Source organism: Choloepus didactylus, assembly GCF_015220235.1.
Source record: "Choloepus didactylus isolate mChoDid1 chromosome 11 unlocalized genomic scaffold, mChoDid1.pri SUPER_11_unloc6, whole genome shotgun sequence".
NCBI classification, from domain to species: Eukaryota; Metazoa; Chordata; class Mammalia; order Pilosa; family Megalonychidae; genus Choloepus; species Choloepus didactylus.
Genome location: NW_023637583.1, coordinates 7,020 through 136,573, shown reverse-complemented (window position 1 = coordinate 136,573; position 129,554 = coordinate 7,020). Strand labels below are relative to the sequence as shown.

General features: G+C 39.7%; 2 protein-coding genes across 3 annotated transcripts; both read right to left on the bottom strand.

Annotated features, from left to right (window-relative positions):
- Positions 1-55,198: 55,198 nt before the first annotated feature.
- LOC119524736 (josephin-2-like) lies at positions 55,199-56,034 on the bottom strand. Its single transcript, XM_037823409.1, has 2 exons — positions 55,583-56,034; positions 55,199-55,477 (listed from the first exon to the last, which is right to left on the bottom strand). Exons 1-2 carry the CDS (start codon positions 55,921-55,923, stop codon positions 55,378-55,380), a joined length of 441 nt encoding a protein of 146 aa, XP_037679337.1. The 5' UTR covers positions 55,924-56,034; the 3' UTR covers positions 55,199-55,377.
- A 6,787-nt stretch (positions 56,035-62,821) lies between these two features.
- Positions 62,822-87,381, bottom strand: LOC119524739 (zinc finger protein 596-like). 2 transcript variants are annotated; one of them, XM_037823411.1, is made up of 6 exons: positions 87,009-87,381; positions 70,885-70,968; positions 69,303-69,429; positions 68,407-68,502; positions 67,794-67,876; positions 62,822-67,353 (listed from the first exon to the last, which is right to left on the bottom strand). In XM_037823411.1, the coding sequence occupies exons 2-6, from the start codon at positions 70,897-70,899 to the stop codon at positions 66,163-66,165; spliced, it is 1,512 nt and encodes a 503-aa protein (XP_037679339.1). In that variant the 5' UTR covers positions 70,900-70,968; positions 87,009-87,381; the 3' UTR covers positions 62,822-66,162. The 2 variants fall into 2 exon arrangements, with proteins under 2 accessions (XP_037679339.1, XP_037679340.1); XM_037823412.1 differs by lacking the exon at positions 87,009-87,381 and adding an exon at positions 75,510-75,944.
- Between the last annotated feature and the right edge of the window lie 42,173 nt (positions 87,382-129,554).

Sequence of the window (129,554 nt, the reverse complement as noted above, 5' to 3'; positions counted from 1 at the left end):
ATTGTGTCCCCCAAATGCCATTATCTTTGATGTAATATTGTGTGGGCAGATGTTATCAGTGTTGATTAGATTGTAATTCTTTGAGTGTTTCCATGGAATGTGCCCCACCCAACTGTGGGTGATGACTCTGATGGTATAATTTCCCTGGAGGTGTTGTCCCACCCATTTAGGGTGGGCCTTGATCAGTGGAGCCATATAAATGAGCTGACGGGCAGAGGGAACTCAGTGCAGCTGTGAGTGACATTTTGAAGAGGCACTGCAGCCAAGAGGGACACTTTGAAGAGTGCACAGAAGCTGAGAGAGGGGCTGCAGATGATGGGACAGTCTGAAGACAGCCGTTGAAAGTAGACTTTTGCTCCGGAGAAGCTGTGAGAGGAGAAACGCCCCAAGAGCAACTAAGAGTGACATTTGTGAGAAACTGCAGCCTGGAGAGGAGCATCCTGGGAAAAAGCCATTTTAAAACCAGAACTTTGGAGCAGATGCCAGCCACGTGCCTTCCCAGCTAACAGAGGTTTTCTGGACGCCATTGGCCATCCTCCAGTGAAGGTACCTGATTGCTGATGTGTTACCTTGGACACTTTATGGCCTTAAGACTGTAACTTTGGAACCAAATAAACCCCCTTTATAAAAGCCGATTCCATTTCTGGTGTTTTGCATCCCAGCAGCATTAGCAAACTAGAACAAATAGTTTTCACCTCTTTAAGATGAGGAGGATAAAGAAATCATTTCCACTGATGTAATGGAGGGATTTGAAATTTTCACCCTCCAAGGATTACTGAGGTTGCCTGGACCACCAAGTCATGTCTGAAACTTTCTCTCTCGAGGATCTTCCTGACTTGGCAACAAAGGAAAAGCTGGGAAGGCTCTACCTGGCATAGTGTTAAACAATCAGGATTTGAACCTACATTGCCTGGCTTTCAACCCCAGGTTTGTCACTTCTTAGATGAGCCACTTTGGGCAATTTGCTTATCCTCTCTGTCCCTCCATTTGCTCTTCACAAACTGGAATTGATGACAACAGTGTCCAACTCAGAGACTTCATAAGATTCCTATTTTCACATACTTAGAACAGATCCTAGCGATTGCATTTTAGTTAGATTGTTACTATTATCTTCTTTAATCCTCAAATCAGTCTTTACAGGAGATCATAGATCACAGCTTGACAGATAAATGAAGGGCCCATCTCCCATGAGCCCTCTCACCCTACTTACTTCGGGAAACTTCCTTACTGTTAAGGGCCCATTTCTGTCTTTACCAATGCTTCTCTCTGCCTATTATTTAAATTTCCATCTTCTTAGCTGCTGCAAATTTTCCTGATTCCTTTGTAAATAGGCTGACCACACTCTCCTATCCTGCCAGACTACTTGTGCAAATGTCAATTGCCATTTCCAAACATTTAAATTCAACCTAGTTAAAACTTCTGCACATATTAAGCATCTGCTCTCCATTCTCTAGCCTCATTCTATCTCCTGATAAGCAATATTCTAGATTTTCTCCCTGAGTTCACATATACCAATTAGTCCATATTAGTGAGATCTTACAATATCTGTCCTTCTGCTTCTGACTTTTTACACCCAACATAATGTCCTCAAGGTTCATCCATGTTGTCACATGCTTCAGGACTTCATTCCTTCTTACTGCTGAATAATGTTCCATCCTGTGTATATACCACATTTTGTTTACCCGTTCATCAGTTGGTGCACACTTGAGTTCTTTCCATCTTTTGGCAATTTTGTATTTTTATATTTATTTTTATTTTGGAGTAATGAAAATTTCCTATAATTGATTGTGGTGATCTGTATACATCTATGTGATAATATTGTGAGCCCTTGCTTCCACACTTTGGGTAGATTGTGGCTCAGCATATAGTCTATTCTGGCAGCTGATCCACGAACAATTGAGAAGAAATGTAAACCCTGCTTTTTGGGGTGTTGTGCAAATTTGGATGTATTATGACCCCCAAAACACCATTATCTTTGATGCAGTCTTGTGGAGGCAGACACATTAGTGTTGATTAGGTTGGAACCTTTGGATTAGGTTGTTTCCATGGAGGTGTGGCCCCACTCGTTCAGTGTGGGCCTTGATTAGTTCACTGGAGCTCTATAAAAGCTCAGACAGGAGCTCACTGCCAGCTGTAACCAGGAGATACACTTTGAAGAACACACAGGAGCTGAGAGTGCAGCTGTGAGTGACATTTTGGAGAGCAAGCGAGAGTGACATTTGGAAGAGGAGCTGCAGCTAAGAGAGGACAAAATGTCCCAAGAGCAACATTTTGGAGAATGCAATTTTGGAATGCAACCTAGGAGCAAGTGGATGCCAGCCACATGACTTCCAAGCTAACGGAGGTTTTCCAGACGCCAATGGCCATCCTTCAATGAAGGTATCCTTTGTTGATGCCTTACCTTGGACACTTTATGGCCTTTAGACTGTAACTGTATAACCAAATAACCCCCGTTTATAAAAGCCAATCCATTTCTGGTGTTTTGCAAAAGGGCAGCATTAGCAAACCGGAACAGGTGTCATATTCTGTATATGTATGTTAGGTCTAGTTCATTTCTCATATTATTCAAGTTCTCTGTTTCTTATTGGTCCTCTGTCTAGATGTTCTCTTTTGATCAGAGTAGTGTTTGAAGTCTCCAACTATTATTGCAGAGACATCTATATTTCCCTCAGCTTTGCGTATGTTTGCCTCATGTATTTGGGGGAACCATGATTATGTGCATAAATGTTTAGGATTGTTATTTCTTCTTGGTGGACTGTCCCTTTTATTAGTATTTAATATCCTCCTTTGTCTCATAATAGTTTTGCCTTTAAAGTCTATTTTCTCTGATATTATTACAGCTACCCCAGCTCTTTTTTGTTTCTTATTTGCCTGTTATATCTTTTTTCCAGCCTTTCTCTTTCAACCTATTTGAGTCTCTGGGTCTAAGGAGAGTCTCTTGTAAATAAATGTTTGGATCATACTCTTTTATCCATTCTGTCAATTTGTGTCTTTCGATTGGGGAGTTTAATCCACTAACATTCAGTGTTATTGCTGTAAAGGTGGTACTTGTAAAGGTGATTACTTACTTCAGCTATTTTATTCTTTCGCTTTTATGCCATATCTTTTTTTGCCTTTTTTTTTTACCCTTTTAGTTACCTTTACTGATAATCTTTGTTTCTTCACACTACTCCAAGAGAGCTCTACTGTCTTTTCCTTTTAACCTGCAAAGCTTGCTTTAGTATTTCTTGTAGGGCAGGTCTCTCATTGAAGAGCTTTTACAGTGTCTGTTTATCTGTGAATATTTCAAACTCTCCCTCCCTTTTGAAGGACAGTTTTTATAGATAAATATTTTTTGGCTGACAGTTTTTCTCTTTCATTACCTTAAATATATCAAACCACTGCCTTCTGGTCTTAATGGTTTCTGATATGAAATTGTAACTTAGAATTATTGAAGATCCCTCGAATGTGATGAATGGATTTTCTCTTGCAGCTTTCACTCTTTATCATTACTATTTAACATTCTCATTTGTGTCTGTTTTGGAGAAGGTCTATTAAGATTTATTTGGATTGGAGTATGTTGTGCTTCTACAACATGTGTATTTATGTCTTACATATTTCCTTATACATTCACTCTGCACCTTTTCCCTTCTCTTCTTCTTCTGGAAACCATAACATGGGTTTGTGTGCCTCATGCTGTCATTTGAATCCCAGAGACACTGCTCAATTGTTTCCATTATTTTCCCTGTTTTTCTTACAAAAATTATGAATTGTCTTGTCTTCTAGTTCAATGATTCTTTCTTCTGCCTGTTCCAGTCTGCTCTTGAATGCCTCTAGTATATTCTTAATCTCTTCTATTGTGCCTTTCATTCTCATCATTGTTATTTTTCCTTTTATACTTTCAAAGTTTTCTTTGTGCTCACACATTTTTTTCTTAATATCCTTTATCTCTTTTCCTTCATTGACTTGAATTGATTTAGGTGATTTGTTTGAACATCTTTGATTAGGTATTGTAAATTCTGAATCTCCTCCTAGGTTTTAATTTTTTCCCTTGACTGGGCCATACCTTCCTGTTTCTTAGTATAACTTGTAATTTTTACTGATATCTAGGCATCTGATTATCTTGATGAGCTTACTCTGAGAACAGTTTCCCTCCTTTACTTAGGGTTTTATTGTAGATTGACTTTGTGTTGATGCTCTTCTTTGATGCTTGCTCTACCTTATTCTAGACCTTAGTATAGCCTCTGCTTAACTGAGTATATTTTTTCAGCTGTTCTTCATCTGATTCTTGCCATGGATATGTGGTAGTATTTTTAAGACTGCACCTTTTGTGCAATTGTTTCACCTCCAGGACAAAACTTCCTATCTTCTGTCATTATCTGGGAATCTTCTGTTATCATATTGCCTGTACATTTTTTACAAGCCTTTCATTGTCTCTAGCTCCTTTTGCCTGGAGGGCAAATTCTGGGAGGGAAGTCACCCTGGAGAAAATATTCCCAAGTCAGTATATTTCAGCCAATTCAGAGCCAGGGACATACAAAAGAGGTGAAGACCAACTCCAATATGCCTTGTTGGGGTGGGGAGATCAGAAAGGCCTGAAAGCCTCTTTGATGGCTCTCCAAAGCTGAACTTCCCTGGTCTGGCCCTGCAGCCCTGAGAAATCACTGCATCTTTAAATCATCACCTTTGCCCCTGTCTGGGAAGGGTTGAACCAAAGGCTGCCTCTGGCATTGTTTGGGTTGGGTTGAAACAATAGCTCTGAGCCATGACCCAGTGATTCAAATTTACTTATCAAAAGCCATGATAAATTTGAACTTTTTAATTTGTTCCTTTGACAGGCCAAATCTTCCTGTTTCTTAGCATGGCATATAATTTTTTGCTGATAGCTGAGCATCTGATTATCTTGACAAGATTAAATAATATTGAAACACCTTAATGATCAGTTCTAGCCTCTCTTCTGTCCTCATATCATACGCTGAACAATTATCTGACATTTTATCAATTGATGATATTTCCCTCATTATTGTTCCTACAGTGGCAGTGACCATATGAATGAAATATGGATTTCATTTCTGAGCTTTTGTCTCTATATGCCTGTGTGTAATGTAGGGGCAAATACAAATTCAAAATAAGAAAGTCTTTATACTCCCTATTGAACAAATAGGATAAGACCACTCTTTGATCTCTTCCTCCCATCTCTCTTAGTATTAAATTTAGAAAGCCCTTAATTGTAATTAATGCCTCCTTGTCCTTCTGAAATGCATTCAAAATTTGAAATCTGTTTAAGTTTAAATGATTCTCTTACAAATTTCACCAAAGCAGTTTGCGCAAGAAAGGGAGCAATTTCTTTGAAATGTAATCAAAGAAAATTTCTCCCATTTCCCACCTCCATTCTCCATGTGGGGGGGTAGGGCTGGAGTGTTCCTATTTCCAAATTATAAATCTATGTCTGATCCTGAAGATATGAGAAATACTGTGAGAATAAGTAAGAAAAATGGGGGGCAGCAAATTCACTGAATTGATCACATTGAGGAGATGGTTGGGGTGGGTGAGCTGCTGAGGTTGAGGTCTAGTGATCAAAGGAGGGGGGTTTCAGTTTGCTAAAGCTGCCAAAATGCAATATATAAGAAATGGACTGGCTTTTACAATGGCAACTGTGCCAGTTTGAATGTATTATGTCCTCCCAAATGCCATTATCTTTGATGTAATTTTGTGTGGGCAGACATATCAGTGTTAGATTGTAATTCTTTGAGTGTTTCCATGGAGATGCACCCCACCTAACTGTGGGTGATGACTCTGATGAGATAATTTCCATGGAGGTGTTGGCCCACCCATTCAGGGTGGGTCTGAATTAAATTACTGAGCACTATATAAGATCAGACAGAAGGAGCAAGCTGCTACAGCCAAGAGGGACACTTTGAAGAAAGCACAGGAGCTGCAGATGAGAGTCAGTTTGAAGACAACTGTTGAAAGCAGACTCTTGTTCTGGAGAAGCTAAGAGAGGACAAATACCCCAAGTGCAACTGAAAGTGACATTTTTGAGGAACTGCAGCCTAGAGAGGAACTTCCTGGGAAAGGGCATTTTGAAACCAGAACTTTGGAGCAGATGCCAGGCATGTGCCTTCCCAGTTAGCAGAGGTTTTCCGGACACCATTGGCCATCCTCCAGTGACCGTACCCAATTGCTGATGTGTTACCTCAGACACTTTATGGCCTTAAGACTGTAACTGTGTAACCAAATAAACCCCTTTTATAAAAGCCAATCCATCTCTGGTGTTTTGCATTCTGGCAGCATTAGCAAGCTAGAACAGCAATTTATTAGTCCAGAAATTTACAGTTCTAAGACCATGGAAATATCCAATTAAGGCATCAAGAGTAATATACTCTGAGGAAAGGCCAATGACATCTGGGGTTCCTCTGTCATGGGAAGCCACATGGTGACATCTGCTGGCCCAAAATGTCTCTGAGCTTCTCTGTGTCCTTATTTGTTCCTCCCAGGGTGTTTCACTCTAAGCATCTGGGGGTCCCCTCTTAGCTTCTCCAGGGCAAACTCTGGGATTGATCTCTTAGTTAGCATCTCCAAATGTATTTCTGTGTGCATCTCCAAGTGTCTCATTCTGTGTTGAGTCTTGTGGATCCTCTTTACTTCTCCCAAGGACAAACTCCAGATTACATATCTTAACTTATCTCCAAATGTCTCTCTCAGCTTCTGTGTGCTCTCTGTCTCTGTGAGCTCTTGTAAACGACTCCAGTAAACTAACTTAAGGATCACATCTCCATGAAAATAATCGAATCAAAAGGTACCACCCAAAAGTGGGTGGGTCACATCTCATTCATCAGAAAAAATTTTTATTATCCATTTCAGATGCAACATTAATCCTATATCCACCATAAGCTCTAAAGGCAAGCACCAAGATGGCTCTGTCTGTGCTGCCACTGTAATTGCAGAGTGGCAGGCAAGAGGGAACGAGTATTGTTTCGTCATCACTCTGCATGGCCACACTAAACATGGAACATTTTCAGGCTGGCCTTTAAAACTGAGTTAAGGTAAACAAAACAGGAAATTATATGATCTTCATTAAGAATCCATTGGTGTTTCTGTGCTCCTGCTCCTGAAAGAACCACTAACATGAATTTTTTGCATTGCCCAGAACAAGTCTCTCTTGTCTTCCAAATGCTTCATTAACTGAAAAGACTGAGCTTATATCCCAGACCTGAAGCCCTTCAAAAGCGTAAATAAACGGCAAATCAGGACAACATGAATAACAGAAGAGGACTCCCAGTTTCATGTCCCTTGAGTGAACTAGATTTTTCCTATCTCCTAATATGTCCCAAATCTTCACATATTTGTCTGCTGAAGCATTCACAAGACAGCCCTTGATTTGACTGCTTAGATCAAGATCAGAGATTTCATCAACAATCTAATCTAAGAATGTAATCAGAAAGTCCCACCCCACAAGATTGGATTAAAGCACATGGCTTTTGACTCTTGAAAACAATTGTGTAACAATGTAGCTTACAAGGAGTGACAGTGTGACTGTGAAAACCATGTGGATCACACCTTCTTTATCCAGTGTATGGATGGATGAGTAGAAAACTGGAGTCAAAAACTAAGTGAAAAATAGGGTGGGCTGGAAGGGATGATTTGGGTGTTCTTTTTTACTTTTATTTTTTATTCTTTTACTTTTTCTGTTATAAGGAAAATGTTTAAAAAATAGATTGGGTGATAAATGCACAACTGTATGATTGTATTGTGAACAATTGATTGTACACCATGGATGATTTATGATATGTGAATATATCTCAATAAAACTGAATTTTTAAAAAGTGGGAAAAAAACATGGCTCTTCTAGGAGTACATTACAGCTTCAAACCAGCACAAGGGGTGAAACCCTTACAGGTGAATTCAGGTAAGTGGGCATGGTCTTCTATGTGGAAAGGTCAGTTATTTTCTATGGTGTCCTTAAAAGTGAAATAAAAAATAAAACATTGGCACACACATCATCTCACATTTCTGTCTTGGGATTGTTGCCTAGAAGTGGCTTTGGTCCTTCTCTGTGCAGAATGAAGTGGCCCAAGTCACTTGTGCCCTAGAAGCCATCTCCTTCCTGCTTTATTATTTCTTCTTGGCACTTGCATTGCCCTGACAAAACAGGTAATTTATATGGAGATCTACACCTCTGAAGTGTGGGCTTTCTTTCTGGGGAGTCCCAGCATGAGTAAAGGCTCCGCTCCCAGGAAGGGTCCAGACCCTGCCCCTCACCTTCTGGAGACTTAGAAGAAATAAGGAGGCTGCTTCTGGGTGGACAGGTATTGGCCTCGAATAACTGGCTTGTTCCTTTTTGACTACCTGTCAACCCCTGGCTCAGGGAGCCAGAATGCTAAATTAGTAGTTCATCATCCTCACATCTGACTTGACATTTTTCACTCTGACTGCACAATAAAATTCCTTGTGGAGATTCTTATAAACAGCAATATCTCAGCACCACCCAGGGATGTGATTTTTTAATTGGCCTGGGGTTAGCCCATGGTTTTGGGATCCTGTCTGGGGAGAGCACTCACCAGCCCAGTTGATCTGGAAGCATTTACCCTTGAGGTTTAGATTAGTGTGTGTGTATTGGATGTGGAGAGTGGTGAAGCTGGAGACTGGAGAAGACACATTGTCCCATTCCAGGGCACAAAGCAGGGGATGCTCCTTTTGTGAAAACTTTCTTACTGGTTGGGCACATTGCAATTAATTAATAAGAAGGGCTTATTTGGTGGCTCAATGGGGTAAGGGGCTTTACCTTGTTGGAGATTATTGCTGTGGGCTGCTATGATGGGAGCCAAACCTGTGGCTGTGACTGGGGACACTGATGGGTGCCTAGCTCAGGACTAGCCTGGAGCATGTGTAGGGTCTGGCCTTGGGATGAACTGCTGTGCTCCCTGGACTATTTCAGAATCTTTGGAACAAAATCCAAGAAAAGTTCCATGTCTATGAGGACAGAATTGCCTATCTGTGGCTTCTCCAGCTTTTTGGAGCCATCTAAAAACTGAGGCAGGATATATGGTTGTTGCCCCCATGAACTTGCTGGACCAGGGGACTTGCCTTCTGAGAAACCTGGCAAGTGGGGCTGAAGGTATTTGTAGTGTCACCCCAGGACATGGATGGAGACAGCTGGTGTGGGTGAAGAGATGGAATGAGAGGAGCTGAGCCCTGTTGGCAGGGATGGATCCTCAGAGAGTGTGGGGAGTATCTGCCCACAGGCTGGGAGGGAAGGATATGGGGCTGTGGCCAATAAATTTTTGACAAGATTGAGGCAGGGCTCAAGGTGAGGTAACTGATGGTTGGAGGGGGAGGCCAAGAGAGGGTAGAGGTTAAGAGGGCAGGAGTGGACAGTGGTGCAGTGACAGGGCAGGTAGCAATCAAGGACAAGTAGGCAGGAGCTGAACTGAGGTGACCTGAGCAAGGGGGATAAAGGGAGAAGAGGCAAACTGACTCAGGAGAGAGGAGGGATAAACTGGGGGAGAGGAGGGAACTGAAAGGAGGAAGGGAGTTGTAATAAGAATGGGAGACATGGGGGTAGGAAGTAGGGACTTGGAGGGAAGGAGGAAGAATGGGAAGTGAGGAGAGACATGAACTGAGAGGAGAAGACAGAGGAGGTAAACTGAGAAGAGAAGGAAAGAAACTAGAGGAGAGGGGAGATCAGAAAGGAAAATTGAGGGGAGTCAGGAGAGAGCAGGAGCAAAGGGAACAAGGAAAAAGAGGGAAAGGGAAGTTCCCCCACTAAGGGGGAGAAGCTGGCCATGGGCTACTCTCTCAGGCCTCCCTGTTCAACCTGGTTAGGTCTTCTCCATAGAGGAAGACATATAGTAATTTTAGATTGGCATATCCCAAAACTGTAGCCACCCAGCTTCTTCTCTTTCCTGTCTAGTTGGTGTCTGCCTTGGTGTCTGGAGAGAAATGTTAAAAACCTTTGTGGAATGTCCTTCAATGACAGGAAAATGTGCAGACCCATGGCCTTGCCTGGTGCCTTCACATGGCTTCACAGGCCAGCAGGACTGGTTACTCTCACTGGAGAAAAACACAGAAAGATCTTGGTGAAGCACATCCTATTACCAGTACCAGACTGGAGCCATGATGGGGACAAAGCCATCAGCCTTAGAGCTCACTGGCTGACCCAGGCAAGATCCACACTCCTCTGGGAAACTTAGAAAAATTTTCAAGAGGCACATTTGCAGATGCGACCCCACCTGCAGCAGGGTCTGGCTGGAGCTGCTCTCCCCACTGGTCATTCCTGGCCAGTCTGGTATCCAAAGAAGAAATCAGAAAAATTTTCCAGAGGTGCTTGCCATGATTGGGATTCACATGGGATGGCTGACTGGCTCTGGAGATACTCCCTCAACTCCATAGGGAGATGGAAAATATTTCAGGAAGGTATTTGGGTGACAGTTCCTAATAAGCAACCCAGACCAAGTCCCATTCCCAGGTGCCGTCTCTGGGCTTGTCTGCATGTTCCAGGCTGGTACTACCCACAAGACAGGGATTTATAAATGTTCTCTGGGTGGCTCTTTCCATGACTGAGCTCCACAAAAGCCCTATGGTGGAGAGGGTTTTGTGGTCTTAACAGTTGTAAAACTTGGACTTGCCTCAGTGGGAGTGTTTGCTGCCTTGGGGTACAAAGACATGGGTATTGGTGCATACCTCATGAGTAGGCAGTAACTCTATGCTTTCTAGGGCCTCTTTAATAGTGATGGGTTAACCAATCAATGAAAATCATGCAGCCCTATTATTAGGAGGTGCTTATATGGGAAATAAATGGAGTATCTATGTTGAAAAGATCCTATTCATGACTAGGTTAGACTTCATTCACATTGGGGTGCTCAGAAAAGTAATACGTCCATTGGGCCATATAGAATTTATGAACAGTGAGCCCATATCAGTGAGAGGCAGAGAGAGAAAGTGAATGCTGTGAAGAGTTAAATAGAGAAAGTAGAGTCAAACTCTTTATCATCATAGGGAAGATAAGTGCAGAGGCACAGTCATTTCAAACATAATGTCTTAATTCAAGTTAACCAAATGAAGACAAACCAAGGCACAACAGGAGTGCATGGAGATTTACTTAAATAGTCCACAGGCAAGATGGTGGAGTGGTGAGGTGTAGGTTTTAGTTACTCCTCCAAGGCAGTAGGTAGAAAGCCAGGAACTGCATGGACCGGACACTGCAGAGCAATTTGACTTTGGGCATACTTCACACAACACTCACAAATGCATGGAACAGCTGGAGATCAGCAAAATCTGTAAGTTCTCATGGCCAGGGGACCCACACCCCTCCCTGCCAGGCACAGTCCCATGGGAGCAGGGGCCTCAGTGCTGGGAACCAGGAATGAGAACTACAGTTGGAGCTCTGAAAACTCAGACTGCTGATCAAAAATTCCAAACATAGATAGACTGAGACCAGACACTGGAGAATCTGGGAGCAGCCAGCCTAGTGGAGGGGAGAAAGAGATAGCAAAAACAGCAAAATAAAAAGCCCAAAAATAAAAACAGAATATTTGGAGATCTGGTGAACAGAAAACAGAGACGGGCAGGGCTTAAACAGAATCAAGCACATATGCAAATCCAGAAGGTGAGGACCCTTGTTTGAAGAGCCCATTTCTCTGCTCTCTTGATTGTCCCTTAATGGCCTTAAACTCCTTGTCTCTTAGCATTTCAATAGCCCATTAGCTCTGCAAGGAGGGCCCTTCTTTTGCTTTTTTTTTTTTTTTTTTTTTACATTTTTCTCTTTTCTAAAACAACTACTCTAAGAAGCCCATTACAGAAGGCCTCAAAGACTTGCAATTTGGGCCTATGCAAGAGCAGAGCTAAGATAGCTCTGAAGGACAAAGCAATAAGTCTAATGGCTGAGAAAATTAACTAAACACCCTAACTTACCAAGAAAAGGGGGGCATCCCTATACAGCCATCTTCCCAGTGGGCTGGGAAACACTCCTGCCTGATGCCAGCACTACAGCCCAGAGCTGCCCCAAACAACCCAGTGTGAGGGGAAGTGTTTCCAGCAAGATGCACACATGCCACAATATCTGGCATGGATGATAGCCTTTTGCACACACGCAGATAATTGTACCAGAGCTGGGAAGGTGGAGCTGTGTGAAAAGGGGAAAATTAACATGCCCCATTCAGCCACCCTTTCAGCAGGCTAGGAATGCACCTATGTGGCCCTGCAGCCCAGAACTTCCCTTGGAGGATGGTGCTCACCTGTCATGTAGCACGGTCTTCCCACAGCAGAGGCCCTGGGAGGGCATGGCTTGGAAGAGAGACCCACTCATAAGTCTCAGGGACCATACACCAATACCAAGGACTTGTGGGTCACTGGCAGAGACAAACTATGGTGAGACTGAACTGAAGGATTAGACTATTGCAACAGTTTTAAATCTCCAGGAACACTTGGGAGATTTGATTATTAAAGCTTCCCCAAACATGCTCTCAACAAATAATTTTCTTCTACTTTCCCAATCTTTATGCTTTTCTTCTCTGAGTCACTGCTTTACACCCTCCACAATATATTAAAGAGCAGTGATGAGAGAAGACATCTTCTTCTTGGTATCAATTTAGGGTAAAGCATTCAGTCTTTCAATATTATCCATAATTGAGCTATAGTTGTGGAGGAGTTACCCATGGCTGTCATCAAATATATAGGTGTGCCAGTTTCTATGTATTATATCCCCCCAAAATGCCATTATCTTTGGTGCAATATTGTGGGGGCAGATGTATTAGTGTTGACTAAGTTGGAACCTATGGATTTGGTTGTTTCCATGGAGATGTGACCACCCCAACTACAGGTGATAACTCTGATTAGATCATTTCCATAAAAGTGTGGCCCCACCCATTCAGTATGGGCCTTGATTAGTATACTAGAGCTTTATATAAGCTCAGACAGAAAGAGCTTGCTGCTGTAGCTGAGACAGACATTTTGAAGATGGCTGTTGGAAGCTGATGCAGGCATTTTGGAGAATGCCCTTTTCTTTTTAATTTTTAAATCTTTTTATTTTGAAATGCTTTCAAACTTACAGAACAGTTACAAAAATAAGACACACACACACACAAAAATACACACCCCATACACAGAACTGCAATATACCCTTCTCCCCAGGTACCCAGATCCACCAATTTTAACATTTTGCCACATTTGCCATATCATTCCACCTATATATCCATCAACCTATCAGTCCATCTATCTATCCATTTATCTATCAATCCATTTTTTGAACTCTTGGGTATAGGCTGAATACATCATATTCCTTGTACACTTAATACTGCCATGTACATTTCTTAGGAACAAGGACATTCACTTATGTATCATCCACGTTAAATGCAGTTACCAAGTTCAAGAAACTTAACAATGATATAAAGTTTACAGTCTATATTCCAATTTTTAATACTGTCCTTTTGGGCCTTTTTCTCCTCCCTTGTTAGATCCTGTCCCACATCACATACTGCATTTAATTGTCATTGTCTCTTTAGTTGAACTTGCCTTTTTTTTTTATTGTGAGAACATATATACAACATAAACTTTCCCAACTTAACCACTCCCACACATATGATTCAGTGCGATTATCACATTCACTATGTTGAGGAATCCTCACCACCTTCCACTATTAAAACTTTCCCATCTTCCCAAACAGAAACCCTACAACTCATTTTGCATTAATTCCCCATTTCCCCTCCCCTCTGCTCCTAGCAACCTGTACTCTAATTTCTGTCTCTATGAACTTGCATGAGAATGCCCTTTTGAAATGCAACCTGGGAGTAAGCAGAAGCCAGCCACATGCCTTCTGAGCTAACAGAGGTTTTCTGGACACCAATGGGCATCCTTCAGTGAAGGTACCCAATTGTTGATATCTTGCCTTGGACACTTTATGGCCTTCAGACTGTAAATTCGTAACCAAATAAACCCCCTTCATAAAACCAATCCATCTCTAGTGTTTTGCTTAACAGCAGCATTAGCAAACTGGAACAATAGTTATTACTTACATTATGTATTATAGTGTTGAGAACAGATGTAATTCTCATTGCTGCAATTTCAGTAAGAAAACACTCAGTCTTTAAAAATTATATATCATGTGAGGTGAAAGCCTTCCATATATGTATGCTCAGAATCAAAATTTTTACAAAATTAATGTTTTCATCATTCTGGCCCCCTCAGAATGGCAGTGCCCATGGGTCTTGTAGATTTAGGGATTATAATGCTTCTTTGGTTACTAACAAGACACGATTCTTACAGTGAGTCCTTACTGACACTCCCTAATGCATCATAGTGAGGTGCAATGTAACCCTTATGGGTTTCTGGTTGCCTCAGCTTCTTTTGAGTGCAGGATCATCCACCAACTGAAGATGATTCTAGTCACTCAGATGAAGTATTGTTCCCTATAATATCAGAAACTAAGCAGACATACTTTCTTTACCTTCAGCTGACCCAAAGAAAACTAACACCTCAACTTACATTCAAGAGTTGAAACAACTAATTAAAGATGTTCAAAGGAATCTTCTAAATCAAACTGAATTGAGAAAATGTGACAAAAGAGATGAAATATATAAAAAAGACACTGGGTGACCATAAAGAAGAATTTGTAAGCTTGAAAAAACAAATGGCAGAACTTATAGGATTGAAGGGCACAATGGAAGAGATGAAAAAACACAGCGGAGACATGTAACAGCAGATTTGGAAAGGCAGAAGAAAGGATCACTGAACTAGAGGACAGGACATTGAAATCTTACATACAAAATAACAGAAAGGGAAAATAATGAAAAAATATGAGCAGGGGCTCAGGGAACTGAATGACAACTTGAAGCACATGAACATACATGTTATGGGTGTACCAGAAGGATAAGAAAAGGAAAATGGGACAGAAAGTAAAAGAGAGGAAATAATCACTAAAAATTTCCCAACTCTTATGAAAGATATAAAATTACAGGTCCAATAAGCACAGTTCACCCCAAACGGAATTAATCCAAATAGACCTACTCTAAAACAGTTACTAATCAGATTGTCAAATGTCAAAGACAAAGAGAGAATTCTGAAGACAGCAAGAGTCTGAAGACAGCAAGAGAAAGAGAAAGTAATCCATCACACACAAGGGAAGCTCAATAAGACTAAGTGTGGATTTCCCAGTAGAAACAATGGAGGCAAGAAGGCACTGGTATGGTATATTCAACATACTGAAAGAGAAAAACTGCCAACTGAGAATTTTATATCCAGCAAAACTATCATTCAAAAATGAAGAAGAGTTTAAAATATTTACAAATAAATGGACACTGATAGAGTTCATGAACAGGAGACCTCATCTATAAGAAATACTAAAGCGGGTGCTAGAGACAGGAAAATACAGGGCAGAGAGTTTTGGAAAAGAGTGTAGAAATGACACCAGGAAATAGAAAGAAGGTAAAGACTGGGCATTTGATGATGAAAGAGTACAGAATGCTCAATAAGATGGATTGTATAGTTTCAGAAATGGATAGCACAATATTGGGTGATGGTAGCACAATATTGGGTGATGGTAGCACAATATTGTAAGTGCACTGAACAAAGATGACTGTGAGTATGGTTGAAAGATGAAGGTTAGGGACATGTAGGACAGCAGAAGTAAAGATAGAAGATAAAGACTGGGATGGTATAACATAGTGAAATTTAGATCACAATAAATGAATGTGATTAAATGTACAAATAGAAAATTTTACATAAAGGAAAACAAATGAATGTCAATTTTGCAAGGTGTTAAAAATGGAATGACAATACAACCCAAAGAAATTTGGGCAGACAATAAAATTATATGTGCAGGGACCCCAGAGGAATGGGGGAAAATGCAAAAATGTTCTACATCTCCATCTGGTTATTGCTGATGTTCTTATAAACACTGGGAACAGACAATTTAGTGGGATGATCCCTCAATCTTGGGACTTGCCCTTAAGAAGCTTGTTACTGCAAAGGAGAGGCTAAGCCTACTTACAACTGTGCCTAAGAGTTCCCCTCCAGAGAATCACTTTCTTGCTCAGTTGTGGCCCCTTTCTCTAAGCTGATGTGGCAGGTGAACTCACTGCCCTCCCCTGTACATGAGACTCCCAGGGGTTAGAAATCTTCCTGGCACAATGGGACATGACTCCTGGAGATGAGTCTGGACCCAGAATTGTGGGATTGTGAAAATCTTCTTGACCAAAAGGGGAAGCAAAATGAAACAAAATAAAGTTTCAGTGGCTAAGAGATTGCAAATGGAGTTGAAAAGTAACTTCGGAGGGCATTCTTATGCACTACATAGATATCCCTTTTTAGTTTTTAGTGTATTGGAATAGCTAGAAGGAAATAACTGAAACTGTCAAACTGCAATCCAGTAGCCTTCATTCTTGAAGACAATTGGATAACAATGTAGCTTAAATGGCATGACAGTGTGATTGTGAAAACCTCATGGCTCACACTCCCTTTATCCAGAGTATGGACAGATGAGTAGAAAAATGGGAAAAAAACTAAAAACAAATAGGGTGGAATGGGGGATGGAATGTTTTAGGTGTTCTTTTTTACTTTTATTTTTATTTATTTATTTATTTATTTATTTTTTGGAGTAAGGAAAATTTCATAATTGATTCTGGTGATGAATGCACAAGTACATGATGGTGAGTGATTGTACACTGTTGATGCTTATAGGGTATATGACTATATCTCAATAAAACTGTATTAAAATGGGAGGGTATTGGAGAAAGAAATCAATGCAAACTACAGTCTACAGCCAACAGTAACATTGTAATATGCTTCCATTAATTGTAACAAAGTCAATATACCAAAGCTAAATGTCTATTAGAGGGGGATATAAGGGAGGGGTATGTGATTCTTGGTTTTGGTGTTGTCTGATTTTATAATTGTATTTTATTTTAATTTTGTTTTTTCTTTTGTTGATTTTTAGTTGTCACTTTTTTCTTTCTTTTAATTTTTTCACTACTTCCTCTTTCTTTGTGGAAGAAATGGAAATGTCCTCAAATAGATAGTGGTTGTGAATGCATAACTATGTGATTATATAGGGAACCATTTATTGTTTATTTAGGATGGAGAGTATGGTTTATGAATAAAACAATCTAAAAATAAACAGAGGATAAAATGCTGGAGAAAATGTGGAGAATGGAATGTACCTAATCACCATAGGTGGGGAAGAATAATGTTGCAGCCCATCTGGAGGGCAGTGTGGTGGTTCTACAGGAAGCTAAGTATGGGGTTGCCATATGGTCCTGCAACCCCATTATTGGGTACATACTTGGAAGAACTGATGCCCATGAACTCCAAGTAGAATAAATCCAAATAAACTCACTCTGAGACATATTCTGATCAGATTGTCAAATGATGAAGAGAAGGAGAAAGTTCTGAAAGCAGCAAGGGAGTAGCAATTCACCACATACAAGGGAAAAACATAAGACTAATTGCCGACTACTCAGCAGCCACCATGGAGGTGAGAAGGCAGTGGTATGACATATTTAAGATTATGGCAGAGAAAAATTACCAGGCAAGAATAATTTCTCCAGCAAAGCTCTCCTTCAAAATTGAGGGAGAGCTTAAAATTTTCACAGACAAATGAATGCTGAGAGAATTTGTTAACAAGAGACCTGCACTACCAGAAATACTGAAAGGAGCTCTACTGGCTGAGAGAAAAAGACAGGAGAGAGAGGTCTGGAGAAGGGCACGGAACTGAAGAGTGTTAATAAGGATAACATAAAGGAAATAAAGAGAGAGAGAGAAAAATAGATCTGACAAGTAAAAACCAATGGATAAGCTGGTTGATCCAAGAGCTGCATTCACTGTAATAATATGGAATGTAAATAGATTAAACTCCCCAATTAAAAGATATAGATTGGCAGAAAGGATTAAAAAATATGAACCACCAATATGCTGTATACAAGAGACTCATCTTAGACCAAGCAACACAAAGAGATTGAAAGTGAAAGTATGGGGAAAAAAATGTTCCATACAAGCTAAAGCCAAAAGAAAGCAGGGGTAGCAATACTAATTGCAGATAAAATAGACTTTAAATGTGAGGATGACTGCCTTCTCAGTAATAACTTGAATGTGAATGGGTTAAACTCCCCAATTAAAAGATATAGATAGGAATAATGGATTAGAAAATATGAACCATCAATATGTTACATACAAGAGACTCAACTTAGACCCAGAGACACAAAGAAATTGAAAGTGAAAGGATGGGAAAAAATATTCCATGCAAGCTACAGCCAAAAGAAAGCAGGAGTAGAAATAGTAATCTCAGATAAATTAGACTTTAAATATAAGGATGTCATAAGAGACAGAGGACATTACATGCTAATGAAAGAGACAATTCAACAAGAAGAAATAACAAACATAAATGTCTATGCACTCCATCAAGGTGCCCCAAAGTACATGAGACAAACATTGGCAAAACTGAAGCAATGGATGTTTCCACAATAATTGTGGGACACTTCAATACATCACTGTCTCCTATAGATAGATCAACCAGACAGAGGACCAATAAGGAAATTGAAAAACTAAACAATGTGATAAATGATTTTGACTTAACAGACATATATAGAGCATTACATCCCAAATCACCAGGATATGCATACTTCTCTAGTGCCCACAGAACTTTCTCCAGAATAGATCAAATGCTGTGTCACAAACAAGCCTCAGTAAACTTAAAAAGATTGAAATTATTCAAAGCACATTCTCTGGTCACAATGGAATACAGCTAGAGTCAATAACTATCAAAGGTTTAGAATGTTCACAACTATCTGGAGGTTAAACAAAACACTCCTAAACAATCAGTGGGTTAAAGAAGAAATTGCAAAAGAAATTGCTAAATATCTAGAGATGAATGAAAATGAGAGCACAACATATGAAAATATATGGGATGCAGTGAAGGAGGTATTGAGGGGGAAATTTATATCTCTAAATGCATACATTAAAAAGGAAGAAAAAGCTAAAATCAAAGAACTAATGGAACACCTGAAGAAGCTAGAAAACAAACAGCAAACTAATCCTAAACCAAGCAGAAGAAAAGAAATAGCAAGGATTAAAGCAGAAATAAATGACATAGAGAACAACAACAACAAAAAAACAATAGAGTAAATAAAACCAAAAGTTCATCCTTTGAGATCAACAAGACTGACAAGCCCTTAATTGGACTGACAAAATCAAAGAGAAGACCCAAATAAACAAAATAGTAAATGAGAGAGGTAACATTACTGCAGACATGAACAAATTTAAACAAATTGTAAGAGGAGATTACAAACAACTGTATGCCAACAAACAAGATAATGTAGAGGAAATGCACTATTTCTTGGAAACACATGAACAAACTAGAGTGTCCAGAGAAGAAACAGAAGATCTCAACAACCCAATCACAAGCAAAAAGATCCAATCAGTCATCAAAAACTTCCCACAAATGAACGCCCAAGGCCAGATGGCTTCAGAGGGGAAGTCTACCAACCTTTCCAAAAAGAACAGACACCAATCTTACTTAAACTCTTTCAAAACATTAAAGAAAATGGAACACTACCTAATGCATTTCATGAAGCTAAAATCATTGTAATGCCAACACCAGGTAAAGATGCTACAAGAAAAGAAAACTACAGATCAATCTCCTTCATGAATATAGATGCAAAAATTCTTAACAAAATACTTGTAAATCAAATGCAAAGACACATTTAAAAAGTCATCCACCATGACCAAGTGGGGTTCATTCCAGGCATGCAAGGATGGTTCAGCATAAGAAAATCAATCAATGTAATACAATGCATTAACAAATCAAAGAGAAAAATGATCATCTCAATAGATGCTGAAAAGGCATTTGACACAATCTAGCATTCTTTTTTTTTTCGACAAAAACACTTCAAAAGATAGGAATTGAAGGAATCTTCCTCAATATGATAAAGGGAATAAATGAAAAACCAGTCAGCATAGTACTCAATGGCAAAGATCCTACAAGAAATGAAAACTATAGGCCAATATCTCTAATGAATATAGACGCAAAAATTCTCAACAAAATACTTGCAAACTGAATCAAAAACACATTAAAAAATCATAAACTATGACCAAGTGGGGTTCATCCGAGGCATGTAAGGGTGGGTCAACATAAGAAAATCAATCAATGTAATACAACACATTAACAAATCAAAAGGGAAAAATCAAATGATCATCTCAATAGATGCTGAAAAAGCATTCAACAAAATCCAGCATTCATTTTTGTAAAAATACTTCAAAAGGTAAGAGTTAAAGGAAGCTTCCTCAATATGATAAATATCATGTATGAAGAACCCACATCAGCATAGTACTCAATGGCAAGAGAATGAACGCCTTCCATCTAAGGTCAGAAATGAGACAAGGATGCCTGCTGTCACCACTATTATTCAACATTGTGCTGGATGTGCTAGCCAGAGCAATCTGACAAAGCAAAGAAATAAAAGTCATCCAAATTTGAAAGAAAGAAATAAAACTGTCATTATTTGCAGACGATATGATGTTATTTTTGGAAAACCCTGAGAAATCAACGACACAGCTACTTGAGCTAATAAACAAATTTAGCAAAGTAACAGGATATGTAATTAATGCACATAAGGCAGTAATGTTCCTGTACACTAGAAACGATCTAACTGAAGAGACACTGAAGAAAAATATTCCATTCTCAACAGCAACTAAAATAATTAAGTACATAGGAATAAACTTAACCAAAGATGTAAAAGGCCTATACATAAAAAATTACATAACTTTACTAAAAGAAATAGAAGGGGACCAGAAAAAAATGGAAAAATATTCTGTGTTCATGAATAAGAAGGCTAAATGTTATTAAGTTGTCAATTCTACACAAACTCATCTGCAGATTCAATGCAATTTCAATCAAAATCCCAACAACCTACTTTGCAGACTTGGAAAAGCTAGTTATCAAATTTATTTGGAAGGGAAAGGCCTTGAATTCCTAAAAACATTCTGAAAAAGAAAAACAAAGTGAGAGGACTTACATCTCCTGACTTTTAAGCTTACTATAAAGCCACAGTAGTCAAAACAGCATGATACTGGCCCAAAGATAGACATTTTAATCAATGGAATTGAACTGAGAATTCAGAGATAGACCCCCAGATCTACAGTTGACTGATCTTTGTTAAGGTCCCCAAACCACTGAACTGGGACCTTACAGTCTCTTCAACAAATGGGCTTGGGAGAGCTGTATTGGTGTGTGATAATATCCATATTCTATACAAAATTTAACTCAAAGTGGATTAAAGACCTTAATATAAGAGACAGCACCATAAAAATTCTTAATTCTTAATATAAGAATTCTTAATATAAGAATATTCTTAATATAAAATTTTATATTCTTAATATGAAATTAAAATTATGAAATTCTTAATATAAGAGACAGCACCATAAAAATATTATCACACACCAATTAGAATGGCTGCCATTAAACAAACAGAAAACTACAAATGCTGGAGAGTACGTGGAGAAAGTGGAACTCTTTTTCATTGGTGGGACTGTATGATGGTACAGCCACTCTGGAAGACAGTCTGGCAGTTCCTTAGAAAACTAGATATAGGATTACCCTTCAATCCACAATTTCACTTCTTGGTATATACCTGGAAGATCTGGAAACAGTGACAAGAAAAGATATTTGCACACCAATGTTCACAGCAGCATTATTCACAATTGCCAAGAGTTGGAAACAATCCAAATATCCCTCAACAGATGAATGGATAAACAAAATGTGGTATATACACATGATGGAATATTACACGGCAGTAAGAAGGAATGTCATGAAATATATGACAACATGGATGAAACTTGAAGACATAAAGCAGAATGAAATAAGCCAGACACAAAAAAAGAGATGTTGTATACTACCACTAATGTGAATCTGTGAAAAATGTAAAATAAATGGTTTATATTATAGAATGTAGGGGACATAGAGATAGACAGCAAATAGTGAAGGGGGAATGATAACCTAATAAGAACAGATAAACTATTGAGGGTAACCTCAATGTTATGGGAATGCTCAGGAATGATTAGTCTGCAAACTTTCTCAGGTATAGTAGGATCACGTTGGAAGCAATGTAGTTATTCTAGGTTATTTGTTTATCTTATTCCTTTGTTTTGTTAGGGTTTGTTAATTTTCTTGGAGTATGGTAGGGACATGTTGGAAGCAATACAGTTATTTTAAGTTATCTGTTTTTCTTAATCCTTTGTTTGGTTGGAATTGTTTGTTTATTTTTTAAGTTTTTCATAAAAAGTGCTATTGCATTAAAAAATTAGCTTCAATGTAGTTATTTTAGGTTATTTGGTTTTTCTTATACCTTTGTTTTGATTATGGCTTTTTAATTTTCTTGGTGTATGGTAGGACATGCTGGAAGTGTTGTAGTTATTTTTGATTTTTTTTTCTTAATCCTTTTTGTTTTTGGATATGGTTTATTAATTTTCTTGGGGCATGGTAGGAACATTTGGAAGCAAAGTAGTTATTTTAGATTATTTGTTTTCCTTAATTTTTTGCTTTTTTTTGAAATGTTGTGTTTGTTGTTTGCTTGTTTCTTTTAATTTTTCAATAAATAAAGTTAAAAAAATTTGTGGATGTCATAAGAGACAAAAAGGTCACTATTTACTAATAAAAGGGAAAATTCATCAAGAAGAAATAGCAATCATAGATGTTTATGCACCCAATCAAGCTGCTCCAAAGTACATGTTTTAGTTTGCTAATGCTGCAGAATGCAAAACACCAGAGATGGATAGGCTTTTATAAAACGGGGGTTTATTTCACTACACAGTTACAGCCTTAAGGCCACAAAGCATCCAAGGTAACACCTCAGCAACCAGGCACTTTCATCGGAGGATGGGCAATGGCGTCCGGAAAACCTCTGTTAGCTGGGAAGGCAGCTGGCCTCTGCTCCAAAGCTCCAGCCTCAAAACGGCTTTCTCCCAGGACGTTCCTTTCCAGCAAGCTTGCTTCTCTTCAAAACATCACTCCCAGCTGCACTCAGTTCCTCTCTTTGAGTCAGCTCATTTATATGGCTCCACTGATCAAGGCCCACCCTGAATGGGTGGGGCCACGCCTCCATGGGAACATCTCATCAGAATCATCACTCACAGCTGGGTGGGCACACTCCAAGCAAATCTAACCAACACCAAAACTTCTGCCCCACACAAGACCGCAAAGATAATGGCATTTGGGGGACACAATACATTCAAACCAGCACAGTACATGAGACAAACATTGGCAAAACTGAAGGAAGCAATAGATGTTTCCACAATAATCATGGGAGACTCCAATACACCACTCTCTCCTATAGCTAGATCAGACAGAGGACTAATAAGGAAATTGAGAGCATAATGATATGATAAATGAATTAGAATTAACATACATATATAGAGCATTACATCCCAAATTACCAGGATATACATGCTTTCCTAGTGCTCATGGAACATTTTCCAGGATAGATCATATGCTGGGGCATTAAAGAAGCCTCAATAAATTTTAAAAGATTGAAAGTATTCAAAGCACATTTTCTGACCACAATGGAATGCAACTAGAAGCCAATAACTGTCAAAGCTCTAGAATAATCGTAAATATCTGGAGGTTAAGCAACACACTCCAAAAAAATAAGTGGGTTAAAAAAGAAATTGCAAAAGAAATTGCTAAATATCTACAGATGAATGAAAATGAGAGCACAACATATCAAAACTTATGGGATGCAGTGAAGGCAGTAATTAGGAGGTAGTTTATACCTCTTAACATATACATTCAAAAGGAAGGACAAGCTAAAATCAAAGAACTAATGGAACAACTGTAGAAGGTAGAAAATGATCAACAAACTAATCCTAAACCAAGTAGAAGAAGAAATAACAAGTATTATAGCAGAAATAAATGATATGGAGAACAAAAAAAAATGATAGAGACGATAAATAAAACCAAAAGTTGGTTCTTTGAGAAGATCAACAAGATTGACAAACCCTGAGCTACACTGACAAAGTTGAAAAGAGAGAAGATCCAAATAAACAAAATAATAAATGGGAGAGGTGACATTACAGAGGATCCCAAAGAAATTAAAAATCATAAGAGGATACTATGAACAACTGTATGCCAACAAACTTGAAAATTTAAGGAAATGGATAATTTTCTGGGAACACATAAACAACCTACACTAACCAGAGAAGAAATAGAAGACCTCAACAAACCAATCACAAGTAAAGAGATCCAATCTGTCATCAAAAAGCTTCCTACAAATAAAGGCCCATGGCCAGATGGCTTCACAGGGGAATTTTACCAAACTACACAAAAAGAATTGACATGACTCCTACTCAGACTCTTTCAAAAAACTGAAGAAAATGGAACACTACATGTTCTAGTTTGCTAAAGCTGCTGGAATGCAAAACACCAGAGATGGATTGGCTTTTATAAAAGGGGGTTTATTTGGTTACACAGTTACAGTCTTAAGGCCATAAAGTGTCCAAGGTAACATGTCAGCAATTGGGTACCTTCACTGGAGGATGGCCAATGGTGTCCAGAAAATCTCTGTTATCTGGGAAGGCATGTGGCTGGCATCTGCTCCATAGTTCTGGTTTCAAAATGGCTTTCTCCCAGGACATTCCTCTCTAGGCTGCAGTTCCTCAAAAATGTCACTCTTAGTTGCACTTGGGATATTTGTCCTCTCTCAGCTTCTCCAGAGCAAGAGTCTGCTTTCAATGGCTGTCTTCAAACTGTCTCTCATCTTCAGCTCCTGTGCTTTCTTCAAAGTGTCCCTCTTGGCTGTAGCAAGCTCACTCCTGTCTTATCTTATATAGTGTGCCAGTAATTTAATTCAGACCCATCCAATGGGTGGGCCAACACCTCCATGGGAATTATCCAACCAAAGTCATCACCCACAGTTGGGTGGGGTGCATCTCCATGGAAACACTCAAAGAATTACAATCTAATCAACACTGATAGGTCTGCCCACACAAGATTACATCAAAGATAATGGTGTTTGGGGGGACATAATACATTGAAACTGGCACACTACATGTTCTGGTTTGCTAATGCTGCCATTGTGCAAAATACCAGTAATGGATTGGATTTTTAAAAATTCAACTGCATTGAGATACAGTCACATGTCATACCATCATCCCTGGTGTACAATCGATTGTTCACAGCACCATTATATAGTTGTGCATGAATCACCACATTCGATTTTTTGACACTTTCATTGCCATACACAAAAAAGAATAAGAATAAAAGTTAAAGTGGGAAAAAAACCCCAAAACATCCCTTCCCCACCTCCATCCATATTACTCATTTACTTTCTGTCCTCATTTTTCCATTCATCTCTCCATACACTGTATAAAGGGGGTGGGAGCCACAAGGTTTTCATAATCACACAGTCACACAGTGTAAGCTATATAGTTATACAATTCTCTTCAAGAACCAAGGCTACTGTGTTGCAGTTCAACAGTTTCAGGTATTTCCTTCTAGCTATTCCAATACACTAAAAACTAAAAAGGGATATCTATATAATGCATAAGAGTAACCTCCAGAATGATCTCTCAATGCTATTTGAGATCTCTCAGCCACTGAAACTTTATTCTGTTTCATTTTTCTTCCCCCTTTTGGTCCAAGAAGGTTTTCTCAATCCCTCAATGCCAGTGCCAAGCTCATCACTGCAAGTCATGTCCCACATTGCCAGGGAGCACACATCCGATGTAGTGGGGAGGGAAGAGAGTTTACCTGCAGGGTTGGCTTAGACAGAGAGGCCACATCTGAGCAACAAAGTGCATTCTCTGGGGGTGACCTTTAGGCACCATTTTAAGTAGGATTAGCCTCTCCCTTGTAGTAACAAACTTCATAAGGGGAAGCCCCAAGGTCAAGGTCTTGGCCTTCTAATTTGGTAGCCCCCAATACTTGTGATAATATCAACTCCCCAGGTGGAGAAATTTAATATTTCCATATTTTCCCACATTCTCTCAAGGGGGCTTTGCAAATACACCTTCATTCTCTGCCAGAATTGTTCTAGTATATATTGGGGCTTCACACTAATCTGCACAAACCAACCAGACCTCACTCCCCAATCAACATTCCATACAATTACATTGATTGAATAAACTGACCATACAAGCCAAATTATATAATGTGTTACAAAAAAATATAGATCTTGCACCTAATAAACATCTCTTCCTTTGGTCCCACACAGAAGCTGAAGACCCAAAAATGCCATCAATATCATCCTTTACCCTTCAGTCTGACTTACCTTAGTCCTAACCAAGTCCATTTCATTCATATCTCTAATTGAAGTCTGTTCTCTTTTTTCAGACTCTTTAACATTTACTGAATTGGGTAATGCTGACATTCATAGCTGCCAGACTCTGGCTCTGAGTCTCAGTTGTCACGCAGATACCAAAAGTTCCAGGGAATGACTAGGTTATACATATACAGCTCAGCATCTCAGAGTTTATAAATAACAATTACAGCTCAGGGATAGATATAACTGCTGTAAGAGCTTACAGTCTAGGAACCTTAACAATAAACCTTCTCCTGTTAAAGTATACTCTCATACTCAATTCTCAGAATTTACACATTATATTTAGCCCATAATAGTGAGGCACTATAATATTTATCTTTTCATTTCTGGTTTATTTCACCCAACATACTGTCCTCAGGTCCATTCACTTCACAACTTCACTCCATCTTGTAGCAGTTCATATTCCATTCACAGATTGCCATTTCATTCATCAGTCGATATACCCTTAGGATGAAATGTATGGTGTGCAAATAAAACCATCTAAAAACAAACTGAGGGATACAAATGCTGGAGAAAATGTGGACAAAGGGATGTACCTAAGCACCATTGGTGGGGAAGTAGAATGTTGCAGTCCATCTGGAGGATGGAGAGTTGTTCCACATCTCTATGCACTGCAAATTGTGAATACTGACACTATAAACCCCACTATGCAAATGTCCCTTCATGTCCCTCTTTTTGCTTCTTCCAAGAATATACCCAATAACCAAGTTGCAGGACCATATGGCAACCCCATGCTTAGCTTCCTGTAGAACCACCACACTCTCCTCCAGATGGACTGCAACATTCTACTTCCCAATCAATGGTGCTTAGGTACATCCCTTTGTCCACATTTTCTCCAGCATTTGTATCCCTCAGTTTGTTTTTAGATGGTTTTATTTGCACACCATACATTCCATCCTAAGTAAACAATTGATGGTTCCCTGTATAATCACATAGTTATGCATTCACCAACACTATCTATATAAGTACATTTCCATTTCTTCCACAGAGAAAGAGGATGAGGCAAGAAAGGTAAAAAGAGGAAAATAAAGAAAAAAAAGTAACAACTAAAATGCAACAAAAGAAAAAATAAAATAAAAATAAAATACAATTAAAAAGTCAGACAACACCAGTTCCAAGACTCCCCGTACTTCACCCTTATATCCCCTCTCTTATAGGCATTTAGCTTTGGTATATTGCCTTTGTTCCAACTAGTGGAAGCATACTATAATGTTACCATTAACTATAAACACTAGTTTGCATTCATTGTGTTTTTTTCTCCAACACTAGTGCATTTTTAACACCTTGCAAAGTTGACATTCATTTGTTCTCCCTCATGTAAAATCATATTTGTACATTTAATCACACCATTGATCACTCTAGGTTTCACTAAGTTATACAGTCCCAGTCTTTATCTTCTGTCCTTCCCCCTACCTACCTCTAACCTTCCTTCCTCAACTTTAGTCATCTTTGTTCAGTGTACTTACATTATGTTACCATCACTCAATATTGTGCTCCAAAACTCTCTCCTGTCTTTTCCTATCTTTCTGTAGTGCTCACTTTAGTATTTCCTGTAGAGCATGTATCTTGTTCACAAACTCTCTGTGTCTGTCTGCCTGAGAATATTTCAACCTCTCCCTTATTTTTGCAGGACAGCTCTGCTGGATGTAGAATCCTTGGTTGGTATTTCCTCTCCTTCAGTATCTTAAATATATCATACCACTGCCTTCTCACCTCCATGGTTTCTGCTGAGAAATCGGCCCATTGTCTTATTGAGCTTGCCTTGTATGTGATGGATCACTTTTCTCTTGCTGCTTTCAGAGTTCTCTCTTTGTCTTTGACATTTGAAAATCTGTTAAGTGTCTTGGTATAGATCTATTTGGATCTATTCTGCTTTCGGCATGCTACACTTCTAAGATCTGCAATTTTGTGTCTTTCATAAGAGATGGGAAATTTCAGTGATTATTTCATCTTTATTGATTCTGCCCTTTTCCCTTCTCCCTCTGGGACACCTATATCATGTACATTCATGTGCTTCATGTTGTCATTCAATTCCCTAAGACACTGCTCATATTTTTCCATTCTCCCCATCTGCTCTTTTGTGTGTAGGATTTCAGATGTCATGCCTCTTTTCTTCTGTCTCTTTAAATCTGCTGTTGTGTGTCTCCATTTTTTTTTCTCTCTTGTATTGTGCTTTCCTTCCCATAAGTTCTGTCAATTGTTTTTTCACACTTTTGATTTCTTCCTTATATTCACCCAATGTCTTTTTTATATCCTTCACTTCTTTTGCCATATCTTCCCTCAATACATTAACCGATTTTTGAATTGAATTAGCATAGTTTTTGAAGATCTTTATTTACTTATTTCAATTCCTGCATCTCAGTTGAGGTGTAAATTTGTTCCTTTGACTGAGCCATATCTTTGTCTTACCTAAGGTGACATGAAATCTTTTGTTGTCTAGGCATCTGGTTTCCTTGATTACCACAATCAGATTTTCCCAGACCAGACAGGCCCAGGACTCAGGAGGAAGGTGTAATCAGTTTCAAGTTTTCCTGAGCAGCAAGTTGTCAGACTTTCCCATGAGGTCTCTGGACTCAGTGCTTTTCCTCTCCTGCCCAGCAGGTGATGCTTGTCGGCCCACAGCTCCCACCAGTGTAAAGAGTTGTGGTCCCTTTACTTCATAGTGGACCCAGGTCTCGCCAAGGGTCAAGGGTGTCTGAAGCCAAGCTTAAGTTGTTTCTGGTTTGTTCGTTTTCCCTCAGGCCCTGGAGTCTGAGTTCCCTGAGGGAGAGCCATCACTTGAGCTGGGCCCTGACCCCTTTTCTTAGGGATGATACAACTCCTAAGTTCTCTTCTACTCTTGATTTCCTCCTTTGTCTCTCTGACTCTTAACTCCACCCTTGCCTGGGTCAGCTGTTGCCAATTGAAAATGCCTGAGGTTTTCTCTAATGAACTGCTTAGAATGAGAGAAAAAAATGGAAAAAGAGCAAAAGCCCCTTTTCAAAGCCAGTCTCCAGACCCTCAGTTCCACTGGTTGACTGGAGTTTGTGCCCAGTTCTCTGTGCCCCTTTTTTTGGGACACAGCCATTCTCCAGCACTCTGAGTTCAGCCATCTCCAAAATCCTCTGTTTGTATATATATGGAATACATTTTTTTTTCTTCAACCCTGCCCATTCTCTGCCAGGAGGAAACACAGACTCCTGTTTGCTCAGGGCCTATCTGTGCTTGTGTGTTGTATTCAATAGTCCAAATTTGTTTAATTAAAACTTCATTTGGAGCTTGGCTGAGCCACCCCTCCCTGCTCTGACAGGGACTGCTTCTTTTTCACACAGAAGTTTTGCAGCTTGGCCTGCCATTCTCAGGGGGAGGGGCACCAGTCCTGTTTTTGCTTACTTTATGCTGTGCTCTCAGCTGTTCCACACATTCCTGACTGGTATATGAGCAGTCACAGATGTCTCCCAACAATTGTTCCAGTCTATTAATTGGTTGTTCCTGGTTATTTACTAGTTGCTCTAGAGAACTCACTAAATTCCACACCTCTCTATGCTGCCATCTTGCCCCATCTCTGACATAGGTTCTTTGGATTGGCTTTTTCTTAACTGCAATTTTATTGAGATATAGTCACACAACATACAATCTTTCAAAGCATACAATCAGTTGTTCATAGTATCATTGTATAGCTCTGCATTCATCACCACAGTCTTTGAACATTTTCATTATTCCAAAAATGGATTGGCTTTTATAAAGGGGGTTTCTTTCATTACAAAGTTACAGCCTTAAGGCCATAAAAGGGTCCAAACTAAGGTGTCAACAATAGTGTACCTTCACAGAAGAACACCAATGGCATCTGGAACATCTCTGTTGTCTGGGAAGGTGTGTGGCTGGCATCTTCTTCTTTTGCTCCCAGATTGTGTTTCAAAATGGCTTTCTCCCAGGACATTTCTCTCTAGGCATCTGGGAGTATTCTCTTAGTTTCTCCCAGGCAAACTCTGGAGTAGCAAAAGTCTACTCACAGTGGCCATCCTCAAAATGTCTCACTTACCTGCAGCACTGAGCTCCTCTCTGAGCATTTATAGGGCTCCAGTGATTTAAATAAATACCCATGCTGAATGGGAAGGGCCACACCCCAATGGAAATAATCGAATCAGCATTATCACCTACAGTTGGGTGGGTCACATCTCCATGGAAACAACTTAATCCAATGATTACAACCTAATCAACACTAACACATCTGACTCCATAAGATTGTATTAAAGAACATGGCATTTTGGGGGACAAAATATATCCAAACCAGCACACTACCCAACTCATTTTATGAAGCCAGTGTATCTCTAATACTAAAAGCAGATAAAGATGCTACAAGAAAGGAAAACTACAAGCCAATCTCCGTAATGAATTTGGATACAAAAATTCTCAACAATATAGCTGCAAATCAATCCAAAGACACATTAAAAAAAATCATACACCATGACCAAGCGGGGTTCATCTGAGGCATGCAAGGGTGGTTCAACATAAGAAAATCAATGTAACACAATATAGTAACAAATCAAAAAGGAAAAATCAAATGATCATTTCAACAGATGCTGAAAAAGCATTCAACAAAATTCAGCATCCTTTTTTGATAAAAACACTTCAAAAGATAGGAATTGAAGGAAACTTCCTCAATATGGTAAAGGGCATATATGAAAAAACCCATAGCCAGCATAGTACTCAATGGTGAGAGACTGAAAGCCTTCCCTCTAAGATCAGGAATGAGACAAGGATGCCTGCTGTCACCACTGTTATTCAACATTGTGCTAAAAGTTCTAGCCAGAGCAATCTGGCGAGACAAAGAAATAAAAGACATTGAAATTGGAAAGAAAGAAGCAAAACTTGCATTATTTGCAGATGATATGGTCTTATATTTGGAAACCCTAAGAAATCAATGACAAAGCTACTTGACCTAATAAATTCAGCAAAGTGGTGTGATACAAGATTAATGCACATAAGTCATAATGTCCCTATACACTAGAAATGACCCAACTGAAGGGACACTCAAGAAAAAGATTTCATTAACAATAGCAATTAAAATAAAATCAAGTACTTAGGAATAAACTTAACCAAGGACATAAAAGGCCTCTACACAGAAAATTAGATAACTTTACTAGAAGAAACAAAAGGAGACCTAAAGAGATGGAAAAATATTCCTTGGTCATGGATAGGAAGGTTGAAAATCATTAAGATGTCAATCCTACCCAAACTGATCTACAGATTCAAAACAATTCCAATCAAAATTCCAACAATGTAATTTGCAGACTTGGAAAAGCTAGTTATCAAATTCATTTGGAGGGGAAAGAGACCTTGAATTGCTAAAAACCTTCAAGAAAAGAAAAAAGAAAAGAAAAACAAAGTTGGAGAACTTACACTTCCTGATTTTGAAGAATACCATAAAGCCACAGTATTCAAAACAGCATGGTATTGGCACAATGATACACATGTTGATCAATGGAATTGCATTGAGAATTTGGAAAGAAACCCCCAGATCTATGGTCAAGTTTCTAGGAATTAGAAACTTGCCAAGGTTACCAGGATGGAAAATGGTGGAGCCGTGATTTGGACTCTGATCATTGGATCCTAGGTCAGAGATTGGCAATTTGGGGACAGCAGATGCCAGAATAATTCCCACCAATGCCATACTGCCAAGCCCAGCTGCTCACCATGTCCATCTGTGTCAACTGTTCTGCCACCTGCCTGGGTGAGTATGCCAAGAGGGGAGGCTTCACCTCCCTCAGCTCATGTTCCAGGCTCTCAGTTGAGGAGCAGGAAGGCAATTTTGGTGGAGCGAGAGCTGGCACTAATTTCAGCTCTGCAGTATTGCCTCCTAATCTGCAGCTGGTTCCACAGCTGGTGAGGTAGTAGGCACTGGTCCAAGAGATGGCAGTGGTTCTTGTTCTGCAGGGGTCACTAGATGTGACATGGGAGCCACATCCTGCTGTGTAACTGATCCTGCTGGTGGTGAAGCAACTGGCTCCAGCTCCATAGTCGGCAAGGACACCCAAGGACATCACCTCTGGAACTGCCTCCAGTTCTGAAGATGTTGCTTCTGTTGGTGAAATGGTCCCAGATCAAAAGCTGCCAATGACTTGAACTTTGGAGGTGGCAGTTGAGGTGTCGTTAGAGCTACCACCAGGTCTGTAATGATGCTATAGCAGGTGATGTCTCCAGCTTTGGCTCCAGAGCAGGCAATGTTGCATCCTCTGGCGGTGGCATCAGAGTTGCCAACAGTTCTAGAGGTGGAACAATGGTTCTTAGAGTAGCAGAAGCCCCATAGCCCCCAGTAGCTCCACCTCTGCATGTAAGCCTCCATCTCTAGAGCTGGCATGATGCCTGGTGACAGCAATGGAACTGGATCTGCAGGTGGCACTGCAGTGGTTTGCAACTCTGGGTCTGACATGGGAGCTGGAAGAGGAGGAAGATGCATCAACAGCACTGGCTCTCTGTTCTTTCCAGATGCAGAAATGACTGCACTGCATCTACAAGCAGCACTACCCAAGCATGCCACTTGCAAGAAGTCTTCCCAAATTGCAATCCCTCAGGTGAGTGACCTGAAGCTCCTCTTTTCTCTGGGTCTGAAGGCAAGTTCTGGAGTTTCCTCCTTGTGCTTCCCAGCCCATGCCTCTCCCCACCCACTCATGTGCCCTCAATTTCAGTGCTCCTCACCATCTGTCTTGGTCTCACTGATCTGTGAGGGCTCCAGCTCAGAAAGGAGAACATGGTCACACCTCTCCAGGGCAGACCCAGGCAAGGTGACCTGTGCAAAGGCAACCAGCTACTTGAGGCAGGGAAAGTCTGGAGGCTGGCAGAAATCCTCTGGGTATTCATCCAGCCATGTGAGCAGGAGGCAGGAGATGGTGCTTGGGTGAATGGGCCAGCGGCAGATTGAGAGGAATGGTCATTCCTGCCACACTGCCCTCTGATGTCCACCCTCACCAGGGCAGCGACTCTGGGTCAGACAAGTCAGACAGACTTCCCTGGGTCCCTGCCCACTGGGACAGAATCTTCATGAGGACAGGGAAAGTTTGTGTCTGCTCAGCCAATGGCACATGACTGCTAACAGTAGGAGTTCCATGAATCTCTGCCATGTGAGGGAACAGAGACTGACCTTCATGTCCCCCTGCCCTGGGCCCTCATGGCCCTGCAGTCTGGAGTTCATTCTGTGAAGCCATGCTTAATTCTCTGTGAGACATGTTAGGTTCTGTTTTCCCACATCACTTTCACCCAAAGGGCATGGGCACAGCCCACCCCAGCCTCCCAGCAGCCAGGCTTGCAGGTCTGAGTCTTGAGGCAGATTTGTGAGCTGCGTTCTGACCTCACCTTCTGATATAGGTCTGTGGCTGATGGGGTGTGGAAAGGCAAGAATCAGAACTGGGGTAGGGCTGGGATGGACACCCAGCACTAAGTTGTCCCCTGCACCCAGTGCCCCAGGAACCCTTCCATGGCTCTCTTTGAGTGCTGTCATCCTGCAGGGAGCACCTGTGGCCTCTGATCTTCAGTGGGAATCATGAGAAGGTCCCAGGGTTCTGCCAAGTCACTCCTGCCAACAGCCCCACACTCCCCATTCTGGGCTGTGAGGAATGAGCCCCTCTCTCCTCATACAGAGCTCACTCACTTTTTCAAGCATTCCAGGCCTCCCCCTTCCCTGTCTCCAAAAGTTCATTATCTCTATAGCTAGGGGGACAAGAGTTGTCACATTTCCTGGATACACCACCTGTTGATGATGTCTGGTGCTGCCCTCTGACCCACCTACTAGAAGGGAATCCCAGAAGCACTGGAACTTTTTCAGTTTGTTCCATGAAGCTGTCTAAGTGCCATAAAAGGTATCTGCACATAGCAGAGTCTTCATATATATTTGATGAATGAATGAGCCCCTAGTGGGCCTTTGGGCTCCTCTGTCAGCCCCCAACATTCCAATCCCAGGCTCTATCAAAGATGGGATCCATTTAGATGGGATCTCAAACCACCTTTTAATGGGAATATGGGCTTCCAAAGTTAATTCTGTGACATAGTTTCTTCAGGTGGAGGGGAAATTACCAAGTGTTGACAACACCTCTCCAGTGGCAACTCCTTCCACAGAGCCTGGCACATGGAAGCACTTTCCAATGTTCAGAGAATTTAGTCCTGATGGTGACCACAGGAGGCTCATCCTGCTACCACCCCTCTTTTCAGAGGTGGAAACTGAAGCTAAAGGCTGCAATGACCTTCCCAAGACATACATCTAGTGGGTGGCAGAGGTATTATTGGGTGCAGGAGTGGCAGGAGAACACCTTTTGGACCCCTGGTCCAGGACCTGTTCAACAGAGAGTAAGGCGCAGTTATTTACCAGGAGGATATTTGTGTAGGCTCAGTCACCCTCCTGGATGGCTGGCACCAGGAGCTCCATGAGCTTCTCCCAAGTACCCTCCTTGTCAGTATATTCTGGGCTGCTCCGTGCCCTCTTCATTGTTGACACATTTCCATGCTAGGATAGGGTAGAACTGGAGCAGGTGGTCAGTGGCTGCACTGGGAACCCAGGAGCAGTGGTGGGATTGGGGGGTATAGTTCTGCTTCTCCCAAGCCCTCCATATCTTAGGAGGGACAGGGGGGATTCCAGCAGAAAAATTCCTGACCAACAAAGTAGAAAAGTGGTGAGGAAATAATGAAGTTATGAGATCCTTGCCATCACTCTGGTAGCTGAGTCAGCACAGAAGCCCCCTACATCACTTCCTGGAAACAGCTTTATCCCCATGAATCCTCACAAACCACCCCTATTCTTGATATGAGGAATCCTCCAGGGGTGACTCAAGGTTCCACAGGTCAGAAGCCAGAACTATTCATGCTAGGGCCTCTTGATCTTCCTCCATAGTGTGGAAGGCAGGGTCTGCTCCAGATATGGAAGGAGAGGGTCTGCTCTGATCTCATTCCTTGCCACTTTGGAAGCTGTGTGCAGAGAAGACAGAGATCATGAGAACACCAGTGGTTTCCAAGCAACACCCTGATTTGTCTGTCTTTTGCCTTACGGGAGTTCTGAGAAAATGCAGCCATAATGATCCCAGCTCAGCAAACAAGCAAATGCCTGGAGTATCCAGGTGGTAGAAAGACCCCCTCAGATCTGAGGGCCTGAACAGGAGCCTCAGAGAAGAGCAAATCAAAATGGCTGGATGACATCTAGATGGCACTTGACTTCTCATGGTGTGGGTGCAAATCAAATCACCAAAGTGATTCCATTTGTCTCCCTGAACCACTGCCACTCAACTGCCACAGCCTTTTGGAAGTTTGGGGGCTTTAACTATTGAATATTCCTCTGCTTGTGTGTGACCCAGCAATCCCATTCTGTGGATTCTCTTCTGAGAGGCAGGAAGGGGAAGGAGTTCATTAGAACACACGGAGGATCTTCCCTGCAGCACTGCTGAAACAGCCCCAGAAAGGAAGCTCTTCATCACCTGAGAGCAGTGTGAGGCTGAACCACTATCTAGGCAGCCTCCCTCTTGGAATAGGTGGGAGGTGAATCAGGCCACATTTCCTGGCCTGGAAGTTCAAGAGGATGAGTTATATGAGTGTGCAATTTGCACTGAACTGATGGGCTAGAGTGAGCCCCTTTCCTTTTGAGTCAGAAACCACTCTCGAGTTGTGAAGATCTGTAAAGGTTAGAAAAGGGGTAGAAGAACAGTCCAGCCAACTGCTTCAGGGGACAGCTCAGATTTGGCATGAAAATAAAAAGAGAATCAAAATGCAAAGGAGCTCATGGCTTAACCTGAAGTGAAAACAATATGGTCATCCCTTCTCAGATAATACTATAAATGTATGAAAAATTAATTTCTACCTGGCCAAGACAAGGAATGTTTAGATTGGTGGGATGGGTGAGGGATGGCGGCCCATTTACCTATGGCAGGATGACTGGGCCAATCAGTTGTCAAAGCCATGGTAAGGTGCTGGGAAGACAACAGGGTGGGATCCATGCCATCTGGCCCACCCCATTTGCCTCAAGACCTTGAAGTGGAGACCATACTACACCTGCTCTCACCTGCATGCTGTTCTGGCCCAGGTCACAGCCAAGACACAGGGCTCAGCAGCCACACAGGTGTCAGGAGGTTGCCTGGCATGTCTGCAGGGGAATCACCCCATGCTATCTCTGTGACCCAGATCAGGCACACATGGGTATCTACTCACACCTCCAGCCCACTTGGAGTGGAGATGACAACTTTTGGGTCCAGGATTAACATGTTGAATGACAGTTGCCTCACCATCACCCCTTGCTTTCCCACCAGCTACCCATGTCCTGAGGTGTGAAGATAAAGGGCACAACAGGTTTCCAAGCCCTGCTACAGATGGTCCCATTCCTCATGCATGTAGCACACTATAAGGAGAAGGGCTATGGGGCTGCCCAGGTAGGTTCACATTTGCATTTCCTGAATTGTCTGAGCTTTGGCCACCTTCACTTGCTTCTGGGAACCTCCAGGCCAATGGACAGCATCCTTGTGGTGGGGGCTTGAGCCGACATCTACATTGTTGGATAAAGGTCTCATTCCTAGGTTTCCTGAGGCCAGATTCTCAAGATCTATGAACACAACGGGAGAACATGTTCATCTCTCAAGTGTCTCTGGCTAAATGAGTTGGGTAAGGGGCTGTCTGGAATATTTATGCTTGGTTACCAGGGTTCCAAGCTCTGTTGGACTCCGTCTCCAAGGAAGTGAGGTTACCCTCCTGGGTCCACTTTACTGAAGACTCTCAACAGATAGAACCTCCATGAAGGCCCCTCAGGACTCCTGACTGCACATCCTCTTCAATCATGTCATCCTGTTAACTGGACAAAGTTTCCGCAGCACATACCTCTGCACAGCTCCCTGGTAAGTGCTGGGTGCCACAGGGCCTGGGACATGAGGAGACAGAGCTTGATTCACATCTGGCTAATCCTTCTTACCAGTTTTGACATCATGTTGTAGTCACTGTTACTTCATCCCAGCATCTCCCCAGTTCACCCATCTACACAATGGGGATCATTCTACCGTCTACATACTGGGTTTTTAAGTGTATGTGAAATATTAATGTAGAAATGATGGGCTTGTGTCAGAGTAGCTAACATACAAAAAAAAGATGGAAGAATTATAAGGAGGGGTATGCAAAACCATGTAATACTGCACACAAAAGTACTACATGCTGACTGTCTGATCCAGTGAAAGCCAATTTCCACCTTGGTCTCATTTCTGGGTTGGCACCATGACAGGGGTGAAATTAAATGGAATTCAAATATGGTTGCTGTCTGACATGAAACCATCCAAAGGCTTCCAATTAAAATTAGAATCAGACCCAGGTGGCTCAAATGGTCCAATGTAATGGACAGCTTAGTTGAAACTGACAACAAAGTCCAAGCTCTGTAGAACTTTGCATAACTCTGCAAAGTCCAGAGGAGTTATGCTCTGGGCACAGCCTTGAAGAAAAACAAAACAGGGATGTGTGGGTGAGGGGAAGAGCAATGCAGGTTGGGGAGGGGTTGGCTTTGAAACTGGCAAAGCCTTGGACTGTTTCCAGGGTTAAGAAGTTTCCACTGAGGCTGAAATATGGGGTAAAGGGAGAATGCTAGTGAGAAAAACTCAAAAAATGTCATGTGGAGGAGTCAGGACACTTCACACTAGGGGTGAAGTTGATCAAGGGGACATGGTCCTGGCTGTCCAATAACAGCCTCAGGTACTCAGAGCTAGAGGAAGTTTAGTGGGCATATACCCACCCTACCCCAGCCCAGATCCCTGAGCATCACCCATGGGTGAGGAGGCCTGCCACAATATCTTCCTTTGCACACTGCATATGCAATGGCAGACATCTGCCTCCTCCCAGGGTGGAAAGACTAGCTGGAAGGCCCAGAGTGAGTACTGATAAAAGTGTTTGTAAAAGAGATGGAAATAATCCAAATATCTTTTAACAGATGAGTGGATAAACAAAATGTGCTATATACATATGATGGAATACTACGTGGCAGTAAGAAGGAACAAGGTTGTGAAACATATGACAACATGCATGAACCTTGAAGACATAATGCTGACTGAAATAAGCCAGACACAAAAGGAGAGATACTGTGTGTTACCACTAATGTGAACTCCACGAAAAATGTTGTTCTAGTTTGCTAATGCTGCCAGAATGCAAAACACCAGAAATGGATTGGCTTTTACAAACAAAAGGGGGAGGATTATTTGGTTATTCAGTTACAGTCTTAAGGCCCTAAAGTGTCCAAGGAAGCACATCAGCAACCAAGTACCTTCACTGAAAGATGGTCAATGGTGTCCGGAGAACCTCTGTTAGCTGGGAAGGCACGTGGCTGGCGTCTGCTCCAAAGTTCTGGTTTCAAAATGGCTTTCTCCCAGGACATTCCTCTCTAGGCTTCAGCTTCTCTCCAAAATGTCACTCTCGGTTGCTCTTGGGGCATTTGTCCTCTCTTAGTTTCTCTGGAGCAAAAGTCTGCTTTCAAAGGCTGTCTCCAAAATGTCTCTGTAAGCTGAAGCTCCTTGCTCAGTTCCAGTGAGTTCTTCAAAGTGTCTCTCTTGGCTGCAGTTCCTCTTCAAAACATCACTCACAGCTGCACTGAGTTCCTTCTGTTATGTCAGCTCATTTATATGGCTCCACTGATCAACTTAGACCCACCCCAAATGGGCGGAGCAACACCTCCATGGAAATTATACAATCAGAGTCATCACCCACAGCTAGGTGAGGCACATTCCAAAGAAACATTCAAAGAATTACAATCTAATCAACACTGATAAAGTCTGCCCACACAAGATTACATCAAAGATAATGGCATTTGGGGGACACAATATATTCAAACTGGCACAAATGTAAAATAAGTGTCTTATAATGTAGAATATAGGGGACCTAGAGACAGAAGTTAGTAAAGGCAGAATGATGATCTAATATGTACAGATATGATAATGAGAATGAACTTAATGGTATGGCAATGGTCAGGTGTGACTATGGTTTGTTAATGGGATCATAAGTATCAGTAACACATTGATGGTGGATATATTCATAAATGGTTGTTTAAAGGCATATAACCCACAAAGTAGCACCACAAAGCTAAATACGTTTTAGCATGATATACTTACAGGGTATGTCACTCATGCAGGGGCTAAAAACAGAGAGGTATATGAAAAAAACTACTGATTACATATTAGACAGGAATATCATACCAACACTACACTAATACTAGAGATGAATAAATAGCAGCTGATAAGAATTCTGGGATGTATTATGATAATTATTTAAAGTTGAGAGTGATGATTGTAAACTTAAGTGAACATAATGTAAGAAACTGATGTATCTTGGCACAGAATTTATATTAAGTGAAATTAGGAACCCACTACTTAATAAATCAAGCCCTTGACTTGAGGCTTGCCCTTGTGAAACTTAGGGTTGTAAATGGGAGTCTGAGCTCTCCTATTATTATGCCTGGGAGGCACCTACAGGGGACTTCTTTTGTTGCTCAGATGTGGCCTTTCTTTAAGCCCAACTCAACAAATGAATTCATTAACTCCCCCATGAGGGACATGATTCCCAAGGGAATAAATCTCCCTGATGATGTGGGATCTGACTCCTAGCAATGAGCCTGGCCATGGCAGGAAGGTATTTAAAATGCCTACTTGACCAAAAGGGGTTAAAAACAAAGGTAGGTGTTGGGGGTAAGATGGCAGATTGGTGAGCTGTATGTTTTAGTTACTCCTCCAGGAAAATAGGTAGAAAGCCAGGAACTGTGTGGACTGGACACCGCAGAGCAATCTGACTTTGGGCATACTTTATACAACACTCATGAACACGTCGAACTGCTGAGATCAGCGAAATCTGTAAGTTTTTGCGGCCAGGGGACCCGCGCCCCTCCCTGCCAGGCTCAGTCCCATGGGAGGAGGGGCCGTCAGCGCTGGGAAGGAGAAGGGAGAACTGCAGTGGCAGCTGTTATTGGAAACTCATTCTACTGATCCAAACTCCAAACATAGATAGACTGAGACCAGACACCAGAGAATCTGAGAGCAGCCAGCCCAGCAGAGAGGAGACAAGCATAGCAAAAAAAAACAGCAAGACAAACTCAAAAATAAAAGCAGAGGCTTTTTGGAGTTCTGGTGAACATAGAAAGGGGAAGGGCAGAGCTCAGGCCCTGAGGCTCATATGCAAATCCCAAAGAAAAACTGATCTCTCTGCCCCGTGGATTTTTCCTTGATGGCCCTAATTGCTTTGTCTATTAGCATTTCAATAACCCATTAGATCTTCAAGGAGGGCTTTTTTTTAATCTTTTTTTTTTTTTTCTGTTTCTAAAACAATTACTCTAAGAAGCCCAATACAGAAAGCCTCAAAGACTTGCAATTTGGGCAGGTCAAGACAAGAGCAGAACTAAGAGAGCTCTGAGACAAAAGGCAATAATCCAGTGGCTGAGAATATTCACTAAACACCACAACTTCCCAAGAAAAGGGGGGGTGTCCGCTCACAGCCATCATCCTGGTGGACAGGAAAAACTCCTGCCCATCACCAGCCCTATAGCCCAGAGCTGTTCAGACAACCCAGTGTGACAGAAGTGCTTCAAATAACAGGCACACACACAAAACTGGGCATGGACATTAGCTTTCCCTGCAACCTCAGCTGGTTGTCCCAGAGTTGGGAAGGTGGAGCTGTGTGAATTCACAAAGCCCCATTCAGCCATCATTTCAGGAGACTGGGAGCCTCCCTACACAGCCCAGCAGCCCAGAACTGCCCTGGGGGGACGTCACTCACCTGTTGCATAGCACACTCATCCCTCAACAGAGGACCACGGGGTGCACAACCTGGAAGAGGGACCCACTCGCAAGTCTCAGGGGCCACACGCCAATACCAAGGACTTGTAGGTCAGTGGCAGAGACAAACTGTGGCAGGACTGAACTGAAGGATTAGACTATTGCAGCAGCTTTAAAACTCCAGGATCACCAGGGAGATTTGATTGTTAGAGCCAGCCCCCCTCCCTGACTGCCCAGAAACACGCCCCATATACAAGGCAGGCAACACCAACTACACACACAAGCTTGGAACACCAATTGGACCCCACAAGACTCACACCCCCACTCACCACAAAGGCAAAGCAGAGGAGAACTGGCTTGTGGAGAACAGGTGGCTCATGGACGCCACCTGCTGGTTACATGGAGAAAGTGTAGCCATGAAGCTATAGATCTGATAAATTAGAGATAAGGACTTCAATTGGTCTACAAATTCTAAAAGAACCCTATCAAGTTAAGCAAATGCCAAGAGGCCAAAAACAACAGAAAATTCTAAAGCATATGAAAAAACCAGACTACATGGATAACCCAAGCCCAAACACCCAAATCAAAAGATCAGAAGAGACACAGCACCTAGAGCAACTAATCAAAGAACTAAAGATTAACAATATGACCATAGTATGAGATACAAAGAATATCAAGAAGACCCTAGAAGAGCATAAAGAAGACATTGCAGGACTAAATAAAAAAATAGATGATCTTATGGAAATTAAAGAAACTGTTGACCAAATTAAAAAGATTCTGGATACTCATAGTACGAGACTAGAGGAAGTTGAACAACGAATCAGTGACCTGGAAGATGACAGAATGGACAATGAAAGCACAAAAGAAAGAATGGGGAAAAAAAAAATTGAAATGGACCTCAGGGATATGATAGATAATATAAAACGTCCAAATATAAGACTCATTGGTGTTCCAGAAGGGGAAGAAAAGAGTAAAGGTCTGGGAAGAGTATTCAAAGAAATTGTTGGGGAAAACTTCCCAAATCTTCTAAACACCATAAATACACAAATCATAAATGCCCAGTGAACTCCAAATAGAAAAAATCCAAATAAATCCACTCCAAGACATATTCTGATCACACTGTCAAACATGGAAGAGAAAGAGCAAGTTCTGAAAGCAGCAAGAGAAAAGCAATTCACCACATACAAAGGAAACAGCATAAGACTAAGTAGTGAATACTCAGCAGCCACCATGGAGGCAAGAAGGCAGTGGCACGATATATTTAAAATTCTGAGTGAGAAAAATTTCCAACCAAGAATTCTTTATCCAGCAAAACTCTCCTTCAAATTTGAGGGAGAGCTTAAATTTTTCACAGACAAACAAATGCTGAGAGAGTTTGCTAATAAGAGACCTGCCCTACTGGAGATAATAAAGTGAGCCCTACAGACAGAAAAACAAAGACAGGAGAGAGAGACTTGGAGAAAGGTTCAGTACTAAAGAGATTCGGTATGGGTACATTAAAGGATATTAATAGAGAGAGGGGAAAAATATATATGACAAACATAAACCAAAGGATAAGATGGCTGATTCAAGAAATGCCTTCATGGTTATAATGATGAATGTAAATGGATTAAACTCCCCAATTAAAATATATAGATTCACAGAATGGATTAAAAAAAAAAGAACCATCAATATGTTGCATACAAGAGACTCATCTTAGACACAGGAACACAAAGAAATTGAAAGTGAAAAGATGGAAAAAAATATTTCATGCAAGCTACAACCAAAAGAAAGCAGGTGTAGCAATAGTAATCTCAGATTAAAAAGACTTTAAATGCAGGGATGTTTTGAGAGACAAAGAAGGCCACTACATACTAATAAAAGGGGCAATTCAACAAGAAGAAATAATCATAAATGTTTATGCACCCAATCAAGGTGCCACAAAATACATGAGAGAAACACTGGCAAAACTAAAGGAAGCAATTGATGTTTCCACAATAATTGTGGGAGACTTCAACACATCACTCTCTGCTATAGATAGATCAACCAGACAGAAGACCAATAAGGAAATTGAAAAGAAATTGAAAACCTAAACAATCTGATAAATGAATTAGATTTAACAGACATATATAAAACATTACATCTCAAATCACCAGGATACACATACTTCTCTAGTGCTCACAGAACTTTCTCCAGAATAGATCATATGCTGGGACATAAAACAAAGCTCAATAAATTTTAAAAGACTGAAATTATTCAAAGCACATTCTCTGACCATAATGGAATACAATCAGAAGTCAATAACCATCAGAGACTTAGAAAATTCACAAATACCTGGAGGTTAAACAACACCCTCCTAAACAATCAGTGGGTTAACGAAGAAATAGCAAGAGAAATTGCTAAATATATAGAGACGAATGAAAATGAGAACACAACATACCAAAACCTATGGGATGCAGCAAAAGCCGTACTGAGGGGTAAATTTATAGCACTAAATGCATATGTTAAAAAGGAAGAAAGAGCCAAAATCAAAGAACTAAGGGATCAACTGAAGAAGCTAGAAAATGAACAGCAAACCAATCCTAAACCAAGTAGAAGAAAAGAAATAACAAGGATTGAAGCAGAAGTAAATGACATAGAGAATAAAAAAAAAACAATAGAGAGGATAAATATCACCAAAAGTTGGTTCTTTGAGAAGATCAACAAGATTGACAAGCCCCTAGCTAGACTGACAAAATCAAAAAGAGAGAAGACCCATATAAACAAAATAATGAATGAAAAAGGTGACATAACTGCAGATCCTGAAGAAATTAAAAAAATTATGAGGATACCATGAACAAATGAATGACAACAACCTGGATAATGTAGAGGAAATGGACAATTTCCCGGAAACATATGAACAACCTAGACTTACCACAGAAGAAATACAAGACCTCAACCAACCTTGATATCACAAGCAAAGAGATCCAATCAGTCATCAAAAATCTTCCCACAAATAAATGCCCAGGGCCAGATGGCTTCACAGGGGAATTCTACCAAACTTTCCAAAAAGAACTGATACCAATCTTACTTAAAGTCTTTCAAAACACTGAAGAAAATGGAACACTACCTAACTCATTTTATGAAACTAACATTAATCTAATATCAAAACAAGGCAAAGATGCTAAAAGAAAGGAAAACTACCGGCCAATCTCCCTAATGAATATAGATGCAAAATCCTCAACAAAATAGTTGCAAATCAAAACCAAAGACACATTAAAAAAATCATACACTATGGCCAAGTGGGGTTCATTCCAGGCATGCAAGGATGGTTCAACATAAGAAAATCAATCAATGTATTATAACACATTAAAAATTCGAAAGGGAAAAATCAAAAGATGATCTCAATAGATGCTGAAAAAGCATTTGACAAAATCCAACATCCGTTTTTGATAAAAACACTTCAAGAGGTAGGAATTGAAGGAAAGTTCCTCAACATGATAAAGAGCATATATGAAAAACCCACAGCCAGCAGAGTACTCAATGGTGAGAGACTGAAAGCCTTCCCTCTAAGCTCAGGAATAAGACAAGGATGCCCGCTATCACCACTGTTATTGAACATTGAGCTGGAAGTGCTAGCCAGGGCAATCCAGCAAGACAAAAAAATAAAAGGCATCCAAAATGGAAAAGAAGAAGTAAAACTGTCATTGTTTGCAGATGATATGATCTTATATCTGGAAAACTCTGAGAAATCAATGATACAGCTACTAGAGCTAATAAAGAAATTTAGCAAAGTAGAGGGATACAAGATTAATGCACATAAGTCAGTAATGTTTCTATATGCTAGAAATGAACACACTGAAGAGACACTCAAGAAAAAGATACCATTTTCAATAAAAAAAATCAAGTACCTAGGAATAAACTTAACCAAAGATGTAAAAGACCTATACAAAGAAAACTACATAACTCTACTAAAAGAAATAGAAGGGGACCTTAAAAGATGGAAAAATATTCCATGTTCATGGATAGGAAGGCTAAATGTCATTAAGATGTCAATTCTACCCAAACTCATCTACAGATTCAATGCAATCCCAATCAAAATTCCAACAACCTACTTTGCAGACTTGGAAAAGCTAGTTATCAAATTTATTTGGAAAGGGAAGATGCCTCGAATTGCTAAAGACACTCTAAAAAAGAAAAACAAAGTGGGAGGACTTACACTTCCTGACTTTGAAGCTTATTATAAAGCCACAGTTGTCAAAACAGCATTGTACTGGCACAAAGATAGACATATAGATCAATGGAATCAAATTGAGAATTTGGAGATAGACCCTCAGATCTTTGGCCGACTGATCTTTGATAAGGTCCCCAAAGTCACTGAACTGGGTCATAATGGTCTTTTCAACAAATGGGGCTGGGAGAGTTGGATATTGATATCCAAAAGAATGAAAGAGGACCCCTACCTCACACCCTACACAAAAATTAACTCAAAATGGACCAAAGATCTCAATATAAAAGAAAGTACCATAAAACTCCTAGAAGATAATGTAGGAAAACATCTTCAAGACCTTGTATTAGGTGGCCACTTCCTAGACTTTACACCCAAAGCACAAGCAACAAAAGAAAAAATAGATAAATGGGAACTCCTCAAGCTTAGAAGTTTCTGCACCTCAAAGGAATTTCTCAAAAAGGTAAAGAGGCAGCCAACTCAATGGGAAAAATTTTTGGAAACCACGTATCTGACAAAAGACTGATATCCTGCATATATAAAGGAATCCTACAACTCAATGACAATAGAACAGACAGCCCAATTATAAAAATGGGCAAAAGATATGAAAAGACAGTTCTCTGAAGAGGAAATACAAATGGCCAAGAAACACATGCAAAAATGTTCAGCTTCACTAGCTATTCGAGAGATGCAAATTAAGACCACAATGAGATACCATCTCACACCAGTTAGAATGGCTGCCATTAAACAAACAGGAAACTACAAATGCTGGAGAGGATGTGGAGAAATTAGAACCCTTATTCATTGTTGGTGGGACTGTATAATGGCTCAGCCACTCTGGAAGTCAGTCTGGCACTTCATTAGAAAACTAGATATAGGGTTACTCTTTGATCCAGCGATCGCACTTCTTGGTATATACCCGGAAGGTCTGAAAGCAGTGACATGAAGAGATATCTGCATGCCAATATTCATAGCAGAATTATTCACAATTGCCAAGAGATGGAAACAACCCAAATGTCCTTCACCAGATGAGTGGATAAATACATGTGGTATATACACACAATGGAATACTACATGGCTGTAAGAAGGAACGATGCCATGAAATATATGACAACATGGATGAACCTTGAAGACATAATGCTGAGCGAAATAAGCCAGGCACAAAAAGAGAAATATTATATGCTACCACTAATGTGAACTTTGAAAAATGTAAAACAAATGGTTTATAATGTAGAATGTAGGGGAACTATCAATAGAGAGAAATTAAGGAAGGGGGAACAATAATCCAAGGAGAACACATAAGCTATCGTTGGTAAATTGAACATTTTGGGAATGCCCAGGAATGACTATGGTCTGTGAATTTCTGATGGGTATAGTAGGAACAAGTTCACAGAAATGTTGCTATATTAGGTAACTTCCTTGGGGTAGAGTAGGAACATGTTGGAAGTAAAGTAGTTATCTTAGGTTAGTTGTCTTTTTCTTACTCCCTTGTTATGGTCTCTTTGAAATGTTCTTTTACTGCATGTTTTTTTTTTAATTTTTTTTTATTTTATTTTTCATACAGTTGTTTTAAAAAAAAAAAAAAAAAAAAAAGGAAAAAAATATGTAGAGCCCCCTTGAGGAGCCTGTGGAGAATGCAGGGGTATTGGCCTACCGCACCTTGATGGTTGCTAACATGATCACAGACATAGGGGACTGGTGGTTTGGTGGGTTGGGCCCTTTACCATAGGATTTACCCTTGGGAAGACTGTTGCTGCAAAGGAGAGGCTAGGCCTCCCTATAATTGTGCCTAAGAGCCTCCTCCCGAATGCCTCTTTGTTGCTTAGATGTGGCCCTCTCTCTCTACCTAAGCCAACTTGAAAGGTGAAATCACTGCCCTCCCCTCTATGTGGGATCAGACACCCAGGGGAGTGAATCTCCCTGGCAACGTGGAATATGACTCCCGGGGAGGAATGTAGACCCGGCATCGTGGGATGGAGAACATCTTCTTGACCAAAAGGGGGATGTGAAAGGAAATGAAATAAGCTTCATTGGCAGAGAGATTCCAAAAGGAGCTGAGAGGTCACTCTGGTGGGCACTCTTATGCACACTTTAGACAACCCTTTTTAGGTTCTAAAGAATTGGGGTAGCTGGTGGTGGATACCTGAAACTATCAAACTACAACCCAGAACCCATGAATCTCGAAGACAGTTGTATAAAAATTCGCTTATGAGGGGTGACAATGGGATTGGGAAAGCCATAAGGACCACACTCCCCTTTGTCTGGTTTATGGATGGATGAGTAAAAAAATAGGGGAAGGAAACAAACAAACAAACAAAGGTACGCAGTGTTCTTTCTTACTTTAATTGCTCTTTTTCACTTTAATTATTATTCTTGTTATTTTTGTGTGTGTGCTAATGAAGGTGTCAGGGATTGGTTTAGGTGATGAATGTACACCTATGTAATGGTACTGTGAACAATCGAATGTACGATTTGTTTTCTATGACTGCGTGATATGTGAATATATCTCAAAATGAAGATTTATAATAAAATTTAAAAATTTTAAAAAATTAAAAAAATTAAAAAAAAACACAAAGGTAACAAGCTGAGGTTACAGTGGCTGAGAGATCCCAAATAGAGTCTAGAGACTGTCCTGGAGGTTTTCCTTATGAAAGCTCCAGCTATACATCCCAAATGACCACAGTATGCCATGCCCTTACCAAAAGTAGTCCCCAGATACCTAAGTCCTTACCTGAGATTTTATAAACGATTCATTCACTAACTTTTATCTCTCAGAAACTTAAATTCACCAGAGTGTTCTTATGCCAGACAAGTCCTAAAACCCAGAGGCAACAGCCTCTTTAAGAACAAAAATCAGATGCAGCCACTGTCAACACCCCCTTTCAATATGTAAAACTTAGGGTGCTCACTGCCTAGACATCCCTGAAGATGGAAAAAGAGCTTAAGTGAGAGGAAGGGGTAGCAACAAACAAGATAAAATTTAACAAAGGTTTATGCATACTGAAACTTTATATAAATATATATATATTTTTGATGCTGGGGTGTTGGAATAGCTGGAAGGAGGTAAATGACATGGTGAAACTGTAACCTATAATATCCTTTGAAATTTGCTCTATAGCTACTTGTTGAATTGTGCTTTGAAAGTCTTCACCTTTCTATATATATCCCATATTGCATAATAAGGAAAGAACTGAAACTGAGGATCTGTAACCATAACAATTTTTGAAATTATATATATATATATATATAACTGCTCATTGATCTGTACCTTGAAAATTAACAACTTTCTGTATGAATGTCATATTTTACAATAATGGAAATAGGTGAAGTTGTGGAATTGTGGCCCATGACATTATTTGAATACTTGTTAAATCATATTTTCAAAGTTATCATATTATGTGTATATGTTAAATTCACAATAAAAAATGCATTTAAAAATCTTCATTTTTCCTTTCAGCTTTGCCAGTGTTTGCCTCATGTACTTTGGGGCACTTTGATTAGGGACCCAAATATTTATTTTATTTCTTATTGGTGAATTTTCCCTTTTATTAATATACAGTGTTCTTCCTTGTCACATATTTCTGCATCTAGAGTCTATGTTGTCAGATATTAGTATATCTACTCAAGTTTTTTTTTTTTGGTTACCTACTTGTATGGAATATCTTTTTCAATCCTTTCACTTTCAAACTATTTGTATCTTTCATTATAAAATGAGTCTCTCATAATCAGCACAAAGATAGATCATATTCTTTTTATCCATTCTACCAGTGTCTTTTGATTGAGGAGTTTAATCCATTAACCTTCAATGTTATTACTGCAAATGTAGTACTTACTTCCAACAAAGCACAAGCAAAGAAGAAACAGATAAACGGTACTTCCTCAAGACTGAATAATTCTGTGAGCCAGAGGACATTCTCAAGAAAATAAAAGACAGTCTATTCAAAGAGAGAAAATATTCATAAACTACAGGGACTTTTTCTTTAATTTTATTTTGAAATAAATTCAAAGTTACAGGAACAGTTGCAAAAACAATACAAACCCCATACACAGAACTCCAGCATACCCTGACACCCCTCCCCCGATACTTTGATCCACTAATTTTAAAATCCTGTCACACCACCATTTCTTTTTTCCCTCCCTCCCTCCCTATCATCCATCATCTATTGCTCTGTCTTATGAACATGAGAGCAAGCTGCACACATCCTTGAACAAACACTATAATTCACATGTACAATTCCCATGAACAAGAACATTCTTTTATGCAATCCCATTAAGCACAGCTAAGAAGTTCAAGAAATTCAACATTGATACAAAGCTTACATTCTATATTTCCTTTTTTTTTCCTTATGTCTCAACTGTGTCCCTTTGAGCCTCCTGTCCTCCATCCTCAGATCCCATCCAGGATCATCCTTGGCATTCAATTGTCATCTATTTAGACTCTTTTTTTTTTAATTTCAATTGTGGAAACATATACAGCCTAAATCTTCCATTCCACCCCCTCTCTAGCATTCCATTAGTGGGATTAATCACATTTAGAATGTTGTAATTCTATCAACTTCCCACCTTCCATTACTAGAAATTTCCCTTCACTGCAAACAGCAACCCTACACTTATTTCTTAACTCCCCATTGCCCCTTCCCCCATTTTTCATAACCCATACTCTACTTTTCGTCTCTATGGTCATATTCTCTGATAATTTCTTTGTGTTTACTGTGGGGCTTAAAATTAACCTCTTAAATCCCTAACAATCTTGTTTTCCTTTGATACCAACTTAACTTCAATAGGAAATGTAAACTATGTTCCTATACTCCTCCATTCCCGCACCTTTATATAGTTCTTGTCAAAAATTACATATTTTACATTGAGTCCAAAACCACTGATTTGACATTAGAGTTTGTGTATTTTATATCATGTAGGAAGTAAATAGTGGAGTCACAAATAAAAAATTATTGGCTTCTATTTGTACTCCATTGTGGTCAGAGAATGTGCTTTGAATATATTCAATTTTTTTTTGTTTTTTGCTTTTTAGTTTATTGAGGATTGTTTTATGTCTCAGCATATGGTCTATTCTGGAGATAGATCCATGATCAGTAGATAAAAATGTGTGTCCTGGTGATTTGGGATGTAAGTTTCTATATATGCCTGTCAAAATTCTCTGTATTTCTCTCTCCTTTCTTTGTTTCTCTGTTGGTAGGGCTCCCTCTAGTATCTGAAACAGGGCAGGTCTTTTATTGGCAAAATCTCTCAACATTTGTTTGTGAAAAATTTAAGCTCTCCCTCAAATTTTAAGGAGAGTTTTGCTGGATAAAGTATCCTTGCTTGGAAATTTTTCTCTCTCAGAATTTTAAATTTGTCATGTCACTGCCTTCTCACCTCCATGGTGGCCGCTGAGTAGTCATTACTTAGTCTCATGTTGTTTCCTTTGTATGTGGTGAATTGCTTTTCTCTTGCTGCTTTCAGAACTTGCTCCTTCTCTTCAGTATTTGACAGTCTGATCAGAATATGTCTCAGAGTGGGTTTATTTGGATTTATTCTATTTGGAGTTCACTGGGCATTTATGCTTTGTGTATTTATACTGTGTAGAAGTTTTGGGAAGTTTTCCCCAACAATTTCTTTGAATACTCTATCTAGACCTTTACCCTTCTCTTCCCCTTCTGGGACACCAATGAGTTTTAAGTTTGGACGTTTTATTTTATCTATCATATCCCTGAGATCCATTTTTATTTTTTTTATTTTTTTCTCCATTCTTTCTTTTGTTCTTTCATTTTCTGTTCTGTGGTCCTCTAGGACACTGGGTCGTTGTTCAACTTCCTCTAATCTTGTATTATGAGTATCCAGAGTCTTTTTAATTTGACCAACAGTTTCTTTTATTTCCATAAGATCTTCTATTTTTTTATTTACTCTTGCAATTTCTTCTTTATGGTCTTCTAGGGTCTTCTTTATGTCCTTTATATCCTCTGCCATGTTCTTTTTCATGTCCTTTATATAGGTGTTTGGGATTGGGTTCTCCATATTATCTGCTTTTATCATATGCTTTAAGATTTTCTGTTGTTTTTGGCTTCTTGGCATTTGCTTTGCTTGATAGGGCTCTCTCAAGTTGTAAAAAATACAACTTGTGGGTTGTGTGTCTGGGTGGTTAGGGAGGCAGGGCAGCTTTAATAATCAAACCTCCCAGGTGTTCCCAGAGATTCAAGGCTGTTGCAAGAGTCAAAGCCTTCATTTCAGTTTTGCCCCAGATTTTCTCTGCTGCTGACCCACAAGTCTCTGGCATTTATGTAGCATCCCTGGGTTTTCCAAGCAGGCCCCCCTTCTCAGCTGTGATCTTCCAGGACCTCTGCTAGGGGAAGGCTGTGCTATGTCACAAGTGCACACCATCCCTCAACAGAAGCCCCGGGTCATCAGGCCATGCAGGGGAGCTCTCAGCCTGATGCAAAGATGGCTGAATGGAGCATCTCAACCCCCCCCCCATTTCTGCACAGTCTGCCTTCCCAGCTCTGGGACAGCTAGCTGTGTATGCACCCAAGGCCACTGTCCATGGCCAATATTGTGGTGTGTGAGAAGTGCCATGGGACACACTCCCTGTCACACTGGGTTTCCTGGCATGGTTCTGGGCTGTGGGTATGGCCCCAGGCAGGAGTGTCTCCAGCCCACCGGGGAGCCAACTGCAAGCAGCACAGTTTCTTTCTCCTTTTGGCTCTCCCCTCTGGCCCCCTGGCCCTGAGGGAATCAGCAGCAGTCTATCCTCCATTCCAGACACCGAGAGGTTGGCTCAACCCGCTCCTGCCATGCTTCACTGCATGGTTCTCACTATCATAACTGCAGCCACTCCTGTTTTTTTTTTTTTTTTTTTCAAAAAAGGACTACTCTATCTCCAAACACCAACCCCCGGTTTCCCCACACTGCAGCATGGCCACAGGGCTTTCAGCCAGCTTACTCACTTGTTTCAGAATGCAAATCCCCAGTTTCACCAAGTGCACGGTCCCTGTGGTTTTAGCAGACCTTGTCCAGCTGGTGCATTGCTGAAACTTGTGTTCTGGGTCACTTTCTGGTTTTTATCTAGTATTTTTCATGGAGGTGTTTTTTGCCCTGTCTCGCCTAGCCGCCATCTTAGTTTCCTATCAACCACAGGGTTTTAGTATACAGAATATATAAAGAAATCCTACAACTGAACCACAGAAAGATGAACAATCCAATTAATAAATGGGCATAATTTCAAAGAACTTCAAAATGGCTGAAAAGTATACATAAAGATGCTCAGCTTCAATTGCTCTGGTAATTTGCAGCTGTTATGTTCCAGAAAAGGCCATGTTCTTTTAATCCATCCCAGTGGGTGCAGACCTGTGGTAGGTGTGATATTTTGGTTAGGTTTTTTCAATTGAGATGTGACCCACCCCATTTCAGGTGTGCCTTAATCCTTTTACTGGAGTCCTTTATGAGAGCACAAAAGACAGAAAAAGCCTAGAGAGCTCAGAGAAGTCCCAGAGAAGCTGAGAGACAAGAGCATGCCCACAGAATCTGAGAGAGGAAGTCACTGAAGCCAGAAGGTGAAAGCAAAGAAACCTGGGAGAGAAGGGCAGGCACACACCGGCCATGTGCTTGCCATGACAGTGGTGTCCCAGATGCAAACATTCTTTCTTCAGAGATGAAAACTGTGCCAGTTTGAATGTATTATGTCCCTTCAAATGCCATTATCTTTGATGTAATCTTGTGTGGGCAGATGTATTAGTGTTGATTAGATTGTAATTCTTTGAGTGTTTCCATGGAGATGTGACCCACCCAACTGTGGGTGATAACTCTGATTGCATAGTTTCCATGGAGGCGTGGTCCTGCCCATTCAGCATGGGCCTTGAGATTACTGGGGCACTATATAAGCTCAGACAGGAGTAGGCTTCCTACAGCCAAGAGGGACACTTTGAAGAACACACAGGAGCTGAGAGAGGAGCTTCAGCTTACAGAGACACTTTGGAGATGGCCTTTGAAAGCAGACTTTTGCTCTGGAGAAGCTAAGAGAGGACAAATGCCTCTAGAACAACTAAGAGTGACATTTTTTTTTTTTTAAATAAATTTTTATTGTGGTAACATATAAAACACTATTTCCTATTTAACCACTTTCAAGTGGACAATTCAGTGGCATTAATTTTATTCACAATATTGTGCCCCCATTACCACCATCCATCACCAGAACCTTCCCATCAGCCCCAAAAGACACTCTGCCCCCGTTAAGCAATTACACCCCATCCCCCCTTCCCAGCCCCTGGGAACCTCGAATCTCCTTTCTGTCTCTATGGATTTGCTCATTCTAGATATTTCTATCTAGGCTGAATCATACAATATTGGTCCTTAAATGCCGGGCTTATGTCACTCAGCATCGCGTTCTCGAGGTTCACCCAGGTCGCGGCAGGCGTCAGAACATCCTGGTTTTTACGGCCAAGATTCCTGCATAGGAAGAGACCACATTTGTGGGTTCACTCGTCTGTGGCGGACACACGGGCTGCCTCCACCTTGTGGCTCCTGTGAATAAGGCTGCTGTGAACCTCGGTGTGCAAGGATCCGTTCGAGTCCCTGCTTTCAGTCCTCAAACCAGCCAGTAGGGTTGTCGGGTCTCAGGCAGGTCCATGTTCACCTGTCTGAGGTGCCACAGCAGCTGCCCCCTCACGCGCCCACTGACAATGCACTGGAGTGCAAACTTCTGCACATCTTTGTCAACACCAGCTATTTTCCATTCTAAAAAATAGCACCCATCCTGGGGGTGTGAGGTGGAGTCTCATCACGGATTGGGTTTGCATTTCCCCGTCTCCCTCGTGGCTAACGACGTTGAGCATCTTTCCCGGTGCTTATTGGCCATTTGCAGGTCCTCTCTGGAGAAACACCTATTCAAGTCCTTTGCCTGCTGTTTAATTGGATTGTTTGTTTTTTCATTGTTAAGTTGTAGTTTTTTTTTGTTTTGTTTTTTGTTTTGATATATCCTGGGTATTAAACACTTACCAGATACATGATTTACAACTCTTCTCTCGCCTTCTGTAGGTCGTCTTTTCACTTTCTTGACAACATCCCCTGAGGCACAAAAGTTTTCAGTTTTGACAAAGTCCATTTTACCTGAATTTCTTTGTTGATCGTGATTTTGGATTGCCAAGTCCAAGGCCATGAAGATGTCTTCCTGTCTTCTAAAACTTTTTTGGTGTTAGCTCTTATATTTAGATCCATTTATATTTGATCCAGTATATATTTATATTTGACCTATATTACATCCATTTATATTTATATTTGATCCAGTTTTGAGTTAATTTTTGTAAACGGTGTGAAATAGGGGTTCATTGCCTCCACTGTCCCTACTGGCCGTATGGGGCTCGCCTCTGGGCTCACAGTTCTCTTCCACTTGTCCACCTGTCTGTCCGCAGGCTGGCACCATGCTGTCTTCATTACCGGAGCTTTGTTGTAAAGTTTCAAAGTTGGGAAGAGTGTGACTTCTAACTTTGCTCTTTTTCAAGATCATTGGCCATTCAGGGCCCGTCCCATTCTCAAGGACCCACCGGATAATCCAGGATCATCCCCCTACTTTAAAGTCATTGGATTAGCCGCCGGAACTCCATCGGCAGCCTCGGCTCCTTGGCCGTGGCAGGAATGGGGTGCTGGGGACTGCGGCGCAGAGTCTTGGGGCTGTTTTCCTGCCTCCCGCCCCCCTTGCTCCCTCCTCAGGGCCGATCGCCCCGAAGACGGTGATTGCACCTCTCTGTTCCCGGTCTGGCTCCCATCGGAGCCACGCCTGGCACAGGAAAGCCTGCGCTGGATGGCTGGGCCCAGCCTGAGCTCTACAGGTGCCAACTGGCCCCATTTTACAGACGAGGAAACTGAGGCCCTGAGAGGTGGGTGAGGTGCAGGAGTCGCCCGCTGGGAAGTGGCAGAGCTGACCAGGACAGCGTCACCCACCACAGTCTCTCTGATAAATGGGAGACCTGAGCGCAAGGGTCCGCGGCCCAGTCAGACGCAGGCAGGCGGGGGCAGCCAGCAGGTTTATTGAGGCAGCGGTGGGGGCGGGTTGGGGCCCCCGTGGAGCCCCCGCAGTGTGGGACCCGGCCCTTCCCTGGCACCCGGGAGCCGGACAGGGTCGTGCAGGGAACCCCAGGCCTGCAGGGGGCCGACGAGCCCGGGTGGCCGTGCTTCCCTCCTCTGGGGGTCAGTCTGTCCGCAGCCAGGAGCCCTTTCCCTCCACCTCCTTGGTCACCACCAGCAGCACCTCACACGGGCCCTGCGCCAGCACAGCCGCCAGGAAGGCCCTGGGCAGGAGACAGGGGAGACTGAGGCCCGCGGAGCCTCGGGAGCCCCCCGGGGGGGCCCCAACCTCAGCGCTGCCGCCCCTGCCCCGGCCCTGCCCGGCTCACCTGACGCCGTCCTCACCCCCGAGGGCCTGAGGCGCCCGCAGCTTGGAGTCCAGGTTGTAGTAGACGCCGTCCACCTGGCGCAGTGCCACCCAGTGCCGCCGGCGCAGGGGCAGGGACAGCAGTCCCAGAGACACGGGCGAGGGCAGGTTCAGGATCAGCCCCAGCACCTGGGGCAGGACCAGCTGGGACAGGGGCCTCTTGCAGATCTCATCGGCAGCCTCCTGGCTAAAGAGCTGCTGCTGCAGGACGTTGTTGAGGGCGTGGACAGCGCACAGCTCCAGGCGTTGCCGCTCGTGGTACACGGAGGGCGGGCTCGGCTGAGCTCCCGGGGCCTGGGACATGCCGCCCTCGGCTCCTGCCCGCCTGCCGTTCCGCTCCCCCGAGCCAGGGGCTCCCGCATCCCCCTGGGCGGTGGCTCGGCGCTCCGAGTGCCGGGCGGGAAGTGCGGCGCTGACGGGGCGGACGGGAGGGACTCAAGAGTGACATTTTTGAGGAGCTGAAACCTAGGGAGGAACGTCCTGGGAGAAAGCCATTTTGAAACCAGAACTCTGGAGCAGACACCAGCCACATGACTTCCCAGCTAACAGAGGTTTTCTGGACACCAGTGGCCATCCTCTAGTGAAGGTACCCAATTGTTGATGACTAACCTTGGACACTTTATGGCCTTAGGACTGTAACTTTGTAACCAAATAAACCCCCTTTATAAAAGCCAATCCATTTCTGGTGTTTTGCATTCAGGCATTAGCAAACTGGAACACATCCTGTTGATGCCTTAATTTGGATTGTAAATTTGTAAGCTAAGATATCCCCATTTTAAATGCCAACCCATTTCTGGTATGTTTCATTCCAGCAGTTTTAGCAAACCAAAACAGTAGTTAGTAGGGAAATGCAAATCAAAATGACAATGGGATAATTTTACCGTATTACACCTTCTAGAATGGTCATTATATAAAAAAAACAACAACAGAAAACCACAAGTGCTAGAGAGTGATACCACAAGCATGGCTATTTCTAATAGCAGGGCACACATGATCCAGCACTTCAAAGGAGGAACATGTCTCTTAATGGACAAGCAAGGAACTGGGAGCATCCTCCCCAACTAGTGAGGATGTGAGTTAGGGCTTTTATAGGTAAAGGAAATGGGGTAGCGGTCAAAAACTATTGGTTACATGATAACGTTCTTGTCAGGTCAGTGATGACATTGGATCTTTGTGAGGAAGTCGTGGGCAAATTTCTCAATCCTGTGTTGTCTCAAGCATGTTCTATTACTCCAGTTTCAGTGATTCATCAACTACAGATGAAATTGTGATATGTGTAAGCTCTCACATGCAGAGAGTTCATGACTCTTTTTTTAACTGATTGTTCAGGAATGTCAAACATTTGTTCTTTGAGGAGGAAATCACTGATCTACTGGCCACAGGGTACTCTTGATGCCATTCTATCTTTTTTTTTTTATTATTAAATTCAGTTTTATTGAAATACATTCACACACCATACAATCATCCATGGTATACAATCCACTGTCCACAGTATGATAACATAGTTATGCATTCATCACCACAATCTATCTCTGAACATTTTCCTTACATTAGAAAGAACCAGAACAAGAATAAAAAATAAAAGTGAAAAAAGAACACCCAAATCATCCCCCCATCCCACCCCATTGATGCCATTTTATCTTATTCCTATAAGCAGAACTGAGACTGTCTCATTTTTGTCTCTCTGGGAACTAAGTATAGTGATAGGCTATTTTCCAGCTATCAAGTTCCTCCTTGTATTGGTACTCTTCTTATTCTTAGGAAGATATATTTTTGAGCATTCCTCATATAAGGAAAATGGGTGAAGATTTCATCTTCCTTAGTTACTTCTTGCTGCTCATATCATTTTAGAGGATGCTCTATACATAAACCTACAAAGACAATATAGGCAACAACAAGTCAAGCATATGGCAAGCAAAATAAAGGCAGTAATTGCCCTCCTCTTTACATGGGACCTGACTCCCAGGGGTGTAAATATCCCTGGCAATGCAGGATATGACTCCTAGGGATGAATCTAGACCAGGCATCATGGGGTTGACAACATCTTCTTGACCAAAAGGGGGATGCAAAATGAAACAATATAAAGCTTCAGTGGCTGAGAGATTTCAAATAGAGTCAAGAGGTTGCTCTGGCAGACATTCTTATGCACTATATAGATAACACTTTTTAGGTTTTATTGTATTGGAATAGCTAGCAGTAAATATCTGAAACTATCAAACTACAACCCAGAACCCTTGAATCTTGAAGATGATTGTATAAAAATGTAGCTTATGAGGGGTGACAGTGTGATTGGGAAAGCCATATGGACCACACTCCCCTTTGTCCAGTGTAGGGATGGATGGGTAGAAAAATGGGGGCAAAAAAAAAAAAAAAAAGCACCCAGTGTTCTTTTTTACTTTAATTGCTCTTTTTCACTTTAATTTTTATTCCTATTATTTTTGTGTGTGTGGTAATGAAAATGTTCAAAAATTTATTTTGGTGATGAACGCACAACTATATAATGGTACTGTGAACAACCGAATGTACACTTTCTATGACTGCATGGTATGTGAATATATCTCAATAAAATTGAATTTCAAAAAATATGATTGGCAACAATATATTGTCTAATATTCAGATCAGTAACTAACAGAAAATTAAAAAAACTTTTTTTATATATTTTTGTTATATTTTTATAACATTGTCTAAACATTTCCTATGCAACTTATATCAAATTAACTTAAGTTTCAGCACTTCATTTTTTTTTTACAAGGTGAAAGAACAAATCTTTTGCAACTGTTTGGAGTAAAAAGATATCCTTTAGTGTTTGAGCTTGAGAAAGCAAAATGTTAGAAGCTATCAGGTTTGAAACAATATTTGGTTCTTTATTTAATTGAAGTTAAGGAAAAGACTTAGCTCTTTTAAAACTGGAAGACTTGATTTTCTTAAACAACTAAATGTATGGTAAAGCCAACATAAAGTACAAGCAGTTATTCTGATAAAACAGCCTTTTTTCCATTTACACTGATTATTTAGAAAAAGACTTTTATAAATTTTTACTAAAAAATAGACAAATTCAAGAAAACTTTGTTACTTTAATAGAAAACTAAATTTTAGTTTGCATCAATATATTGAAAATAAGGCTTTAAAAAATTGTAGACTCATTAAATCTTACTTTGACCAAAATAAATAAATTTCTTTTTCTGTGAACTTTCTGCAAGTTTCCACATCTATTAGGTATTCTTTATTCTTATTCTACAACAACCACTCATTTCAGACAAAACTATTCTTTTTCTTTTAATGAAAACATATCTTGTATACTTTTCATGCTTAAGTTACCAAAATGATTTAGGAAACTGTTTTCAAACAAACATTTTACAACATACAATTACCAGCAAAACCAAACTTGTCTGAAAAATGCTAAACATTTAAAACATTAGTCAATGCATTTTTATGTAATTTTATAGAAATGTATTCACATACCATACACTCATCTAGAGTGTACAATTGTTCAGTTTCTTCATATAGTTCTGCTTTTAACACCACAATCCATTTTTGAACATTTTCATTACTCTAAAATATAAAAATGAAATAAGAATAAAAATAAAAGTAAAAGAGAACTCAAAACATCCCATACTCTTCCTCCCCCACCTCATTTGCTTCTTAAAACCTTTTTAATTGAAAGTCACATACCATACAATCATCCAAAGTGTAAAACAATTGTTCACAGTATCATCATATAGTTCTGCATTCATCACGAAAATCAAACATTTTCATTACTTCAAAGAATAAAAATAAAAGTAAAAAGAACACCCAAAACATCCCATACCCCCTCCTCCATACTGTTCATTTACATTTTGTCCCCATTTTTCTACTCATTTGTCCATACACTGGGTAAAGGAATTGTGAGCCATAAGGTTTTCATGGTCACACTACATAAGCTATATAATTATACAATCACCTTCAAGAATCAAGGATACTGGATAGCAGTTCAACTATTTCAGATATTTCCTTCTAACTATTCTAATAAACTAAAAACTAAAAAGGGATATATACATTACACATAAAAGTCACCTCCGGAATGACCTCTAGACTCCATTTGAAATCGCTCAGCCACTGAAACTTTATTTTGTTTCAATTCTCTCCCCCCCTTTAGTCCAGAAGGCTTTTTCAGTCATATGATGCAGGGTCCAGGCTCATCCCCAGGAGTCACATTCCACCTTGCCAGGGAGATTTATGCCCCTGGGGGTCATGTCCCAAGTAGGGGGAGGGCAGTGAGTTGGCTTAGAGAGGTCACATCTGAGCAACAATTCTCAGTGAGTAACTCTTAGGCACAATAATGAGTAGGCTTAGCCTCTCCTTTGCAGTGAAAAGCTTCATAAGGGCAACCCCAAGATCAAGGACTCAACACACTAAGTTGATGGTCCCCAATGCTTGCAAGAACATCAGGATTTCCCCAGTTGGGGAAGTTTAATATTTCCACCTTTTCCCACAGTTCCTCAAGGGGGCTTTGCAAATACTTTTTATTCTTGGCCCACATTACTCTGGGTTGAATTGGGGCTTCATGCTAACCTGTACAAACCAACAAGGTCTCACTCCCTAATCAAGATTCCATGTAATTATGGCATTTGAGTGAACTGAAAATACAAGTTAAACCATATAGTGTGCTACAGAAAATTCAGACCTTGCACCATATAACCATCTCTTCCTTTGGTCCCACAGAGAAACCAAAGCTTTAAAACATAGTCAATACCATCCTTTACCTGTCAGTCTGATCCACCCCAATCTCAACCAAGTCCATTTTGTTCATATCTCCAGTCGAAGTCTGAGCTCCTTTTCAGCCTCTTTAACAGTTGATTCATGGGGCGATGCTGACCCTCGCAGCTGCCAAACTCTGGCAGTCCCAGGTGCCGCACAGACACGTGAAGCTCCAGGGGCTGATCACATCACACACAAGCAGCTCAGAATCTCAAAACCTAGAAATCACTGTTACAACTCATGAATAAATGTGACTGCTGTAAGGCTTACAATCTAGGAGCCTCCATATAAGCCTTTCCTTATAACCCATGCTCCAAGATTCAATTCTCAGAGTTTACACACAATTATTAGTCCATATTAATGAAGCATTATAATATTTGTCTTTCCATTTCTGGCTTATTTCACTCAATGCATTTTTTAAACAGTAATATAGAATCTTTTTATGATCACTATATAATTCTTAAAAACTCTGAACATAAGGTAACTCATCCTATTTGTGATTCTTTTTACAAAACATTTAATTGCAAGATGATATTAAAATTTAAAATCCCATTTTTAGGCTATTTTTCACCATCATCTAATTCATACTGTGGCCAGGCAGCATTACAATAGAAAATCAATTTCTTTTTCTTAAGGGGTCCCCTCCAAATTTAGATTAACTATCCAAGATACAACTTAAAGGAGACATAGTTGGCACAGTTGGAGAGTTTTTCATGGCTAGGCAACACTAACAAAAATTACAAACACAAAACACAAAGACAGGAGTTCTTCAAACTCAAAGCATAAAATGCAAACACAGAAAGTCAACAGGAGAACTACAAATCTGAGATCATGGATAGTAGGGGTCAAACCCACTGAAGCTGTAGTTACAAGCTCAGATGAATTCAACAGTTCCCTCAACACAAGACTGGCAATGTGAAAGAAAACACAGATCAGAAAAGATCATACACTTACTTAGCACAGGGAAAGTCCTAAATTTAAAATCACTTTCACATAAATGTGCCTAGCATCTGCCTATGGCAGAAGCCTCACTCAAAACTTCTAGCTCTGGTTATCCAAGGAAATCTCTGGGCAACTGGTAGTTGTGGAGCCAAGGGACTCAGTGATGTCCCACAGCCCATAGGACATGAATCTGTGTTCCCAAGCATCATGGGGCCCAGGCGGAGCACCAAATTGATATGGCAAGCACAGCTATTTCTAATGGGAGGGCACTCCAACCTGGCACTACAAAGGAGAAATACATCCCTTAGTGGGAAAGTGATTGTTTGCAAGAACACAAGCAAGGAACTGGGGGAATCTTCCTAAAAGTAGTTTGAAGTGAGGATGTGAGTTAGGATTTTTATAGGTAAATGTAAGTGGGTAAGTGTCAAAAACTAAGTAATGGTTGCATGATACATTGTCAGGTCAGTGATGACACTGGACTTTTGAGGAAGGCATGGGCAAATTTCTCTATCCTGTTTGTCTCAACCATGTTGCTTTCCAGTTTCAGAGATTCATCAACTACAGTTTAAACTTAGATACTGCTGCACTATCTCCAACATAGAGAGATTTCTTGACTCATTTTTTTTTAATCATAATTTTTATTGTGGAATATAACATATATATGTAGAAGTGATAACTTTCCAAGTGCAATTTAACAAGTAGTTAGAGAGCAAATGTCAAAGAATATTCTGGGTTACAGTTCCACAGTTTCAGTTATTTCCTTATTGTGAAATATAAATGCAAAAGGTAGTAACTTTCAAAGTATAATTTAACAAGTAGTTATATAGGAAATTTCCAAGAATGTTATGGGTTACAGTACCATAGTTTCAATTATTTCCTTATTGTGAAATATATATACAAAAAGGTGATAACTTTCAAATTACAATTTAATGAGTAGCTATAGAGCAAATTTCAAAAAATGCTATGGGTTACAGTTCCACAATTTCAGTTCTTTGCTTCTAGCTATTCTTTTTTTTTTTTTTATCTTCATTTTATTGAGATATATTCACATACCACGCAGTCATACAAAACAAATCGTACTTTCGATTGTTTATAGTACCATTACATAGTTGTACATTCATCACCTAAATCAATCCCTGACACCTTCATTAGCACACACACAAAAATAACAAGAATAATAATTAGAGTGAAAAAGAGCAATTGAAGTAAAAAAGAACACTGGGTACCTTTGTCTGTTTGTTTCCTTCCCCTAATTTTCTACTCATCCATCCATAAACTAGACAAAGTGGAGTGTGGTCCTTATGGCTTTCCCAAGCCCATTGTCACCCCTCATAAGCTACATTTTTATACAATTGTCTTCGAGATTCATGGGTTCTGGGTTGTAGTTTGATAGTTTCAGGTATCCACCACCAGCTACCCCAATTCTTTAGAACCTAAAAAGTGTTGTCTAAAGTGTGCGTAAGAGTGCCCACCAGAGTGACCTCTCGGCTCCTTTTGGAATCTCTCTGCTACTGAAGCTTATTTCATTTTCTTTCACATCCCCCTTTTGGTCAAGAAGATGTTCTCCGTCCCACGATGCCGGGTCTACATTCCTCCCCAGGAGTCATATTCCACGTTGCCAGGGAGATTCACTCCCCTGGGTGTCTTGACTCATTTTTACTGACTGCTGAGGAATGTCAAACATTTGTTCTTCACTGACCTACTGACACACAGTGCTCTTGATGCCCTTCTATCTTGTTTGCTTTAAGATGTATTCTTATTCCTGTAAGCAGAAGTGACAGTCTGGCTAATGTCCCTCTGGGAACTAAGTACAAACAGTAATAGGCTATTTTCCAGCTATGAAAAGGATGTGGAGAAATAGGTACACTTATTCACTGTCGACGGTAATGCAGAAAGGTCCAGCCACTCTGGAACTTAGTTTGATGGTTCCTCAGGAAGCTAAGTATAAAATTGCCATATGATCTGGTCCTGTTAATAGGTATATACACAGAACTGAAAGCAGGAACACAAATAGACATTTGCACACCAGTTTTTATAGTGACGTTTTTCATGATTGCCATAGATGGAAATAGCCCGAATGTCCATCAACTTAGTGGATAAACTGTGGTACATACATATGATGGAATATTATGCGGCTGTAAGTAGGAATGAAATCACAATGCATGTAATAAGATGGGTGAACTATGAGGATACTATGTTGAGTGAAACATGCCAGAAACAAAAAGACAAATATTGTATGGTATCATTAATGTGATCTAAGTATAATGAACAAATTCTGGGAGTTAAATTCAAGAGCATAGGTATCAGGTAATAGAAAGAGCATAGAGATGGGCAATTGATGCTTAAGGAGTACAGAACATATAATAGGCTGATTGTAAATGTTCTCAAACAGCACAATACTATAAGTGTAACCAACAAAGCTGAATGTGAGTATACTTGAAAGAGGAAGGCTAGGGTCATGTATGTCACCAGAAGGAAAGCTAGAGATAAAAACTGGGACTGTATAACTTAGCAAAACTTAGAATCAATAATGAGAGTGCACAAAGATAAGAAAATATAAGAAAGTCCTTACATGAACAAGAACAAATGTGTGTCACTATTACAAGGTGTGAATAGGGTGGTATATGGGAAAACAATGCAAACTAAGGTGTAAACAGTAACAATGTAGTATTCTTTCATTATTTGTAACAAAGGCACTATACCAAAGCTAAATGTCAATGATAGTGATATACAGAGTTACGGAATTTTTTTTTGGAAAAAATGAGAATGTTCTCATAATGACTGTGGTGATGAATGCAGAATTATGGATTATACAAAGAGTCATTGGTTGTACTTAGGATGAAACTGTATGGTGTGTTAATAAAACTTTATTAAAAAAGATTACAAATAGAAGCAAAGATCAAACTTGAATATTAAAATGAAATATTCAAACAAAAGTACATAAATAAGGAGGGGGGATGGATGGCAGCATTGCATAACTGTTCATAAACACATTAACTAAATATAAACTTCAAGGTTCTCATTTTCCAACATAAGAAACAATGATAATTATCAATTACAAATGAATACAAGGAACAAGCCTTTTTTTATCATCCTGTTAGTAGTTATACACCATTTTCTTTCCCAGCCTTCTGCACATGTACATAGGAGGGACTGGCAGTCACTCCCAGGGTGTTGTTTGATGATCCATGAGTTTTGTTTCTGGGAAATATGCATGAAATTAGATTCTCATGACTTCTTTCTGCTTTCTTGGTGTTCCCCAACAGTGTTCTGCCAGTCACCTAAGAGCAGTTCTTTGTGGTTACATGAATTAGTATAAGGATTTAAGGCATTCTGGAAATTGGATCTTCTCCACAACTTCAATGTAATTCCATATCCTTGCTTGTAATGTTTTGTTGACACTAGCAATGCTGCAACAAATTCTAATATGAATGATACACTGCATGATTCTAGGTTCTGAAATTTTCTTGCCATTGTATGCATAATTCTCCAGGGCTCACTTTTCTTTTATTTAAATATTAATTCTTATTTCTTTCCTAAGTTTTGATGCCAATATTAAATGGTTTTGAAAGGGAGGGTTTCTTTTTCCATGTTTGTCTACATCCTTGCTATCTACATAAATATTATAATATTAAGATAACAGTAAAACATAATTATCTCTTCTACCTGTTATCAGGTTATATTCAAATTTATTTTCTGACTTGCAAAAATATTTCTATTTAGAGCAACATAAAAAATTTAGGACTTGGCAAGTTTATTAGATTTTTCATCAATGACTTCTGTTGCTTCCATATACACAAATATTAATAAAATGAAACTCATTTCACATTCTTACACAATTTTAATTCAATATTCCCAGGTCACTTCACAATACTATATTGCTTTACTACATATTTCCAATGATAAGGGTTTTTCAAACTCATGGATGCTTTGAATTGGGTATCTATAGATGGTATTTTCAGTCTCAGTTTTATGAGAATCCCAGCTAATGGTTTATGTATTACACCTTCAGGATGGTTGCTATCTCAGTGGAAGAATATTAATGCTACTAGGAAATTAGTGTTTACTTTAGATTTTCCCTCATTTATGACCCTGAGTGTTTTAAATAATATGAATTCCTATATGTCCTACAACTGATACATGAATGATTTCTAATGATTTTCATTAAATAATTTTTCCAGCATGAATTATCTACCACTCACCATAGGTGTTTTGTTTCTAACACACACTTTTCACAATTATTTTTTCCTATAGTGAATTTTCTTTTGTACATTGAGGTAGGTCTTGACTAAACGGTTGTACATATGGATTACCAGCCTAGTGTTTCTCTCCTGTAGTGTTCACTCATTTCTTTTAAAGGATAATATAAATTAAGGAATTCCCACACTGATTACAGATGTAGAATTTCTCTGTTTTGTTTATATCTTAGAATAGCAGATGAAGGCTCTTCTACATTTGTTATATAATACTTTCAGTTCACTCATATTGTATATTATCAAACCATCAACAGAAGGTTTTGCTACACAGATGACATTTGTATGGATTCTTTTCAGCATGAAATCACTTAGAATAGTTTAAGGAGAAAGCATGACAAAAATCTGTTCCTTGTGATTACAAACATAGTGTCTATCCAGTTTGAGTTCTGTAGTGTGTAAAGGTTAATTCTATGGCTGCAATCTCTTCTACATATAGAACATCCTTACTGAGTGCTGTCATATTATTTAAAGTGAGAATGTTGCCTCATGACTTTCCCATTTACATGCCTTTTATAGGGTCCCTCAAATTTAAATATTCTAGTGTTTAAGGTTACAAAAATAAATGTAAGTTTTTCCCATTCACACAAAGACAGTCATATCATTTCTCTCAAGTGTGAGTCCTCTCATGCTGTTTAAGGCCAGAACAACGGGTGAAAGCTTTCCCACATAGACGACATTCATAGGGTTTCTCTCCAGTGTGAGTTCTCTTATGTACTCTAAGATGAGAACATGTAGTGTACGCTTTCCCACATAAATGGCACTCATAGGGTTTCTCTCCAGTGTGAGTCCTCTCATGTTGTCTACGGCCAGAACATGCAGTGAATGCCTTCCCACATAGATGACATTCAAAGGGTTTCTCTCTGGTGTGAGTCCTCTCGTGTTGTCTAAGGGCAGAAGAACGGGTGAAGACTTTCCCACATAACTGGCACTCATATGCTTTTTCTCCATTGTGAACTATCTCATGTTGCTTAAGGTAAGAACGATGAGTGAAAGCTTTCCCACATATATGACATTTATAAGGTTTCTCTCCAGTATGAGTCTTCTCATGTTGTCTAAGGTGGGAACGATCAGTGAACGCTTTCCCACATACATTACATTCATAGGGTTTCTCTCCAGTGTGGGTTCTCTCATGGTTTCTAAGATACGAACATGTCCTGAAGGATTTCCCACATAGATGACATTCATACGGCTTCTCTCCAGTATGAATTCTCTCATGCAATCTAAGGGTAGAGGGCTGAGTGAAGGCTTTCCCACAAAGATGGCACTGATATGGCTTCTCTCCTGTGTGAGTACTCTCATGTTGTCTAAGGCCGGAACAATTGGTAAAGGCTTTCCCACATAGATGACATTCATAGGGCTTCTCTCCAGTGTGTGTCCTCTCATGTTGTCTAAGGCTAGTGCAGTGGGTGAAGACTTTCCAACACAGATGGCATTCATAGGGTTTCTCTCCATTGTGAATTCTCTCATGTTGCCTAAGATAAGAACGATGAGTGAAGGCTTTCCCACACTGATGACATTCAAAGGGTTTCTCTCCAACATTAGATCCATTGTATTGTCTAAGGCCAGAGGTTTGAATAAAGGCTTTACCACCTACATCATATTCAGATGACTTTCTTCTAGGATGAACTTGCATATGTTGAAGAAAAGAGGACTGGTCACTGAGGGCATTTCCAAATAGTTTTCTGAAATTGGGTTTCTTCCCCTTCTGAACTAACACATGTTGAGAAACTGTGGAAGTGTCTCTGAATCCTTCTTTCAAATCATTACATTTCAAGGGACTCTTTGGAATGTGAGAGCTCTGTATTTGGGAAATAAATGAGAGATTTAAAAGGTTTGTCCATATACATTCATTTAACCCTATCTCTATCTATGAATTTTTGACAATTCGCACAGTGATTCTCTCCAATTAAATTCTTCCCCATATTAGCTACATACACACATCATTCTTCATTCATAGAGAATTTCTCTTGCAGCATTCCAACAGCAGTGCTTTCTGATTAATTCTGAAGTCTGCAAGATGCTTCAATGATTAGGAATATAAGGCATACTTATACAACTGCCTTTTTATAAGAATCAGGTTATGGTTCTGTGCAAGTTAATATTTCTTAAGTTAAAAATTTCCAATCATTTTGCTCAATTAGCCTTTAGTACCATTACTTAGGTGATAGTACAGAATTCTTAATTTATAACATTTAGTTATCAATTTGGAAGATGAAAATTTATTCCCATGAAACTTACCAAAGACATGATGGTAGCTGCATCATTCCTGCAGATATTCTGAATGGGTACCATTTCTTGTTTTTTACATCCACTTTCCCTGCCTGAGATAATAGGGAAAAAAAAATACAATAAATGATTTGGGGTGCATTAGAAGAATGAAAATGATGAAAAGGTTCAAATGTCCCTTTGAGTAGGTTTCAAATATTGAAACTTACTGAGGAACAAATATCAAGTAAGGAATGCTCTAAGAAGTAGAACACATTATAGGAAACTTGGGACAATTAGAAAGGATTTTCATTTTGAAATATGAGAAAAATAAAAAAAAAACTTAGGATGTAAGAGAGGTAAAGAGAAGGAAAACATTGAAAGATGAGGAACAGGACAAGGGCCATTATGTGAAAGCTTAACACCAATAGTATGTGAATACTCACTTCCCTAAACTACAAAACACCTAAGTAGACAATAAGTGTATGGAAAGATGACCCCATATGAGGAAAATTTCCCCAATATCCTCACCGACATTTCTGAAAATATCACACATTAAAGAATTCTGTAATTGATATTTCCAAAACCCCTCTTACTTACTGAGCAGATTTTTCCTTGTACAGAAGCACAGGTTCCTACAGCTCACCTGAACACTGGTTTTGAAAAAATCCTATTTCTTCTCTCCACAGTTCCTCTCCTTGCTGTAATTGGGAAAGCACATCCGATTTGCAGACCTGAAACCCTGCTTGCAGGAAAAAGATAAATGGATTTTTGAGTTACGTACAGATAAACAGTGGAGGATAAGCAAGTCCAGGGAAGGCTACAAAAAAAGAATAGGTAAACGTTGAATTTCAGCCAAGGGAACTGTACCAGGAACACAGAATCAAGACAATCCTTCACAATCAAAAAAGGCTAACTCTTGACTTTGGGTCCAAATACAGGGAGGACCTCTGGTTGAATATGGCCATGCTCTATTTCAACGAGACTGCAGAATCACACATATTTTCAAAAAGAGTGAAAATTCTGTCCCTTTACAGTGGTTTTCCATTATTATCCAAAAAGAATCCAGTAAACACGATCTCCATTATAGCTATATAATGTCTATATGAAGAAGAAAATGCCTCATTTTATTATTGTGGTATAAAGCCCCAGTATTGTCCCTCAAGCAGAATAATTATTGGAAAAATATTTAATCCACTTATTTATGGTTTCAAAAAAGTATTCATTGAGTTCTCAGCAATCTTCTCAGTGTTAGAAATGGAGTAGCAAGACATGAAATTAAAATTATAGTAAAAAAGATCATATTCTAATGGGTTGAAAAAACTAGATAAAAGAAATAGGTAAAGGAATAGATTGTCTTAAGTAGCTGTTCATGTTATAAAATAATACTAAAATACAAAGATAAAAAGTGTAAAAATACAAACATTACAAAAAGAATATAAAGCAATATGGAAAGACTGTTCTAAACATTTATGGAATAGATGGCAGATGAGATGGAAATAGAAAATAAATGGATATATAAATAAATTTTGAAAGACTCACCCACTGAAACCAGATGACTGACGATCTCAGCCATCACATCTCTGAAGAGCGTTCTCTGAGATGTGTCCAGAAGAGCCCATTCTTCTTGGGGGAAGTCTACAGCTACATCTTTAAAGGTCAATGACTCCTAAAACATCATGGACACTTGGGTTCAGAAGGGGACACCCACCCCTACCTATGTTCAGAGTAGGATGTTCCAGTTTATAGCACTGAGTAAGCAGGGATCATATGTATATAGAAAGCTCAAGCTCAACTGCAGGTTTCAGTCAGATCATTCTCAGTGCTAAAGTGTCATCCGCAATTCAATTCACAGACGCATACACACACTGAATAAACAAATTCCCTTATAAAGGTATATCACATGGCATGTGGTGTGGTATAAGCTGCAAAATTCCTAATAACTGGAAATCAGGACTTTCAGATGAAGAATATATAATTTGCACTTGAGCATTAAAAAAAAAAAAATAGCGTTCCCCAATGATTTCATGTAAATTTATAGATTCTTTAAAAGGTAATCTCTCCTCACAAGGTAATCAATGTCCATGACATGCCACTTTTAAACCATGAGTCTAGTTAGATCATCCCTGCAGATGATCTCAGTTTCCTCTCATCTAGGAAATTTTTTAAAAACATATTAGGACTTTGAAAGATCCAAGGAGTTAATATGCAAAGTACTTCCAATCTAAACATAACGCATTTGTCTATTACTCTTTAAAATGGCAGAGAACCTTGCAGCAAAGAGCAGTATTCTGCACAACTAAACAGATTTTATACACAACTAGAGATTGGTAGGTGCTGCCTCACTTAAGGCTACACAACTCAGGTGATCACAATAAGATATAAATATAGACAGCTCCCAGCCCATGTCTTGGAACCCTGAAAATTATCTATTGAAAAAGGGTCCTAGACCATTACAGTAGTATGAGACCTTTTCTTTTGAACATTCCCTGGGACCTCCAAACACCAGGTTTCATTATCTCTCTTTTCATTTCACCTACCTTTTCAACAGTACAATAACTCTCTTCATTTGTTCCAGTCTCTCCAATTCCTCAAAAATTTTCACAGGGATATGACTTTTATTCCACTTACTATATTGTCCTGAATGCATAACCAAAATAAAGGAAACAATGCTTCTTCTTCATTGATTCCCTTTATAAAATGTTAATCAAGTTATATACAAAATTAGAAATTGGGATGTTGGGGACAAGTGGGTAAGTAGAATTACATTTTATCAAAATCTTAAGAAATTAAAACTGGGGAAAATACATAAATGATTCCACAATACAGAGATCGCCACCCTACCACCTGTAATGCTGGATTGATTAAACTCACCTGATCAAATATCTGCCTCCTTTCTGACTGTAATCTTCTGCTCTAATTCACCTCTATCATCTATTTTAAATCATTCATAAGTCAATTGGAAGCACTGACATTATCAATGAGTGCCTTATTTCCTGAATGTAGCCATGGGCTGATCAAAAAAGGTCCTGAGTGCCTTTAGGTTACCCAAGTCAATACGAGGAACCACACTGTTGCTGGCAACACAAGTGTAATTTCAGATAAGTAAGAATTCCATACTCACCAGTGATTGCATCATCAGTAGCTCAGCAGACAACTGTCTACCTCTTCATTTCTATCACAACCAGAAAAGCAATAGTTGAGGAAACTGAGAATGGAAAAAGAAGCCATGAGACTCCAGTCTTGTGCACAATTTCTAGATCCACCTATCATGAATACAAAGGTGTCAACTGGGGGTAACCCCATCTAATCAACAGGAGCATGAGGTGTAGTTCAATTGAAATATGAGGTGGACCCCACTTTTCTAGAGCCAAAATTAAGGTTCTTGCCACTCCAGCTAAGAAACAAGACATTGCACAGAGAAAAATTTCTTTTTTTTTCCAGAGAAATTGTTGACTCAGAAAAACCATGAAGAAAGTACACAGTACCCATATAACACCTCTGTAACATACAGTTGTCCTAATTATTCCTCTTTTAGTGACATTTAGCATTTATATTGTACTTTACTTAAAACAGATGAAATATTATTATATTAACTGTAATGCAATGTTTACATTAGGGTTCACCATTTGTGCTATGGTTTTTTAAAGTTCTTGTCTCAAGAAAACATGAAATTTCCCATTTTAACCACTTTCAAATATACAATTTAGTGCCGCTAATTACATTTACAATGTTGTGCTACCATCCAACCATCTATTACAAAAACTTTTCAATCATCTCAAACAGAAATGCCAAGCACAAACTCTCAATATCCTAACCCCTAGTCTCTGGTAACCTATATTCTAGTTTGTGAATCTATGTTTTCTGGTTTGCTAAAGCTGCCAAAATGCAATATAACAGAAATTGATTGGCTTTTACAATAAGGGATTAAAACTTCACAAATTTACAGTTCTAAGCCCATGAAATGGCCCAATTAAGGCATCAACAGGGTGACACCTTCTCTGAAGAAAATCCAATGGCATCTGGGGGTCCTCTGTCACATGGGAAGTCACATGGCCAGAGTCTGCTGGTCCTCTCCTGGGTTTAGCTTCTGGTTTCCGTGGTTTTCTTCAAAATATCTCTGAGCTTCTGTCTTAGCTTCTCTCTTAACTTCTCCTGGGGGCAAACTCTGGATTACAGATTTTACCTTCTCTGAGCTCTTTCTCCATGAGTTCTCTTAAAGGACTATAGTAAAGGATTAAGACCCACCTTGAATGTGTGGTGTCACATCTCCATGGAAACAACCTAACCAAAAAAATCCCACCCACAATAGGGCTGCCCCAACAAGATTAGATGAAAAGAACATAGTCTTTTCTGGGGTACACAACAGTTCCAAAACAGCACACTATGCATTTTGCATATTTTAATAAGTTCATTTAAGTGAGCTCATACAATAGTAATCCTTTTCTATCTTTACACATTAATGATATTAAACCATTATGAGATGTGGTTTCCCAATACTGTTTCCCATTCTCTGGGATTTCTTATTACTTTACTTTTTACTTTACTTGTTGATATATGTCTTTAATTTTCATGATGCCCTATTTTTCTATTTTCTTTTGCTACTTGTTCTTTTGTTATAAAATATTAAGAATCCATTGCCTAAAACAAGGTCATTAAAAAGCTTCCCTGTTTTCTTCTAGGAGTTATACAGTTTATGGTTTTGTATCCAGTCCAACAAAAAGGTGGGGGGACAGGGGATTTATGTACTATGATTATGTGTGTTAAATTTCGATAGAATAAAATGTGATTATAGATTTAGGTTTTAAATTTAAGTGCTACCAAGTACACAGAAAATATCTTAAAAAAATATGCAGAAGGAAATGAGAAGGGAATCAAAATGGTACACCATAAGTATCAAAAAGTATGAAAGTAGGTATTAAGAGAATTGAACAAAAAATGAATGATTTACCAAGACTAAGGAGCAAAATGGGAAAATAAAATCCTGCAGTACCAATAACTTCTTTAAATATAAATGGATTAAATGCACCAGCAAAAAGACAGAGGTTTGCCAAATGGATAAAAAAAAGCATGACACTACTCATTATATTCAAAAACAGAAGTAGGATGAATATGAAAGTTTGGAAAAATAATAATTCTATGGTAATATGAGATGAAATAGACTTCAACTGAAAAACTGTTTCAAGGGATGAAAAAGGACACTAAATACTGATAAAGGGATCAATTCAACAAAAAATGACTCAGCAAGGACAAAACAAATTCAACAAAAAATAACTCAGCAAGGACAAAACACACGAAGCAAATACTGACAAAGATATTAAGGGAGAAATAGATGGTTACAAATTAATAGTAGGACACTAAACTGTACCACATCCAATAATGTTGAGAACATCTAGATAGAAGATCAACAGCTAAATAGAAGACTTGAAAGATATTATAAACCAACTAGACCTAGAACATTTTACCAACATCTGAATAAACATTCTTCTCTAGGGCACATGGGTCATTCTATGAAACAAGCTTAAATAAATGTAATTATTGAATCCTGCAATGTGTCTTTTACAACCATAATGGAATGAAGCCACAAAACAGTAACGGAGGGAGAAATGGAAAATTCACAAATACTTGGAAATTACACAAACCACAGTTTTTTTCAAAAACAATTTTAAGACACTATACAATTCATACAAACTATACAATGAATGGCTCTCAAAATAATCTCAGAAGAGTGCTTTCATCACAACAATCAACTTTAAAACATTTTCATAGCTCCAATAAGAAAAATTCCATGCCCCTTAAACCCCTCCATTCTTTCAATTGATAGGAAAACAGTAATATATTATGTTAACTAGAGTCCACGGCTTGCAATAGGTGCACTTTTCCCCCATATGTCAGGGGACAAACATTTGTTCTAATTCTTGGAAGAATATTCCTGTATTAGTACTACTAACCACCTTCATCATCCACAACAGGTTCCTGTATATGTTATATAGTCACTCCCTTGTTTCATCTTTTAGCTTTCCTTTTAGTGATATGCATAACCCTAATCTCAGAGCTTAATGGCAAAAGACTGAAAACTTTCCATCTAAGGTCAGGAACAAGACAAGATGCTCACTGACAACATTTTTATTCAACATTATGCTAGAAGTTCTACCTAGACTTATCAGGAAAAAAAAAAGGTATCCAAATTGGAAAGAAAGAAGTAAAAATTTCACTATTTGCATGATCCAACATTTAGAAAGTCCAGAAAAATCTATGACAAAGCTTGACTATGGCTGAATGAGTTCACTAAAGTGGCAGGATACAAGATCAACATGCAAAAATCAGTAGTGGTCCTAAACAAGTAATAAGCAATTGGAGGAGGAACTCAAGAAAACAACTCCACTTATAATAGCAACAGAAAGAATTAAATATCTAAGAATAAACTCAACCACCCAGTGTTAAACAACTAATAGAGTAAAGAAGAAATCAGAAGAGAAATTAGGAAACATCTTCAGGTAATGAAATGAAAACACAACATTCCAAAACTTATGGAATGCAGAAAAGGCAGTACCAAGAGGGAAATTTATAGCTCTAAGTGATCATATTAAAAAGAAGAAAGATCTCAAATCACATTTAAAACTCACAACTGCAGGAACTAGAAAAGTAGTAAACTAAACCCAAAGAGCAAAAGGAAGGAAATAAGAGTGGAGAAAAATGAAATGGCAAATAAACAATAGAGTTAATAAAACCAAAAGTTGGTTCTTTGAAAACATCAATGAAATCAACAAATCTTTAGCTCAACTGATATGGAAAAGAGGACACAAATAACTAACACAGATTTAAATGGAGGACATTACTACTTGTGCCAGTTTGATGTATTATGTCCCCCAAAACACCATGTTCTTTAATGCAGTCTTGTGGGGGCAGAAGTATTAGTGTTGATTAGGTTGGAATCTTTTGATTGAGTGTTTCCACGGAGATGTGACTCAGTCAACTGCAGATGAAACATTTGAGTAAATTATTTCCATGGAGATATGGACCCCATCCATTCAGGGTGGGTTTTGATTTAATAACTGGAGTCCTATAAAAGATCTCACAAAAGAAGGACCTCAAAGCAGCTGAGAGAGACATTTTGAAGAGCAGCTGAGAGTGACATTTTAGAGAGCAGCTCAAAGAGACATTTTGGAGACGGCTACTGAAGGTAGACTTTTGCTGACACTTTGGGAATACTAGCCCAGTGTTTGCTCTGGAGAAGCTAAGAGAGGACAAAACACCCCAAGAGCAACATTTTGAAGAAAGCACAGGAGCTGAGAGAGGCGCTGGAACACAACCTGGGATCAGCAGATGCCAGCCATGTGCCTTCCCAGCTAACAAACGTTTTCTGGATGCCATTGCCCTTTCTTTGGTGAAGGTATACTCATGTTGATGCCTTCATTTGGAATTTTCATGGCCTTCTGACTGTAACTTTGTAACCAAATAAACCCCCTTCATAAAAGCCAATCCATTTCTGGTATTTTGCACAATGGCAGCATTAGCAAACCAGATCACAGCTCAATCAAAAAACGGGCAAAAGACATGAATAGATATTATTCCATAGAGGAAACACAGATGGTAAAAAGCACAAGAAAAGATGCTCAGCCTCACTAGCTATTAAGGAAATGCAAATAAAAAACACAATGAGGTATCATCTCACACCTACAAAAATGGCCTCTATTAAACAAACAGGAAACTACAAGTGTTAGGTTATGGTAAAATCAAAATTCTTACTCAATGCTGGTGGCAATGTAAAATGGTAGTTGCTATGGAAGACAGTGTGACGGTTCCTCAGGAAACTAAGTATAGAATTGCCTTATGACCCAGCAATCCCGCCACTCAGGACAAACCTAGAAGATTTGAAAGCAGGGACCAGAAAACACATTTGCACAATTAAGTCCATAGTGGCATTATTCACAATTGCCAAAAGATGAAACAACCCAAGTGTCCATCAACAGCTGAAAGGATAAAGAAAATGTGGTATATACGTACGATGGAATATTATTCAGCAGTAAGAAGGAATGAAGTCCTGAAGCACGTGACAACATCGATGAACCTGGATGACGCTATGTTAAGTGAAATAAGGCATAAATAGAAGGATGAATATTGTGTGACCTCACTGATAGGAACTGATAATAGTAGGTAAACTTACAAATGAAAATTATAAAGTATATGTTACTAGGATATAGAATGAGGCTAAAGAATGGGGAGCAGTAATTAATATGTGCAGAATATTTAACTAGGTTGAACTTAAATGTTTGGAAAAGGACAGAGGATGGTAGCATGTTATTGTGAGAAAAATTATTAGTACTGAATGGTGTGTGAATGTGGTGGAAAGGGGAAGTTGAGAGTCGTGTATGTCACTAGAAGGAAAGCTGGAGGTTATAACATGGGAATGTATAACCCAGTGATACTTCTAGTGGGCTATGACTGTGATTAAATGTACAAATATTTAAAAAATATTAAAAAGTTCTGTCATGAACAATAACAAATATACGACACTATTACAGGACTTAATAATAGAGGAGTATATGGGCGGAAATGTACCTATTGCAAACTATAGACTAGAGATAGCAGCAATATTGGAATACTCTTTCATTAACAGTAACAAATGTACCACACACAACACTATAGACCAACGAGGGGAATAGAGGGTATGGGAAGATTGGGGTTTTATTTTTTATTTTTGTTTCTTTTCTGGGGTAATGAAAATGTTCTAAAATTGACCATGGGAATGTATGCACAAGGATGTGATGATATTGTGAGCCACTGACTTTATCCTTTGGATGGTTTGCATGGTGCATGAATTTTTCTCAAACAAATGCAGAAAAAAATTTTTTAATAGGTTTGAAAAACGTAAAAAAAAAAACAAAAAAAAATAGCGTCCCTAAATATTGCAGTGTATTTAACTGCAGGTATATTAGGTAATCATGTATTATACTACCATCATGGTACTCATATTTTATCCTTCATTCTTCTAGTGTAGCTATTCTGCAACATTCTAGAGGCAGCAGATGATCAATTTGATGCTGGGCTGTGCCAAGGAGTGGAATTACATTGGCAAATCTAGTGATCAATCATCTGCCCTGTGGAGTTTAAGTTTAGTTTAGAAGAGATAATATAATAGAGTAAAATGACAAATTTTGTATACATAACACCAAAGTACTTCATTTGCGGAGATGAGAAAAACTTCTTGGAAAGAACCAGGTATGCTATCTGAAACCCTAAGGATTTGGCTGGGCTGTCTCAGAAAATTTGATGGGGATACTAATTAGTTTAAAGGACACAGGAATAAAATCCCAAGGACAACAGAGAGCCTGCTCTTCCTAGAAAGTGACAGCATAATGCATGGCAGGTAACTGAGGTGGAGAAGACACGAAAGGGCAGCAAAAAGCACTCAAAGTCTGAAGACCAATCTTTATAAGTCCTAGGGTCCTTGTTCTAAGGCCAGTGGGAATTCACCTCAAAAGTTAATACAGGAAGGTGACATGATGAGATTTCTGTTTCAAAGGGCAGAATTCATTGACATAAGCACTAGTGAGTCCAGCCAGAGAAAATCTGGAAATTTTTCTCTATTTTCAAATTTAAGAATAGAGAAAAATGAAAAGTAAAGAATTTGAAAATGGTTCATGACCAGATGAAGATATTGATTATTATGGTAAAGTGGCATATAAAAATTGAAATTATGGATGTGCAATTTTGCCATTTGAATAGAGATACGCAAAATTAAACTAAGTGCTTTCAGATTTGGTATTTTTAACAGAGAAAGTTTTAATGAAAACATCTGATTTACAAAACGTGGTCACTGACTTGACTTTTAACTATACTAACAAAGCTGAGAAATTTTCATCCTGAATACTTTTAAGCAGTATGCTATAGTAGGTATTAAATATCACCATCATGCTTGGATCTTCAAAAATGGATTTCTCTTAATGCATGAATTTTACTTTGTGCAAACATATCCCAATTTGTATGCACCGCAATTTGGATGCACATAAATAAACAGGTATTAAGAAAAAGATGAATTAAGTATATTTCAAAAATTTTATTGACAAGTGAGAAAATAAATGAAACATAATGGAGTCACTATGGCTAAGAGATTTTAAATGGAGTAGGGAAACCATTCAGGAGGTTACTCTTAAACGGGTCTGAGCCAGATTAACACAATCTGCCAAGAGTCTGCAAAACTAAAAGCAACAATGTTTCTGAAGACATCTGGATGTTATGAAACAAATACAAAGTAAAGAAATCAGTAAAGTGTCTAACCTGAAGGACATTTAGAAAGCCACAGATATCCAAATATAATTTACAAACAATATAATCTTTTTCTTTAAAAATCCTTGCTGGGACAGGGCAATAGTATATTTTTCTTATTTTACAAATAAGGAAATTCAGAATCAGAGAAGGGTGGTGGCTTGTCCTGATTGTATATGACAGAGCTAAGACTAGACCTTTGTCTACTGAGTCAAATCCACTTTTGTTCAATGTATGGGATGTTTATTAACTGAAAGTAACATTTATTGAGAGCATACTTTGTGCCAGACACTGCATTAAGACACTGTGGTGGTTTGAAGCTGTCTGTACCCACAGAACCACAAATTCTTAAATCTAATCCATTCTTGTGGACATGAACCTGTGGGTATGGCCTTTGGATGAGATTATTCCAGTTAAGAAGATGTGGACGGAGGCGGGGCAAGATGGCAGACTGGTGAGCTGTAAGTTTGTTACTCCTCCAGGAAAGTAGGTAAAAAGCCAGGAACTGCGTGGACTGGACACCACAGAGCAATCTGTCTTTGGGCATACTTCATACAACACTCATGAAAATGTCGAACTGCTGAGATCAGCGAAATCTAAGCCCAAAACAGAAAGCTTCAAAGAAATGCAATTTGGGCACGTCAAGTCAAGAGCAGAACTAAGAGAGCTGAGACAAAAGGCAATAATCCAGTGGCTGAGAAAATTCACTAAACACCACAACTTCCCAAGAAAAGGGGGGTGTCCGCTCACAGCCACCATCCTGGTGGACAGGAAACACTCATGCCCATCGCAAGCCCCATAGCCCAGAGCTGCCCCAGACAACCCAGTGTGACGGAAGTGCTTCAAATAACAGGCACACACCACAAAACTGGGCGTGGACATTAGCCTTCCCTGCCACCTCAGTTGATTGTCCCAGAGTTGGGAAGGTGGAGCAGTGTGAATTAACAAAGCCCCATTCAGCCATCATTTCAGCAGACTGGGAGCCTCCCTACACAGCCCAGCAGCCCAGAACTGCCCTGGGGGGACGGCACTCACCTGTGACATAGCACAGTCATCCCTCAACAGAGGACCCGGGGTGCACAGCCTGGAAGAGGGGCCCACTTGCAAGTCTCAGGAGCCATATGCCAATACCAAAGACTTGTGGGTCAGTGGCAGAGACAAACTGTGGCAGGACTGAACTGAAGGATAAGACTATTGCAGCAGCTTTAAAACTCTAGGATCATCAGGGAGATTTGATTGTTAGGGCCACCCCCCCTCCCCAACTGCCCAGAAACACGCCCCACATACAGGGCAGGCAACACCAACTACACATGCAAGCTTCGTACACCAATTGGGCCCCACAAGACTCACTCCCCCACTCACCAAAAAGGCTAAGCAGGGGAGAACTGGCTTGTGGAGAACAGGTGGCTCGTGGACGCCACCTGCTGGTTAGTTAGAGAAAGTATACTCCACGAAGCTGTAGATCTGATAAATTAGAGATAAAGACTTCAATAGGTCTACAAACCCTAAAAGAACCCTATCAAGTTCAGCAAATGCCACGAGGCCAAAAACAACAGAAAATTATAAAGCATATGAAAAAAACAGACGATATGGATAACCCAAGCCCAAGCACCCAAATCAAAAGACCAGAAGAGACACAGCACCTAGAGCAGCTACTCAAAGAACTAAAGATGAACAATGAGACCATAGTACGGGATATGAAGGAAATCAAGAAGACTCTAGAAGAGCATAAAGAAGACATTGCAAGACTAAATAAAAAAATGGATGATCTTATGGAAATTAAAGAAACTGTTGACCAAATTAAAAACATTCTGGACACTCATAGTACAAGACTAGAGGAAGTTGAACAACGAATCAGTGACCTGGAAGATGACAGAATGGAAAATGAAAGCATAAAAGAAAGAATGGGGGAAAAAATTGAAAAAATCGAAATGGACCTCAGGGATATGATAGATATTATGAAACGTCCAAATATAAGACTCATTGGTGTCCCAGAAGGGGAAGAAAAGGGTAAAGGTCTAGGAAGAGTATTCAAAGAAATTGTTGGGGAAAACTTCCCAAATCTTCAAAACAACATAAATATACAAAGCATAAATGCTCAGCGAACTCCAAATAGAATAAATCCAAATAAACCCACTCCGAGACATTTACTGATCACACTGTCAAACACAGAAGAGAAGGAGCAAGTTCTGAAAGCAGCAAGAGAAAAGCAATTCACCACATACAAAGGAAACAGCATAAGACTAAGTAGTGATTACCCAGCAGCCACCATGGAGGTGAGAAGGCAGTGGCACGATATATTTAAAATTCTGAGTGAGAAAAATTTCCAGCCAAGAATACTTTATCCAGCAAAGCTCTCCTTCAAATTTGAGGGAGAGCTTAAATTTTTCACAGACAAACAAATGCTGAGAGAATTTGCTAACAAGAGACCTGCCCTACTGGAGATACTAAAGGGAGCCCTACAGACAGAGAAACAAAGACAGGACAGAGAGACTTGGAGAAAGGTTCAGTACTAAAGAGATTCGGTATGGGTACAATAAAGGATATTAATAGAGAGAGGGAAAAATATGGCAAACATAAACCAAAGGATAAGATGGCCGATTCAAGAAATGCCTTCACGGTTTTAACGTTGAATGTAAATGGACTAAACTCCCCAATTAAAAGATATAGATTCGCAGAATGGATCAGAAAAAATGAACCATCAATATGTTGCATACAAGAGACTCATCTTAGACACAGGGACACAAAGAAACTGAAAGTGAAAGGATGGAAAAAAATATTTCATGCAAGCTACAGCCAAAAGAAAGCAGGTGTAGCAATATTAATCTCAGATAAAATAGACTTCAAATGCAGGGATGTTTTGAGAGACAAAGAAGGCCACTACATACTAATAAAAGGGGCAATTCAGCAAGAAGAAATAACAATCGTAAATGTCTATGCACCCAATCAAGGTGCCACAAAATACATGAGAGAAACACTGGCAAAACTAAAGGAAGCAATTGATGTTTCCACAATAATTGTGGGAGACTTCAACACATCACTCTCTCCTATAGATAGATCAACCAGACAGAAGACCAATAAGGAAATTGAAAACCTAAACAATCTGATAAATGAATTAGATTTAACAGACATATACAGGACATTACATCCCAAATCATCAGGATACACATACTTTTCTAGTGCTCATGGAACTTTCTCCAGAATAGATCATATGCTGGGACATAAAACAAGCCTCAGTAAATTTAAAAAGATTGAAATTATTCAAAGCACATTCTCTGACCACAATGGAATACAATTAGAAGTCAATAACCATCAGAGACTTAGAAAATTCACAAATACCTGGAGGTTAAACAACACACTCCTAAACAATCAGTGGGTTAAAGAAGAAATAGCAAGAGAAATTGCTAAATATATAGAGACGAATGAAAATGAGAACACAACATACCAAAACCTATGGGATGCAGCAAAAGCAGTGCTAAGGGGGAAATTTATAGCACTAAACGCATATATTAAAAAGGAAGAAAGAGCCAAAATCAAAGAACTAATGGATCAACTGAAGAAGCTAGAAAATGAACAGCAAACCAATCCTAAACCAAGTAGAAGAAAAGAAATAACAAGGATTAAAGCTGAAATAAATGACATAGAGAACAAAAAAACAATAGAGAGGATAAATATCACCAAAAGTTGGTTCTTTGAGAAGATCAACAAGATTGGCAAGCCCCTAGCTAGACTGACAAAATCAAAAAGAGAGAGGATCCATATAAACAAAATAATGAATGAAAAAGGTGACATAACTGCAGATCCTGAAGAAATTAAAAAAATTATAAGAGGATATTATGAACAACTGTATGGCAACAAACTGGATAATGTAGAAGAAATGGACAATTTCCTGGAAACATATGAACAACCTAGACTGACCAGAGAAGAAATAGAAGACCTCAACCAACCCATCACAAGCAAAGAGATCCAGTCAGTCATCAAAAATCTTCCCACAAATAAATGCCCAGGGCCAGATGGCTTCACAGGGGAATTCTACCAAGCTTTCCAGAAAGAACTGACACCAATCTTACTCAAACTCTTTCAAAACATTGAAAAAAATGGAACACTACCTAACTCATTTTATGAAGCTAACATCAATCTAATACCAAAACCAGGCAAAGATGCTACAAAAAAGGAAAACTACCGGCCAATCTCCCTAATGAATATAGATGCAAAAATCCTCAACAAAATACTTGCAAATCAAATCCAAAGACACATTAAAAAAATCATACACCATGACCAAGTGGGGTTCATTCCAGGCATGCAAGGATGGTTCAACATAAGAAAAACAATCAATGTATTACAACACATTAAAAACTCAAAAGGGAAAAATCAATTGATCATCTCAATAGATGCTGAAAAAGCATTTGACAAAATCCAACATTCCTTTTTGATAAAAACACTTCAAAAGTTAGGAATTGAAGGAAACTTCCTCAACATGATAAAGAGCATATATGAAAAACCCACAGCCAGCATAGTACTCAATGGTGAGAGACTGAAAGCCTTCCCTCTAAGATCTGGAACAAGACAAGGATGCCCGCTGTCACCACTGTTATTCAACATTGTGCTGGAAGTGCTAGCCAGGGCAATCCGGCAAGACAAAGAAATAAAAGGCATCCAAATTGGAAAAGAAGAAGTAAAACTGTCATTGTTTGCAGATAATATGATCTTATATCTAGAAAACCCTGAGAAATCGACGATACAGCTACTAGAGCTAATAAACAAATTTAGCAAAGTAGCGGGATACAAGATTAATGCACATAAGTCAGTAATGTTTCTATATGCTAGAAATGAACAAACTGAAGAGACACTCAAGAAAAAGATACCATTTTCAATAGCAACTAAAAAAATCAAGTACCTAGGAATAACCTTAACCAAAGATGTAAAAGACCTATACAAAGAAAACTACATAACTCTACTAAAAGAAATAGAAGGGGACCTTAAAAGATGGAAAAATATTCCATGTTCATGGATAGGAAGGCCAAATGTCATTAAGATGTCAATTCTACCCAAACTCATCTACAGATTCAATGCAATCCCAATCAAAATTCCAACAACCTACTTTGCAGACTTGGAAAAGCTAGTTATCAAATTTATTTGGAAAGGGAAGATGCCTCGAATTGCCAAAGACACTCTAAAAAAGAAAAACGAAGTGGGAGGACTTACACTCCCTGACTTTGAAGCTTATTATAAAGCCACAGTTGCCAAAACAGCATGGTACTGGCACAAAGATAGACATATAGATCAATGGAACCGAATTGAGAATTCAGAGATAGACCCTCAGATCTATGGCCGACTGATCTTTGATAAGGCCCCCAAAGTCACTGAACTGAGCCATAATGGTCTTTTCAACAAATGGGGCTGGGAGAGTTGGATATCCATATCCAAAAGAATGAAAGAGGACCCCTACCTCACCCCCTACACAAAAATTAACTCAAAATGGACCAAAGATCTCAATATAAAAGAAAGTACTATAAAACTCTTAGAAGATAATGTAGGAAAACATCTTCAAGACCTTGTATTAGGCGGCCACTTCCTAGACTTTACACCCAAAGCACAAGCAACAAAAGAGAAAATAGATAAATGGGAACTCCTCAAGCTTAGAAGTTTCTGCACCTCAAAGGAATTTGTCAAAAAGGTAAAGAGGCAGCCAACTCAATGGGAAAAAATTTTTGGAAACCATGTATCTGACAAAAGACTGATATCTTGCATATACAAAGAAATCCTACAACTCAATGACAATAGTACAGACAGCCCAATTATAAAATGGGCAAAAGATATGAAAAGACAGTTCTCTGAAGAAGAAATACAAATGGCCAAGAAACACATGAAAAAATGTTCAGCTTCACTAGCTATTAGATGCAAACTAAGACCACAATGAGATACCATCTAACACCGGTTAGAATGGCTGCCATTAAACAAACAGGAAACTACAAATGCTGGAGGGGATGTGGAGAAATTGGAACTCTTATTCATTGTTGGTGGGACTGTATAATGGTTCAGCCACTCTGGAAGTCAGTCTGGCAGTTCCTTAGGAAACTAGATATAGAGCTACCATTCGATCCAGCAATTGCACTTCTTGGTATATACCCGGAAGATCGGAAAGCAGTGACACGAACAGGTATCTGCACGCCAATGTTCATGGCAGCATTATTCACAATTGCCAAGAGATGGAAACAACCCAAATGTCCTTCAACAGATGAGTGGATAAATAAAATGTGGTATATACACACGATGGAATACTACGTGGCAGTAAGAAGGAACGATCTGGTGAAACATATGACAACATGGATGAACCTTGAAGACATAATGCTGAGCGAAATAAGCCAGGCACAAAAAGAGAAATATTATATGCTACCACTAATGTGAACTTTGAAAAATGTAAAACAAATGGTTTATAATGTGGAATGTAGGGGAACTAGCAGTAGAGAGCAATTAAGGAAGGGGGAACAATAATCCAAGAACAGATAAGCTATTTAACGTTCTGGGGATGCCCAGAAATGACTATGGTCTGTTAATTTCTGATGGATATAGTAGGAACAAGTTCACAAAAATGTTGCTATATTATGTAACTTTCTTGGGGTAAAGTAGGAACATGTTGGAAGTTAAGCAGTTATCTTAGGTTAGTTGTCTTTTCCTTACTCCCTTGTTATGGTCTCTTTGAAATGTTCTTTTATTGTATGTTTGTTTTCTTTTTAACTTTTTTTTTCATACAGTTGATTTAAAAAAGAAGGGAAAGTTAAAAAAAAAAAAAAAGAAAAAGAAAAACAAGGAAAAAAAAAAAAGATGTAGTGCCCCCTTGAGGAGCCTGTGGAGAATGCAGGGGTATTTGCCTACCCCACCTCCATTGTTGCTAACATGACCACAGACATAGGGGACTGGTGGTTTGATGGGTTGAGCCCTCTACCATAAGTTTTACCCTTGGGAAGACGGTTGCTGCAAAGGAGAGGCTAGGCCTCCCTATATCTGCGCCTAAGAGTCTCCTCCTGAATGCCTCTTTGTTGCTCAGATGTGGCCCTCTGTCTCTGGCTAAGCCAACTTGAAAGGTGAAATCACTGCCCTCCCCCCTACGTGGGATCAGACACCCAGGGGAGTGAATCTCCCTGGCAACGTGGAATATGACTCCCGGGGAGGAATGTAGACCCGGCATCGTGGGACGGAGAACATCTTCTTGACCAAAAGGGGGATGTGAAAGGAAATGAAATAAGCTTCAGTGGCAGAGAGATTCCAAAAGGAGCCGAGAGGTCACTCTGGTGGGCACTCTTATGCACACTTTAGACAACCCTTTTTAGGTTCTAAAGAATTGGGGTAGCTGGTGGTGGATACCTGAAACTATCAAACTACAACCCAGAACCCATGAATCTCGAAGACAGTTGTATAAAAATGTAGCTTATGAGGGGTGACAATGGGATTGGGAAAGCCATAAGGACCAAACTCCACTTTGTCTAGTTTATGGATGGATGTGTAGAAAAGTAGGGGAAGGAAACAAACAGACAAAGGTACCCAGTGTTCTTTTTTACTTCAATTGCTCTTTTTCACTCTAATTATTATTCTTGTTATTTTTGTGTGTGTGCTAATGAAGGTGTCAGGGATTGATTTAGGTGATGAATGTACAACTATGTAATGGTACTGTAAACAATCGAAAGTACAATTTGTTTTGTATGACTGCGTGGTATGTGAATATATCTCAATAAAATGATGATTAAAAAAAAAAAAAAAAAAAAAAAAGAAGATGTGGACACCACAATCAGGATGGGTCTTAATCCTATTACTGGAGTTCTTTATAAAGGGAGTAAATATCAGACAGAGAGAAAACCAAAGGAGGCAGGAAGCTGAATCCAGAAGAGAAGGGAGAGACCAAGAGATGCTACCTTGTGCCTTGCCATGTGACAAGCCAAGCCCAAAAACAAAAACAAAACCAAAAAAAAAAACACTTGCTTGGAAGCTCCAAGGCAGCACAGTTTGGGTTAGTACATGAATCCGTGCATCCAAATTGCAATTCTAAAACCCTAAATAAAAGTTTTTGCTGCCACACACCCAGTCTGTAATTTCTCCATCAACACGAGTTTGCTTCTGTTAAAGTCAGGGAAGTAAAATTATAATAAATTTCATGGTTTTCAACTTTTATGATTTTTATTTATTTATAAAGAAATTACAGCAGACATTTTGTTTTATTGAAAGCAGATTCAGGTCTCCTGCTTAGATAATATACAGAAAAGTCCAATATAATAAAAATCATCAAATCATACTTTATCTACAAAAATAAAAGTTAAAAAGAGTAGCATACAAAATAAACTTTACAGAAATGTAGGAATTGGTTTAATTCCCAATTTAGTATTTCAAAGCAGGTTAATGAATTATTGTCAATTAAACACTACTGCTTGGAGGCTGATTTAAATTTCATTTTCCAAGAATGACAAGGATATTTAAAGTTAAAATAAGTTGGGAGTTTTAACACTCCTACATCTTTCAACATCGTTTGCAATTGCGTCAGCATTGCAGGATACAGCAACTTGTAAAAAATTAATAAAAGCGCAGACAAAGAGACACCATTTTCCCTTCCCCCTCTGGCTGCAACATGACTCAGCCGGGACTGACCAGTCCCCAACTTACCCTATTGGAAGATTCCAATATTTGCATATTTGCATATTCGTTTCGGTATTGGATATGCTTTTTCACTTTCTCTGTATCTATATTAGAATTATCTCGCTACAACACCCGGCAGTATGCCAGATTTTGTGCAGGCAACCCCCACAGTGAATGGATACTTAGGTTACATAACCCTTGCTAAATTATTACGTGAGAAAAGAGGGAATCATTCATATGGCAACAGTGAAGAAAATGAAGGTTCTGTGCTCCCTATTTCAGAAAAAACATCTCGCAGTAGCCGCTGCAAAGCTCCCTCCCCATCGGGCTGCAAACAGGAGGCTTTTTACTCACCGCGCTGTGTCTCTGACTTGCCCCGCGGCTGCAGGCGCCTCCGGGTGGGTCCCGGGGACGCTTCTGGGGCTGAGGCCGCAGAGTGGGCGCCCGAGGCCGCGGGCGCGCAGGGCGGGAAGCTTCGGGCTCCCTGGGTTCGGCGCACCCTCTCCCGGCCCTCGGGCGGACTCACCGGGACGGGGCTCAGACTCCTCAGAGCCAGTGGCGGAGCCCCGGGGACACGCACTCCTCAGCGCAGTCAACACTGAAGGTCCGGGGAGGACTCGGCCCCAGGAGGAGCGGGGTGGGCTCCTCTCCCCGCCCAGACTCCCCGGTGCACATCAGCCCCGGACCCGGGTAAGGCTCCCGACGCGTCACAACGGGCGCCTGTGGCCTCCCACGTGACTCCCGCAGAAGCCCCGCCCGCTCCGCGCCCTCCCCGCCCCATCCCACAGACCCTCCGCCCTGTGCAGGCAGGAGACGTCTGCAGTTTGTTGCTGAGTTTCTTTAGGCTTAAGGAGGGTGATCTTCACACATCCAGCTAAAGCTGTGAAGGCCCAAGCCCGAGTTCCCACCTCACGGGGCAGAGCTGCAGGGGTCCCACGAGTCCAGCAGGGGGGCTGCTTACGCACAGGAGGTGGATGAAGCCCCTCCTTCACCATAGGCTGTTTGTAATCACTTATAGTGCTCACCGTGGGGTGGGTTTCTATGGTAGAGGTACAGAATCTCTTTTGTTTTGCATATTTATGAATTTCTTCCTTAAGTTCCTGCTGTGATAATATGTGAACATTGCCCCCATCCAGGGAAGTGAAAAATTAAAATAATTGGAATTGCAAAGCTTGTTTTACACCAAGAAAGTGAACTGTGTTGCTAAAAGCCTTTCCATTGAGAGCTGATGCATCCCCAGCACCTTGGAGCACAGTGTTCCCCCACCCACTGCAAAGTGTAATCCAGTGTCTTAGGAGCTCAGCTGCCTGAGTTTTGGTCTCCACTTGTCCCAGTGTCTTGAGTGTCTTCAGCTCTCTCCTCCAGCACCACCTATACATAATCAGGAGGAAAATGCAAACTGGCTCAGAGGGATACTGAGAATAGTACTGAGAATAATACTGGTGATCCCTGTTACATCTTTATGATTTATTCTGATGTTTTTTAAACCCCTGTGAAAGTTTAAAATTAATTTCCCAAATAAGAGCTGACCTTCAATTCATTTTGCCATTTGAAGAGGGTGCACTGAATGTACAATGTGAATGCTCTGTCGAGACACCACTGCTGCTGTCAACTGAGCCACATGGGAGGAAAGCTAACCTGGAGGTGAAGTACTGTGCACTGTGCAGAGAAACCAGCTCTAGGCTTTTTCCTTGTGGTATAAAGTCTCAGGATTGTCCTTGGTAATTACACTTCACAATTTGTATTACAAAGTATTGGATTCACCTGTCACTGAATGACTATGTGAGGAAATGAATTAAAAAATATATACATACATATACATGTATATGTGTATTGTATTTGTAAATAAATAGGTAAATAAATGTATAGTATGCATGGATATATGTAGGTATTTTGGAAAAAAGAGTGAATCATTTTTATAAAAGGAGATCCTACCTCCTTAAGATGAAGAGCATAAAAGAGATCATTTCCATTGATGTAATGGAGGGATTTGAAATTTTCACCCTCTATGGATTACTGAGGTTACCTGGACCACTCAAGTCATGCCTGGAACTTTCTCTCTCAAGGGTCCTCCTGACTTGGCAATAGAGGAGTAGCTGGGAAGGCTCTTCCTGGCATACTGTTAAACACTCAGGATTTGAAGCTGCGTTGCCTGGCTTAAACCCCAGGTATGTCACTTCTTAGATGAGCCACTTTGGGTAATTTGCTTATCCTCTCTATCCCTCCATTTGCTCTTCACAAACTGGAATTGATGATAACAATGTCCACCTCAGCGACTTCATAAGATTCCTATTTTCACATGGTTAGAACAGATCCTGGCAATTGCACTTAAATGCTAAATTGTTACTATTATCTTCTTTAATGCTCAAATCAATCTTGACAAGAGCTCATGGCTCACAGCTTTACAGATAAATGAAGGGCCCGTCTCCCAAGAGCCCTCTCACTCCAATCACTTTGGGAACCTTCCTTACTGTTAAGGGCCCATTGCTGCATTTACCAGGGCTTGTCTTTGCCTCTTATTTAAATTTCCATCCTCTTAGCTGTTACAGGTTTTCCTGGTTCCCTGATAAATAAACTGACCACACCCTTCTATCTTGCCAGATGACTTCTGCAAATATCTGCAGTCTGACAATTCTTTCACCTTGTCCAGGAACACAGTCCATTCATTCACACCATCCCTTCTTCTCTGAAGAAAACAAACACCCAATAAACATAATCCCGCTGGCCTTCTACCTCATCCTCTGTCGTAAAAGTCTTAAGATCCCTGGCTGCTCTCTCTGTGTTCTCTGATAAAATTACATCAGTGATGAACCCTGCCATTTGCTTTATATTTGTACAGTTTCACCACGACTGAGCACTGCTGGAGACTATATCAAAAAGTGGCACAATTCCAGGAAGATGGCAGAGTAGGTGAGGCAGAATGGGCTTCTTCTCCATGAAAGTAATTAGAAAGGGGCTGGAGGACACCAGGGACCTTGGTTTTGCAGTGTGACTGGCCATAGAGTGTCCCCCACAGCATGTGGAGGGGACACTGACAAAATCGGAAGAGAGATGGAGGTTCAAGGGACGTGGTGTGTTCCCATCAGACCACATCCTGGCTGGCAGCAACAAAATCACCACAAGCAAGGAAGTGAGCAATGGCTCTCCACTCCCATGCACATACCTTGACAGTTTGCTCGGGGTGGGGGTGGGGGAGCAGTGAATGCCCACAAACCCTGAGGACCTCCCATAAGGGAACCCAGTGGGCAACATTTGCTCTTCCCCCACAGAAGTCTAGGGGGTGCAATGGTGAAAAGCGGGGAAGGGAGAGGCACCATACCAGTGATCAGGAGCCCCCACACACACCCAAGAGACTCAAGAGCACAAGGCAGGCAGGCAGCAGGGAGGCAGGGCCCACATTCCATCTGTGGGGTATCCTTGATAGGACTCCCTACCTACCTGCTCAGGGCTAGCATCACAGCCCCAGGACAGGCATTCCCTAGTACACTCGGAGAATGGGCACACTGAATGGTTCCACACCTGGTTTGGACTCCACCCGTTGCACAGAAGTTTAGGGAAGACCTACCTGAGAGTGCCACCTACTGGTAGTTTAGGGAAACTGCACTCCAGCAAGCTGTGCCTCGAGAGCGCCAACTGCTGGGAGGATATGGAAACTGCACTCCAGCAAGCTATAAGTTTACCAAATTATATATAAACACTAAAATAATTCTACACTTCCCAAAATAACCCTATCAAGACAAGGAAATGCTCTGAATCTAACAGAAAATTTCAAAGCACTTGAAGGACCTAGAAAATATGGACAAGACAAATGAACAAGTTAAAAAGCCAGAAGAGACACAAAATTTGGAGCAATTAACTAAAGAAATACAAACAAATCTCCAAAAAAAACTTCAACAAGATGGATAAAGACATAAAGGAAAACAAGAAAACTCCACAAGAGCATAAAGAAGAATTTGAAAGGTTAATAAAAAAAATAGCAGAACTTATGAAAATAAAAGGCATGGCAGCTCAAATTAAAAATATATTAGAGACACATGATAGCAGACTTGAAGAGGCAGAAGAAAGGATAAGTGAACTTCAAGATAAAGTAATTGAATGTGAGCACACAAAAGAACAAATGGGAAAAAATTGAAAAAAAAATGAAATGGATCTCAGAGAAATGATGGACAACATGAAGCAAAGAAATACAAGAATCATTGGTGTCTCAGAGAAGAGAAGTGTAAAGGGCTAGAAAGAATGTTTCAAGACATAGTCGGGGAAAAGTTCCCAACCCTTCTAAAAACAACATAAATATGCAAATCAAAGATGCCCAATGAACTCCAAATAGAATAAATCCAAATAAGCCTACTCCAAGACATATACTGATTAGACTGTCAAATACTGAATAGAAAGAGAAACTTCCAAAATGTAAGAGAGAAGTGATTCACCACATACAGAGGAAACAACATAAGACTAAGTACTGACTATCCAGTGGGCATCATAGAGGTGATACAGAAGTGGTATGACATAGTTCAGATTCTGAAAGAGAAAATTTGCCAGCCAAGAATTCTTTATCCAGTAAAATTCTCCTTCAAAATTGAGGGAGAGTTTAAAATTTTCAAACAAACGCTGAGACACCTAGTTAACAAGAGACCTGCCTTGTAAGAAATACTAAAGGGAGCTACCAGCTGGAAAAAAAAAGAAAAGAGAGAGGTCTAGAAAAGAGCACAGAACTGAAGAGCTATTTGTAAGGGCAACTTGAAGGAAAAAAAGGGGGGTAAATAGATTTAACCACTAAAATCCGAAGGCATCAAAAATTCCCTTCACAGTAATAATTTTGAATGTGAATAGATTAAACTCTCCAATTAAAAGACATAGACTGGTAGAATGGATTTAAAAATATGATGAACAGATATGCTGTTTACAAGAGACTCATCTTAGACCCTGTGATACAAAGCTGGGGTAGCTATACTAATATTGGAAAAAATAGACTTTAAATGGAAAGCTGTCATAAGAGACAAAGAAGGACACTACATATTAATTAAAGGGATGACTCACCAGGAGGAAATAACAATTATAAATGTTTATGCATCCAATCAAGGAGCTCCAAAATACATGAGACAAACATTGGCTAAACTGAAGGGAACAATAGACAAGTCTACAATAATAGGAGATTTCAAAACACCACTCACTTCAATAGATAGAACAATTAGACAGAGGACCAATAAGGAAATTGAGAACCTAAAAATATGATAAATGAATTAGACTTAACAGACATATATAGATTGTTACATCCCAGAGTACCAGGATATATATTCTTCTCTAGTGCCCATGGAATGTTCTCCAGGATACATCATATACTGGGACACAAAGCTAGTCTTAATAAATTTAAAGAGATTGAAATTATTGAAAGCACATTCTCTGACAACAATGGAATGCAACTAGAAATCAACAACCATGAAACAACCAGATCTTTCACAAATATATGGAGGTTAAACAACACACACACCTAAACAATCAGTGGGTCAAAGAAGAAATTTCAAAAGAAATTGATAAATATCTAGAGATGAATGAAAATAACCTATCAAAACCTGTGTGATGCAGCAAAGGCAATGCTGAGAAGGAAATTTATACCTCTAAATGCATATATCAGAAAGCAAGAAAGAGCAAAACCTAAATACCTAACTGAACACAGAAGAGGCTAGCAAATGATCAGCAAACTAACCCTAAAGCAAGTAGATGAAAATAAATAACAAATATTAAAGCAGAAATAAATGAGCTGGAGAACAAACAAAAAATCAGTAGAGAGAATCAATGAAACCAACAAAACTTGTTTCTTTGAGACGATCAACAAGATTAACAGACCCTTAACTAGACTTACAAAGTCAAAAAGGGAGAAGATCCAAATAAACAGAATCAGAAATGAGAAGGGGATAATAACTACATATCCCAAAGAAATAAAAAAAATCATAAGAGGATACTATGAAAAATGTATGCCAAGTTAGGAAATTTAGAGGAAATGGACAATTTCCTGGAAACACATGAACAACTTGTACTGACCAGAGAAGAAATAGAAGATCTCAACAAAGAAGTCACAAGCAAAGAGATCTAATCAGTCATCAAAAATCTGCCTACAAATAGAAGCCCAGGGCCAGATGGCTTCACAGGGGAAGTCTACCAAACTTTCCAAAAAGAATTGACACCATTCCCACTGAAACTCTTTCAAAAAAATTGAGAAAAAGGAACACCACCTAACTCATTTTGTGAAGCTAATATCACTGTGATACCAAAACCAGGTAAAGACACTAAGAAAAGGAAAACTATAGGCCAATCTCCCTAATGAAAATAGATGCAAAAATCCTAAACAAAATTCTAGCAAATTGAGTCCAAAGGCACATTAAAAGAATCATACACCATGACCAAGTGGGATTCATAGCCAGCATGCAAAGGTGGTTCAACATAAAATCAATTAATATAATTCAACATACTGACTAATAAAATGGGAAAAATCAAATGATCATCTTGATGCTGAAAAAGTATTTTGCAAACTTCAACACCCCTTTTTAATAAAAGCACTACAAAAGGTAGGAATTGAAGGAATCTTCCTCAGTATGATAAAGGACATAGATGAAAAACCCATAACCAATATAGTACTCAATGGTGAGAGACTGAAAGCCTTCCCCCTAGGATCAGGAATGAGACAAGGATGTCCACTGTCACCTCTATTATTCAACATTGTGCTAGAAGTTCTAGCCAGAGCACTCCAGCAAAAACAAAGAGATAAAAGGAAACCAAATTGGAAAGGAAGAAGTAAAACAGTCATTATTTGCAGATGATACGATCTTATATTTGAAAAATCCTGAGAATTCAGCCACAAAGCTACTTGAACTAATAAACAAATTCAGCACAGTGGCAGGATATAAGATTAATGCATGTAAGTCAGTAATGTTCCTATACACTAGTAATGACCTAACCGAAGAGACAATAAAAAAAAATTCCATTGACAATAGCAACTAAAATACCAAGTAGCTAGGAATAAACTTAATCAAGGATGTAAAACACTTTTACACAAAAATCTACATTTTATTAAAACAAATGAAAAAGGAACTAAATAGGTGGGAAAATATTCTGTGTTCATGGATAGGAAGGCTAAATGCCATTAAGATGCCAATTGTACCCAAACTGATCTACAGATACAACACAATTCAAAAAATCCCAACAACATACTTTGCAGACTTGGAAAAGCTAGTTACAAATTTATTTGGAAGGGAAATGAGGCTCAAACTGTTCAAAACATCCTAAAAAGAAGAATGAAGTGAAAGGATTTACACTTCCAAACTCTGAAGCATACTGTAAAGCTACAGTGGTCAAAACAGCATGCTATTGGCATGAAGATAGACATGTTGATCAATGGAATCAAATTGAAAGCTTGGAAATATATCCCCAAATATATAATTAACTGATTTTTATAAGACTCCCAAATTCACCAAACTGGGGCAGAACAGTCTCTTCAACAAATGGGGCTGGGAGAACTGGATAGCCATAACAAAAAGAATGAAAGAGGACCCCCACCTCACACCCTACACAAAAATCAACTCAAAGTGGATCAAAGACTTCAATATAAGAGACAGTACCATAAAACTCCTAGAAGATAATGTAGGGAAACATTTCAGGCCTAGTATTAGGAGATCACTTCCTAGACCTATACACCCAAAGCACAAGCAATGAAGGAAAAAATAGATAATGGGAACTCCTCAAAATCAAAACCTTCTGTACCTCAGAGGAATTTGTCTAAAAGTTGAAGAGGCAGCCAATGCAATGGAGAAAATATTTGAAACCATGTATCTGATAAGAGACTGATATCTGCATATATAAAGAAATTCTTCACCCAACAATAGTACAAACAGCCCAATTATAAAATGGGCAAAAAATATGAAAAGACATTTCTCTGATGAGGAAATACAGGTGGTTCAAAGACACAAGAAAAAATGTTCATCTTCACTAGCTATTAGGGAGATGCAAATCAAGACCACAATGAGATATCATCTCACACCAATAAGAATGGCTGCCATTAAACAAATAGGAAACTACAGATGCTGGAGAGGATGTGGAGGAATTGGAACTCTTATTCATTGCTGGTGGGACTGTAATAATGGACAGCCACTCTGGAAGACTGGCAGTTTCTCAGAAAACTAGATATTGAATTACCCTATGATCTGGCACTTCCAGTTCTCAGTATATACCCAGAAGATTTGAAAGCAGTGACAGGAACAGACATTTTTACACCTATGTTCAATTGTTCACAATTGCCAAGAGATGGAAACAATCCAAGTGTCCTTCAACAGGTGAATGGATAAACAAAATGTGATATAAACATATGATGGAATATTATGCAGCAGTAAGAAGCAGCAAGGTCCTGAAACATATGGCAACATGTATGAACCTTGAAGATATAATTGTGACTGAAATAAGTCAGACACAAAGGGAGAGAAATTGTATGTTATCACTTCTGTGAACTCTCTCAACAATGTAAAATCAATGTCTTATAATACAGAATTTCGGGGACTTAGTGATAGACAGTAGCTAGTGAGGGGGAATGATAATCTAATATGTTCAGATATGTTAATGATGTTGAATTAAAATGTATGGTGAGGAGGATCTAAGATGGTGGCATAGAGAGGAGTGGAGGCTAAGTAGTCTCCCTGGAACAACTAAATAAAACAGAAACAACTAGTAAATAATCCAGAATAACTGCAAGGGGACAAATGTGACTCTCCACTCGTCATACACCAGCCTGAATTGGGAGGAATGCCCAAGATCACAGCCTAAAATCTGTAAGTAAAATCTGCAGATGCAAATCTGGAGACCCCTCCCCCACAGCCCAAGCTACAGAGCCTCATGGTGCCAGAGAGAAGCTTTCTCCCAGCAAGCAAATATAGCTCAGCTGAGCTCCAACTGGGGTTTTAATTAGTGAGTGTGAACTGCTCACTATGAGGTATGAATCCCCAACAAGCAGACAGAGGCTTTGGGTGATGACTGACCTTGGAGAACCAGAGGATTGCCTCAGACTAGATCTGAAGGGGACTCCCTGTTCCTTTTTTGGCTCAGTGGAGAAAGCCTCAGCCATTTTCAGTTCCCAGTTCTGTGACCCAGACAAGGGTGGAGACAGCACAGGCAGAGAGAGACCATTGAAATGCTAATGACCTCCTCTTAGGGTGTCTGTCTTCTCTAAGAGGAAAGGGGTGGGGCCCAGCTCTGCTACCTGCCTTTCATTCAGAACTTGGGGAAAAGAACCACACCTCCTTACACCAGTCAAGAATTATAGGCTAACAGGCAGCACCTGCTGGGCAGAAAAGCACAGTGACCTGAGGCAACACAGGGTGTACCAATTTTCTAAGACACACCCTCAGGGAAACCAGATACTGAATATTTCTTCCTTCTGGGACCTGAGCCCATTCTGGCCTGGGGAGGCCTGATTGGGGTAACCAAGGAAACCATGCCTAGACAACAGAAAACTACAACCTATACCAAGGAAAATGAGGTTATGGCCTGGTCAGGAGAACAAACTTGCACTTCATCTGTGTTGCAGGAATTGAAACAACTAATAATAAGTCAATTCAAAAACGTTTAGGGAAGATATGGCAAAAGAGCTGAACCAATAATGAAAACATAGGATGTACATAAGGTAGAAATTGAAAGTTCAAAAAACCAACTGGCAGAATCTATGGAAATGAAAGCCACAACACAAGAGATGAAAGACACAATGTAAATATAAAATAGCAGATCTCAAGAGGCAGAAGAAAACACTCAGGAACTGGAGAACAACACACCTGAAAACCTACACACAAAAGAACAGATAGAGAAACGAATGGAAAAATATGAGCAATGTCTCCAGGAACTTAAAGACAAAATGAAAAGCAAGAATTTATGTGTCATTGGTGTCCCAAAAGGAGAAGAGAAGGGAAAAGGGGCAGAAGCAATAATAGAGGAAATAATGAAAATTTCCAATCTCTTATGAAAGACATAAAATTACAGATCCAAGAAGCGCAGCATATCCCAAACAGGATATATCTAAATAGGCCTATGCCAAGACACTTAATAATCAGATTATCAAACCCCAAAGATACAGAGAGAATCCTGAAAGCAGCAAGAGAGAAGTAATCTATCACATACAAAGGAAGCTTGATAAGACCATGTGTGGATTTCTCAATAGAAACCATGGAATCAAGAAGGAAGTGGGGTAATATATTTAAGATACTGAAAGAGAAAAACCACCAACCAAGAATCCTGTATCCAGCAAAACTATCCTTAAAATATTCTCCGACAAACAGGCAATGACAGAGTTTGTGAACAAGATACCTGCTCTACAGGAAATATTAAAGGAAGCATTGCAAACAGAAAGGAAAAGACAGGAGTGAGAGGTTTGGAAAACAATTTTGGGAGATAGTATCACAGCAATGTAAGTACACTGAACAAAGATGACTGTGAATATTGTTGAAAGAGGAAGGCTGGGACCATGTGGGACACCAGAACAAAAGATGAACGATAGAGACTGGGACTGTGTAACTCAGGGAAACCTAGCTTGCTCAACGATTGTAATAAAAGGTACAAATATGTTTTTACATGAGGTAAGACAAATGAATGTCAACATTGCAAGTTGTTAAAAATAGGGTGGCATTGGGGGGAAAATACAATCAATGCAAACTAGAGGCTAGGATTAGCAGAAACATTGTATTATGCTTCCTTTAATGTAACAAAAGCAATATACCAAAGCTAAATGCATATGGGGGGGTGGAGAATAGGGGAAGGGTGTGGGACTTCTGGCATTGGTGATGTTGTCTGACTCTTTATTCTAATTTACATTAATGCTATCTTTCCTTTTGTCACCTTCTAGCTATCAAGTTTTTTTGTTTGTTTTTCTGTCTTTCTCTTGCCTTTTTCTTTTGCCTCTCTGCCTTCTTTGACTCTTCCTCTGTCTTTGTGGAAGAAATGTCCTTATATAGAGAGTGATGATGGTGCTTAATACATAAATACATGACTATATGAGGAACCAACAATTGTTTACTTAGGACAGAATGTATAGTGTTTGAACAAAACCATCTTAAAAGAAATGGGTTGATGAAGAAATCTTGAGGGCACTATATTGAGTGAAATAAGACAGACACATAAAGGCAAGTATTGCAGGGTCTCACTGATATGAACTAATTATAATATGTAAACTCACAGACATGAAATATAAGTTACCAGGATATAGAAGGAGGGTAAAGAATGGGGAGTGGTTGCTTATTATGAGCAGAATGTTCAACTAGGGTGAACTTAAATGTTGGAAATGGGCAGAGGTGATGGTAGCACATTGTGAGAATAACTAATTGCTGAATGGTGTGTTAAAGTGGTGGAAAGAGTAAGCTCAGAGTCACATATGTCACCAGAAGGAATGTTGGAGCTTAAAAGATGGGAATGTGTAACACAGTGAAACTTGTGGTGGACAGTGTCCATGATTAACTATACAAATATTAGAAATCTCTCTCACAAACTAGAACAAATGTACAACACTATAACTAGAAGTTAATAATAGAGAGGCATATAGGGAAAAAATATATACCTATTGCAAACTGTATACTACAGTTAGCAGTATTTTAACATTCTTTCATCAACAGTAACAAATGTACTATACCAAAACTATGAATCAATAATGGAGGGGGGGCATGGTTAAGGGTATGGGAGGATCTGAGTTTCCTTATTTTTGTCTTTATTTCTTTTCTGGAGTAGTGAAAATATCCTAAAAATTGAAAAAAAAAATAATTGTGTTAATGGATGCACAGCTGCATGGTGGTGCCATGGGCAAATGATTATACACTTTGGATCTTTGGATAGTTGTATGGTATCTGAACAATCTCAATAAAATATATATATATTAAAAAAACATGGTAATGGATAGAAGTGATGATTGTTAATGGGATTATAAGTATCAGAGTTGTATTGAAGGTGAATAGGATTGAAAGGGGTTGTTTAAAGGTATGTTTCCCACAGATCAGCACCACAAATATAGATAGTTGTTTACATGATATACTTCTAAGGTATGACACTAGTACAGAGAGTTAAAAACAGAAGGGTATAAGGGAAAAATCTACATGATGCATACTAGGGCCTATAATTAATAGAAATATCAGACTAGAATTAAACAAATACTAGGGACAAATAATTAAGGGCTGACAAGAGCTACAGGATGTTTTGGTTCATGACAATTATTTAAAATGGGGAGTGATGAGGATTGTACAGTGAAGTAATGATAATGTGAGATATGGATGGAATATCATGGACATAACATATGCTGTGTGAACTTAGGAAAACCCTACTTTATAAGTCAAGCCCTCAATACTGAAGCTTGCTTGGGTGAAGCTTGTGTTTGTAAAGGGAAGGCTAAGTCCACCTATGATTGTGCCTAGGAGTCACTTCCAGAGAATCTCTTTTGTTTCTCAAATGTGAACTTTCTCTCTCTAAGCCTAACTCTGCAAATATGTTCATCATCCACCTTCTGATGTGGAACAGGACCCCCAAGATGAGTTAGCCTTCATGGCAATGTGAGACATGGATTCTGGGTATGAGCCTGACCCTGATATCAAGGGACTGAGAATGCCTTTTTGACCAACGAGGGAAAAGAAAGGCAACAAAATAACATTTAATGGGTAAGAGAATTCAAATAGAGTCAAGAGGGTGCCCTGGAGGTTACTCCTATGCAGTCTTTAGCTATATATGCCAAATAGCCACAATATGATAAGCCCAAGTCAACAGTAGTCCCAAAAATCTTAAAGAATACCCAGATCCCTATCTGAGACTAAGTCTCACTCACTGAGTTTATTTGCTAGAGGCTTAAGTCCTTCAGAGTGTTCCTATGCTGGCTGAGTCCCCAAACTCAGAGGCAATAGCCTCTTCAAGAACATCAACATGATGTGTCTCCTTTGCTCATAAAGTTGACACCACTTTTCAACATGTACAGATTAGGGTGGTCACTGCCTAGACATCCCTGAAGATTGGGACAGCCATTAAACTATAGGAAGGGGTAGCAACAGATGAGATGAAATTTCACAAAAGATTATGAATGCTGAATATTTATATAATTTTCTTTTTTTTAATTGCTAGTGTATTAGAATTGTTAGAAAGAATTGAAATCATGGAACCATAACCCACAGCATCCTTCGAAATTTATTCTACAGCTACTCATTAAATTGTAACTTGAAAACTATCACCTTTTGTATATATGTTATGTTTCACAATAAGGAAATAACTGAAGCTATGGTACTATAACACATAACAACTTTGGAAATTCTCTATATAACTACTTGTTAAATCATATTTTGAAAGATATTATCTTTTTGTATATGTGTTATATTTCATAAGGAAATAACTGAAACTGTGGAAATGTTACCTATAATATTCTTTGACATTTGCTCTCTAGCTATTTATTAAATTGCACTTGTAAAGTTATCATTTCTATGTATATATGTTATATTTTATAATAAAAATATTAAAAAGAAAAAGAAAAATATTTCATGACCTATGATAATTATATAGTGTGCGTATTTCAGTATCCATGAGTAAAGTTTTATTGGTGCATGGTCCTTGCTCAAAAATGTGGCACAACTGTTTCACCATAAATTCAAAATTCAAGTGTGTTACCAACCCTCTTTGGGCCAGACCCCCAAAATGGATCTCCTGTCTGATGTTACTCACACCTATAGATGGAAACCAGATTCAGTAAAACAAAGCAGAACTTTATCCTTTGACCAAAGATTGGAGAAGGGTGGATTCATGTCCTAAAGTTACCTTCTCCCTGGAGGTGGGTGAGTGTGGTTCTTTTATAGGGAGCTAGCAGATGCATGTGAGATGGCTGATGCAAGTGGGTAGTAGGGTTTCATCAATATTTCTGATTATGCACAGTCCTTGGTCATGCTAGAACATACTTTTACATACATTGCATATTCAGAAAACAGTGTCTAAATCCCACTCAGGGGCGGAGAATCTACTATTATAATAAACAAAGGCAAGGTAAGTTCAGGGTTGGGGGCTTAATGCTCATGCTCTAGGAAGGGGACTTTCCTGGCTGTGGCAAGGCAGGAACTTGTGGCTAGCATCAAGATAAGTTCTTGCCATTTCTTTAACTGTGGACTTTGTGGTTCAGCACAGAGTGATGGGGCAATGGCTGCAGGAGCTGCTGCAATTCTCAACAGCTTCTTGCAGGTGTTCACTTGCTTTATTATTCTGGGAAAAAGTGCAACTCAAGCAGAGACAGAAGTTAGATGGAACAATTTTTTTGGTCAGACTTCATCCTGATGACAAATGGGCAATGAACATTATCCACAAATCATTATATTTATGTTTCTCTAACAAGATCATTTTCCCAGAAACCACAGCATCTTATCCAATCTTCTCCATGTTCTTCTAACCTTTACTCCCCCTTCTTTCACCTAATAATCTTACCTAACAACTTACTGAGAAAATATATGCCTTCAGGCAAGAGCTGAATCACCTTTGCACCAACCTCCAAAACAATATGCACATGGCTGCACCCATTGTGTCCTTCCTTGTCTCCATGTATTGGAAAAATATGACCCACTAGCCACATGCCTTCCCGGCTAACAGAGATTTTCCAGACACCATTGGCCATCCTCCAGTGAAGGCACCCGATTGTTGATGTGTTACCTTGGACACTTTATGGCCTTAAGACTGTAACTGTGTAACCAAATAAACCCCTTTTATAAAAGCCAATCCATCTCTGGTGTTTTGCATTCTGCAGCCTTAGCAAACTAGAACAGACTTTGGTACCAGAGAAGTGGGGTGCTTTGGCTGCTGAGTTTGCAAATACCAAACATGTTGGAATGGCTTTTTAAATGGATAAGGGGAAGATTCTGGAAAAATTGTAAGGAGCTTGATAGAAAAGACCTAAACTGCTTTGAAGAGACTGTGGAAATATGGACTCTAAAGATACTTCTGAAGAGGCCTTGAACAGAAATGATGAATGTTCTGTTGCAAACTGGAAGAAAGGTGATCCTTGTTTTAAAGTGGCAGAGAATTTGGCAAAATTGAGTCCTGGTGTCAGATGGAAGGAGGAGTTTGAAAGCAACAACCTGGAATACTTAGCTGAGGAGATCTCCAGACGATGTGTGGAGGATGTACCCTGGCTTCTTCTTGCAGCTTATAGTAAAATGTGAGCAGAGATAGATAAATTTAGAACTGAACTTTTAGATTCAAAGAAACCAGAAGCTGATGGCTTGGAAAATCATGAGCTTCCAGGAAGTGGAATCCCAGAAGCTAGAGCCTAACATGAGGATGTAACCAAACATGGAACCCAGCCACCATTTTAGTACAAGCCAAGATTGGAAAAGGAGTTAAGCAGAAAGGATTTGTAGAAAGTCCTATTGTCTGAGGGCTTTGACCCCTGTGTACTTCATGCAAAGCCAACAGATTTTTGTGAGATCTTTATAGACAGAGCCACTGCTGTTCAGGACTGGAGGAGAAAGACAAGGAACAAACAGAAGGAAAAATTTCTTCAAAGACAGAGCCATGGAGGTTGAGGTCTGGAGTCAAGAGGCCTTGGGCTGGGAGAGTGGCATGGCCCACTTGCATGGAAAGGGTGTGTTTGCCCTGGAGGTCGAGGGTGGGCCTTCCGCCTCGAAGCTCAGGAAATGTTCTGCCACCCCAAGCCCCAAAGAGGCTGGAGCACATTCCCAGGGAATTGGGGAGAGCCTGGCTGCCACACCACTGTTCTGAAGGGGTTGAGCATGTGCCCCAGAGATGGAAGGGAATCCAGGTGCTGCCCCAATGTTTGAGGAGGGTGGGGCCGAGAAGGTGATCTCCCCAATGTGTGGATATGTTGGAGAACTCACCCCAGCATTTGGAGAGGGAATGGCTGCCAAAAAGGCCCTTAGGAAGGGTTAGGCTCCCACTTTCCCAAGCCCCAAGAATGTAACCTTGTTCTGTTAATGACTCTCAGACTTTGAAATCTAATGGAATTTGTCCTGCGGGTTTTAGGAACTGTTTTGGTCCTGTTAACTCCATTTTCCTTATTGTTCCTCCTTATGGCAATGTGAATGTTTATCCTATGAATGTCCCTCCTTTGTATATTGGAAGCACATAACTCATTCTAAGTTTACAGGTCCACAGTCAGAGGGGAATTTTGCTTTTGGACAGACCACACCTGTAACTGATTTAATGGGATCTTGTACTTAACTACTGATATTGAAATGGTTTAAGTTTTTGTGGTATTGTGATGGGATGAATGTATTTTGCATTTGGAAAGAATATGTTTTTCTGGGGTCCAGGGGATGGAATGTGCTGGTTTGAATGTGTTATGTCCCCCAAAAAAGCCATATTCTTTGATGCAATCTTGTGGGGCAGACATATTAATGGGGATTAAGTTGGAACATTTGGATTAGGTTGTTTGCATAGAAATGTGCCCCACCCAACTGTAGATGATAGCTCTGATGAGATATTTCCAGGGCGGTGTGGCCCCACCCATTCAGGGTGAGCCTTGATCAGTGGAGCCATATAAATGAGCTGACAAACAGAAGGAACTCAGTGCAGCTGTGAGTGACATTTCAAAGAGGAGCTACAGCCAAGAGGGACACTTTGAAGAAAGCACAGAAGCTGCAGATGAGAGACAGTTTGAAGATGGCCATTGAGAGCAGACTTTTACTCCAGGGAAGCTAAGAGAGGACAAACAACCCAAGAGCAACTAAGAGTGACATTTTTGAGGAACTGCAGCCTAGAGAGGAACATCCTGGGAGAAAGACATTTTGAAACCAGAACCTTGGAGCAGGCACCAGCCACGTGCCTTCCCAGCTAACAGAGGTTTTCTGGACACCATTGGCCATCCTCCAGTGAAAGTACCAGATTGTTGATGCATTAACTTGGACACTTTATGGCCTTAAGACTGTAACTGTGTAACCAAATAAACCCCATTTAATAAAAGCCAATCAGTCTCCGGCGTTTTGCATTCTGGCAGCATTAGCAAACTAGAACACCACCTATTATCAAAAGCCAAACCCTAAATAAAATATTTAGAGTGCATCCTTTCTCACTTTTATAAGGATTTGTACCATAAGTTACATATTAGTAGCATCTTCAAATTCTACCTCTTGTGAAAAGAAATAAAGCAAAATATAATTACTATGGCCAAGAGATTTAAAATGAAGTTAGAAAGTCATTCTGAAGATTATAATTATTCAAATCTCAGCTAGATATCACAAACTGCCAAAATATTCAAAGCCTCAAGCAACAATATTCCTCAAATCCCTAAGGACATCTGATACTAGAAAAAATCCACAAGATAAAGAATTCAGTAAACTATCTAATCTGAAAGACATCTGTGACACCATGAATAAACACCAGTCACAAACAATTTATGTAATCATTTAATTTAAAACAACTTGTCTGGAGACAGAAGACCACTTGATTTGAGTTACTACCTGATCTTCTCCCTGATGTGCAAATCTAAGAATTCAAATAAATGCCTTTGTTGCCTTGCAGCTCAGTTTATTTCTCAGCCAACAGTATTTATTGAAACATTTCTTCATACCATGCTAATGTGTTTTTTAAATTTCCTATCTTAAAAATTCTATGAATACATGCAGATAGGTTTTTGTGTAAACACAAGATTTTCTTTGAATAACTATTTTGAAATAATTTCATTCTTACAGTCCATTTGCAAAAACTAATACAAGATCCATACATAGAATCCCAGCATAACCCCAACCCAGCTAGGAACCAGACCACCTACATTTAATATTTTGCACATTTGCCATTCTATCATTCCTTCCTTCCCTCCTTCCTTTCCTTTTTCCTTCCTCTTTCTATCTTTTCTCTGTCAAATAACATCTATCAACCCTCTATCTTTCTATTTCCTGAATGTTTGAAAGTGGTTTATATATATCATCGTCCTTGAACACTTAACACTTCCATATGTATTTCCTAAGAACAATGCATTCAAATATGTAACCATCTAAGTATAGTTTTCACATTCAAGACATTTAACATTGATATAAAGCTTTCATTCTTATATTCCAATTTTTACATAGTCCTGGTACTGTCATTTTGGGTATTCTATACTCCATTAAATTCAGGCTAGGATTGTGTACTGCATTTAGTTCTTATTAATTTCTCTTTTTTCACATTGTGGAAATATTTCAACCATTGCCAAGCATATATAGTGGGATCAATCCCATTCCCAATGGTGGGTTATGCGCAACATTATCCATTACCAGAAATTTTCCATCACCCTAAACAGAAAACCTGTATCCATTATACATTATCTTCCCATTCTTCCGCGTCCACACTTCAGTCTTGTGATGGTTAGGTTCATGTGTCAACTTGGCCAGGCGATGGTACCCAGGTGTCTGGTCAAGCAAGTACTGGCCTAATCATTGCTGTGAGGATATTTGTGGCTGGTCAATAAGCCAACAGGCTGGTTTATAAGATCATCAGTCAATTGGCTGCCACTGTGACTGATGATGTCAATGAAGGGTATCTTCCACAATGAGAGAATGCAGTCAGCTGGATTTAATCCAATCAGTTGAAGACTTTTAAGTGAGACAGACAGAGGACCTTCACTTCTTCTTCAGTGACCAGCTAAGCATTTCCTAAGGAGTTCATTGAAGTTGCCAGTTCATTTCCTGAGGAGTTCATCAAACACATTCATCAAAGTTGCCAGTTTGTTGCCTGAGGAGTTCATCAAACATCTTCACTGGAGTTGCCAGTTTGCTGCCTGCCCAATGGAATTTGGACTCATGTATACCCACAGTTGCATGAGACACTTTTATAAATCTTTTATTTATAGATATCTCTTGTTGATTCTGTTTCCCTAAAGAATCCTAACTAATACAACTTGGTACTGGGAGTGGTTCTTAAGAAATAGAATGTTAAAATGGGCTCATGAACAAAGTGGTCATGGTGGTAGGGAGGGAGGTTATGCATGGGCTCAGCAACATGGACTTCCACACACTAAGGCTGACCTGGCTACAGCCACTGCTGAGTGCCCAATCTACCAGCAGCAGAGACTCACATTCAGTTCCCAATATGGCACCATTCCCTGAGGTGATCAGCCTGCTACCTGGTGGCAGGTTGACTACATTGGACCACTTCCTTCATGGAAGGGGCAGTGATTTGTTCTTACTGGAATAGACACTTACTTCAAATATGGGTTTGCCTTCCCTGCATGCAATGCTTCTACCAAAACTACCATCCATGGACTTACAGAATGCCTTATTCACCATCATGGTATTCCACACAGCATTGCTTCAGACCAAGGAACCCACTTCACAGCAAATGAAGTGAGGGAAAGGGCACATGCTCATGGAATTCTCCAGTCTTAATATATCCCCATCATCCAGAGGCTGCTGGGTTGATAGAATGGTGGAATGGCCTGTTGAAGGTTCAATTATGGTACCAAGTAGGTGGCAATACCTTGCAGGGCTGGGGCAGTGTTCTCCAGTAGCCTGTGTATGCTCTGAATCAGCATCCACTCTATGGTGCTGTTTCTCCCATAGCCAGGATTCACGGGTCCAGGAATCAAGGGGTGGAAACAGGAGTGGCTCCACTCACTATCACTCCTAGTGATCCCCCAGGAAAATTTTTGCTTCTTGTCCCTGCAAGCTTAAGCTCTGCTTGTCTACAAGTCTTAGTTCCAAAAGAAGGAGTGCTTCCACCAGGAAACACAGCAGTAATTCCACTGAACTGGATGTTAGGACTGCCACTTGGCCACTTTGGGTTTCTCGTGTCCCTGAATCAACAGGCAAAGAAGGGAATTTCTCTACTGGCTGGGGTGATTGATCCTGACTATCAAGGGGAAAGAGCACTGAAACTACACAATGGAGGTAAAGAAGAGTTTTCCTGGAAAATAGGAGATCCCCTAGGGCATCTCTTAGTACTTCCATGCCCTGTGATTAAAGTCAATGGAAAACTGCAACAACCCTATCCAGGCAGGACTACCAATGGCCAAGAAACTTCAGGAACGGGTTTGGGTCACCCCACCAGGCAAAGAACCATGGTCAGCTGAAGTGCTTGCTGAGAGTAAAGGGAACATGGAATGGGTAGTGGAAGAAATTAGTGATAAATATGAACAATTGCCATGTGACCAGTTACAGAAATGAGGACTATGATGGCATGAATATTTCCTCCGTGTTTTGTTATGATTATGTTTGTATTTGTCTGTAAAGCAAATATCTTTGCTTTCTTCTCTGTCTTATCCCCTTATCATATGACATAAGCTGTATTGCTCATTTTGCAATATTAAGTTAAAGGAAATCAATTTTAAGATTTAATGTCACCCAAGGACTTGTACCCTATTCTGGAGAGATTTAGTGCATTTCCAGTTGTATGCTGGACAGCAGAGTATTGTTAGGTGAAATATATGCCTGTTATTGTTCTCTACTTAGAGATAAAGTGTGGTTTTAGGTGATGTGTATAACTGCCAAGTTGACAAGGGGTGAACTGTGATGGTTAAGTTCATGTGTCAACATGGCCAGGTGATGGTACCCAGGTGTCTGGTCAAGCAAGTACTGACCTAACCACTGCTGTGAGGATGTTTGTGGCTGGTTAATAAGCCAGTGGGCTGGTTTATAAGATCATCAGTCAATTGGCTGCTGCTGTGTCTGATTACATCAATGAAGGGTGTGTCTTCCACAATGAGAGAATGCAGTCAGCTGGATTTAATCCAATTAGTTGGAGACTTTTAAGTAAGACAGTCAGAGGACCTTCACTTCTTCAGCTGACCAGTGAAGCATTTCCTGAGGAGTTCATTGAAGTTGTCAGTTTGTTTCGTGAGGAGTTCATCAAATACATTCATTGATATTGCCAGTTCATTGCCTGAGGAGTTCATCAAACATCTTCATTGGAGTTGCCAGTTTGCTTCCTGCCCTATGGAATTTGGACTCATGCATATCCACAGTTGCATGAGACAGTCATAAATCTTATATTTATAGATATTTCTTGTTGATTCTGTTTCCCTAAAGAACCCTAACTAATACAAGTCTGTACTATACTTTCTTAAGCATGTTATTAACACTCTTGGATAAAAACTAAGGAATGCCAGCACTAGGTCATAAGGAGGTTGCATATAGATTTTTATGAAACCGTGAAACTGGTTTCCAGAATGGCTATAGCATTTTACATTGTTATCAGCAATATGACCACCCAGTTTCTCTGCAGATTCACTTGTATTTGATAATGTCATTAGTTTTTATTTTATCCATTCGCAGAGGTATGTAGGTTACCTCAATGTGACTTTAATGTGCATTTTCTTGATGGCTAACATTTGTTAATTTGCTGTCTATAAAACACATGCAGTGAAATATCTGTGTATTTGGCCATTTTATGTTTGGATTTTTGGGATTTCCAATTTTTAAATTTTGAGGGTTCTGTATATATTCTAGATAAAAGTCCTTTGTCAAATATGTCATTTTCAAATATGCTCTCCCACTTTGAAACTTCTGTTTTCATCTTTGAAACAAGGTCTTTGCAAATCAAATTCTTTAACTTTGTTGAAATCTGATTTACCAATTTTTCTTTTATGGATGACACTTTTGGTGCTAAATCTAGAAAATCTCCCTACCACAGTTTCCTAAAGATTTACTTATAGAAATTTTCTACAGTGTCATAATTTTTAGTTTTACATTTAAGTTCATGATCCATTATGAGATAAAGTTTATTTAGCAAAGGCTAACCTTGCAGAGACAGGAGGACAAATATTTTCCCAGATCTGTCTCCCTGGGATAGTATGGTGAGGGATATTTGTTGGATTAGACAAACAGACATTGGACTACGGATGTTAGGGCTATTGGTACACTAGGGTTTGTATTAGTTAGGATTCTCTAGGGAAACAATAAAAAAAGATATCTGTAAATGTAAGATTTTATGAAAGTGTCTCTCACAACTCTGGGATGCATGGGTCCAAATTCTGTAGGGCAGGCAGGAAAATGGCAACTCTGATGAAGATGTTTGATGAAATCCTCAGGCAAGTAACTAGCAATTCTGATGAAGGTGTTCAATGAACTTCCCAGAAAACACTTCACTGGCTGATGAAGAAGAAATAAAACTCCTCTCTCCCTTCTTTAAAAGTCTTCAACTGTACTGGTGGTTTGGTGTGCCAAGCCCTCTATCTCAGCGCTTCCCACTATGGAACTCATTATTGCAAAGGAGAGGCCAAGGCAGCTTATAATTGTGCCTGAGTCTCCTCCTGAGTTCCTCTTTGTTGCTCAGATGTTGCCCTCTCTCTCTAGCTAACCCAACTCAGCAGGTGAAATCACCGCCTTCCACACTACATGGGACCTGATGCCCAAGGGTGTAAATCTCTCCCAAGGATGAATCTGGACCTGACAATGTGAGATTGAGAACATCTTCTTTACCAAAAGGGGGATGTGAAATGAAAGAAAATAAAGTTTCAGTAGCTGGTAGATTTCAAAGGGAGTGGAGAGGTCATTCTGGTGGACACTCTTATGCACTATATAGATAACACTTTTTAGGTGTTAAGGTATTGGAATAGCTAGAAATAAATACCTGAAACTATCAAACTGCAACCTAGTAGCCTTGACTCTTGAAGATGACTGTATAACAATGTAGCTTACAAGGGGTGACACTGTGATTGCAAAAGCTTTGTGGATCACACTCCCTTTATCCAGTGTATAGATGGATGAGTAGAAAAATGGGGAAACAACTAAATGAAAAATCTGGTGTGGGGGGGGGATGATTTGGGTATTCATCTTTACTTTTAGTTTTTATTCATATTTTTACTTTTTCTGGTACAAGGAAAATGTTAAAAAAATAGACTGGGGTGATGAATGCACAACTATATGACGGTACTGTGAACAATTGATTGCACACCATGGATAATTGTATGATATGTGAATATATCTCAATAAAACTGAAAGTAATTTTAAAAAAAGTCTTCATCAACTGATTGGATTAAATCCAGCTGGGTGAATTCTCTCATTGCAGAAGACACACCCTTCATTGATGGAATCAGTCACAGATTCAGTCAAATGACTGATAATTTAATTAACCAACCTTCTGGTTTATTAGCCAGCCACAAATGTCCTTGCAGTAATGGTTAGGACAGTGCTTGCTTGACCAGACACCTGGACGCCATCTCCTGGCCATGTTGACACATATATATTCACAGTTCACCCCTTGTCAGCTTGGCAGTTATACACATCATCTTAAACCATACTTTATCTTTAAGTAGAGCACAGTAACAGACATATATTTCACCTAACAATACTCAGCTGTGATGTGTACAACCAGAAATGCACTAAATCCCTAAAGAATAGGATGCAAGTCCTTGTGTAACATTGACTCTTAAACTTGATTTCCTTTAAATTAAATACTGCAAAAAGAACAACAGAGCTTATGTCATATGATAAGATGATAAGATAGAGAAGAAAACAAAGATATATGCTTTATGGACAAATACTAACATACTCATAACAAAACAAGGAGGAAATATTCATGCCATCATAGTCCTCATTTCTGTAACTGGTTATGTGGTCATAGTTCATACACACTACCTTCTTCCAATACCCCTTCCATGTTCCCTTTACCCTCAGCAGACACTTCAGTTGGCATGGTGTGTGAATATATCTCAGTAAAATTGAATTATTTAAAAAAATTTTTCCTACTTTATCACTAGGAGTGATAACGAGTGGAGCCACTCCTGTTTCCACTCCTTGATTCCTGGACCTGTGAATCCTGGCTATGGGATAAACAGCCCCATAGAGTGAGCACTGACTCAGAACAAATACAGGCTACTGGAGAACACTGTCCCAGCCCTGCAAGGTATTGCCACCTAGTCAGTGCCATAATTGAGCCTTCAACAGGCCATTCCACCATTCTATCAACTCAGCTGCCTCTGGATGATGGAGAACATGGTAAGACCAGAGAATTCCATGAGTATGTGCCCATCCCTCACTTCATTTGCTATGAAGTGTGTACCTTGGTCAGAAGCAATGCTGTGTGTAATAACATGGTGGTGGATAAGGCATTCTGTAAGTCCATGTATGGTTGTTTTGGCAGAAGCACTGCATGCAGGAAAGGCAGACCCATATCTGGAGTATGTTTCTATTCCAGTGAGAACAAATCACAGCCCCTTCCATGATGGAATCAGTCCAATGCAATCAACCTGCCATGAGGTGGCAGGCTTATCACCTTGGGGAATGGTGCCATATTGGGGATGCACCTCTACCAAGTTCTTCCAAGCAAAATGAACACCCAGGTGCTCTGCTAGAAGTTCTGCCCACTGGAGGATTTCCTCACCACTGTTCATCTGGGACATCCCAGAAAGGGGTTGCAGTGCTGCAGCTGTCCACTTTTGTGTTGTGTCTATGTATCATGCAGAACCATCTGTAAACCAGACCTGAAACTTCCCTTCTTCTGTCAACTGATTGTAAGGAACTCTCCAAGATGCCATAGCTGTCAGCTGGGAAGGAGGAAGTAAGGTGGAAGAGTGGAGGGCCATGGACATTTGGGCCACTTCCTCATGTAACTTACTTGTACCTTCAGGACTTGCTCAAGTCCTATCTCATATATACCATTTCCACTTTATAATGGAGTGCTGCTGTGCATGCCCAACTTTATGGCTTGGTGGGTAAGACAACACCCAGCTCATGATAGCTAACTCAGGTCCCATGGTAACTTGGTGGCCCATGATTAAGAATTCTTTCTTTAATAAGGCCCAATAGCAGGCCAAAAGCTGTTTCTCAAATGGGGAGTAGTTATCTGCAGAGGATGGTAAAGCTTTACTCCAAAATCCTAAGGGTCTGCTATAGGACCCTGCCAAAGGATCCAAACAGAACCTCTATCTGCCACTAACAATTCAGCACCATTGGTTCAGCTGGATCATATGGTCCAAGTGGCAGAGCAGCTTGCATAGCAGCCTGGACTTGTTGCAGAGGCTCATCTTGTTCCAGTCCCCACTCAAAGCATGAAGCTTTTCTGGTCATTTGGTAAATGGGCCAGAGTAGCACACCAAAATGAGGAATATGTTGCTCCAAATTGCAAAGAAGACAACTAGGCCTTGTTCCTCTTTTTTGGTCATAGGAGGGTCCAGATGCAACAGCTTATCCTTCACCTTAGAAGGGTTATCTTGACATGTCCCAAACCACTGGACACCTAGAAATTTTACTGAAGTAGAAAGCCCCTGTATTTTTGGTGGATTTATCTCCCATCCTCTGACACACAAATACCTTACCAACAAATCTAGAGTAGTTGCTATTTCCTGCTCACCAGGTCCAATCAACATATCATCAGTATAGTGGACCAGTGTGATGCCTTGTGGGAGGGAGAAATGATCAAGATCCCTACGTACAATATTATGACATAAGGCTGGAGATTTGATATACCCCTGAGGTAGCAGAGTGAATATATACTGCTGGCCTTGCCAGCTGAATGCAAACTGTTTCTGGTGGTCCTTACTAATAGCTATTGAGAAAAAAGCATTTGCCAGCTCAATGGCTACATACCAGGTACCAGGGGATGTGTTGATTTGCTCAAGCAATGATACCACAGTTGGAACAGCAGCTAAAATTTATGTCACCACCTGGTTAAGCTTATGATAATCCATTGTCATCCTTTAAGACCCATCTGTTTTATGCACAGGCCAAATAGGAAAGTTGAATTGGGATGTGGTGGGAATCACTACCCTGCATCCTTCATGTCCTTAAGAGTTACATTAATCTCTGCAATCCCTCTGGGAATCCAGTATTGCTTCTGGTTTACTATTTTGCCAGACAGGGGCAGTTCTAGTGGCTTCCACTTGGCCTTTTCTACCATAATAGCCCTCACTCCATGAGTCAGGGAATGAATGTGGGGATTCTGCCAGTTGCTGAGTATGCCTATCCCAATTATGCATTCTGGAAAAGGAGAAATGACCACAGAATGGGTCTGGGGAAACAGTGGATCCGCTGTGAGATGGACATCAGCTAAAACTCCATTGATCATCTGATCTCCACAAGCTCCAACTCTGACTGGTGGACAAGAGTGATGTTTTGGGTCTCCTGGAATTAATGTCACTTCTGATCCAGTGTCTAATAATCCCCAAATATCTGATCATTTCCTTTTCCCCAATGCACAGTTACCCTGCTAAAGGCCATAGGTCCCTCTGGGGAAGGCTGTAAGTTTAGCAGTATAATTTTTGTCAGTGTAACAGATCCTTCCCCAAGAGTAACTGGCCTTCACCTCTTTCAAGGGGCTCTGGGTCTGCAAACTGTCTTAAGTCTGGGAATTGATTAAGGGGCTGTGACTCTCTGTTTTCTTAATTCAAGTTAGATTTTTTTTCATGTGACTTAGGATCCTTCTTCTTATACAGCTCAAATGAGAATTTAGTAGATTTCCCATCTATTTTACTTCTAGGTACTCCATGCCAACTCCATAAGTACTAGCCAACTCTGTAAGTCTCTGTGAGTCAGATTATTTTGAGCCTGTTTTACATTATGGTAGCCATGCCCACCTTATCTTTGGCAATTACTGCTGCCATGTGGCTTTTGCTGACTCAGGGTCTAATTATCCCCATTGTGTTTAAGGATTCCAGCTGACTGACAGCAGTTCCCACAGTAATATCTGACCTACAGAGAAGGGCAACTGCAGAGCCCTTTGGGGATGATGGAGCTAGTCTCACAACTTTATTCCTCACAGTCCTTCTAAAAGGTGTGTCCTCTGGACATTCCAGTGTTGTATGAGCAGGTCTACGATTCCAATCTCTCCAAGCCTTTGAATCCCCTCCTCTACATTATACCAGGGCAGTCCTGGCATTTCAATCTCAGGTAATGTCAGCCACTTTTTGATCCATGTTTCAGCCAACCACCTAAATAGTTAATACACTTTCTAATCTCTTGAGCTACAACACGGAACACAGAATCTCTGCTTAGTGGGCCATATTAATAAATTCAGCCTGATCCAACTTTATATTCCTTCCACCATTATCCCACACCCTTAATATCCATTCCCACACATATTCCCCTGATTTCTGTCTATATAAATTGGAAAACTCATGCAGTTCTTTTGGAGTATAGCATACTTCCTCATGGGTCACATTTTGCACCTCACCCTTAGGGGCCTGTTGGGACTTTAGTTATAGGTCTTGAAGCAAAGACTGGTGGTGGGGGTGGGTCATGAAAAGAATTAGAGTATCGCACAAGCCATTTGTCTCAGGACATTCAGTTTCAGTTTCATCTCCTGAAACAGGATTAATCTCTCCAGACAAAGGAGTGTGGGCCATTTCCTCAGGGGAGGTGCTTATAGGTTTAGCAGGCACTGAAGGGTTAATATCCTTATGTGGAGGTTGGATGGCAGACTCCTCAGGGAAGACTGGAAATATGGTGCTGTTTCCTCAGGGTAGACCACTACAGGTATACCTAACAAAGACTCAACATAATCCAGGTTTCTAATGTTTTGATGTCTATTATCAATCCATATATCCCATCCCAAGATTCAGAATCCCATTCTTTTCCAATCAATGACTTTACTTTAACAGCAGATACCCTGTGAGGTTGAGATTTTAGTTCATGTTTTAAATCTGCTACTTGCACAATAAGATTCTGGGTCTGGTTTTCAGAAATCTCAAGTCTGTGGCCATAGGAAATAAGATTTTCTTTCAGGACACACATAGAAATCTTTACATCTGTCATAGAGCACTTAAGTTTCAAATTTGAAACCTTTAGCTCTTCCCTTTCTCTTATAACTTTATCCAGTGTATCTAAGGGCAACCAAACAACATCATTATACCTCTTAACTCTGCAAAACTCTGTTAAGGTGTCAAAAATACTGTCACCCAAAGCCTTGCTTTGTGCAAGAATATGATTAGGAGAATCAAATGGTGATATTTTGTGTATCCCCATGCCAATACATGCCATGGACTGTCAGGGCCATCTAGATTATTGGAAATGGAGTCATTAGTGCCTTTGAATCTAATCAGACTAAAAACCAATTGTAAAAGCCCATTTTAAGATTCTTTTTCTCAAGAACCACTCTTGGTATCATGCTGTATTAGTTAGGGTTCTCTAGGGAAACAGAATCAATGAGATATCTGTAAATATAAGATTTTATGAATGTGTATCATGCAACTGTGGGGATGCACAAGTCAAATTCCATAGGTCAGGCAATGAAGTGGCAACTCTAATGGACGTGTCTGATGACCTTAGGCAGTGAACTGACAACTCCAATGAAGGTTTTTAATTAACTTCTCAGGAAATGTTTCACTAACTAGCTAAAGAAGTGAAGGTCGACTTCCTTAGAAGTCTTCAACTGGTTGGATTAAATCCAGATGATTGAATTCTCTCATTGTGGAAGACACACCATTCAACTGATGTAATCAGTCACAGTTGCATTCAATTGACTGATGATTTAATAAACCAGCCTTCTGGTCTATTAACCAGCCACAGATGCCTTTGCAGTAATGGTTAGGACACTATTTACTTGACCAGACACCTGGAAACAATCACCTGGCCAAGTTGACACATAAACCTAACCATCACAAGGTCCCACAGAAATTAAGGAGATATATATGGCAATCAGTTATGGTCAGCTGGGTTTCAAAGGAACAAAGTCACTTATTTCAATGAAAATGAAATTATTTGCAAGTATTTAAGTAAAAATCATGGAGAAATTCAAAATCCACTTAAGAATGTGAAGAAACAGTGAGACAAAGGATGTGGGAAAAAATGCAAGCATGTTGCATAGTAACAGGAAAGTATAAAATCTGGGGAGAAATTAAAGCACACAGAAGACAGGATAATGACATACAAGGTGTCTCATTTTGAGTGCTGGTCTCAAAGCATTTCCCCCAAAATTACCTATTAAATTAAAGGTGAAAAAAAATTTACAGTGGAGAAACCTGGCAGACACCATCTTAACCAAGTGATCAAAGTTAGTAGAACCAGTTTTGGAACATATTGATATCTTGTGCCTCCTTTTTAGATACATTTCTGTAGTATTTTTGCCAAAAATGCATAATCTGATTCTAATCACCAGGAAACATCAAATAAATCTAAATCAATGAACATTCTACAAAATAAATAAACGGCATTCACTTTTCAAAATATCAGCGATTAAGAATAGAGAAAACCAAGGTTCTGTTCCAGATTAAAAGAATACATGCATTGTGTGACTGTGTATTTGATCTTAGAATATAGATTTAACATAGACACAGACATAGATAAAGATGAATATGTAATTATAAATAAAGGCAACATTGAGAAGTTTGAATACATGTCCAGGAAATTTGATGAATATATGATAGGTCTTGATCAATAGCAGTTATCTAATATTGTATTGTTACTAGTTTTTGCATTATGCAGGCATAGACTGTATTTAAACTTTAGTTTACACCTATTCTTACTGGTTATTTACCTTGCTGACAGACTATTTAATTTTATGGAAACCCTTTCATTCCTTTTCATGCCTTTGTTTTTACTTGAGCACTATAATATTAATATTATTAAACCAGAATTTTGGAGGGGAAGATGCCTGTAATTACTTGAGAGCTTGGTCTGCTTCAACAATGCCAACAAGATATGAATGCTTATCATTGTCTTTACAACAACAAAAAATTGTTGAATGACATTTTCCAATCATTTTATTCAATTTTCATAATCTTGTAGTAAGCCTAATGTCCACTGCCAGAAAAAAAATGTCTCCTATATTTTATTCATTTTCTGTATTTATGTTGGCAGAGTTAGTCTGAGACTATGACACAATTTAAATTGTCATATTTAGATATGCAAGGATCTATTTTATTTTATGTTATTTCATTACAATATTTTCTGTGCATTAGACAAGTTAAACTACAAATGAAATTAAGCAAAAATTAATTTTGGTTACAATGAGATATTTAAATAAACATTCATCTCTACTTTTTCCCCAAACACAAATAATGGTGAAATTATGAAAAACAATTGGCACCAATAAAGACCAAGATAATGAGGAAAGAAGGCACAACAGGAAGTACACATTAAGTATTCTTTTTTGATAAGAGTGTTTGCACAAAAAGAGATTAAAACTCCACATCTGCTCTCAAATTCAGGAATGAAGAAGCTACTACCCTCCTGGCAGAAGTAGTGCAATGTACAGGCTGAAGAGGTTGAAGCAGAGAAGCATCAACCTGCAAACAAAAACACTGTGACTAGGGAGGTGGGAATGAGGAATAAAAGTAAATAAAGGAGAAACTAAGATAGCAGCTAGGTGAGACAGGGCAAAAAAACACCTCTGTGAAAAACATGAGATAAAAACCAGAAAGTGACCCAGAATACCGGTTACAGCAATGCACCAGCTGGACAAGTTCTGCTAGTACCACAGGGGCTGTATACTTGGTGAAACTGGGAGTCTGCATTCTGAAATGAGTGAGTAAGCCAGCTGGAAGACCAGCAGCCATGCAGCAGTGTGGGGAAGTCAGGGGTTGGCACTTGGAGACCGACTGGTTCTTTAAAAAAAAAAAAGGGAAAAACCCAGGAGTGGCTGTAGTTGTGACAGTGGGAATCACAAAGTAAAACACAGCAAGAGGGGGCTGGGCCAGCCTCTCAGTGTCTGGCCTGGAGGATAGCCCACTGCAGATACCCTCAGGAGTAGGGGAGTGGAGGGGAAAGATGGAAGCAGAAAGAAACCCTGCAGCTAGCAGCTGGCTCCCTGGAGGGCTGGATAAACTCCTTCCCAGGGCTGTGCCCACAGCCCAGAGCCCCACCAGTCATCCTAGAGCTGGGAAGGAGGAACTGTGCAAGGAGGAGGGGTTGAGATGCCCTGTTCGGCCATCTTTGCATCAGGCTGAGAGAGCCCATGCATGGCCTGGTGGCCTGGGGCTTCCCTTGAGGGATGGTGCACATGGGTGATATAGCATGGCATTCCCTCAGCAGAGGTCCTGGAAGATCACAGCTGAGAAAGGGGGCCCACTTGGAAAACCCAGGGATGCTATGCCAAGTATGGTGGTGTGTGGGACAGTGAGAGAGAGGGTCTGGGGCTGAACTAAAATGAAGGCTTAGACTCTTGTGGCAGCCTTGAATCTCTGGTAACCTGGGGGATTTGAATATTAAAGCTGCCCTTTCTCCCTGGCCACCCAGACACATGCCCCACATTCAGGGTGGATGGCTCCAGCAACAAACCCAAACTGAGTTCTCCAACTGAACCCCACAAGAATCATTTCTCCACACACCATGGGAACAAAGTTGAGAACTGACTTGAGGGGTATAGGTGACTCACAGAGGCCATCTGCTGGTTAGTTAAAGTGTATGCCAACAAACTGTGTTTCTGAAAAATTAGATTGGTATCTTTTTTTTTACAACTTGAAAGGACCCTATTAAGCAAAGCAAATGCCAAGAGGCCAAAAACAACAGAAAATCTTAATGCATATGTTAAACCAGACAATATGGAGAATCCAACTCCAAACACCCAAATCAAAATATCAGAAGAGACACAGTACTTGGCACAATTAATCAAAGAACTACAATTGAGGAATGAAAACATGGCAAAGGAATTAAAGGACATCAATAAGACCATGGCCCGGGATATAAGCAACATAAAGAAAACCCTAGAAGATCATAAAGAAGACATTGCAAGAGTAAATAAAAAAAAATAGAAATCTTATGGAAATAAAAGAAACTGTTGGCCAAATTAAAAACACTCTGGATATTCACAATACGAGACTAGAGGAAGCTGAACATGTCTCAGTGCCCTAGAAGTCCACAGAACAGAAAAAGAAAGAATGAAGAAAAAAATCAAAATGGATCTCAGTGATATGATAGATAAAATAAAACATCTAAACTTAAGACTCGTTGGCGTACCAGAAGACAAAGAGAAGGGTAAAGGTCTAGAAAGAGTATTCAAAGAAATTGTTGGGGAAAACTTCCCAAACCTTCTACACAATATAAATACAGAAAGCATAAATGCCCAGCGAACTCCAAATAGAATAAATCCAAATAAACCCACTCTGAGACATATTCTGATCAGACTCCCAAATACTGAAGAGAAGGAGCAAGTTCTGAAAGCAGCAAGAGAAAAGCAATTCACCACATACAAAGGAAACAACATAAGACTAAGTTGTGACTACTCAGCAGCCACCATGGAGGTGAGAAGGCAGTGGCATGACATATTTAAAATTCTGAGAGAGAAAAATTTCCAACCAAGAATACTTTATCCAGCAAAACTCTCCTTCAAATTTGAGGGAGAGCTTAAAGTTTTCACAGACAAACAAATGCTGAGAGACTTTGCCAATAAAAGACCTGCCCTACTTCAGATACTAAAGGGAGCCCTAGAAAGAAAGGAGAAAGAGATATAGAGAATTTTAATGACATATATAGAACCTTACATCCCAAATCAACAGGACATTCATTTTTCTCTAGTGTTCATGGATCTTCCTCCAGAAAGGACCATAAGCTGGGACATAAAACAAGCCTCAAGAAATTAAAAAAATAAAATTGAATATACTCAAAGCACATCCTCCAAGCACAATGGAATACAAATAGAAGTCAATAATTTTTGAATTGTAACTCCACTATTTACTTCCTACATGATATAAAATACACAAACTCTAAGGACAAATCAGTGGTTTTGAACTCAACATAAAATATGTAATTTTAGACAACTATATAAAGGTGGAGGAATGGAGGAGTATAGGAACATAGTTTATATGTCCTATTGAAGTGAAGGTGGTATCAAAGAAAAACAAGATTGTTATGGATTTAAGAGGTCAATTTTAAGCCCCACTGTAAACACAAAGAAATTATCAGAGAATAAGATCATAGAGATGAAAAGATTATGGGTAAAGAGAAATGGGGGAAGGGGCAATGGGGAGTTAAGAAATGAGTGTAGGGTTGCTGTTTGAGATGAAGGGAAATTTCTAGTAATGGATGGTGGGAAAGAGCATAACATCATTCTAAATGTGATTAATCCCACTAATGGAAGGCTAGGGAGGGGGGTGGAATGGGAAGATTTAGGCTGTATATATGTTTCCACAATTGAAAAAAAAAAAAAGACAGTCTAAATAGACGACAATTGAACGCCAAGGATGAAACTGGATGGGATTGGAGGATGGAGGACAGGAGGCGCAAAGGGACACAGTTGAGACATAAGGAAAAGGAAATACAGAATGTAAGCTTTGTATCATATGAATTTTAAACAAAAATTAAATAAAGCTGTAGACTGTACTTAGCAAAATAGTTCAACCTGAGGAATTTCCAAGTAATAATTTAGTTGTTATTTATAGGAAGTCACCATTAAAATAGAGACACATTGGCAATTCATAATGGTAATACCCTTTGGCCAAAGAATAAAATTCAGCAGGCCCTATGATTAAAAAGCACTCTGCTGTGCTCTATAGGGTTTAAGCTGACTACATTTGATTCTGTCACAAAAGCCTTTGCTCCAATGGATTAATACTAGAACAGGTAAATATCAACATTATATGTAAGAATGTAGCAATACTTTATCAGATGTTCAAGTGAAATATCCTTTTTTTAAAAGCATCATTCTAAAATTGGTTTCATTTTTGGTGGTTAAAAAGACAGTCGGGCTAACTCAGCCCACCACCTCTCCATCCGCACCAATTATATGCTCATGGCCACAGTGACCCAGTTCCACCGGCTCCAAATGGTAACCAGGGTAGGGACTGCACAGCAGCTGTGCACACTCCCCAGCTTGCAGCTCAGCCTTCCTTACCCCTCTGTCCTCCTTCCCTGGCTGGATTCTGACATCCTGCAGCACTCCACGAATTTAAAGGAATTCTTAAACAAGCAACAGGCAGAAGACTAAGTAAGCAGGCCTGGGTGAACAACAGATGGTCCCAATTTATTATAGCCTGTGTGTTTGGTTTTTTTAAACTAACCTTTTTAGTCCCCAGATTATTTTACAAAGATCACCGCAGGGCCTCATGGTACCCTTGTTTTTCCTTCTTTAACATCAGATACCAAACCTGCACAAATACGCTGCTCAACTTTCTGACTTACACACTTATACACACACATATACACTGACCCTCTCCTCTTGATATAAGAAAACACAAAGATATGTGGGTGCATTACTTATACGTATTTATTACATAAATCTTTACATGAAAAAATTTATTTGAACCAAACTTGAAATATATTCATTCACTAATCATATATTATGGAAGATAAGATGGACTATTATAGTTATCAAAAATCAATTTTTTTGAAGAGAATAAATCAAGGGAAAACTAAGAGAAAAAGCAGGATAACATACTCTTAGTACAGTAAACTATAGTATAGTTAAATAAACCTAACTATGACTTTAAATAAATATTAATAACTAAGACAATACCAAAATATTTCCTAAGTGTAGTTAAAAGATTTTATTTACCCATTTATTTTCCAAATTTTCTATGAAGATGCATTACTTTTATCATCATACCCATGTACCCTTTTCTAGTTACCCTGCTCTCTCTTTTAAGGAGTTAAAAGTAAAAATGGCCATGTGATGTGTTTAACCAATCAGATTTTTCTTTAAAAATTAAAGAACTTCATCTTAAAAAGCACAACCTGTTTCAGCTATAACAGCAGATTGTGAATCATAAACATGTATGTGTATTTTACATATATTTTTTTTTTCTGGAAGATGGAGACTATAGTCCTTTGACCTGTATATTTGCCTACACAGCATTTGGTTGCTTCATATTACTTCTTGTTAGATATAGGCATCTACTGTGGCGAGGTAGGAACAGACTACAGGACAAGATTAGTCATCAGCCCATTCTGTAGAAACAGCTGTGAAGACCAAAGATTCCCAACTCCTGACCTCTCTCTGAACATTATTATTCAACAGTCTACTGCACATTTCCACTTATATGACCACAGGCATCTCAAACCCAGCAAGCCCAAATCCAGACCCATCACTCCCCACCAAATGGATTCTCCTATGAGGTCCCTAATTTCAACCGCCAGCCCTATCCCCCCAGAAACCTGGGCATCTCTCCTTCCCTATATCCTATCTGCCCACCCACTTACTCCTGGGTCCTAAGGATGCCAGCTCTAAAGGTCATGACTACATGGTCTGAGAAGGCAGTGAGCAAGCACTGTGTAAACATCAGGGACTACTGGAATCAGACCCAAGTTTAAACCTGGCCCTACCACCTACTAGATATGTGACCTTAAGCAAGACACTTGACCCTCCCTGAGCATCCATTCTCTCACTGCTAAATGCTGGTAAAGAAAGGACCTGCCTCATGGGACTGTGGCAAAGATTAAATTAAGGTCTTGCTCTCAAAAGTGAATGCTGCAGGCTAGGCACTATGCATTAGGCTAATGATCAATGGTGAATACCAGCTAGTCTGGTGGGGAATGCCAAATCCATAGGCCTTTAGAGTGTGTTAAATACTATGACACAGAAATGCCCAATGCTATGGGAGCAGAAGAGGGGGGTGGACCCCAGACCAGGGTGGGAAAGTCTGGAGAGGTTTTCCAGGGCCATTAACTTGTGAACTGTGTTCAACAGGATGAGTAGGAGTTGGATGAGCAAAGGTGAGGATATGGAGAGTGTAGTGTACCAACAGAAGAACAGTCAACAGACAGTTGGGTTCCTTATAGGTATTGGGAGTTGAATTTGGCTGGAGGATAGAATGTAAGGGTGAGAATGGCGAGAGATATAGCTGGAGAGGTCAACAGGGGATAAACAGGTTGTGTACCTTGAAATGATGGGTTTTAAGCAGGGAAATGACAAGAAAAAAATTCATGCAAAGTGTCTGTAAAGGGCCTTCATTTTTACCATTCTATATTCTGGTTTGTGCCGTCAAGAAATTTATAAACTAATGTCTTTTTTCATAACTTAAGCTTGCTTTTTCCTACTAATTTTTAGCATGTTAGTTTAAAATATTTTTAAAAAGCAATTTTTAAAATTTTGTCAGTTTACTTGGTGAATAAGGGGGACATATAAAGGAGAAAGGCCATTGGTCTTTAGCAGGGCAATCACTGATAGAATAACAATGAAAATGTTAATATCTCATCTAAGTCATAAATCTCAGAACATTCCACATAACTGATCCTACTAACTTCCCAATTCCAATTGCTAGTTAAGTAGCATTTATAAGGCACTGCATCAACCTTATAATTTCATGGCATACTACACGTCAATCTTCCTATCCAGCCCACATAAGCACAAGTGGTTCAGAGTACTCCGAGTCACCCAAAGCACCATGAGCTGACTGCTTTGATGAAAACTTAATTCTATCACTGAGGAATATTACAGTGTCACATTTTGAATGAAATCCAACCAGACATCAATGGAATCCTTTATTAGCTTCATACAGTAACCTATGAATATGGATATTTAAAAAAAAAACTAAATTAGAGAAATGAATTTAAACATCATTCCCACCAGATTAAGAATCATTCACCCAAAAAAAGCAATTAACATATTTCTGTCACTTGCAAATGAACACTAAAGTTTATCTGCAAGGACTTCCCTAACTTGTAAGAAAGGATGTCGTTTTGCATGTAGGGCATCATTATATATAGAATTACCCCTTACCCCCAATTCTCAAATCACATATTCATTTCTAATTTGGAAAGAAACCTTGATAAGGCTAGAAGCATTAGGTTACCATTTTCATGAATTCTAATAATTTTAATTTAGATTATTTAGAGACTGTCAATGGTCAATATTCATTTAACAATTGTAATTTCTAGTGGGATGCTTTTGATGATCAGAATTATTGAGCATCATTAAACAACCAGGGTTTTGTTGTACTGAAGGCAACATGTTTTTAAAAGTAGAGCTAGGCTTAGTTATGGATAAAGGGAATACTTTGCAAGAGGAAAGAGAACTAATTTTGAATACTTTGCAAGAGGAAAGAGAACTTCACTTGAAGTATTTGAACAAAATATTAGCAATCCTTCACATTTATCATTTCTAACAAAATCTGCAATAATTCCAACTTCTGGAGCTATTACCACCATCCCAAGATCAGAACCTGCTTCCAATGAGCATCTACTCTTTCTCTTTTCCCAAGAGAGAACACCCAGAGCCAGGCTTAGATATTCCTATGGGACTCAGCTGGAAGAAAAACTCTCCAGCCTGTTTTACAGGGGTGGCTCCTCGGGCTCAGTTTGCCTTCAGAAACAGAGAGGAGGTGTAGCCAGGATCTAATTTCAGCAAGAGGGAACCTAGGGGTGGAGGTCCATCTCACAACACTGGTTGGGGTAAAAGTTGTTGCCCTTTATGAACCTTTTCTACCTCTTCTTGTTCTATTTTCCTTTTACTTAGTTCCATCATTTTTAACTATCATGTGTCTTGTCAATCACACTGCAAGAATACTCTCTGAGGAGAAAGCATTTCTCTGGCCACTGGGCACCCCACCGGGTAAGCATCTAAGACTGAGAGAAGCATAAATAAATTGTATTAGAGTGCACAAAGTGGTAAGTCAGAGGAGTAAGTACTGTCACCTCTCATGGGATACTCAGCACTAACTGCGAGCTGAGAAAGGCCTCCTTTAGAGAAGATGACGTGTTGAGCTGGAAGGTGAGCCAGGGCCTCCCATGTAGAAAGGACAACCACAGCAGGAACAAGGGCCAGCATGAGTTTTTATTTGAGCGGGAAGGTGAGACGACAAGGAGACTACTGACTATAAGAAGTTTTGGTATTACACAAAACCTGTACTTCTCCTTTTCATGCAGGATATTCAGATTGATCTGGGTTGCAGTTATATATTTGTGAGGCAACAGCTTAGAGATGGTAGTTTAAAGCCATGGGAATGGGTAACATCACTGCAGGAGAAAGTCCATGGAGACAAGCCAGAGATGGAAGTTCAAGGGGCCCAAAGCGCCACAACCAAAATGTGACAGTGTTAAAACCTACTGCTAGGATCTATAGATTCCTATCAGTTTTCTTCCTTTGCCCTAAAGTAATATGCTTTTCAGCAAATGACCAAACTGTGTTAACAACTTCAAAATGCTGGAGGGAACATGGGAACATTCTATCACTTTCTCCCTCTGATCATTAGCCAAATCGTCAGTAAAGTACCAGAGGCTTATAACAACAAACTCTCAAATGAAAAAATGCTGTAAATAGACACAGAGATGGTCTTCATTACTGAGGGACAGATCCAAAGTCCTCTCAAACCTATTTGCCAATGTCTCCCTCTCACCCACTGCAGATGAACACATGAACACGGTCTGTTTCTCTGCAAAGCTTCCTTATTTTGGATGTGGGCCTTCCCTCTTTCCCTCTCCCATGTTATGCCACCAACCAGGATGGCGGGCCATAGGTCCATTCCTGGGCACTCAAGGGACTAAAGACACTCTAGCTAGGGACATAGAACAAAATGAATAAAAACTTGAAAGCAAGCACCATTGCCACCTGTCAGCTCATTAACATTCTGTCTCTGTGGATCCACAAAACCGTATTTTCTAATATGTGCTAATCTTTGGATAAACATTTTCCCAAGTAATGAGCTTTTGGCATCAAGGTCCAGAGAGAAAAACATCAGCAGGCCATCAGACCCTCAGGATTCACTGGATATTAAATTTGTGAGATATTTGACTGCAATTAAAAGCTTCTATTAATTATTTCAGCGCTCACTTACAACCACTGCTACTAATGCTTATATTTATCAAGTGCTTCTCTTCTACTTGGCACCTTCACTGTAGCAAGTAAGCAATTTAATAAAACTAAAATAATAATAAGCAATTTAATAATACTAAAATAATAATACTAGCAGTAGCCATAGCTAATTTACCGCATATTTTCAGGCACTGTGATAAGCACCACACGGGTTATGTCTCTGATCTTCTCAATACTTGTCTGGGGCAGATACTCATGATCACCACTTTTAACAGGGAATGTACAACCCACAGAAGTAACTTCCTGAGATCACCTAGCTAGGATGTGACAGTGCCATGACTTTACCATGACATGGTTTTACAAAGAATCCATGGTGATGAATCACGTGACTTGACCATGGGGGAAGCTGGTCAAGAGACTGGCCAAGGAGCGGTCACCCTTCCTGGACATCAGGCACCCTATCCTGATGCCCATACATCGTCACTGCCAGCTGGGGACACGTGCATGCCAAATAAGAAAGATGCCCCATCTTTGATACTCAGGGAATTAAAAGGTTTGAAGGCAGCTTTATCAACACTGGACACTTTCTTCAGCACTAATGACGTGTGTCCAGACAGCATTTCCATAAGCAGCTCAGAAGCCCAAAATGAGAAAGTCTTTGGAAGTCTATCAATCATACTAAAAGGCATACTGCTTTCTGCCCTCTGTTTACCTCAGAAGATATTAAAAAAGAGGATCCCAAATTTGAGTTGAAATCTACCCCTTCCAAATTGGAAGTGAAATTCCCTATCCCCACCCCCATCCTGGCCTAAGGTCCAAGTTACCTACTTTTCCCCCCAACTCACTATAAATGCCCCATTAATAAACAGCCCAGGCACAGCTGCCTCTGGACTAGCTCATTCCCACAGTGCTCCTATATAACGCATACTCGCATCGAAACACTTAATCATAAGTTCTCCCAATCAGGCATGAAAATAAATTAGATTTTGGTTTAACCAGGATTAGACTTGCAGCACCAAGAAATAAAGTACCAGTTATCTAATCTAACAGGCCAGCTTTAGACTTCCTGGCTACTTTCCACAGGCCCCTCTTGCTAAAGCCCTTTCTTAAAACTCCTCCTTAAATACTGTGAAATCGCAGCATGATGGTAGAAAAATGTAACTCTTCCAATGCCATGGACATAACTCATAACTCTGTGCCTGCCTCCCACAGCTAGGGATCATCTTGTCTTTCAATAAATAGAGCTGCTGGTTTTCAACCTGTGAAACATACTGTGGCCCCAAAAACACTTGAGAAAGTTACTTGTCCTGGGCACCAAGGAGGAGCTTCCTGAGCTTGGGTGGAGCCCATCTGTTTTCTTTGGATAAGCAGTTCACTCTCAGACTTCATCTAACACCCACTGTCACCCAATCTGGAAATGCCAAGGGGATAGTGCTGTGCAAAGCCCCAAACGCAGAGGAAACCAGATGTGGAAAACAACAGCGTTCATCAAGTCATCCACCATCAACACACAGTAGCTGGCAAGCCAGCCCCAAAATAGTATGCAACTGCTCTTTTGGATTTTTATACCTGCTAGTCCCCAACAATCTCTGACAGTAAAAACCCATTGAGTAAAAACAACTGTGATACATCCAAAAATCATATTTAGAGTTAACAATAAACTCTTCCAATTATTTTAATAGCATGATTAGTGGTAATGTCAACGCAGACAAGAATTACTGAAGAAGTAGACTTTCTCCTTCTAAAATAATTACTTGAATATTACAAAACACATGTTACATACATTTTAATGTTCAACAAATATCTTGTGATATAGAAACAGAGCAAGTTGGGGCAAAAGAGGAAAAAAATATCCCTGGGAGTTTAAAAAAAAAAAAAAAAAGAAATCTGGGTTCTACATTTAATTTCTCTCTTCAGCTAGCCTTATCCAGGCCTTGGTTTCCTCATCAGTCAAGTAAAAGGTTTGAAAAAGATAAACCTCAAATTAAAGATAAGTTTAATGGTACTATCCAAGAGAAACATCCCCTTGTTCTGATTTTGTGCTTACCAGGCAAACTTCTGGTCATTATCTGAAAGCCAGGTAGCTTTTCAGTAGGAAAAAAGTGTCAGTATTTTAGTCTCCTTGGAGCTATATTTGTTATAAATCAATAAACTGACATTAAGGTTCATAAAAATAAAGTCAGTGGTTCTAAATATTTGAAGGAAATTGGTCAAATTGACAGTGAAAAGTAGAGTCCGGTTTTCCTAATTCAGAACCAACCTATATTCTACACCATCAGCATCCATCAACACAGAACCATCAATTGAGGGAAAAGCAATTTTCAAATCATTCTTGGCCAGTATTCATGCCATTCACTTCTTTAAACCATCCCTTTTAAGGGAAAATGAACTCAAATATAGATTTTTATGGAATATAACAATTATTTCTGGTTGTGGAAAACAAGGAAACAATTAGAAAGTCTGGGAATGTACATAGGCTATAAAGGAATGAGTGAAGCAATAGGGTAAGCATTTGGTTACTGATGAATCCGTCCTCTTCTGAAAATACTTTCTTTAACTGGTTCTTAAGACATGACCTTGGTTTTCCTCCTCCTACACTGGCCACTCTGCAGTAGTATTTGCTAGTTTCTTTTTCCCACATCTTCCCCAGCCCCCACTGTCCCACAATAAAAAAATATATATATATATGGAAAGGATTTTTTTAAAATCAATTCAAACATATATTCAAAACTCTCCACAGGAGTCCTGATTCTTTTCCATGGCCTCTGGGGTCCTTGGTTATCCGGCCAGCACTCTTCACTCAGACCTCTTTTCCTTCCACAGTCTCCTTGCTCACTGCTCCAGCCATATTCCCTCCTTGCTACTCCTTAAACACAGCAAGCAAGCCCTTGAGAGAGCACTTCCCTGATTATAAAAGCATCTCTCCCTCCTTCATTCCCTCTGCATTTTTTCTCTATAGCACATATCACTACTGGTGTCTTTGTGTCTTTTCTGACTCCCACTAGAATAGAGGTGCCACTGGAAAAGGAACTTTGTCAGTTTTGTCTGTTGCTGTATTCCCAGACCCAAGGATAGCACCTGGCATACAGAAGTCACAAAATATTTGTTGACTGAATAAACAAATGGGGGAATAGTTAGTAAGTTACAGTAATAATGACTGAACTAAATTCCCTTAGACATGTCCTTTAACCAAAACAGAAAAGTAGTCGATCCAACACATCTGTCACACCAAAACGGCAACTGGGATTTAGTCCAAACAAGCAACTTTGAAGCTTGTGGATGCCCAACTATGGCTATGTGATCAGTTTACTCTGTCCCTGCCTTCAAAGATCTCACGGTCACTCCAGGGAGACAGACTTATACATGAATAATTACAGTAAGTGTTCTGAACACAGATGAGGGAAGGAAAAACTCATCTGGAGAGAACGCGAGGGGTTAGGGTAGAGGACAAGAAGGAGTCAAAAATGTGCTGTATATTCTATGGGCAAGTTCACACAAATGCAGAAGAAAACAGGGACAAGCAATTACTCCCACTCTTTCCATTCAACCAACCAGAGGACTCCTCTGCTTTTCTAATTGCAAGCCAATCTTTTTCCATGTTGGCATTCTTCCTTTGACTACTGATGCAATATTACTCACAAATCCAGCCAGAGTTGTTAACTGACATGCATGCACTCACAAATCCAGCCAGAGTTGTTAACTGACATGCATGCACACACACAAAACATGAGGTTTTGTGAAGCTTTCTGGTCTCGAGTAATCAAACACTACAGCCTTTGGTGTAAGATACATTTCTATCTCTTGCTCCATATGTTCCCTGCCATGTGTTCCAAGCACTGATCTAACCTCATGATGGGATCTGCCTCAAAATAACCCACCAACCATGAATCAAGTAGCTTTCACCACACAATTTTTCCAGCCCAGTAGGCTTTTATTGTTTATTTACAAAGTTAACAAACCCTCACCTACAGCTTTTTGAATTCCAAGTAGAAAAAATAGCTGCTAATTCTGGATTTTTTTTTCCTAAACAACTTTCTCAAGGTTTAACCTGTTCGCTAAGCTTAAGGAATATCCTGAAAGATTTGCATATACAAAGTGCCTTACAATCTCCTTCACTCGTTGTGATAATGCAAACCTTCAGAAAGGTATCCTTTTCCCCCTATGTACTAATTTTGGCTGTTTCTGTTCAGCAAGAGACAAAGGATATTTGCTAGAATGTGGTCCCAGTAAATATTTACTCTATAAATTAAACTCCTGTTTATCTTTGTGAACCACTATATTCTCTGCTTGTTTGTTTCAAGAGTAAAAGATTCCACTGCTAGGAATCTGGGAAGATATGGTTGGGGGTGTTTCTAAGAAAACAATTGCATATGATTTATCTCTGCC

What these genes read in the sequence shown, in the direction of transcription:
- LOC119524736 (XM_037823409.1), bottom strand. Translation starts at nt 55,923, where the DNA reads ATGTCCCAGGCCCCGGGAGCTCAGCCGAGCCCGCCCTCCGTGTACCAC. An exon ending in GGGGGTGAGGACGGCGTCAG is followed by an intron (nt 55,478 to 55,582) that starts GTGAGCCGGGCA and finishes TCTCCTGCCCAG; the next exon opens with GGCCTTCCTGGCGGCTGTGC.
- LOC119524739 (XM_037823411.1), bottom strand. An exon ending in CAGTCATCTGGTTTCAGTGG is followed by an intron (nt 68,503 to 69,302) that starts GTGAGTCTTTCA and finishes TCCTGCAAGCAG; the next exon opens with GGTTTCAGGTCTGCAAATCG. An exon ending in TTTTCAAAACCAGTGTTCAG is followed by an intron (nt 67,877 to 68,406) that starts GTGAGCTGTAGG and finishes CTATTATCTCAG; the next exon opens with GCAGGGAAAGTGGATGTAAA.